We start from the raw sequence: 137,491 nt of genomic DNA on the forward strand, positions 1-137,491 counted from the left end.
CTTGTACCCATCATGACCCGACCACAGAGTACCGGCACTGTCTTTACCACCTTCTCTCACCTGCTAGATTGTGTATTCTGAAGGCTGCTTTGTCTTGCTCTTTGAATCTGAGGGCCTGGCACATGGTGGGTACTTATAGACACCTTTTGAATAAATGTGGTGGTGGCCACGGTCCTCCAGGGGCTTTGTTTATGTCCCTCCTTCTCCTCTCATGTGCCTGTAGGATCCCACTGTTATTCCCATTTCCCAGAGAAGGAAACCAAGGCTCAGAGAGGCTAAAGGGCTTGCCAATCTCCGCCCTGCTGGCTTCAACTCCAGGCTGGTCTGTCCTGCTCCAGTGGGGCTCTGAAGCCCACGGCTCTGGCTTGCCCCCCCCAGGGGCTGGGAGTGTGCAGCCCCCCCACCCCCTTCTCTCCACCTCCCAGCACCCTGGGCTACCTTCTGCCTCCCCAGCATGGGAATCTCCTGGGGAGCTTGTAAAACAGTCCCAGGACCAGGCTTGTCCTGGGCAATGCTAATAGAGGGTTTGGAGCAGGGGCTGGAGTCTGCGTGGGGATTCTGATGATCACGGCAAGCTGAGGCGGGGCATTGGCCAATGATGTCTCCTGGATAACTCCAAGAGTGACATGACCTCATCCTGAGAGGGGTGGGGCTAAGGATGGAGGGAAAAGCAGGGCGGGGGTGGTGCCTAGATTTGGTAGGGGCTGAGAGGTCCTGGTCTTGATGAGCTTGGGGCAGGTGTGCAACCTTGACATGGAGGAATTGTCCCAACTCCTTGTCTGCCAACTGGTACCTCCCAAGCCCAGTTGCAGCCTCTCCAGGAGAGAACCCTTCAGAGGGTTCAGAAGAGGAGGGCAGCTCCCTCCTGTACAGCTGAGGCTTGGGGTGACCCTCCTGAGCTGCTGCTTCCTGCAATAGGGCGTGACCGAGGACCGAGCACCCAGGGTTCCCTGCAGGGAGTGCTGTATTTCTGGCTGCAGTTTTCTCTCCAGGGTCAAGTGACAAATTCTTCTAAGGTTGGAATCTATGCCATCATCTCCCCCACCCCAGCCTCTGAGTGCTGGGTACACAGTGGGCATGTGATCTGTGGTGTTGGCTGAGTGGTTTGATGGGGCAGTGAGCACACCCCAAGACCTTCAGTGGTGGGGTACAAACACACACACTGGGGGCAGAGAATGAAGAGATCCCTGAGACCCCAGGCTGAGAGCCGGTGTGGACCTTGGCTGGGCAGTTGGAGCTGGATCCCAGCCTCTGCTTCTCCACTTGCGTGGTGTTCAACCCCGGGCCAGTCTTTCACTCTCTCTCTGGTTGGGGCTTGGTGGCCTCTGAGGCCATTACTAGCCCTGAGGGTGAAGTCTGTGGTTGAACTCCAGGCCTGGACACTGGGGTTTTGGTCCCTGATTCTGAAGTCTCTTTACTCATATTTTGTGCTAGGGTTAGGCACTATCAGGTTCTTTTTCCCAGGTCCAGCCCCCAAAGTGCCGGCATCAGCTCTGCTCATACCTCTGAGCTGATGGCCCATGAGCCTGAATGAGATGTGGCAATAACCCTGTGTCTCAGCTCTGGTCATGCTGAGACAGAATTTCCTGTCCCAGCACAGTTCAGGCACAGGCAGGCCTCTCTGGACTTCTCTCACCCCAACCGAGACACCACAGAACAAGGACAGTGGCCAGCATCTCGGGTCACCCCACAGCACCCAAGGGGGCCTCTATGTTTTGGCCCAGATCCCCAATCCTCCCTCCAGCTTTCAGTGCCAGGGCAGGCTCTCAGGCCAAGGTCATGACCACTGGGGGCAGAGCTCATGCCAGGCACTGCTGGGAGGTGGGTGGAAATTAAAGTTCCTTGGCCCCTGCCTGCAGAGCATTGTGGGAGTTTGGAAAGCCTCTGTTCCAAGGCTTAACGCTGAGAACTTTAGGTGAATCCCTTCCTCTCTCTGATTCTCCCTCAGTCCTCCTTACTTTATAGGGTTAATTCAAGGATCAGGAAAATTATATACATTTAAGAAGTTCAACGAGAGTGGCTCCGGATAGTGGACAGGGCATAGGTTGGGACAGCTGACAGGCTGGGGCTCATATATTATCCCCTGTTGACTGATGATGTCTTGGGAAGCCAGCTCCCTTGACTATGGACTAGTGTGGGAGACCCACCTGAGGCCCACCTCACAGAACGGGATATAACATGTTGGAGTCAGGCAGTCTGTGTGGTGCCTGAGGGGCCAGGGGACCAGAGATTCGTAGTGTCCTCCTCCCCTCCCCCGCTGAATGAATGAAGCTGCCAAGCCCAGCCTGGGATCTGTGGACATGACAGAGAGCTGTTGAGAACTGGTCCCTGGGCAGGACTCTTTCCATGTGGGGACTCTGAGGTCATGGCAGGACCAGGGGTCACATATAAAACTAGTGGCAGGACAGGGTGTCCCTCCCGCCACAGTCTAAGGTGGGTACCCCAGGTTAGGTGAGGGCAGTAGGTGGAGTAGAGGAGCCATGTACTGAGTTGGGGTGCTCATCAGGTAGGAGTGTGGGGGTGCAGGGCCCTGGGTGGGGTGCTACAGTGGAGAGGTGGAGTGAGGGGCAGCTGGGCTGCAAGGGAAGGATGGGAGGCTGAGGAGAGGCCAAGGGCAGGGCTGGTCATGGGGCAGGGACAAAGGGCCTTCCTTGCATGTTCCTTTGTGGCTGGTGGTGTGTTCTCCCCTTGTACAGATGAGAAAGCTAGTGTCCAAGGACCAGAGGACCTGTCTGGGCTCTGCAGGCTGTGGAGAGCAGCCTAGGAATGCAGCTGGTAGTGGGTGCTGTTTCCATGGCAACCTCGGAACCAGGCTAGAGCCAATGGGGAAAGAGAGTCCTGGGATTTTTAGATCTAGAAAAGATGCCCCAACGCTCCAGCCCAGCCTTGGAAAAACAGGCCCAGAGAAGGGAGGTGAGAACCCTCGGGTCACACAGTGAGATAAACAGAATTCCACCATGAACCCGGCTCTCTCCTATGAACCTGGCATGTTGAACCCCCATAGCTGCACCCCGAGACAGCCCAGGAGGGCATCGCTGAGGGCTCTTTCAATCAAAGCACTCACTGTGGGGCAGGGAGTCCTTCTGTTGGGCTGACTCACTGCCTGGGGACGCGACTGCCACAAAGCAGCCTGCACCAAGGCCCCGCTGTCCCCTGGGGCTCCAGGAATGGGAACCGGCTCCCGGCCGCCCAGCCTGAGTCACTACTAACTCCGAGTTGTGCGTGTTTTTCACTTGGCCCCACACCCCCAGAGTTGGGTGGGAACTCTGAGACGGCACCGCACACAGAGAAGTGAGTCCACCCTGGGCTGAATAATCCAGAGTAGGAAGTCAGATGGGACCGGAGTGATGAAATCAGAGGGGAACCCGGAGTCAGCAGTTGGAGGGCCACGCCTTCCCCGGGTGCATATAAAGGATCCCGGGGATTGAGACGCCACAGCATCCTCTCAGCCGCCCTGAGCACCTTTCTCTTCCCTCTGCTGACTCGCTCGCTCGCTCACTCACCTCCTCCTTGGCACCATGACCACCTGCAGCCGCCAGTTCACCTCCTCCAGCTCCATGAAGGGCTCCTGCGGCATTGGTGGTGGCTCCAGCCGCATCTCCTCTGTCCTGGCCGGAGGATCCTGCCGGGCTCCCAGCACCTATGGGGGCCTGTCAGTCACCTCCTCCCGCTTCTCCTCTGGGGGAGCCTGCGGGATGGGGGGCAGCTATGGCGGTGGCTTCAGCAGCAGCAGCAGCTTTGGTGGGGCCCTAGGTAGCGGCTTTGGTGGTGGCTTCGGTGGTGGCTTTGGTGCTGGTTTTGGTGTTGGCGATGGCGGCCTCCTGTCTGGCAATGAGAAGATCACCATGCAGAACCTCAACGACCGCCTGGCCTCCTACCTGGACAAGGTGCGCGCCCTGGAGGAGGCCAACACCGACCTGGAGGTGAAGATCCGAGACTGGTACCAGAGGCAGCGGCCCTCCGAGACCAAAGACTACAGCCCCTACTTTAGGACCATCGAGGACCTGAGGAACAAGGTGGGTGACTGATGGTTGGGGTTTTGAGAGAGACAAGGGCTGCAGTGGCCTTGAGTAAATCTCTTGTTGGCAATTCCATTTACAAACAGGGAGACAGAGGTGCCTTTGGAGAGTGGACAGATAACTGGTGTCAGAGGGTCCCTTTTCAGCATTTCTGTGTCTCAGCTGGGTCTGGAACTCTGCATCTCCATGCAAGAGTTCATTATACTGCATGCTCAATTTCTCAGCTTTGGGTCCAGGATAGGGGCAGCGGGAGATGTGGGTGCATCCTTGTACACCCTGAGCCAAGTGGAGAGGTGTCTTAGCCTGGTTGGGGGAATATAGGGCTTGCCCTGCCAGACAGCTGATCCTCAAGTTTGGGAAGACTCCTTTTGTCCCTCTCTGCTCTTCACCCTTGAGCAGCAGGGTCCTTGACTGACCTCCTGTCCTGTCATCCCCATTCCAGATCATTACTGCCACCATGGAGAACGCACAGCCCATTCTGCAGATCGACAATGCCAGGCTGGCAGCTGACGACTTCAGAACCAAGTGAGCATCTAACATGATGGGCTGAGGGCAGAGGACAGGGGACAAAGGAGTAGGGCTATCCATCCAGACATCAATCCTTGGGAACCTTAAGGAGGGGACCTGAGGCTCTGAACTCTATCTTGCCAGGTATGAGCATGAGCTGGCCCTGCGCCAGACCGTGGAGGCCGATGTCAACGGCCTGCGCAGGGTGCTGGATGAGCTGACCCTGGCCAGAGCCGATCTGGAGATGCAGATTGAAAGCCTCAAGGAGGAGTTAGCCTACCTGAAGAAGAACCACGAGGAGGTGAGGCCATAGCCGGCTTTGGGGTTAGGAGGCTGGTTGGTTGAGTTGCCGGATCTGCCTAGGCTCAGGAGAGGGGTCAGCTGATCTGACATCCCCTTCTATCCCTTCCTAGGAGATGCTTGCCCTGAGAGGTCAGACTGGTGGGGATGTCAATGTGGAGATGGACGCGGCCCCTGGTGTGGACCTGAGCCGCATCCTGAATGAGATGCGCGACCAGTATGAGCAGATGGCCGAGAAGAACCGCAGAGATGCTGAGGCCTGGTTCATAAGCAAGGTAAGGCTTGGGTCCTCTGCACTCCTACAGGAGGACTTCCTAGCTGGGGAGGCTTAGGAGAGCCTCACACCTTTTGCTCCTGTCTCCTATCTCAGACTGAGGAGCTGAACAAAGAAGTGGCCTCTAACAGCGAACTGATACAGAGCGGCCGCAGTGAGGTGACTGAGCTCCGCAGAGTGTTCCAGGGCCTGGAGATCGAGCTGCAGTCCCAGCTTAGCATGGTATGAAGGATGAAGCCCCACTGCAGCCCCCAAGTCACCAGCAGTGGCCACCCCCCGCAACACTGTCACAATCCAGTCCTATATATTTTTTTCCCCACTGGTGGAACTGGAGCCACCATAGTATCCATTTGTAGAAATGGAGAAATTAAGGCCTAGAATGGTGAAATATTTTTCTCCATGTTATCTGACCCAGCTGGAGTCAAAAATCCTTGCATCTCTGAGGAAACATGGCCCAGAGACCTGGAGGGACAGGTGTGAACACCTCTGTTGACTTTCCTCTCCCTTCTCCATTTTCAGAAAGCATCCCTGGAGAACAGCCTGGAGGAGACCAAAGGCCGCTACTGCGTGCAGCTGGCCCAGATCCAGGGGCTGATTGGCAGCGTGGAGGAGCAGCTGGCACAGCTGCGCTGCGAGATGGAGCAGCAGAGCCAGGAGTACAAGATCCTGCTGGACGTGAAGACGCGGCTGGAGCAGGAGATCGCCACCTACCGCCGCCTGCTGGAGGGCGAGGACTCTCAGTGAGTGGGACCCCCAGTGTCGCCTCTCAGCCTCTCAGCCCCCTGCAGTGTCCAGCTCATCTAATGCTCCCGTTCTTTCCCCCACAGCCTCTCATCCTCCCAGCACTCATCCGGCCAATCCTATTCTTCCCGGGAAGGTAAGGTTCCTGGGGATCCTGGGCACTGTGGCCGAGCCCCTCTCTGCAGAGCCCCTGGGTCTGCCCAGGAGTCTGCTCAGCTCCCAGAGCCCTTCTCACCTCCGTTCCTCTCTCTCTCCTGCAGTCTTCTCCTCATCCTCTCACCAGACCCGGCCCATCCTCAAGGATCAGAGCTCCTCCAGCTTCAGCCAGAGCCAGAGCCCGAGCCAGATCCAGAGCTCCAGGAACTGATCTGCCTCTCCCAGAACCTCCTGCCACCTGCAGGCCTTGCCTCCTGGAGGGAGGCCTGGGCCAGGACCCTTTCTCCCAGCGCGGCCCCAGCTGTCTCCCTTTCCCTGTGCTGGTGGTGGGCTAATAAAGCTGACTTTCTGGTTGATGCAAACCTGTGTGATCTCTGTGCTTGAGCTGATGGGAGGGACGTTGAAGGTTTCTCCCAGGAACCCTCCTGAGGCCCCCATACCCTGAGGGGTGCAGGAAACAACGTGTCTCAGAGGAGCTGGAAGGGTCTTCCTAGAAGAGCGCCATGCCATGGCGGGGTGGGGTGGGCGGGAGACACAGGAAGGGGGGAGGCTTTGGATGTGAGTGGATGGTCTCCTTTGAAGCCTTCCACAGAAGTTCCTTCATTATTCTCCCTAACGACCCTGTGAGGGCTGTTGTGATCAGGGCTCCTTTTGGGCTTGACCACCCCTGGGATTCAGGGAGGTTAAGTAATCTTGGGTAAAACCGTTCAGATAGGAAGTGGCATTTGGAGTTCAAACTCAAGTGTACTTGGCTACAAAGTCCATATCTTTCTCTGACCATCACTTTACCTTTTTAGGTATTTAACCTCAAAGACTCCAAAGCTTGAGCTCTTAGCTCCACCCTTTGTCTCTCTGGTGTTGGAGGGTGGAAGGGAGAACCTTCTGATGGAGGATTGTCTTCCCCACTCCATCAAGGCCCTCCTCTTCCTGATTGTCCTTAGCTGTCAACTGAATGCTGACGAGTCCCCTAGGCAATATTTGCCACCCATGTCTTCCTCTTCCCTGTGGCTACCACCACATTCACAGCTTCTCCCTCTCTCCCTGGAACCGGGCACAGGCTACTATCTGGGGCCTCTTGCTGTCCATCTCTCCCATTCCTGATTTCTACTCAAAGACCTTTCTCACAAGAAGTGGTCAAGCTCCGGATCAAGGATGTCATCAGGACTCCCCACCTTAATAATCCCTGATGGTTCCCCTTTCCTTTACTACTCAGCTCTTGAGTCTGTCCTGCTACCTCTCCCTGCCCCGTGCCCATGAGTCACCCCTTCCTGACTAATTGCATGGCCCACACCTCTCAGTCACTGTTCCTTCTTCCTGATGCTTCCATACTTTATAAATTTTAAGTGGGTTTTTGGGGGGTGGTTTTGGGGTGCTTAACCACTGAGCAACACCCCAAGCCTTTAAATTTTTTTTGTAGTTGTAGATGGACAGAATACTTTCATTTTATTTATTTATTTTTATGTGGTGCTGAGGATTGAACTTAGTGCCTCATGCATACTAAGCAAGTGCTCTACCACTGAGCCCCAGCCCCAGCCCCAAACTTTATAATTTTTAAATTAAAAAAAAACACAAAGCTACATATGTATAACATCTTAATACTTTTTTTGTGTGTGTGAAAAAGAGCCATTTCCAAGTGGACCTCATTTCTAATTTCCTACCCCCCATTTTCAACATAAGCTGTTTATTTTGGTATTTACTTCCTTCCTTATTTATTTATTCTGTTGATGGACACAATACCTTTATTTTATTTGTTTTTATTTTTATGTGACGCTGGGGATTGAAACCAGTGCCTCACTCATGCTAGGCAATCACTCTACCACTGAGCCACAACCCTGGCCCCTTACCTCTTATTTCTAAGTAAGGAGTATACTACCATTTCTTGATTTTTAAAATGTAGTTTTTAATCACTTGGTTTCCTATGAAGGATGAGGGCTCAGTTCTCATATATTGCATTATTCCCCCCACTTCATTTTTTTAAAAATATTTTTATTTTTATTCATTTGTTTTTATGTGGTGCTGAGGATCCAACCCAGTGGCTCATGTGTGGGGGACAAGCACTCTACCACTGAACTACAACCCCAACGCCCCCCTACTTCTTCTTAACTTCTCTTCTTCCCACCTCTTAATATATTAATATTTTTCATTAGTTAAATGTTTAATGTTTACATTGGTATGACTACTTATATATTATTCATAGTGTAGTAGTAGAAGCAAATGTGACTCCAGTTTGTTTTGTGACTTCATCCTGTAGAACAACCATGCCAAGTAGAAGGGTCATGACTGGGGCAAGATGTTCTTTTCCTTTTGCTATAGAAACCTTTTAGAACACGGAACTACCTATTGGGGCATTGTTTCTGTAACTGGGGTGACTGGGCTAACTGTGATTGGTTAGGCTTCCCACTGCTTGACTGCACTCTCCCGCTTCTGTAACCTGGCTTGCTTGCATCAGCTAGACCCCCGAACATCCCTTTTGCGGTTTTCAGGCTTGTAAGGAGCGCCCTTGCAATTGTTCGGGGCTGATCAGGGCAACAGCTTTATGTTCTGGTCAGCCGCCACCAGTGTGCTTCATTAAAGGCTTGATTCGATTATATGTGAGTGGTCTGGAAGTCAGTTTATGAAACCCTGGGATGAAGCTTTAACTAATAACAATGGTCAAATTATATTTTTTACTATATTGAATTTCCTTGAAATAAATACATATTTTTCAATTTGCTTAGGTTTTCTATGTACCTATCATTCATTTGTCCCCTAACTCATGGCTGGAAGTATGTCTCTTCTTTATGGTATCCCATTAGTATCAGCTTCTTGAAGGTGTCTCTCCCGGAGCCCTGTCCTCCTGCCCCAGTCTTTTCTGAGTGCTCCCCAGGCCTGCTGCCCAACTGTCATCCCAGAATTTCTCTTCACTCTCATCCTGGGCATCCCTTATTTTTTCTGTATTGTATCCATTGTTTTCTGAATCCCGTATCTCCCTGTTTCTCTCCTCCCCCTCTTTTTCAAAAAATATTTTTAGTTGTAGATGGACACAATACTTTTATTTTATTTATTGATTTTTTATAGTGCTGAGGATCAAACCCAGTGCCTCACACATGCTAGGCAAGCGCTCTACCACTGAGCCACAACCCCAGCCTCTCTACTCCCCCTCTTAATTTTAGTGAAGCACACCTTGTTCACCAAATCTGCTCCCCAGATCATGGGGTGAACCTATGACTCAGAAGAACTCAAAATCCCAATATGCAAAGGTAACCACTGGTAACAAGTTTCTTGCTCATAAACACACATAACACACAAAAACACACACACACGAAATATGCTTATATCTACACATTATAATTCTAACTATGATTACACTAACAGTTCATACCATTTTGCATTCTTGTATTCTTTTTTTTTTTTTGCTACTGGGGATAGAACCCAGGGCCTTGTACACGCTAGGCAAGTGCTCTATCACTGAGTAGCACCCTTGGCATCCATTTTCATTATTACTATAATAGAAGCATCTTTCTATATTATTAAAAGTGTATACATTTCTAATGTTGTTGCCACTGTTTGCTGCTATTATTGAAAATAGCACAGCAATGATCATCTTTCTGCACAACCCTTACACCAATATTTTAGATTATTTCCTTAGGCTAGATTTACAGAAGCATAATTACTAAGTGAGAAGATACAAATGTTTTAAGCTTCTTGATTGGTATTGTGAAATTGATTTTAAATGAAGCTGTGCCAACCTGCATAGTTTGTAAGCAGGCAATGGGAATTTCCAAACATTTACACTGACTGAGCATTGCCTTTTAAATACTTCTTGTGTAAGTTGACTCATGTGTCACTTTTAAAGCTGACATTATGGAAGGCCCTTACACAGGGACATAGACAGGCTTACTACTCAACTCCAGGGCTGCTGCAGATGTTCATGAGTTGCTCAGTAGCGAGATGTCAGAACAACCTCTACTTTTATTAGTATTATAAAAACATATCATAGAGTTACCTGTGCCTCTGTCTTCACAGTGCACACCCTTGGATTACTTAGGCTTGAGTTATTGTCAGAGTTTGTGAAATACTAGTTTAGATATATAAATACTATATTTAGATGGACCCTTGGGAAGCTCCATAAGAAAGGTCCCTGCTTGACAGATGAGAAAACTGAGATCTGTGTTTGTCAGGCTTGCATTACTATAATGAAATTTCAGAGGCTGGTTCTGAAAAAGAGGTTTATTTTGACACATGACTGTCAAGGTTCAAAGTAGCAGATTGGGCAGGAGGTGGGCGGGCATTGGTTCGGTCTCAGGTGATGGCCTTCTTGCTGGCAGAGTTCCAAGGTAGTACAGGGCTTCACTTGGCAAGAGATGGTGAGTGTATACGCCTATGTCGATGTGTCTGGTCTGTCTCTCTTCTTACCATAGCGTCTCTACCCTAATGATCTTATCTAAACCTAACCACTTTCCAAAGATGCTATATACCCCCCAATACCATAGTTGATTAAGTTTATCCCCTTTTGCTACAATGAACATATGACTTTCTTATGACTTTCAGGATCGTACTCATTATGAGTTGTGGGGCAGGGAGATCCTATTCAAATCATAGCAAGCTCTAAAGTAATTGAGGCATAACAAACAAACACAACAATATTCTCAGGGTCTGACAGCTTGTTAGTAAAACCCCTGAGAGCAAGAGCCATGTTTTTCTTGTTCGTCGCTGTATCTTGTGTTAATGGAACATTTACCTTTAAGTTTTTTTTATTGGTTCTTTTAGTTATATATAACATTTGGATTCATTTAAAGAAGGACAATATCAAAGCAGAAATGTGAGTTTTTGTTTCAATAAAGGAACTAGCTTTTCCATCTAGGAATGCTTACTGCTTGGATTTCTCTAACTCAGGTTCAAGTCCCAATTCAGACTGCATCTGGCTTTTGACGGCCTCTCCCACTTCTAAAATCCTGAACCCGAGGTGAGGAGATTGAACACTCCCTCTGTGCCTCGTAACTTGTCTATTTGGAACACACCCTCGAATTCCTTAGGCTTGAGTTAGTGTCAGAGTTTGTGAAATACTATTTTAGATAATTGCATGAAGTGCTAAGACAATAACTAGAGTAAGAATTAATGATAGCCCATAAAGTGTATCTGCTGATGTAAATGAATTAGTGGTCAACTCAAGGTTTTGCTTTCTTTGGAGCCATTGTTTCCAAGAGCTATAAAAAGCTCAGTGTCTCTCCTGGTGTCTGAGATAAGCAACTGGCTATGCTTGCTTTCCCACCGCTGCAGCATGTTTAAGACTTTCTGACAGCTCCCTGAAAGACAGACACAAAGGAAACTTTTTGTTTTCTAGTCAACAACAACCCTTAGACAGTACCTTACACACAAGGGGTGCTCAGTCAAGATTTGTGGAGTCAAGCCATGGATCTTTGGTTTAGAAGTCTCTGCTCCTTCAGATTTCTGTGAAGTACTCAAGTACTTCTGTGCGTTCCGTGTGCCTCTCACTATACCAGCACCAGGCAGCTTCCATGGGTAGGTAGATGAGAGAGTGAATACCCATTGAGTCCTGGAGGGATGGAGCCCTATCTACCAGAGCTGAGGCACCAAGCCAGTGGAGATCTTGACCTGCTCCTTCCTCTAAGGTGCTAGGTGGATCACCACCATGGGCAGATGTAGCTCCATGGCCACTGATGGCTTTGTGCAGATGGAGATGTGGTAAGGCAAAGATGGCAGCTGCGCAGGAGGAGACCCCATTTTTTTTTATTTCACTCCCTGCTAACACATTGCTGGGCTGCAGGGGTCCCTCTTTCTCCTCCAACTATAAAATTATTGCTCATCAAACAGATACACTTTTTTCCCCCTTAAGCTTTTAGCTACCACATGGAGAGTATGACAACATAAATGATATGTAGAAAAAGAAAACATTGATTAGTCTTGTCTAGTCCCAGAGTTTTTATCCTCCAAGACGATTTTCCAGCCTCATGATGTGGGAATCAATAGCAAAGATGATTTGTTGGTTATTTAGGGGGTTCCATTTAATATTTAATTCATAGAAATAAAAGGATATACATATGAGGATATTTATTGCTGCATTATTTGTAGAGAGAGAAAATGAAAAGCAAATTTTGTACTGGTAACGAATGGGTTGTTAAATAATGATCCGTTTATACCATGGAGTATTAGGTAGTCATCAAGGTCAATAAATTGGACCCATGTCAGATGGCAAGGAGGGATTCCTCCAGGTATTGGGGAGAGAGAAGAGCATATATAGTATATTGATTTTACTTATGTGAAATAAACAATAACAGATCCCTCATTTCTCATTTACATATATGCATATAGTATGTATGTATGTATGTATGATTACACCAGAAGTATGAACAGATACATATGAAACTATTAACATAGATTGCCTTGAGGTTGGGGTGGAAGGATGTGAATGGAGGGAACAGGTAGGGGGCTACAGGGATCCAAGAAAAATAGGAAGGGAAAAAATGGTGCACAAACTTTTGTACTTATGCATAAAATTGTGCATGCATGTGTATGAATAAAAAAATCAAACCAAAATTGAACAGGCACAAGGCACTGGGTTCAATCTCTAGCACCAGGGGAAAAAAATTAAACATCAAAGATTCAGTTAATTTGTTGAATACCATATCAAGTTCCTCGATAATCTGACCTGTCAATTTTATATTACCATAGCATATGTTTTTAATTTACGCTGTGATCAGATAATAATATGATTAGTCCATTAAAAGTGATAACCAAAAGAAAAAAAATAACTAAAGTAAGATTGTAATCTTTTGAAAAAAGTGGTGTGGAGGGTCGAGGCCAACTTGGGTTTGAACTTTGAGGGCGAAGTTGAGAAGATCCTCTTGTTTATGAGTCTTAATTTCCTCATCGGTAACTTCAGGGTATCAGTGTCTACCTGAAGGGGTCATGTGAGGATTAAAAGTGACAAAGGGTAGACAAAACACACAGTAGGTACCCAATAAATATTTGTTCGCTCCTTTCCTCTTCTTTGTGACAGTTTTCAAAGGGGCCCAACCCTTTATTGCCTCAGTGAACTCTTGCAGCAGGGCTGGTGGACTGACTCTCAAGACTACGCTGGAGCAAATGCCTCCTCCCTGTGTGCTCTCTGTCAGCTCCATTCACCTGACTATTACAGGTGAAGAAACTGAGGCTCAAGGAGGCTAAGCAACTTACCCTAGGATGTATGGATGGTAGGTAGGGTGTCAGAATGGCTCCCAGGAGGGCAGACCCCTGGCCTCATTTGACTTGCTTAGGTTTGTAGAGAAATCAAGTTCTAGTGGTAGTTCAGTGAATTCAGCCCAAGTTCACTTAAGACTACTCTGGACCAGGTGTTGTGCTGGGCTCTGGGTAGGAGCAGGGTGGTACTACAGCGACAACTCAGGAGCTACCCTGGACTTAAATGAAATACTTTTTATAGCAGGCAGGTAGGGAAGGTGCTCTTTGTCCTCTTTCTCCTGGAGGTGGCTCTAGTGTGTGTGGGGGTGGTGACCATGGTAGAGGTTAGTTTCACCTCTAAGCTAGCCTCAGGGAAGAGCTGCTTAAACTGGTTCTGTTCCTTCTACCAAGACTCAACTCAGGGGTGTCAAAAACATTGTAACAAAAGTGTTACAAACTTCCCTTTTCTACCACCTCTTCCATCACCACTGTCTCTACCACAGTCATCACAACCCATACCATTATCACCTCCATCCCCATTGCTACAACACCACTGCTATACCCAATATCATCATCCCTACCACCCCACTCCATATCATTATTACCACCATTCCACCATCATCACCACCACCACCTCCGTTACCTCCCACATGCCTGGGACCCTCACCTCCCACCCCCCATTGCTCTTTGAAGGGGCTGTTGTCCATGTGGGTTAAGTTGGAAGAGGAGTAAACCAAATCTTTGGACACAAAAGACATCACTCAAACAGGGAGAGCACGAGGACAGACACCCCCTGGGTGTGGCAGCAGAGGGATCCTCTCTGGATACTGACAGAGAAGTCAATTAATAGAATCCTGTTGTTGGGATCCCTTGAAAAAAGACCAGAGAATGTGGCCACCCAGTCTTGCACCCTGCCACCAGGGTTCCCATGGGGCTCCCTGGGGGCAGGCAGATCTTGATTAGGCTGGTGAAACCTGGGTAGCTTCTGGATGCAGCCTCCATTTCTGTCCACCTGGATAGTCTCCTCTTATCACTGGGGCCACCAACTCTTCTCCTCCTTCTTCCAATCTGTTTTCCCTCTTTCACTGGGAAGCAGGGTTGCTTTGCTTTTTGCTTGCTTCTCCTAGTCTATCGTTTAATGGCCTAAACTGCAAGGCCCATCGGCATGCTGGAGCTGCCTTATATTGGCTCTTGAGTGCCAAGGTTCAAATTTCAGGAATTTTTCAAGCTGACTGTTAAACATAGCCAGCATTTAACAATTAAATTCTATAAGCTTAGGGTTAATTAAATTACATCGAGAACAAAGGTAATACATAAAGCCCATTACTTCCAGCTTATTTTACTACATTTACTACACCTGTGCTCTCCAGGTTACTTATAATTATTTTATTCCATATGGTGGATATTCTAGATACTGGTGTGTTACTGTACATCTCTCCCCAACTCTACGGTAAGTGACTTCACCTCCATTGGTGGAAGTTGGCCATGGTGGGGGTATTTACACCATGAAAATAATAAACACTATTATCAGAGCTTGATTTATTGATTGCTTAGATTTAAGAACATGATAAAGTTGGCCACTGAGTGCCCAGAAGTGTTTGGAGGTTGGTGCCTGCAGAAGGCAAGCTGTGATGCTGCCAGGTTCAGGGTATTTGGACTTTTAGGGCTGCTTGGCACTTTTGGGACACCCACATATTTAGTAGTAGCTGGAGGAGAATTCCAGGAGGCAGGAGCTGCAGGAGACACTGGCTCTTGGGGCCTGAGGCCCAGGGAGGCCTCCTCTTGAAGTCTGTAGATAGCCCTTGTCACAGAAAGGTTGTTAGGATTCAAAGAGATACTGAGTTCCTGGCACAGCAGGAGCTCCGTAAACTGAAGCCTCTCTGTCTCTTCTGATTCTATGAAGACCGTCTTCTGAGATCTTAGAAGATGCTTGTGTCTGTCCTGACTGGCAGATGTGCCTCCAATTAGTGAGAGTTTTAAATTCCATGTTTCCCTTTTATCTTGGCTGCCAGGAAACCCAGAGCTGAGTGTCAGGTATAGTTAGCCTTCTTCTTCCCTGTAACTATCCCCATCCCACAATTTGGGATGACTGTTTGGATCATTAAGAGTTGGGCCAGGTCTGTGCCCCCTTCTTTTGATACCAGACACTTCTTGGTCATGGGTCAGGGGGATATGTATACCTGCTGGGTTAGTCTTAGGAATCCAGTCACTGACCATATTGAGCCATGCAGAAGGCTTTCCTGTGATTTTTTATTTATTTATTTTTTAAAATTTTTTATTGTTGGCTGTTCAAAACATTACATAGTTCTTGATATATCATATTTCACACTTTGATTCAAGTGGGTTATGAGCTCCCATTTTTACCCCATATACAGATTGCAGAATCACATCAGTTACACATCCATTGATTTACAAATTGCCATACTAGTGTCTGTTGTATTCTGCTGCCTTTCCTATCCTCTACTATCCCCCCTCCCCTCCCCTCCCCTCCCCTCTTCTCTCTCTGCCCCCTCTACTGACATTCATTTGTCCCCCTTGTATTATTTTTCCCTTTCCCCTCACTTCCTCTTGTATGTACTTTTGTATAACTCTGAGGGTCTCCTTCCATTTCCATGCAATTTCCCTTCTCTCTCCCTTTCTCTCCCACCTCTCATCCCTGTTTAATGTTAATCTTCTTCTCATGCTTTTCGACCCTACTCTGTTCTTAGTTACTCTCCTTATATCAAAGAAGACATTTGGCATTTGTTTTTTAGGGATTGGCTAGCTTCACTTAGCATAATCTGCTCTAATGCCATCCATTTCCCTGTAAATTCTATGATTTTGTCATTTTTTAATGCAGAGTAATACTCCATTGTGTATAAATGCCACATTTTTTTATCCATTCATCTATTGAAGGGCATCTAGGTTGGTTCCACAGTCTTGCTATTGTGAATTGTGCTGCTATGAACATCGATGTAGCAGTGTCCCTGTAGCATGCTCTTTTTAGGTCTTTAGGGAATAGACCGAGAAGGGGAATAGCTGGGTCAAATGGTGGCTCCATTCCCAGCTTTCCAAGAAATCTCCATACTGCTTTCCAAATTGGCTGCACCAATTTGCAGTCCCACCAGCAATGTACAAGTGTACCCTTTTCCCCACATCCTCGCCAGCACTTGTTGTTGTTTGACTTCATAATGGCTGCCAATCTAACTGGAGTGAGATGGTATCTTAGGGTAGTTTTGATTTGCATTTCTCTGACTGCTAGAGATGGTGAGCATTTTTGCATGTACTTGTTGATTGATTGTATGTCCTCCTCTGAGAAGTGTCTGTTCAGGTCCTTGGCCCATTTGTTGATTGGGTTGTTTGTTCTCTTATTGTCTAATTTTTTGAGTTCTTTGTATACTCTGGATATTAGGGCTCTATCTGAAGTGTGAGGAGTAAAGATTTGTTCCCAGGATGTAGGCTCTCTATTTACCTCTCTTATTGTTTCTTTTGCTGAGAAAAAACTTTTTAGTTTGAGTAAGTCCCATTTGTTGATTCTAGTTATTAACTTTTGTGCTATGGGTGTCCTATTGAGGAATTTGGAGCCCGACCCCACAGTATGTAGATCGTAGCCAACTTTTTCTTCTATCAAACGGCGTGTCTCTGATTTGATATCAAGCTCCTTGATCCATTTTGAATTAACTTTTGTGCATGGCGAGAGAAATGGATTCAGTTTCATTTTGTTGCATATGGATTTCCAGTTTTCCCAGCACCATTTGTTGAAGATGCTATCCTTCCTCCATTGCATGCTTTTAGCCCCTTTATCAAATATAAGGTAGTTGTAGTTTTGTGGATTGGTTTCTGTGTCCTCTATTCTGTACCATTGGTCCACCCGCCTGTTTTGGTACCAGTACCATGCTGTTTTTGTTACTATTGCTCTGTAGTATAGTTTGAAGTCTGGTATCGCTATACCACCTGATTCACACTTCCTGCTTAGCATTGTTTTTGCTATTCTGGGTCTTTTATTTTTCCATATGAATTTCATGATTGCTTTCTCTATTTCTACAAGAAATGCCGTTGGGATTTTGATTGGCATTGCATTAAACCTATAGAGAACTTTTGGTAATATCGCCATTTTGATGATGTTTCCTGTGATTTTTTAAATTTAAGTTAATCCTCTCTGGGTTTAAGCTGAAGGATGAGCTTAGGGCTGCCTTGTAGGTGCAGCTGGATGTGTGCAAATAAAGTTAGGAGAAAGAGCAAGGCAGAGGTGTCTGAGAGAGAGAGAGAGAGCGAGAGAGCGAGAGAGTAGAGGGTGGATGCAGTGGGCCTCTCCCTGTGGCAGTCTTGTGCCCCCTTTTCCCTGTTTTGGTGATGAGAGCCAATGAACCTCCTCTTTTAGAAGTTAATTCATGTTGGTTTTCTGTTGCTTGCAACCAACATGTGTTCATAAATATATTCTGTTTCCCAAGTTTCTTTCTTTCTTTCTTTCTTTCTTTCTTCCTGTCTTTCTTTCTTTCTTTTTTCTATAAGCTAATTTCATTTCTTTAATTTTAACCAAATTCTTGATTTATCTTCTACTCTTGCTGGATAGTTTTAGTTTTATGATAGAATATGTCTTTTTTCCTAAGCCAAGCCCTCTTTTGGAACCGGGGGACATAAAAGTATTGCAGATATTGCCTCCATTGCCCCCAGAGTCAAGGCTGGAGGAGAAGAACCAGCTCTGGCTGATGCTGAATGATCTAGGGGATCTCCTTGGTCTCAGGACTACATGAGAACTGAGCTCCTGCCTCCTCAGCCCCTAGTTGAGGTCAAGGGAAGCCAGCACTGGGCCCCCAGCCTCAGAGGATCGTGTGCTTTTCCCTCTTCCTCAGCAGGGTCCCACAGACTCCATCCTGGCTAGGTTCTTACAGACCTAGATCATCACTGATGGCCTCCGAGCTCTCCCCCTGGCCTCCCTGCCTGTTCCCCCTCCATCACTCCAGAGGCCAGCCCTGTTCAGGACTCTTCTTTGGTCTCTACCTCAAGATCTTTGCCTGAATTTTGATACCTGTTCTCTTTTGCGCTCACTCTTACCTCCACTGGTTGAACTCTGGGCTTAATTTAAGGATTTTTAAAAAATCAAACACTGACTTTGCACCAAGCTCCTTGGCAGCCACTCACTCTGAATTATCTACTCCTCTTGATGCCCCTGCCAGGTGGAAACTATCTTCATGCCCATGTGGCAGGACACTGAGGCGTGGAGGCTGCCGTGGCTTGTCAAGGTCTCATGTCTGTTTGGGGGTGGAGTCTGACTTGAACCACAGTCTTTCGGACAGGGGAGGTCCTGCTTCTTCCTCAGTTGTGACACCTTTCAGTCCAGGAAGGGGGGTGGGCTGCAAGATGCTGGATCTCTGAAGCCTCTGACTGGTGGAAACAACTCCTTTCATTTCTTAACATGGCTTCTTTCCCTGTGTCCTTGTCCCTCCATCCTGGCCTCAAAAAGTCTCCTGACCCAGCTATTCTGACCTAAGTGCTGACTCTTGGGTGACTCATCTGCTGAGGCCTGGAGTTCCCACAGCCATGCCCCCAGCTGGGAATGCCCTCCCCACTCCACCCTTCAGGCCTCTTCCTGCTTTCAAATCTGAGTCAAAGCACCCTTTCCAAGAAGCTTCTGAATGCTACCACCCTACTCTGCTGCTCCTCAGCTCTGGGTTCCCCTGAGCCTATGGGATAGAGAAAACCCTGGGCTTGGTTACCCTCCACCATCAGACTGGGTGGACAGGGCAAGGGCTGTGCCTTCCTCACCAGACCCAAGTTATCACCAGGCACCTACTATGTGAGAGATTCTGTGACTCCCTAAGGCATGGCGTAGAATAATGATGGGGGCTCAGATCACAGAGGCAGTGGAAGGACAGAAGGAGAGAAAAGTGACATGAAGTGCCGGGGTGGGACTTCCTGGGAGAGGAGAGGTCTGAGCCAACACCATCCTTTACCTGGATAATGGTGAGTCCTCCCTACCAGTTTTCCTCTCAAGTGTGTGCCACGAGATACCACAGTGACCTTTGGAAACATACCCAACAGCATCACTGCCCAGCTTAGAGCCCTTCACTAGCCCCGATGTTTTCAGGATGAAGTCTGAGATCCTCAGTGCCTTCCTATCAGGGGCCGGACAGTGGCAGCCATATTTAACTGTTTGCAGTTCCCATCAGACCTGTTTAACACCTGTTCGTCTCTGCTCAGGGGCTTCACTGAGCAAAGGGGATATCTTTTCCTCTTTTTTTGGCTTGCTTAGTATCCATTTATCTTCAAGGTTCCGTTGGTTAAGAGCTCCTCTCGGATGCTTGGGCTGGGCTGCCTGCCCTTTCTCTGAGCTCCATTTATCCCTCAACACCTGCCCACCCATCCTCCACCTTCCTTTTAGTCATCCCTCTGTCCATCCACCCATCCATCCTTCCATTATCATTTCTTCCTTCCAGCCATCTACTCCCTTGTCCATCTATCATCTTTCCTTCCATTTACCCAACCATCTGCTCAATCACCCTCCATTCATTGATCTACCATGCATCCATCCATCTGGTAACCCATTATCCATCCATCCACCCACCCATCCATCTAGTCATCTACTTTTCCACATTCCCTTGCTTTCCCCCCATTTTTCCTCTTCCTCCTTGTCTCCTCACCCTCTCCCACCCTGTTCTTCCTTCCTTCAATGAGCACCGGCTTTATGCCACATAGTCTTCAGAAATCACATCTTAAGCTATGTATTGAGCAGAGACTTTGTCCTAAAGAAAGTGAGGGATTTGGGTAGGAAGAGAGGACAGATGTGGACATTTAGTTAGAGGCTAGGGGATGGATGGGGATGTAGGGGTCAGTGAGGAGACTGACCTGTTGAGGATGGGACTTGATTTACTGGGGAGGGGTGCAACATGGGTAATGGGCTGGAGAATTTAAACTGTATTTTCCCTCTACTGGGGACTCATGGAGGCGTTATGAACTAATCTGTTGCTGATTCTTAGCCACCTGACTCTGTGTTTTCTTTTTTTTTTTTTTTTTGGTACCAGGGTTTGAAACCCAGGGGCACTCTACCACAGAGCCACATCCCCAGCCCTATTTTGAATTTTATTTAGAGACAGAGTCTCGGGCTGGGGATGTGGCTCAAGCAGTAGTGCGCTCGCCTGGCATGTGTGCGGCCCGGGTTCGATCCTCAGCACCACATACAAACAAAGATGTTGTGTCCGCTTAAAACTAAAAAATAAATATTAAAAAAAAAAGAGACAGAGTCTCACTGAATTGCTTAGTGTCTTGCTTTTGCTGAGGCTGGCTTTGAACTCATGATCCTCCTGTCTCAGCCTACCAAGCCACTGGGATTACAGGTGTGTGCCACTGTGCATGGCTCTCCATGTTCTTAACAATATGAATGTCACTCTGGGGTGCAGACACAGAACATAATGTCATCCTGCCTCGTTCAGAGCCCTGGTGATACTGTTAAATATTTTTTACTTTTGAAGGAGACTGTGCTGTGGGACTTTGGACATGCCCCTTCCCTTTTCAGGGTCTCATGATTTCCCCTTATAAACTTACGACATTGATCTAGATGACTTCTGAGGCCCTTTTGACCCTGAATTTTGGGGACTTTCTAGCAGGAGGTGAACTGTCATTTGAAAGTTGTGGGAGGCCAACCTTACGGGTGACTGAGTTACACTCCCCAGCTGGGTGCTGAAGCGCTCAGTCACAGAAATGGGTGTGTCTTGCTACAGCCCCATGGGTGAAGCTATGCTCACCTGTTCCTTTGTAATATAACCCCTTGCCCTGGATAGAATCTTCCATGGAAGTGCCTTGTGTGTGTCCCCTCCTCTTCCTGTGCCCTTGGGTGTGGCCTACCCAGGTGTCAGTCAACTTGCTGACAGTGGACATCATGAAGATAGACTCAGCCCCCTGAAACCTGACCCCTTGCCTCATTTGAATAGCTTCTCCTCTCTTTCTGCGGATCCTTAAGGTCAGAGGAGCTGTCACAGCAACCCCAAAGAAAAAGGTATTTGTGTCTCTTGTGTGGTTATTTCGTGCAGCCCAGTTAGCCCAGTTTAACTAGAGTGACCCCCGAGCCTTTTAGTCTCGAGAACAGAAACCCGGCAGAAAGTGAAGGTGGAAACCAGGCAAAGTGGGGCTGAATCCTGAGTATCTTCTTGTTGTGGACACTGAGAAGCTCCTTGACACCTGGGCCTTTGTCATCTACAATGTGGGATGATTAGCTCTTGTTCCACTAGCTTTTGCAGCATAGCTAAGAGGCTCAGACCAGGCCATGGACATTGAAACACTTAGCTTGGCCTGCCTGTTGTCATACCAGACTCTGACGTGGACGCTTGGCCCAGATGGGCAGGCTGGCCTGGGAAAGCAGTGGGTGGCAGAACTCTCTAGGGAAAAGGGGACTGCAGGGCCTCAGAAAGGTGCTCTAGGCTTTCAGTGAACTCCCGTGCCTGCAGTCCTGCCTGCTCACCTGCTCCTTGTCCCTACCCTAGCCCTGCCCTCTGGGAGCTGAGGCTGCTTAGGCCCCAGACCATTATCCCTGCAATTGACAGTCCTGAGTGCTATACACAGATGCTTGAGGCGTGAAGGGGGCCAGCAGAGAAGGAAAGAAGCCCAGTTCTGGGAAGACCCTGGGGGTCTAATAACAATTTGTCACTCAAGTCTGAGCCTTTCTGGACCTCAGACTTCCCACCTGGGGCCCGGGAAGGACCTTGACTACCTACTTCTTCCTGAAAGGGCTCTCAAGGCCTAGAAAAAGACTCTAGGCAGTGGTAATTAGAGAGACACTTGGTATCTCTCCAAGGAGAGCCAGTATGGCGTGTCCTAGGCAGGCCCTGGAGAGGGTTTGAGGACACCCAGTCTGGCTTGGGGGTTAGAGGAGGGAGCAAGAGAATTCTTTTTCTAGGTCTGTAACTCCAAGTCTCTCCCGGCACCCACACCGTCCTTCAAAGAGTCCAGAATCAATAAGGTTCTTTTTTTAAAAAAATATTTATTCTTATGTTTTAGGCAAACACTATATCTTACATTTATGTGGTGCTGAGGATTGAACCCAGTGCCTCATGCATGCTAGGTGAGCACTCGTCCACTGAGCCTCAGCCCCAGCCCTCAATAAGGCTCTTGAGCCCACTGGGCAACACATAATTTAGTGGGTGAAAGTTGGAGGAGAAATGGAATTTGTTACTAGCTTTCAATATCTTCCTCAAGGTATTTCTTAGGGAAAAATAGAAACTTCATAGTGGACAATTCTAGCAGATGTCACCTTAGCCCAGTGAACATGGTCAACGTCACCGCAATAAGACACATCAACATATCTGTCCTATATGACTGAATAGGAGGAATAAGAAGGACCCAACACTATTTCTATGGGTTTCTTGCTAGAATGAATAACTTTAGTCTGAGCATGAGCAAACAACAGGAAAACTCAAACTGAGGGATGTTGTAAAGGATAAATGATCGGTACTCTTTAAAAGCATCAAGGTCATGAAAGACCAGGAAAGACAGAGGAGTTGTCACAGTTTGAAGGAGACTAAGGCGATATGCCAGCCCCAAACAATGTAGGATCCCAAATCAGATCCTGTAACAGAAAGGGAACATCAGTGGAAAACTGGCAAAATCTCAGGAAAGACGGTAGTTAATTAATGACATTGTGCCAATGCTAATTTACTGGTTGTGAATATTGTACAATGCTTATGGAATATGTTATTAGGGGAAGCTGGATGAAGGGTACAGACAAACTCTTTAAACATTTTTTGTCACTTTTTCTGAGAATTTAAAATTATTTCAAAATTCAAAATTAAAAGCACCCCAGGCCCCATGAGCAGTTATCTATTTGTGAAGTAGCCAGAGAAATTGGTGGGAAGGAAAGATGCAATTCTGAGAATCCTGCCCCTCCCTGATGCCCAGTCTCAAAGCTACTTTGAGTTGAGCTCAAAGTAGCTTCCAGAAATCTTCCAGATTGGCCCCACCCACATCTTATCATAACCATCGCCACCAACTTTTAGACCGTGGGCTCTGAGGGCAGAGGCTGTCTCCCTCAGACAGGGTTTCTCTTTCCTTAGGATGCCACCCCCTAGTGCCCAGCCCGATCCTCGGCACACAATGCGGGCTGTGTTGGGGGCTGCCTGGCCCTGCCTACTTCACCTGTTTGGATTGGCATGGGTCTCCCCCCAGTGGTGTGGTGCTGGGAGACTCACTAACCACAAGAGGCACCGCCCCAGGCTCTTCCTTCACTTTCTTCCTTTCTGGGCAGGCTGGGGGAAGGGCAAGTAATGGCACCCACACAAAGCCTGCCTAGAAGTCGAGAGGTGGGGAGTCCTCTAGGCCCCAGAAGACAGAGGTCTCTGATATCCACTAAGCCTTTAACCCATGCGGCCCCAGAAAACTGCTTCTCAAAACTGTCAGGAGCACCAGGGGGAAGGGATGGGATTATAGTGTCTTCTGATCCCTTCCTGGCGGGGCCCATGGCAGGTCCTTGATCAATGAGTCCACACTGTCTGCTGGCCTCAGTGTATTCCATGCTGGAGATCCACAGTCCAGAGTGAGGAGGGCGGGCAGATGCCCTCTCTGAGAATGTGTATGTGGGTTCATCTGTCATGAGTTCCCTTCATCTTTATTGTTTAGATGCCCCTTGGAAGAGAAGAAGGAGGAGGAGGAGGGGGAGGGGGAGGGGGAGGGGGAGGAAGAGGAGGGAGGTTCCATTGAGTTGGATGAAGGGGGAAGCTGAGCTTTCCTTGTGTCCTCACCTGGGTGAGGGGTGTTTGTCTCCTGGACTTCTTGCAGAGAGAGAGAGAGAGAGAGAGAGAGAGAGAGTTAGGGTGGTAGGTCACTGAGGAAGCTGTTACTGGGCTCTGCACCCTTCTCCAGCTCCTTGGATCTCTCTGGATGCTGCATTTTTCTCCAGTGAGGGCACCCCACCCCCACCCCAAACCAATAGCAACATGCCTCCCAACAAAGGCATCTGTGCCCAAGCCAAAACCCCTGCTGCCTCTCACTGGGGAAATTGCAGGGCTGGGCCCAGGTGGGGGGGACCAATCTCTGGAAGGAGATTAGGAACGTCTGTCAGGGGCGGGTGGAGCAGGGTGGGGCCCTGGCTTACTCACATCCTCGCGAGTCCTTGGCACTGCAGATTTGGGGAGCCCTCAGCCTCAAGAGTCTGTCTCGGCATTGTCTTCTGAACTCTTAAGCCTTATAGGGGGTGGGTCTCCTTGAATCCTGCTCTGGTGGCAGTGGAGGCGGGGTGGGGATGGCGGGAGTCTGTGCTTCCTTCCTGGGAGCAGTTGATCCTAGGAAGAGCCCTGGAGCCTCCAGCGGGGGCTGTTGGGGCCTGTCTGCGGAGATGGGATGCGTCAGGCAGCCCCAGACACGACCACATTCCTCCCAACATGCCTGCCGGGGTCCGTGGGGCTGAGGGGCGGGCAGGAAGACAGGTGGGGCTGGAAGGGGCTGCTTTGGGAAGTTGGTGGCGAGAAGTGGGATCGCTGAGGTCTAGATACACAAACCTCTAAGGCAGAATCAAATGAACTCCTGGAAATGTCCCCTGACCTTCAGGGTCTCAGGAGTCAGGGACCCTCGTGTCCACTCTGACCACACCCTTGGCACAGTCCTGCTCTACTCCCAGGTGCCTGCATTCCTCCCTAACACACCTATTGTGTCACTTGAGCAAGGAGCTCAAGTGAGGGTGCCTGAGGCAGACCCCTGCCCCTATCCGGGCTGTCCTGAGCAGACTCCCCGGGGCTGGAAGCAGAGAGAGCTCCTGGGGCCTGTTCCAGGGGTGCTGCCTCGCCCTCTTACCAGAGTTTGCACATGCTCAGTTTACATACGATGTCACATTGGATCCTCAGACTTGACTGCAGCAGGCACAGTGGATGGTATGGGCTCCCACTTGGCAGAAGAGAAGCTGGAGGCCCAGAGAAGTGTCCCGCCCTGGCTCATATAGGTGGAAATGGCAGAGCCAAGACTCACCTGTCTCCGTGCTTTTCCCTGATGTCTCTGGCTGGGCCCATGAGGCTTCCTGCCTTTGACCCGATTGAGCAGCCAATGCCAGGGGCCTGTCCGCTGATGTGCGGCAGATGTGATCCCCTCCCCTCAGGAAGGATGTGGAGACCTGCCAGGATTTCCCTTCATGGGGGAGTTGAGGGGCAAGTCTGCACCACCGGACTGGCTGGGGATGTTTCAGGGATGTGATAGGTTTTTGAGCACAGCCAGCCCAGCACCGCAGTCTCGACTTCTTTAATAGGTGGTAATGGTGAGGGTGGCACGTCTGGACCCCAGGTGACTTTGCCTTGCTGGTGTTCCTCCAGCCAGGTGTCAGTCAGCTGCAGTGGTGGTCTTCCTGTCTGTGGAGGAGAAGGGCCCAACCAGGTAATAAGGAACGTATCGGGTCAGCAGGTTTATGGTGGAGAACGACTCCGCTCTCTGTCACCCTAGCTGAGCCCAGCACGCGGGTTCCTGAGGGCTGCAGCTCCCAGGGCTCGATGGGAAAGTGTAGCCTGCAGGCCCACACCTCCCCCTGTGAATCACACCTGGCGGGACAAGAAAGCCAAAAACACCCCAAACAATGAGTTTCCAGTAAAATATGACAGACATGACGAGGCGGAGGAGGGGAGGGATCTAACTGGGAGTTGGCCCTGGCTCGTGCGTGATGAAAGCCCAGGGGGATGGAGGATGCCAGGCCCGCCCCCTACTCACCAGTATAAAGCTCCGGCATCCTCTCAGCCGCCCTGAGCACCTTTCTCTTCCTTCTGCCGACTCGCTCGCTCGCTTGCTCACTCACCTCCTCCTTGGCACCATGACCACCTGCAGCCGCCAGTTCACCTCCTCCAGCTCCATGAAGGGCTCCTGTGGCATTGGTGGTGGCTCCAGCCGCATCTCCTCTGTCCTGACCGGAGGATCCTACCGGGCTCCCAGCACCTATGGGGGCCTGCAGGTCACCTCCTCCCGCTTCTCCTCTGGGGGAGCCTGCGGGATGGGGGGCGGCTATGGCGGTGGCTTCAGCAGCAGCAGCAGCTTTGGTGGGGCCCTAGGTAGCGGCTTTGGTGGTGGCTTTGGTGGTGGCTTTGGTGGTGGCTTCGGTGGTGGCTTTGGCGGTGGTGATGGGCTCCTGGTGGGCAGTGAGAAGGTGACCATGCAGAACCTCAACGACCGCCTGGCCTCCTACCTGGACAAGGTGCGCGCCCTGGAGGAGGCCAACACCGACCTGGAGGTGAAGATCCGAGACTGGTACCAGAGGCAGCGGCCTGCTGAGACCAAAGACTACAGCCCCTACTTTAAGACCATCGAGGACCTGAGGAACAAGGTGGGTGTACTGGAAAGCAGGAGGAACCATTCCAGTTACCTCCCTCTGAGCATAGTAGAGGCCTTAGGCCATGAGCAGCTTTAGATTTGTAGACAGGACAAACTTTCACCCCAGATATCTTCATCGGAGGTCCTGGACACCCCAAACAGAGCTGGTGAGTGAGAAGAGGGTCTCCCCTCCCCCACCTTGCTCATACCTTTCTGGGCTCCAGTCTTCAGACTGTGTGAGACCCGTGTTTCCTACCCTTACATTTTGCAAAGGAAGAAGTTGAAGCTTTGAGAGGTCATGTGACCTGCTGAAGAGCAAAGTCATGGCAGAGCCCAGATGATAGCCCTCGCACCCCACCTTCTAGTATAGTACAGGAGGCAGCTACCTGTTCTCCAGCGCAGGGGAGGAGCGAGGCTGTAACGGGTCGAGGCTAGACACCCAAACCGCTCATTAGCTCATTAGTCTGAGCTGTGGCTGCTGCCGCCCATGAGCCTTGGCACCGTGTGACCTCTCTATAGTCAGGCGGGGATTAAAAAACCCACAGCCTTCAATCATCGTCCACATATGTGCCCTGCCCAATAGGAAGCCTGGTGGGCTTGTGCCATCTGCCTCCAGTTCCCCTCTACCCACCCCCTTAAACCCTTCTTGCTGAACCTGCTTGGCTCTGGTGCCTTGCACAGATTAAGGACAATTGAGGGAAGGATCATCATCCAGCTTGGGGTTCCATCTAATTTCTTTTTATTCCCCTGCTTCCTTTTTTTCTAATCCTCTGTGCTAGTTGGGTCTCATCTCTTGGTAAAATCCCACTTGAGGTCCCATGCCCTGTGGACTTGAAACGGAATGTGTGTGCTGCCGAGGGCTGGCAGGGCGGCTTATGCCAAGAGGAGAATCCAGAGCATGAACAGGGTCTAGGGAGCGGAGGGGGGAACTCAAGCCCTGAGACTTGCCTTAGGTTTTGTGACAAGTCAGTGACAGCACGGGGACCAGAACCTCAGTGATTTTGATTCTAGGGCCAGACTCTTTCCACCTCCTCTGATGATCATGAGCCAGTTTTGGGCAAAAGCCTGATTACTTGGGGTTGCCCTTTAGACCACTATGATAAAGACTTTTGGGGAGGAAGGGGACCAGGCAAGGGTAGGAGAGTAAAGGCCAATGTAGGCTGCAGTGACCTCTGACTATGGATGGATGTCCATCTGAAAAATGACCTGTTCCCTTCCTATTCTGCAGATCCTCACAGCCACTGTGGACAATGCTAATGTCCTCCTGCAGATTGACAATGCCCGCCTGGCTGCTGATGACTTCCGCACCAAGTGAGTTTGCAGTGGTGGCTCAGAATGTCCAATCTTCCCAGGGTGGGGTATTTTTGGATCAGTATTTCCTAAACACAGTTGACTAGTGCCCGTGGGGCACTTGTAAAAGTACGAGACTCCTGGGCCCCACCCTTGGAATTTTGGTTCAGTTATTTGTAATAGGTTGCCTGGGTGATTCTGATCCACAGCCAGGTTCAGGAAGCACGGTTTCAGGGAGAGGAAGGAACTCCCTCTTTCCCACCTACCCCTGAAGTGCAGCAGATAATTATATTTGGAAGCTCTGAGTCTTATTTGTTGACTGAAGTTAGAAGCACCTCCCTCCCCGAATTCTGCAGCATAATGAACTGTCTTATTCCCAGGATCCCAGGAATTTTCAGATCTGAGCAATCAATGGGCACTGTGTCTAAGATTGGCTTCCCAAACCACCCATCGGGTGCCAGCTCTGGGAAGAAGCTGCAGGGAAAGAGAACAAAGCTCTCAGTGTGACCAGGATGGGTACCTCATTCCTTTTCTTTTGGGTCATTCTAGGTATGAGACAGAGATGAACCTGCGTGTGAGCGTGGAGGCCGACATCAACGGCCTGCGCAGGGTGCTGGATGAGCTGACCCTGGCCAGAGCTGACCTGGAGATGCAGATCGAGAGCCTGAAGGAGGAGCTGGCCTACCTCAAGAAGAACCATGAAGAGGTGGGAGCTGAATGGAAAATCCAGCTTTAGGGAATGGCTGGAGAGAAGAGATGGAATTGAGATGATGGGAGGGCAAGGTTCAGGTGACCTGGGACTAGAGATCCCCAATCAGCAGCTGTCATGAGGCTTCTGACTGTGAACTCTTCTCTGGTTTTTCAGGAGATGAATTCTATGAGAGGCCAGGTGGGCGGAGATGTCAATGTGGAGATGGACGCAGCCCCTGGTGTGGACCTGAGCCGTATCCTGAACGAGATGCGCGACCAGTACGAGAAGATGGCGGAGAAGAACCGCAAGGATGCCGAGGAATGGTTCTTCACCAAGGTGGGTGTCATTTGGAGAGGAAGGGACCCAGACCTCCAGCCTTCTGAGGCCTTCTGGTGCGAATATTGTTCTCTTTTCTGCAGACAGAGGAGCTGAACCGCGAAGTGGCCACCAACAGCGAGCTGGTGCAGAGCGGCAAGAGCGAGATCTCCGAGCTCCGGCGCACCGTACAGAACCTGGAGATCGAACTGCAGTCCCAGCTCAGCATGGTAGGAATGCTGCAGGCATGGGGTGGGCACAAGATGACAGAGAGGGAATGGCCATCCTCAATGATCCCTGATCCTCTTTCCCTTCCTCACAGAAAGCATCCCTGGAGAACAGCCTGGAGGAGACCAAAGGCCGCTACTGCATGCAGCTGGCCCAGATCCAGGAGATGATTGGCAGCGTGGAGGAGCAGCTGGCACAGCTGCGCTGCGAGATGGAGCAGCAGAACCAGGAGTACAAGATCCTGCTGGACGTGAAGACGCGGCTGGAGCAGGAGATCGCCACCTACCGCCGCCTGCTGGAGGGCGAGGATGCCCAGTGAGTGCCCAGCCCTTCCCCTAGTCCGCGCCCCTATAGTTCACTACCACCCCGCACAGTGTCTAATGGTCTTTCTCCTTTGTCTTCACAGCCTCTCCTCCTCCCAGTTCTCTTCTGGCTCTCAGTCATCCAGAGATGGTAAGACCTTCCTTTTCATCAAACCTGGGCTCAAGACCACTCCAGGTCCCCGAGCAGGTCTAGGGCATAGATTAAGAGCTTCTCAAAGGGTGGAGCTATAGTGTTCTTACCCAGTATCTGTTAAGAATCCATTTGGGTAGAAGAGGTCATTTTCTAACCCTCTTAGGGCTAGCAGCCTTGACTCCTATCTTATAATTCTCCCACCCTATGTCCAGGCAGACCCCATGGTTATGTGGTCAGCACCATGGACAGCAAACAAGTCTCCTTCCATCCAAAACCAGTCCATTGGGGTCTATTTGGACTGAACTAGCTGGGTCTGAATTATTAGGGAGCTTCAATCTGAGGACACAGACTCTGTCAATGACCTTAAGGAACCCTAGTCTGAAACGATTGGATGGTATCAGTGCTTAGTCAACAGCAGTGAGTGAATGAATGATCAGGGGAGAGGGCAGTAGGGAGATAGTTCATGTAAGTCCCAACTTCTTGGCCTCTCCACTCCTGATTTGTCCACTGCCTCTTCACCTCTGCTAATGCCCTATCTCCTTCTTCCTCAGTGACCTCCTCCAGTCGTCAGATCCGCACCAAGGTCATGGATGTGCACGATGGCAAGGTGGTGTCCACCCACGAGCAGGTCCTTCGCACCAAGAACTGAGGCTGCTCAGCACGGCTCAGGCCTAGGAAGCACCCCCGTGTGGACACAGATCCACCTGAAGATGCCTTCTCCTGCCCTCCAAACACGTCACAACACACTTTACCCCTGACCCCTCCTGGCAATCAATAAAGCTTCTTTATCTGAGTTGCATAATTCCTGCCTTTGCCTGGTCATTGTTGGGAGTGGGGGTGGGAAGAAGGCGGGGGAAGCATTTCTTTGGAACCCGTCCTAGCACCTGGCTGTGGCCTCTGGGACTGGGAGAAAGGGCCTGGGGGTGGACTGGGCTCAGGTCCCAGAATGGCTTTCACCATCTCAGAAGATAGTGATAGATGTGTGTACCAGGTCATATGTGGTAATCTCCCAGGGCACAGGGGGACATTCAGTCTTTCATTTGTTCATTTATCTACCAGATATCTGGTGCTTTTAGGTGCTGGGCACTGTGCGTGTTCAAGAATTCTTAGCATTTTTTTGTGATTGAGGATTCTCTTGAGAATATATTAGAAACTACAGATATTTTCCATATACCACAACTTCAGAGAAGCACAAACATTTGCCTACAGTTTATGGGGTTCTGGGTTCCCCAAAGCTCCTCAATAGAGGCCCATGAACTCAAGATAAAGACTTAAGCTCTACTGAGGGGTTTTTCTCCTTGCTCTGGAATGAATCCTCCAGGACCAGGTCTAATCCTGCCAATACTTAGTTGACCTAGGTCAAGTTAATCACCACCTTGAAGCCTCAGTTTCCACATCTGTAAAAGTAAATAAAGGTAGTACTTTATTTCCTTTTACGTATGTGGATGAGTGGCGCATGCCTGTCATCCCAGCGGCTCAGGAAGCTGAGGCCGGAGGATCACAAACTCAAAGCCAGCCTCAGCCATTTAGCAAGGTCCTAAGCAACTTAGCAAGACCCTGTCTTAAAATAAAAAATAAAAGAGGCTAGGGTTGTGGCTCAGTGTTTAAGCACCTCTGGGGCCAATCCCTAATACCCAAACACAAACAGACAACAAATATAATTACTACCTTGTGGGCTCGTTGTGACTCAGGATTGGTTTGTGAGCATGGGCCTCTAGCGCAGCACCTGGCACCGTACAGGCTGAAGCCTGGCTGTGTGATACCGGGTGGTGACTATCCATTTGTGATGAGGACATCTTTGGAGGCTTTAGGAATGGCCTGACTGGTCTCTAACCCTGACTGGGTTCTGAATTAGCTCTGTGACCTAGTAGAGTCTGAGACTCAGTGTCTTCACTTACGCAATGGAGAGGGTGAACCTGGCTTCTTGGGGTTGGTAGATAATCCAGTGAAAAAAAATGCACAGTTGAGAGCTAGGGTGGTAGGCAGGGGAGCATCTTTCGCTTCTTGGAGGGGGGTTGGAAACTGGGAAGGGGAGCAACCTGACCTGAGTGATTGGTGGAGATTCCTGGAGTGGGCGGGGCTCACTGCCCCAGGCTAGGAAAGCCCTGACTGGTCCTGTGTCATTTCAACAGCTCATTCATTTGGCCTTGTGAAGGAAACTTTTAGGGGGAGTCAAGAATTGGGTGGGACTGGAGAAAGGCCTAAGTTTGGGAGAGGGGACTAAAAAAAAACCTGTGCTTTGGAATCAGACATCTTGCATTGGAGTCTGGGCTCCTATGCTGCTCAGGCTAAAAGAGTCTGGGAAAGACGCTGAACCCACATTCCTTTTCACAAAGTGGGGAACACACACCTTTGCTACAGATGGCTGATGGAGGATTAAATGATCTCATGGTGGCAGCGAGGTTGGCATCGCGTCTGGCACATGGCCATCACTCTAAACATGGTAGCGTAAGAGGGTGAGTTATTGGCAAAAGGAATGAAGTTATGTTGGCTTCTCTTGTCCAGGAGAGAGAAGACTGCTTTGTGTTCCTGAAACTCTGGGATGTCTTTTTACCTGAGTTCTGGCATCAAGAAGGGTTGAACTGGGGCCATCCTTTGGGGAAGGGCGAGCTGTCCTGGGGCTGAAGGAGGAACATGGGACAACTGAGGGAGGAGGAAGGCTGTGGGGAGCTTCCTCAGAGACTGGGATGGATGGGGTTTCAGGCCTTGGAGTGATACAACCTTAATGGAGGGGGGCTTTATGATACCCCTAGGGATGCTGGGCAATGAGCCTCCTACTCAAATGGAGCATGGACTCTGGGGAGTGGTCTACATTTGAGAACTCACATGAGCTTGGACAGAGAGAAAAGCATAGCAATAATCACCAGTGGGGACCAAAGCCTAGAACACTCTGGGCGGTACAGGAATCCCATGCTTTCTAGGGGTGTCATATGAAAGTCTTCACTCTCCAAGGAGGTCTGCTTTAGAGAAATAGGGGAAGGTGAGATTTCTGAGACCTGAGTGTGGTGGGGTGGGCTTGAGTGTGCTTGAGTGTTGCCATTGCTGTTTGAAGGGAATACCCAGGAAGTGTGGACTTCAGGGCAAAGATGGCGCCACAGGCCACCTGGCTGGAAGCAGGCTCTGAACTGGGAGGGGAGGAAGTCAGACAGTGGGCTTAGGGTGGTGGTCTCCTCCTGTACTCTCAGGCCCGAGAGGAAGAGGGCAGACATGGCAGCTGTCCTGGTATCTCACATGGACTCCCCTCTCCTCTGGGGTTCCCATCTCCATAATCCAGTGGACCGGGTAGAGCCAACATTTGAGTCCTGCTTGTGATTAGTGCTCTTGTCCATAGGGCCTGCAGGCTGCCCATCCAACTCAGGATCTGGGCCCTGTCTGGCCATCAGAATAAGACAAGAAAAGTGACTCTATAGCACCGTCTAGTGGAGGCAGGAGGGCTTGCTACAGAGTCCCGGGCGGGTCAGATGACTCCTCTGGCTCCATATCCTTCTAATGTAATCTGGGAGGAGTGATTGTCTCTCTACCTTGGCAGAAGGCAGAATAGGGCAGTGCTAAGAGAGCCGCTGAGATCATTCCTACAACCTCTTCATCTTCAGGAGACCGGCCTGCTCCAAGTCACATACACCAAAAGTGACCAAGTCACCATGATCCTCCAATATTTCTGTATCTTCCATGGCCCTCATCTGGCATAGGTTCTTGATCTTAATGGAGGTCCAACAGAGGAATGGAGTAATAATAAGCAAGACAGCAAGAACCCAAGTCCATCCAGATGGTCCAGGGGATGTCAGAGTAGATAGGAAAATGTCCCACTGGGTGCTGGACTCAGGCCAGCAGTTTATCAGTAGTAGATATTCTAAGCCTCATGACAACCTCATGAGATCAGAACTCTTTTTTTGTTCCAAAATCCTTGGCTTGATCTAACCCATTGCCCTTTAGCCACACTGGGCTTCTGCCCTTGAGGTCTCATAGCTCCTTCCCACCTCAGGACATTTGCATATACTTTTGTCCTCCCCTCCTCTCTTTTTCTTTCTTCTGGGTCATTCCTACTCAATTGTCTCTCAAGAAGACTGTCTCTGATCCCCCCAAACCATGCCACATCCCTTATAATGTGTGCCCCAATTTTCCATTAATAGTGCTCATGTCAGTTTTGAATTGGACAATGATTTTGTGGGGAGGTCTGTTTTGTCCTGTAACTGTCCAGGAAGATTGGGGGAATTCTTCATCACTTTTTCCTCAGCTCTCATTACAGTGCCTGGTGCGAGATGATGCTGGATAAAGGATGAATCCAGTGAGAAAACTGGTTCAGAGAGGGGAAGCCACTTTCTCCAAATCAGTGGAAGAATCTGGTTTTAGACTCAAGACACTTTGGTCTGGTGAGGGTCTCTCTAGGTGGGGTGGTGGCAGGTGACTATTGTATGAGAAAGAATCAGCGTTGATAGACAGGTAAGTGCAGACACTTCCAGCCCGGTGCCAGTGGGCAGTGACGGCAGCTCAGGGAGGGTGGGCCCAAGCACCGGGAGAGGAGCCATGACTCATGCCTGTGCTCATCTCGTGATGACTCAGGGCCTTCCCTGGGCTCCACCTGGAGCTCAATGACAGATGGTGGTGGGGAGCAAGTGTGTGTGCATGCACAGAGAGGGGGGCAGGTGGATACAGGCAAGGAGCTGGGCTTCTATATGGCAGGAGCAAGCCTGTTCTTGTTCTTCCTCCAGTCCCCATACCCTCAAAGGAGGATCCTTGCAGATGCCATCAATGTTTGGTTCCCTCTCTGGCCTTCTGTCTGCCTCTCTGGGTCCTCACGGTCCCTCATCTCTGCTCCACACACCTTCTGAGGGCTGCAGCTGTACTTGGGGTGCTGACACTGTGGTCCCAAGCTGCAGTCTTGCACCTGAGCTGCAGAGAGCAGTGCTCATTCTCAATGGGACTCAGATGCCAGGGGCCCCTGAGTTATGTGGGCTCCATCCCTTGTTCACTCTTTGGAGGGTTCCCCCAGGAGGTGGGGCTTGGAGGGCAGATCTTGAACCCTGGGAGGATAAAAGCATGAGCATGTCACAGGGTCACTCATTGGGTAAGGCTGTGGGCCTGCTCATCTCTGGCCCCACTTTGCCTAGTCCGTTCCCTATGCCAGGCAGAGAAGGGAAAAGATGGTACCAAATTGCAACAGCAGCAGGAGCTCCTACCTGGACTGCAGATGAGATCCGGCATGGCCAGCTCCTCTTTGTATTGGAAGCAGAGCCTGAGGTTCAGGGGAGGCAGGATGGGGAGGAACATGGATGTGGGAAGAGGGCAGATAGGAGGAGGAGGAGGAGGATGATGTGGTGAGGCTGCCGGCTCACGGGTAGTAGTGGGGCTTCATCCAGAGACCCCTCCACCCCACCTGCAGTATGTTTATGCCCACTGACAGCTCACCAGGAAGGGCCTTCCCCGTGAGGAAACAGAGGCCAAGGCCATGGGGCGTAGGGAGCAGGCACTGGCAAGTGGTACCTCTCTGGCTGGGGAGCTGCTGCTCTCCTCACTACACTATTCCTAGAGGCACCACGGGAAGGACCAGGCAGTGAGGGCAGAGGCCCTGGGGCCAACATGCAGGGATAGCCCAATGTGGAGGAAAGGCCTGTGCCTTCTCGTACTCACAGGAGGGAGGGTAGTGACTAAGGACCCCTCAATCCAGGCAGAGAACTGGCCAGATAGGTTCAACATTCAGGGAGGGCCAGATTGGACGGCTGAGCTGGAGTAGATGGACGGTCAAGTCCTCCCTGACTGGCCCCTGGTGATGGGGGTGGGACAGGGCCAGCTGCTGTGATCCCCATGAGCAGCTCAACCTCTTGGGCAGCTGGGGTGGGATTCTGAGGGCAGAGCCCCCTGTCTGGGCTGAGTGAGGCTTGAGGGCAGGGCTGGAGGGTGGGAAGTAGAGGGGGCAACTGAGGCATTGGTTCGTTTAGCACGAGGGCTGGAAAGGCGCCATCTGTCACCAGAGCCATCTGGGCAGCAGTGTCGCAGCTTAGAGCTTCCGGTCAGTCAGGCAGGATGCCCCCAAAGAATGCACTTAACTAGAACAGAGTGGGGTTGCTGAAGCACGGCCCTGCGGGCTGTCCTCCAGCTGCCAACCTCTGCTCAGTCCCCAGGGCCTGGGGTTTACATCCCAATTAGTGAGGGCATCAGCATGGGGAGGGCAAAGGGGTAGGAAAGCAGCAGAAGGGGATCCAGGTCCTGGTCCCAGCAGGGCGAGGGGCTTTCCAGGCCTCAGACCACATTGCAGGAAGATCTTGGGCTTCCCAGTGGAGCCTGACAGGAACCTGGAGAAAGGTGTAGAAAGTAGTCGGGACCTGCTATGGTGCTGCACACCTGGAATCCCAGCTTGTTGAGAGGCTCAGACAGGGGGATCCCAAGTTCGAGGCCAGCCTCAGCAACATCGTGAGACCCTGTCTCAGAATAAAAAATAAAAAAAAAAAAAACAAAACTGAGGATGCATGAGTATGTAGCTCAGTGGTGGCGTGACCCTGGGTTCAATCCCCAATACTGAGGGTGGCGGGAAGGAAGTAGAAAGGGAATCAATGCACTCCCCACTAATCTTGGTCTATGAGTTTCCCACACGTTAGGCGTTCCCCAATTCACACATGGATTATGCCTCTATATTCTCTGTTCTTCCTACTTACTTTTTTATTCCTCAGTTAATGAATTTTGTATCGCCCATTTACATACTTGTTGAACACATTTTGGTAAATTAGTTCAACTTTAATTTCAGCAAATACATTTATAAAGGAAACCCTCCTCGTCTGTCTGGTTTTGAGCTCTCTTTCAGCTCTCAGCAGCTCTCTGGAACAATCAGTTATCTTTCCTTCATCCCAGATATGTTGGGATCCTACTTGGACCAGACATGGTGTTGGACACTGGGGTAAGTTCAAGATGAGCAGGCACAGGCTGAAGGGAGCCCTGCCCTCTGGGGGAGGTACCATGGGGACATAGTATGAAAGACAAAGTGACCCAGAGTGGGAGAGCTCAGAAAGCCTTCATGGAGGAGGAGGCACACAAGGGGGTGGTTGAAGGTGAACTGGAGTTGTAGTTTGCTTTTTTTCTTTCATTTTACATTTTTAAAATTTGCTCTAACTAGTTACACATGACAGTAGAATGCACTTTAGCACATTATACATAAATGGAGTATGAAGTAAAATCAAGAATCAATAAATGTGATGGATTCAAACTAAAAATCTTCTCAGCAAAGGAAACAATCAATCATGTGAAGAGAGAGCCTACATAATGGGACATGCACCTCAGAGAGAGCATACATTTCCAGGATATATGAAGAGCTCAAAAACTTAACACACACATACACACACAAAAATCAAATAACTCAATCAATAAATGGGCTAAGAACAGATGCTTCAAAGAACAAATACAACTGATCAACAAATATATGAAAAAATGTTCAATATCTCTAGCAATTAGAGAAATGCAAATCAAAACTACTCTGAGATTTCATCTCACTCCAGTCAGAATGGCAACAAACAATCAAGTACAAGCAACAATAAGTGTTGGCGAGGATCCGGGGGAAAAGGTGCGCTCATACATTACTGGTGGGGCTGCAAATTGGTGCAACCATTATGGAAAGCAGTATGGAGTTCGAGGTTTTTTTTTTTTTTTTTTTTTTTGCATAGAGGAGATGTAAGGGACATTTCACTTGGAGGAAACTGCAAGTGTGGTGCATTCTCTGAGTTCTGAAGGGCATTTGCGGAACACTGTGGTTTGGTAGGGAGTTGGGGGCCGGGAGAGATGGGGAAGGAATGGAAAGATTGGAGATGGGCCTTGAGTGCCAGGAACGTGGGCCATGTCTTGGGGCAAAGGGAAGTCAGGAGAGTGACAGAGTCAGAAATGGGTTGGAAAGGTCATCCTGGCGGCTGTGCAGAAGGAGCAGGGGACAAGGGAGAGGTGAAACCCATGGCTAAGGATCAGGGGAGTGCAGAGTTGCCAATAATCAGAGACAGTTTACTATTTCTTGAGAGTTTCTCATGTGCCCTTCTGGGAAATGGGCAGATTATTAGTACAATTATTATTGTAGAGGAGGGGACTGAGGCACAGCGTGGTTAAATAACTAATCAAAGTCACCCAAGAGGGAGTCAGGATGGAACTCGGGTGGTCCGGCACAGTGGCCCGCAGCCTTCTTTACCACTCTCTTCTGGCTTTGGTGACCAGAATGAGTGTCTGAGTTTCTTCTAGAAGCAAGGTTAGCTAGCATCTTTGTATCCTGTTCTTCCCAGGGCTCAGAATCCAAGGTCAAATTCCATCCCCAGGGCTGGGCCCTGCAAAAGGACCCGGACAGTCGGGCCACTGGTTTTACTGCTCAAAGGTCAGCGAGCGTGAGCAACACTTTCCTCTCCCAGGCCTCAATGTGAAGGCTGCACTTTCTTCTGGAGGGCCCTGGCAGACACATTGCTCGGTGCCTCTCTCCATCTGTTAGCCACTTGTCCCTTCAGCAAACTGGAGTCTCCTGAGGTCTGAGCTCTGTCTTTCCTGTCAACCTTGAGGACTCACGAGGGCAGGAGCTGAGTTTCCTGCTCACATTGGACAGGGCCATGCCTCCCCCACCCTCTATGATCAAGCTTGTACCCCATTCCCAGCTCAGTCCCCAGTGGGCACCAGTGGAAGTGGAGGAGGGCTGCAGACCATGACAGTCATCCACGGGGGAGATGACTCCACACCAAGGAGCTTCTATCCCAGAGGGGCTAAGTCTCAGACCCGCTGTCAGGGTCAGCCAGACACGACTCTAGGAAATAGGTCACCCCCTTGGCAGCAGAGCTGATTTATGGTGCCCTTGACAGCCTAATATCACCAAATTACCCCACACAATGGAGAGAGGCTGGGTCGCCGACAGGCAGTCACCGAGGGACGCTGAGCCTGGGGCAGCGGGGCTGCTCCCGAATCCCAGACCTCCTCTGAGTCTGTTGGGGGGAGGCTGGCACAGACGGAGGGCACACCCAGGGGTGCCACCTTCGGTTGGTAGTATAAGTAAGTGGCCCTGGGGCCAGCTCTGTACCAGCCGTACTCCTGCGACGGCTTCCTCCCCACGAGCTACAGGCAGTGCCATGAGTTGCAGACAGCTCTCTTCGTCCTTCTGGAGCCGGGGCAGCTGCGGGGGCGGCGGGGGCAGCGGGGGAAGCATGCGTTCCTCCTTCAGTCGCTTCAGCTCCTCGGGGGGCAGTGGAGGAGGGGGCCGATTCAGCTCTTCCAGTAGCTATGGTGGGGGGATCTCAGGGGCCTGTGGGAGAGGAGGTGGTGGTGGATTTGGCTCCAGCTATGGTGGAGTATCTGGGGGTGGCTTCAGCGCTGGGAGCTCTATCAGTAGCTTTGGAGGAGGTTCCAGAGGTTTTGGTGGCGGTGCCGGAGGAGGCTTTGGTGGCTCTGGGGGCTTTGGAGGCCGCTATAGTGGGTCTGGGGGCTTTGGAGGTGGCTTTGGTGGCGGTGCTGGAGGCGGCGATGGTGGCATTCTGACTACGGATGAGAAGACCACCATGCAGTACCTCAATTCGCGGCTGGCCTCCTATTTGGATAAGGTGCGGTCACTAGAGGATGAAAATGCTACCCTGGAAAAGAAGATCCAGGAATGGTACAGGAATCAGGGGCCCAGGGTCTTCCAGAAGGACTACTCTCCTTACTATGACACCATCAACGATCTCAAGAACCAGGTAGGAGCAGGAAACGATCTCTGATCCCTCTTTCCTCACTTGATCTTCTCAAAAGGTTAAGACGCTAGACTTGAAGCTTAGACTATAGCCAGGCACCCATCTTTTGGAAACATTAAACTTACATCAGAAACAAACTTGTGTTTGGTTCCTGAAGGGCCCTCGGGCTGGGATGCTGGCCTGTGCTCTGGATTCTTGTCTCCACTTCTTCAAGTTTCAGAGTTTGGGAAGAGCAAGAGGGAGGCCTGGATTCACAGACAAGGCTAGACTGGATGTGGAGTCTTCTTCTGGCCTAGTCTTGAGTCGTTACTATCCCTCCCTTCCGTCTCTCTCGATGTTCTCAGGTTTTATGGAACTCAGCTACACATGCTAGTTGTTCAAGTGATAGAAAGGATCTTGAATTCTGGGGATGGAACCCATCTATCCAACCATCCATCCATTCATCCATCCACATGTCCATATACTATGTCCATATTTATTCATCCTCTCAATTCAGTGAGCGACTACTCTCAGTGTTGCAATGGGCTGATATAGTAACGTATCAGACAGCCTCTGCCCCCGTGGAGATCACAGTTTGGTTCTCCACTGTTCTCACCCATTCCTTTTACCTTTTAGACCTTACTTTTATCTGCTTACTTTTATACCTTCATGCATCTGCACCAAGCAATGCACATGCTGTTTTTTCCTATCCCAAACCTCTTCCATCTATTATTCATGTGCAGGAAGCTCAGCTCCTGCCCTCGTGAGTCCTCAAGGTTGACAGGAAAGACAGAGCTCTGACCTCAGGAGACTCCAGTTTGCTGAAGGGACAAGTGGCTAACAGATGGAGAGAGGCACCAAGCATCTGCACATGCTGTTTTTTCCTATCCCAAACCTCTTCCATCTATTTATTCATGTGCAGTCTTACCCAATCTTCAGGTTCTAATTCAGTTGCTTTCTCCTTTTTTTTTAAAGAGAGAGAGAGAGAGAGAGAGAGAGAGAGAGAGAGAGAGAGAGAGAATTTTTTTAATATTTATTTTTTAGTTTTCGGTGGACACAACATCTTTGTTTGTATGTGGTGCTGAGGATCGAACCCCGGGCCATACGCATGCCAGGCGAGCGCGCTACCGCTTGAGCCACACCCCCAGCCCGCCTTCTCCTTTCTAAAGTCTTTCTTGGTTTCCCATAGCCACAGCCATGCTTCCTTTCCTTGAACTCTTTTAGGACACTTTGGACTTTGTAGTTGGTGGTGGGCTCCTTAGGGAGAGTCATTGATTTCTAAAGCCAACTTGCAGCCGGTGCAGTAGATCTTTCAATGTTTGCTGAATGAATGAATGAATGAAGGCCACACTGAACACGTTTGCTGAAGGGCGTGAGGGGTCTGTGCTATGTACCAGCTGTTGGAAACTCCCTTGCCTCTTGAACATCTTCTAGGATGGGATTCTCCCCTCCTGTGCCTTTGTCTGGCCGCTTTCTCTTCCACTAGTGAGTCATAGCAAGGCAGCAAGGTTTCATGCCATCTTCTCTTTTTAAAGATTGTGCACCTGACAGTGGGCACCAACAAAACTCTCCTGGACATTGACAACACGCGCATGACACTGGATGACTACAGGATGAAGTGAGTCCTGTCCTCTTTTCCCCTCTCCTTGTCATCAATTCTTCCTCCCTCTCTGGTACTCTGGAGGTCCCTCTAGGGCCTGGTGTCCTCTTGATCATACTCCTGACTGGTCTGCAGGTTTGAGATGGAGCAGACCGTGCGGCAAGGGGTGGATGCTGACATCAATGGGCTGCAGAAGGTGCTGGAGGGTCTGAACATGGAGAAGTCTGACCTGGAGATGCAGCTCGACTCTCTGCAGGAGGAGCTGTCCTCCCTCAAGAAGAATCATCAGGATGTAGGTTCCTGCTGCTATGGCTTAATTGGGACAACAGGAGGGGCTTTGGAGGATTGTCTGAGAGATACTGCCTCCCTCACTCTTGATGAGGACACTCCCAACTCCCTCCTTAGCACTACCCACGGTAGTGGCTGGGCTTTGACTTCACCATCATGTCCCTTTTGGGCACTCCGAGGAGAAGAGCAGGAGAGAGCTGAAAAGTGGTGGAAGGAATCCCACCTGCTGACCTCATTTCTCCTTCTTCCCTGGCAGGAGATGTCACAGCTGACCGGGCAGAATGGTGGGGACGTCAACGTGGAAATAAACGTTGCTCCTGGCATCGATCTCACCCAAACCCTCAACAACATGCGCCAGGAATATGAGCAGCTCATTTCAAAGAACCGTAAGGAAATTGAGCAACAATATGAGACCCAGGTGAGCAGAGTGGGTTAGCTGTTCAAACTTCTACCCCACCATCCATAGACCCCTCCACTCCCCCACCCATGGCTCCCTTCTCCCATCCCCCCATCCTCTTATCTTTCCAACTCTCCATGCAGCTGTCATCCATCCACCTTCCAGTGGATGTCATTCATTATCTTCAATCACTGCACACAGACCCAATTGCAGAGTAGCTTCTCAGTGCCAAGCTTTACAGGAAGTGCTGATGTTTCAGAGACGAACCAAATAAGATTGTTTCTGAGAAACTCAGAGTTTATTAGTGTGCATGAATGAAAGCAGAGCATAGACAATGGACTATATTGCTGCGGGACACAGATTCTATTAGAGGGATACAGCTTGTCTCCCATTTGGCACTGAGTTCTCTGATGGCTCCCTTCCTCCCTGGGTCTCCAAAGCTTAGCATAGGAATTAACATACGTAGCCATGGTCTGTGGTGTGTGTGTGTGTGTGTGTGTGTGTGTGTGTGTGTGTTTGAAAGGTAGGAGGAGATAAGATTAGAAAGGTGACTTGGGGACATAGTATGAAGGACTTTGAAGCCTTGCTGAGAAGGAATATCATGTGGTGAGAACTGGACAACTCTGACTAGAGGGACCCAGAACTCAGAACAACCTGTCTTTCCCTTTGGCTCAGCCTTGGTCTTGGATGTGAAGATCCTGCTAGGTGAGGCAGAATCTTGACTACTGAGGCTCTTAGCCCTGCCTGGTCCTAACTGAGTCTTTGGGTTTGCAGATGAGCCATCTTGAACAGGAGGTGACAAATAGTAGCCAAGAGATTGAGACCAACACAAAGGAGGTGAACCAGCTCCGGCACAGTGTCCAGGAGTTGGAGATCGAGCTGCAGGCTCAGCTCAGCATGGTTGGTGTCCTGCTGTAAACTCTGTGCTAGGCCTGGGCACAGGACAGTTTTGCATGATCCCCAGGAGTGGGATGGAGAGGAGATACCATGTGTGCACTCTCCTCGAGCCTCCTCTTGCTTCCTAGAAATCTGCCCTGGAGAAGTCCTTGGAAGACACCAAGAACCGCTACTGTGGCCAGCTGCAGCAGATCCAGGAGCAAATCAGTAACGTGGAGAACCAGCTTGCCGAGATCCGGGCAGAACTTGAGTGTCAGAATCAGGAATACAGCATTCTGCTCAGCGTCAAGATGAGGCTGGAGCAGGAAATTTCAACCTATCGCAATCTCCTTGAAGGTGGCCAGGAAGACTTGTAGGTCCCCTGGATTCTGTAGAAGCCCCAGGACTATCTGGGCCTCTGATACTACTTCCATTCCACTGGATAGAGGCGGCTAGGGAAGTTCTTGTATGTAAAGATCTGAGGGGCTGAGGATTTCTTCATTCTGTGGGGGCAACTTCAGGATACTTGGGCTTTAGGAACAAGGATGGTGACAATGAAAGAAGGGGTTGCCTGCCTTATGCTCTGAGGAGGGGGACAGTACTATTATCCTATTTGGAGGATCTTTCCTCCCAGCTGTTGTGCCAGCTCCGTCTCTTTCTCACAGAAAGGAAAAATTAATAGGATTCACATTTGGGTCTTGACTGTCCAGGTGTATTTATTTATTTTTTTTGTACTGGGGGTTGAACTCAGAGACACTTAAACACTGAGACACATCCTTAGCCCTTTTAATTAAAAAAATTTTATTTTGAGGAAGGGTCTCACTAAGTTGCTTAGGGCCTCGCTAAATTGCTGAGGCTGACTTTGAACTTGCAATCCTCTTGCTTCAGTCTCTTGAGTTGCTGGCCAGGTCTATCTTTCCATATGTATGTGGGGCCTACTCATTTTATCTCTCTTTTCTTTCTCAGTGAATCATCTGGAGCTGGACGAATTGGCTTTGGAAGTGGTAAAGGAAGACAAAGAGGAAGTGGAGGCAGCTATGGAGGAGGAAGTGGAGGCAGCTACGGAGGAGGAAGTGGAGGCAGCTATGGAGGAGGCAGTGGAGGCAGCTATGGAGGAGGCAGTGGAGGCAGTTATGGTGGAGGCAGTGGAGGCAGCTATGGAGGAGGAAGTGGAGGCAGCCATGGAGGAGGAAGTGGAGGCAGCTATGGTGGAGGGAGTAGTTCTGGAGGAGGAAGTGGAGGCAGCCATGGTGGAGGAAGTAGTTCTGGAGGAGGAATTGGGGGTGGCTATGGTGGAGGAAGTGGGTCCAGGGGAGGAAGCGGGGGTAGCTATGGAGGAGGAAGTAGCTCTGGAGGAGGAAGTGGAGGTGGCCATGGTGGAGGAAGTGGGTCCAAGGGAGGAAGTGGGGGCAGCTATGGAGGAGGAAGTAGCTCTGGAGGAGGAATTGGAGGTAGCTATGGAGGAGGAAGTAGCTCTGGAGGAGGAATTGGAGGTAGCTATGGTGGAGGAAGTAGTTCTGGAGGAGGAAGTGGATCCAGGGGAGGAAGTGGAAGACCATCCCAGTCCCAGTCTTCCTCCTCAAAATCTGGTGACTGTGATGACACACAAGGTAAGGGATAATTCTAGGTTGTGGGTGGTGCTGGGGATTGAACTCGGGGCCTTGTGTATGCTAGGCAGTCACTCCTTTTTGTGTACCTTTGAACCTCTCTGGGGAGTACATGTTCTGAACAGAACTAGATTTTAGGGGGATCTTTGTTGAGGTGCTATAGACCTATCCTTGTTCTGAATTTATCATTGAACTAGGTTAGGATCAAATCTACGTATGGCCAGAGTCTCAGTAATAGAGATGGGAGTAAGGAGATGGGTTGAAAATTGTGCATTATCATATATATTTTCCAGTATTCCCTATTATTATCCTTATTTTAAGGAAAATGAGGCTTAGAGAGAGCAAGTAATTTACTCAAGGTCATAAATTTGGTAAGTGAGCCACTCAGCTCTGTGAAGCTCCACAGTCAGGACTTTCTACCACAATGAGGGAGGGGAGACCTGGATCAGCAATGATTCAAATGGAAAGGAGATTCAGGGGTTGGAGTCAGTGGTCATCTCTACAAACATTAACCCAATGCAATTGCTAAAAGGAGCATTAATGAATGTGATAATCTAAATTTAAGAATGTCATGCAGGTGAGGTGGTGTCAAGTCGGGGAAAATTTCTCTACTCCTACACATTGAATTTTTTTCAAGTAAAGATTTAATATGAAATTGTGGTAAAAGGCTGGCCAACATGACTTGGAATGTTTAGCTCAGAGAAGCCTTACAGCACCTGGCAACTGTTCCCTGTAGTGTATCTGGTGTTTTTTTTGTGTGTGTCCAGTGGCACTGCAGGGCCATGGATGGACATCTAGGTGTGAGGCCAGGGTGATTTTTGCTTCAATATCCAGAGTTTGCTAACAGAGGTGTGGGGTGGTGCCCAGCCTCAGAGATGGAGAGAATCTGCCAGGGTTGCTGCAGCAGAGATTCAGAATTAGATGGGACCACAGATTGGGTGACCCCTTGGTCCTTCCATCTCAGGGTTCTCTGGCTTTTTGAGCTACAGGCTCCTTGCTTGCAGTTCCCTCAACTTCCTCCAAGCCCCTGTTTGAAGTCCTCTCTTCTTGTTTCCATCTCTCCACAGAACACCAGATGCGATACTAGAGCCCTAGTCAACTTACTCTGCCCAGCCACAGCTGACCTTCCTTCAGAGGGACAGACCCTGGATGAAGCCTGCTCACTACATCTTGACTTCAGGACTCGTTGGCAACAAGCCCCAGTGTCCATTTGGGACTGTTCATTGTGCCTCTGGCTCTCCATTCTCTCTCTCCCCTGCTGGGCTTTGATGATCTCAGGGTTGAGGACACCTCCCTTCCTCTGTGGTAGTCTGGGGGTGACCCCACTCCCTTCCTGATCCTGACTTCCAAATAAAGCTTTCCTACTGCAAATCAAACTTGGACTTTGACTCGTTGGTGTATTAGGATTAGATAGGAATGGAGGTGCATTTCAATCCATTCTTAAAAAGTGTAGGTTAACTTTTGTTTACTACCAGGCAACATGCATTTTAGTGGCTTAAAATAACCATTTATTTGGCTCATGATTTTGCTTTTGGAGATTTAGACTGGGCTGTCCCATTTTCCTTTATGCATCTGTGATCAACGGTCAGGCCGCTAAGTGGCTCTACCTCTAGGGTTGGTGGAAGCTGATAGGGGCAATGGGGATGAATGAGCCATGTGACTGTCACCCTCCATGCAGGTAGCCTGAGCCAGTGTTACTAGACAATGAGAAGAAGCATGCGAGACCTCTTGAGGCTTAGGGTAGGGCAGTCACTTTTATTGTAAGCTGTAACCTAGTCCAGATTCAAGAAGAGCAGGCGCAATAGACTTCTCTTGAGGTAAGGAGCTACAAGGTCACACGGAGAAGGGCATGGATGTAGGGAGGGTAATGATTAAGGCCATTTTTGGCAAACAATCTACCATGGTCCATTAGAAGGTCATGTGTTGGTTGTGGAGGAAACAAGACAAAAATAATTTGGTTTATGCTTTGGAAGATTTCACTGATGGTGAAAAATATAAGCATAAATAAGATGCTCCTAGTTAAAAAACATCCTGTAAGATTGTCCAAGGATTCTGATTGGGCCTGATAGTAAAAATTCCTTTTCATAGAGAGGGACAAAATTTTGCATAAGTATCTACAATCTTGACAGGTCTTGGCAGAGACAGCTGGTTTCGGCTCCCCTTGGTGTCCCTGTGGCTCACAGGCTGGGACCAGAGTCAAGAGTCTGTGAGCAGAGTTGGTGCACCTGCTTATTCTCAGGTCCCCCGTGGGGCTCCTCAGGCCTCATTCTCACTCTCTGCAGAGTCTCTCAATGCAATCCCTCCAGGAGGGCAGCTTCACAGTAGCTGAACTCCTTCCATGATGGATCTGTGGTCCCAAGACATATGTCCTAAATGGGAAAGAGTGAAGAAGAAGCTGTTTTGCTTTATCACCTGAACTTGGAAGCCACCCATGTTACTTTTGGTGTAGTCGCAGGCCTGACTAGATTCAGGGCCAGGGAACATAAACCTTATGGTAGGTGAATTCTCAGATAATCCCCCAAAACTCCTGGCTCAGGTATATACACACTTCCTTATAGTTGTTAAACACTAACCTATTTGGTACTGTGAAGGTATTTTGGTAATTAAGATCTCAAATGTGTTGACCTTAAGAAAGAAACTATCTGTGGGCCTGACTTAACATAGGGGCCCTTTAACAGCAGGGAATTTTCTCAGGATGATCATAGAAGAAGTCAGAATTTTGAAGCATGAAATTTCAATGCTGGTCGAAGAGGCAGGGGGCCGTGTAGCAAGCAATGGGGATGGTCTCTTGCTGACCACAATAAAAAGGCCACCACAGTTCTGCAGCTACAAGGAACCAAAGTTGTTCAAGAACTAGCGTTTGGAACAGATTGTCCCTCAGAGTCTCCAGATGGGACCTTACCTTGACTTAAGCTTTTTGATACTCGGCGTAGAGAACCCAGTCACACCGGCTGACATGTCAGATAATAGTAGAAGAACTGTTTAAAATTGCTAAGTTCACAGTGATCTGTTAGGCAAAAATAGAAAACCAATACAGACCCCATTTCCCTCACATACAGACATTATCTTGAGGAGAAAATATACATAGACATATACAGATGAAGGCATGTCAATGTCATGTGGAAGAACAGCATGTGCAATGGAACACGTTGATGTGGCCGTCTTTGGGAAACAACAACTTGCCACAGGGTAGCTCAGATCTTTGGGGGCGGGTATTGGGAGGGAACACTTAAGGCACTAAGGGCACAGGAGCCCAGAAGATGTAAGATCCTGAGGTTTATGGAAGTGGGAGGAGAATGGTGTCTCTGGGTCTAAGGCAGCTCCAGCAAGATGCTTCAGCAGTGAGTTTGTGACCCTTTCTCTAGTGCTCCACCTCAGCTTTTGAAAGATGCTCCATTTCCCCTTGTTTGTGTATTTCTAAATAGCCAGAATATAGACTGTGTCCTCTGGACTCACAGTCGGGGGATGAGAGAATGGATTCCACGTGACAATTCCACTCTAACATGCTGGTCCTCCTAAGTGGTCAGATTCCTTCCTCTTTATTACAACAAGCATTTTCTGGAAACAGCTTTATTTTGAATAGCACACCATTGAGTTCAATTTCTGTTACCCAACAGAGTCAACATTGAGATCTACTCCTAGATAACAAGCCAGCAGTTGAACTTCCAGTGTCTGCTGAAGGCCTCCATCTTGGTTATTTTAGCTGGGTAAAAAATTCGCATTAATTCCCGGCTTCACATTTCCACTGATATAGATTAGCAACATCTTGAATTTTCTCTGGTGTGGAAGCCTTTTTCTCCAAGCTTTGGCTTTGTAATTGACCACTATCCCAGGTATATAGTATCTAGCTTATTTATCATTTGGAGGCAATAAAGGGAGGTAGAGGAGGTAGAGGAGCACATGGAGATAATTTGTAGCTGAATTAAACTCTCTAATATATTCTTGTTCCAATTCTGTGGGGGCCCCTCTTTCCTGATTGATGACCTAAATTTTATATGAGACGCTTGGCAAGATTGGGGTTTCAATTGATGTTGTAACTCAGAGAATTGAATTCTGAGTGTATAAGCTGCTTCAGCTTTGCAACTGCAAGAAATAGATCTTCTTGTCTAATTGTCGAAAATCCCTGGTCTTCTGACTGCCCACAGAGTCAAATATTAGACTTCAAAGCATATTAGTCTTTCTCCAAGGTCTCCAATAGTTAGAAGAAACTAGCCAACTCCTATTTTATTAGTATACCATGGGTTTCTAGAATCCTTTGAATAAATAAATAAATAAATAAATAAATAAATAAATGTGTGTGTGTGTGTGTGTGTGTGTGTGTGTTTATTATAAGGCATTCAATCCAGGCAGTAGTGGAACATGTTCATAATCCCAGCTACTTGGGAGGCTGAGGGAGGAGTATCACAAGTTCAAGTCCAGTCTGAGTAACTTAGCAAGACATTGCCTCAAAATAAAATAAAAAAGCAAAAGGGTTAGGTATATGAATCAGTGGGAGAGTGCTTGCCTACCATGTGTGAGGCTCTGGGTTCAATTCCTAATACTTCTCCCCGCCAAAAAACCCCTCCCATTTAAAAAAATTATTTGTTCTTTTTAGCTATACATGACAGTAGAATGTATTTTGACATATTATACATACATGGAGTATAACTTTCCATTCTTGTGGTTCTACATGATGTGGAGTTAAACTGGTCATGTGTTCATACATAAACTTAGGAAAGTTATGTCCAGTTCATTTTACTATCTTTCCTATTCCCATCCCCCCTACCTTCCCCTCTTTCCCCTTTGTCTAATCCAATGAACTTCTATTCTCCCCCTCCCTTATTGTGTGTTAGCATCTGCATATCAGAAAGAACATTTAGTCTTTCCGTTTTTTGGGATTGGCTTCTTTCACTTAGCATAGTCTCCAGTTCCATCCATTTACTGGCAAATGCCATAATTTTATTCTTTTTATGGCTTAGTAATATTCCTTTCTGTATATGTACCACTTTTTCTTTGTCCATTCATCTGTTGAAGGGCACCTAGGTTGGTTCCACAGCTTAGCTGTTGTGAATTGAGCTGTTATAAACATTTGACGTGGCCGCATCACTATAGTATTCTCATTTTAAGTCCTTTGGGTATATGCCAAGGAGTGAGATAACTCCTCAATTCCAAGTTTTCTGAGCAATCTCTACACTGCTTTCCAGAGTGGTTACACCAATTTGCAGTCCCACCAGAAACATATGAGTGTACCTTTATCCCCACATCCTTGCCCACATTTATTGTTATTTGTATTCTTGATAATTGCCATTCTTACTGGAGTGAGATGAAATCTCAGTGTAGTTTTTTTTTTAATTGTAGATGAACACACAGTATCTTTATTTATTTTTATGTGGTGCTGAGGATTAAACCCAGTGCCTCACACATGTGAGGCAAGCACTTTACCACTGAGCTACAGCCCCAGCCCCTCAGTGTAGTTTTAATTTGCATTTCTTTAATTGCTAGAGATGTTGAACATGTTTTCATATATTTGTTGACCATTTGTATTTCTTCTGTGAAGTGTCTGTTCAGTTCCCTTGCCCATTTATTAATTGAGTTACTTGATTTTTCTGTGTTAGGTTTTTTTTTTTTTTTGAGTTCTTTATATATCCTGGAGATTAATGCTCTGAGATGCAGGTGGTAAAGATTTTCTCCCATTCTGTAGGCTCTCTCTTCACATTCTTGATTATTTCCTTTGCTATGAAGAAGCTTTTTAGTTTAATACCATCCTATTTATTAATTCTTGATTTTACTTCTTGCCCTTTGGAATTCTTATCCCATATTTTGAGGACTTTGGTTCCTAAGCTGACTTGATGAAGAGTTGGGTCTATTTATTCTTCTAGTTAGGCACCCCCATCCCATATTTTGCCTTCCATCAGGCCAGATAACCAATCTGATTCTCATATCAGTCATTCAACAAACTTTATTGGATAATTATTTATTAAGTACCTTAATTGTCAGATACTCTTCTAGGTGAACAGAAGAGGAAAAGATATTGCCTGTATAGAACTTACACTGTAGGTAAGAGGAGGGGGAAAAAAAAACAATAAATGTAGTAAATAAATAAATAATGTCTTTGAAGGTGATATGTGATATGTGTTGGGAGTAGTAAGGGGACTTGAGTGCTGTGGTGGGATGGGGGTGAAGCAAGAAATCCCCAAACCCATGAGAGAGAGTCAAATTTGATTTTGACTCAATGGGTTGGCCAAGGTCAGTATCACTAAGTCACATAAGCATTGACTTGACCGAGTAAGGGAGGCAGTTAAGCAGGTGTGTGGTCCATCACTCCAGACCCAGGGAGGTGTGTAAGGTGAGAACCATTTGGCATGTTCAAAGAAGAGTAAAGAGTGAGGCCAATGTTGCCAGAGCACAGTGAGAGAAAAACTCAGTGCTGGAAGATGAGGCCAGGGAGGAAAGGGGTGGGCTAGATTACACAGGGCACTCTGAGGAGCCTGGCTTTACACTCGGGGAACCACGAAGCACAGCTAGAGGCAGATGGCTCCAAGATGGCGGATACTTGAAGATACAAGGAGCCTGGAGGTTTGAGCTCACTCACTGCTTGGAAGAGGACTTTCTGGAGAGCCGTCCAACCAGGAACATAAGCCATTGACATTTGTGACCAAGGCACACATGTTTGTGATGTGAAGCCAGTGGGATTTTGAGGTTGTTACAGCGTCTGGCGTTGATGACCATGACCAACAAATGGGTTTTGGAGCAGAGGAGTGACACACTGTTTGAGAAGAGGCCAAGGGGCTACATGTAGAAGCCCCGATTGTAATCAGAGGGAGAAAGTCCAGGGTGAGACCTGGGTGTTCAGAGTGGCGAGGATCAGAGGTGGTTGGATTCTGGCCATAATCTGAAGGAAGAGCCGTCAAGACTTCTTGGAGGACTGCACATTGTAGAAGACAGAGAGGGTCAAGGAGGTCTCTGAGTCTTGTCTGAGCAACTGGAGGAGAAGAGATGTCATCACTGATATTGGAAGGCTGGGAGTGGAGGTGGTTGTGTGTCTAATAGATGTAAATTCATCAGCTTTGGATGTGATGAACTTACCTCTGTTAGACACTCAAGAAGAGATGCCTTCGAGGTCTCATCAGCAATCACTCCTGCTGCCAAATCCTTTAACCATTTGGAGTTTTACTTGCAAAGAAAGATTAGCACCCAGGCTCTGAAGCCGGTTTACTAAAATTGTTAGGCAAGTCTTAGGTTCTTTGGACCCTCTCCCGGAGAACAAGACTTGAAGGCTGCACAGCATGGCGGGAGGCCCACCCTCGGTGCCGTCTGCAGGAACAAGTCCCTCTTGATGCTATCACTTCCAGCATGGCTGCTTCTAGAAGCTGGATGTCTCTGTGGTGGGGCGCCTACTTCTTCAGAACGTTAGCTCCCAGCTTGCAGGCTTATGTGATGTGTTTGGCTGGGGGAGCCTGCCATGCACCTGTGCTCCTTCTAGAAGGTTCATTGATGGCTTCTTTATGAGGAAGGCACAGATACCAGATGGAGATTCTTTTTCAGAGGAGCCGAGTGACTAAGAACAACAGTCTACAAGAGAAAGGCACAAGAATTAACAAACCTTTACATTCATTGAGCACTTACTATGTGCTAGGTGCTGTGCTAATTACATATATTCCTTTATTTAGTCTTTACAGTAACTTCATGGTGCTGTTCATATTTTCATTGTGTACATGAGGAAACTTGTTAAAGTGTCTTTTTGACTTGCCAAAAAGATCACGTAGCCCTTAAGCAGAGGAGCCAGGATTTGAATCTAGGAAGCCTGACCCACTAAACCTGGGATTATTATGCTCATTTTACAGATGAGGAAACTGTAGCTCTGAGAGGTTAAGTAACTTGTCCAAGGTCATGTAGCTTATAAGAGATCAAGCCCATTCTCAGTTGCATTTGGCCTATTTCCAGAGCTGATGCTCTTCTCCCTGCCCTTTGTGGTCTCAAGCAATTATTGAGTCTCCAGTGAACACGGAAGCAGGCAACTCCTAGAAATAGAAGCTTGCCAACATTACCTTATGTGGGAAGGAATGACTGTACAGAGTGCTGAGAATAAGGCTGGTGACCTTGCACAGACGGATCATTTCCTGAGACCTCCGTTTCCCCCGTCCCTAGAAGACCCTGGATCTGCATTTCGGAGGGGAAGAGTGGGTGAATGGGCAAATAGCGGAGGAATGGGAGCGACAGCTGGAGGGTCCCTGAAAATCCTCTTGGCTCCAACATCGTAGTATTCTGTCACTCGTAAAACTTGAGGGCTTTGATCTCCAGAGTCTCTGCCCTTGTTGAGGCTGCTGCTCTCTTGGCCTCAGGCTCTGATGCTCTTTTCCCAAGGAGAGTTCAAGGAAATAAACCCAGTAGCACCTCAGTCTCAGGGACATGCCAGTCTCCCCTGAACTCTGGCCAAACCTAGCCAAATACGAACCCTTTCCTCTGTTCCACCCAGCGCGACTGAGGCGCAGTGGATGTCATCAGAGGCACTTTTGTCAAGACAGGGAGACCTCAGGGAAGTGAAGCAAGAAATCCCCAAACCCATGAGAGAGAGTCAAATTTGAAGTCCCAAGGTGGGGTGGGGTGGGAGGCAGGTCGGTTTCTCCTCCCTGCTCATCAGAAGCCTCAAGTGGAGCCTCCTTCTACTTTTATCAAGTTGTTGGTCTTTCACTGAACATATGCTTCTGCAGGGCCTGCTCCGTGCCAGGCCATGACTATGACCCTGGCAGAGAGACTCAGGCTCTGCTCCCATAGAGTCTTATGGGGGACACCAATGAGTAACAGCAACTGCAGTACCGTGTGCGGAATTCCTTTCTGGGGAAGTCCAGAGACTTGGAGCACAGAGCAAGAAGGCCTAACCCAGCCTTGGAGGTCAGGTGACATTCCACCTGAAGGATGGGTGGATTGACCCAGGTGATATTTGGTGGGGCTGGTGTGCTTGTGGGTGTTGGGTGAGGTTAGAGGTCTGGGCAGGAGGCTCCACATCCCTGAGGCCTAGAGGTGACAATGAGGAAACACAACAGAGGAACTGGAACTCGTTTCCTGGTGCTATCATACCGAGAAAGAGGGGCTGGCAAGGGCAAGGTGGGGGGACAGGGGAGGGAAAGTCATGGAGCACTTGGTTAGGCAGCCATGCTGAGGAGCTTCAATGGTACCCGAGGGCTGCAGCCAAGCCTGAGTCCTTCCTACACTCTGTGTAGCCCTGGGGTCGGGGAGCGGGGCCCTACTGGGCAAGAGCTCCCACAGTTTGTGTAACTCCATCTTTGCTCTGGATCCTCCCCTAGAGGAAGATGCCTCCAGAGAGGAGGCAAGGGGTCTCTGTCCTGACACACAGAAGCCACACTGGAGTTTGGGGCATCATATATTAAATTCCCAGCACCCCACTTTCTCTGAGGAGCCACCAGGGCAGGGTCATGCCACTGCTTCAACAGCTCTGGGTACACCCTTCACACCCCATTGCCATGAGTACCCCATGCCTGAGCTGGGTCCCCTTCCTGCTCTCTCTCTCTCTTTTAATGATTATTATTTTTATTTGTTCTACTTAGTTGTACACGACAGCAGAATGCATTTCAATTCATTGCACACAAATGGAGCATAAAATTTCAATTCTCTGGTTGTACATGGTGTAGAGATGCACCATTTGTGCAATCATACATGTACCTAGGGTAATGATGTCCATCTCATTCCACCATCTTGCCTACCCCCATCACCCCTTGCAACCCTTCCCTTTGCCCAACCCAAAGTGCCTCCATTCTTCCCAGAGAACATTCTCTTTGGATGACAACCAAGCTCCCTGCCCCCCTTATCATCATCATTACCTTCCTTGCCCCCTCCCCAGTCTCCTCACCACTGCAGCCAGGCCTCTTCTGTCCAGGACAGTGGTGAGTCTGTACAGATATCACCAACTTTATTTCCCCCAGTCACCAACTGTGCAGATGGGAATCGGGCCTGGAACCCTGATGCAACTCAGCTAATGGTGAGTCTGGTGTGATTTGTAACCCAAATCCAACCTCTCCATGGCACGCTGTCTAAAAATCACAGGGCACCTACTGAGTGCAGAGGTGAACACCTCCTATGAGCAGGAAAGCTCTGGAAATTCTCTTCTTGGGAAGCAAGTGGTCACACATGAGCTGAGAGTCCTCATCCCAGTTATTTCTTGTCTCTGGGCCTCAGTTTCCTCATTGGAGATCCTCAGTGTGGGTGGAACAAAATGGCAGAGTAATGAAGGAATGAGGGCACTGGATGGGTGGTCTCCACTGACTTTCTCAGTCATGGAAAATCCATGATGCATAGACTCTCAGAATTTTCTGTTTATGGGGTCTCCGCCATCTGTACTATTGTCAGCGCTCTTAGCCCCAGGGCCATGATGTTCTCCCTTCTCTCAGGCCCAAACATGAATAAAATCAAATTCCTTCTCTCCATTCCCCTCAGCATGACTAACACACAGAGGAATTTTCCAAAGGGACTTTTGTCACTCCTAATGGAAACCTTGGGTAAATACAAAGAAAATAAAGAAAAATCAAAATCCTTAGCGAACACTCATGTTCAAGGTACAAAAAAGCAGGCGAGAGGGAGTTAGCTCAAAGGGCCCCTTTCATAAGAGTCTTAGCTGAAGCCCCTTGCAGAATTTTTGGGGCCTCTGGATTTTCCAGTGCATGTTCTCTGGGGTGTTAATAAATAGAAAATAACCGTAAACAAACAAAACTCTTGACATCAAATCCAATGAGAACCATGGAAGTAAACAAGCCAACGTGCTTTTTTATTTACAGGACTTTAAAAAGCCTTTGTTTTCTTAAAGTGTATTGTGAGTTTCCAAGAGGAGTTGATGGTATCCAGCAATTCCCAGACTGATTTGATCATGAGATGTGCTGTGGAATCCAGGGTGGAAAATGTGGAGATCTTTAATGGATGCTGCCAGGGTGGTCAGGTTGCCCTTCCACGGATCCACCTTCCCCAGCTGGGCGGGGAACTTCTAGGACAGTGAGGGTCCCGACTGAAGATGGACACATGTGCTCTTAGAGTTCCTGAGAGCAAAATAAGACAAGGGGACACAGTTGTGCTCCTAGTTGTGACTGCAGAAGCTGAGCCTGGGAATGGTGGGGAGAGTTCCACTCTCTATCCCCACCTCCCAGATCCCAGCATCTCTTCTCCCTGCAGTAACTGATTAGGCCAGAGCCTTGTCATTGTCCCAACAAATGCCTGTGTCCATTCATCACCCCATTTTCTCTGATGTCTTCACAATCGGGCACATTGTGCTTCTGAGGTGGGTGCATTCTCCTTACCAACGTGTGCAGCAAGGACTGTATTGCTAATCATCAAGATGCAGGACATAATGACTCCTATTGGTTGAGCTTCTGCTATAGCCCAGTCACATTGAATATATAACTTCATTTGCAATAACAATTGGAGGAAGATCTTACTGTCTCAGGACCCCGAGTCTTAGGTTCAATAATTTGTCTGAGGTCACACAGTTTATAAGTGGTTTAGCTTATAACTGAGACTGGTGTAGCTTCAAAGCAGGTGTTTTTGCAATACCTGACCTGGCTAGGCACCTCCAAGTTTAGAAAAGCCTTGTCCCCTTAACTGAGAAGAACTAACCCAACCTCTATTCTCAGGTGACAGTGGTGTGGGTAGCAGGATCAAGCTGAAAGAACTTCTCAATGAGTCACTTCTCTGTGGAGAGGCAGAGGTCAGTGCCTGTTGAATGCACTGTGTAAGTGTAACTGATAAAGGAACAGGGACAGGGCTGAGGACCCTGTGGCCCTCCTGATTTCTAAAACTCATCAGTCTTAAACAACAACATCAAAACTTTATTTCCCAAGTTCTCTCCTCCTCGTGGGTCACTCAAATCTCTCTCTGATGTCATGGCTGCCCTCTGCCACAGGGGAGAGCCACTCTGGTTTTCTTGTAGGTCCACATGCAAACAAAACAAATTCCTCTTTGCTCTTCCTGTGGCTCTCTTCTCTTCCTTTCTATTCTTGGTTTGCACTTGAGATACCTGCGAATTTTCAGAGGAAAAATTTGGTAATCCCGGGAAGTCTTTAGGGAAAGGAACAGGGAATATTCACAGCCTATAAAATGAGATGGATTCAGTCTTGTGGAGCTAGGGAGAAGGAAGAGGAGAGGGGCTGTCTTCAAAGCTGCTCTCACCAGTAGCCCACACTCACCCACCATAGAACCCATACTCTGACTCACAGTGTGACCCACACAGGGCCCTTACCCTGTTCCCAGGTCACGTATGCAGTTGACAAATACTGATTCCATGGTGCCTGTCTCCACGGGCTGAATCACCTACCTGGGGACACATAGGTGAACAAAAACACTTCCAGTGAGCTCAGGGCTCCCACAGGCTAGGGAGCTCAAGCAGGGGCCACAGTCTGGACTTGCAGGAAGGCCAGGGAGAGAAAAGCTTAAAAGAAGCACAAGGGGTAGGGAAAAAGGAAAGTGCTGGTGGAGGGGGAATGGGTGGTGGGATGTATAAGCAAAGGCCTGGAGATAAGAGCTTTTAAAAGCCATGTGGGGGAGGTGGACCCATGAGGGTTCCTGGGTTCAGGCTGTGGAGCCTTCTGATGTCAAATTTCTGGAATGATCTTGGAGGTTACTCCGAGGTGCTGTGACCCTCCTGCCCACGTGCATATTTCCTATGTGTGAAAGGTGTTGCTGGCAGAGGGGAGGGCTTGGAAGAGGTCCCCCAGACCAGAACTTTACTCCAGAATGCCTTCTCCCATTAGTTGGTTCTGGAGAAGACAGGTTCAGAGAGGTTTGGGACCTAAGGGCGTATAGACAGTTGGAGGATGGACAGAGTCTGGATCTGAGCACCTTGTGCCAAATTTCAAGGCTGGTGGGATATCTTCCAGACACCCCATCCTAGCCCATGTGGGGGTCTTAAGGATGTTTCCAGATCTTACTGGGTATATGCTTCTATTTTGCCTGGGTGTCCACAGCTGTCTCCCCAGGGTCCCATCCAATTCCACCCTTAGTAGGACCACGAGGTGATGGGACAGTTATATTCCGGGAGGTGTTTAAACATTTGAAATTCTAGTAGCCTGGCACTCATAGACAGGAGGCTGGGCTGACCCGGTGGCGGGGTAACAGTTCTCACTGGTTTCTGCACAGCTGTGGCTGCAGCGACCCCTTGTGGCCATTTTGCAGGTCAAAAATTTAAGTGTCAGATAAACTACAATTTCACAGCTGGGAGGGGAGCTCTTTTCTCTCAAAGAGATCACTTCCTCTACGCCCTTGTGGACCGGAGAGGGGAAGACATATGCTCAGATTACACATGGAGAATCCAGATCTTAGGACAACTAGCCTTCCCGGGGGCTCTTCCTCTTGTACCACTCTTAGCTCAATGCCCCTTTGCCGCTGTCGGGTGGCCAGGGAGCAGTCTGGAGTGTAGGGTCTGCTTTGTGCCCAGTCTCACTCAGACAGACAGTTCCTCTCCATTCAGCATTGGGCTAGGCCCAGGGTGTAGAATGGAATCCGCTAGGAGGAATGAGTCCGCCAGTGGCCGAGTGGCGAGTCGCAATGTGGCCTCCAGGGGGCGCTGTGGAGCTGAGTTCTTTGGCCCGGTCTAGCCCTGCCCAGGCTTAGGGAGGGCGCCAAGGCAGGGCACAAAGGGCCCTGTTTATTATCAGCCGCTGGCCTTGGGCAAGACTCTCAGCCTCTCTGCAGCTGTTTCTCAGTTCGAATCAGGGACAATGATCCTGCTCTGTTCGCCTCACCCAATTTCAGAGGCTCAGAGGGAAGAGGAAGCATTTACAAAGCCTAGTTTGGTGTAAGCCTTGCAGGTTGGGTAGGGCAGTGGCCTGGGGGCGCTTAAAAAGATCCTGCTTGTGGCCAGCAGCCTGCCCTGGCTAGACAGGGCTAGCTCCAAAGTGGATACCACTGCTTCTCTCCCAGGCTCAGATGCTGGGCCTCTGACCTCTCTGTTTCAGAGAAGCTGTGGGGTTTTTCCAAGATCAGTCAGCTGGACTTTTAATCCAGCTCTTTCCCCTGCATAACTTGCAGCTTCCCTTAGTTTGGCTCAGGGAGGAGGCACAGGTGTGCTGTAGGGGAAGGCAGGAGGCTCTGGAGTCAGAGCCATGTGGCCTTAGGCATGTCACTTAACCTCTCTGAGCCTCAGTTTCCTCTTTGGTAAACAGGTGGTGGCAATCATCTCCCTTGGAAGGTTGCAGTAAGGATGGATTTAATGGATATAAAGAGACAGGGTACAGGAGGTCGGATCTGGGGTTGCCATGTTGTCAATGTGTCCTCTGCACAGCTGCTCCCTGGAGATGGTGGCTGGGACATCAGACCCTGGAATGCAAAGCATGGGGGCCGGCAATACTCAGGATACAGGGAGTCTCTGCTGTGCTGAGATGGAGTTGAGAGGGTCCAGGGTCTGGTGAGGTCAGGGACGGGGCCGGGTAGGATCGATGTGGGATGAATCACTCACTCACCAGCTCAGCCTGGTGGGATGGGGAAGGAGTGGGGAGGCCACTGGCCTGGCAGCACCAGGCACAGGCGTACATACCAGGCAGGGAGGCAGTTGTGAAAGGGTGTGGCACCCTGCCAGCCCCACCCACCTGCTAGGCCCTGCTGTGCTCTGTGCAACTAGGAGTTGGGGGGTGGACATAGAAGAAGTGTGCTGGGAACTCTCAATGTGGGGAGTGGAGTCCCCGTGGGGGCTGGGGCGAGGTCTGGCTGCTTTCCTCTCCTGTTCCTCCCCACCCCAGTGCCAAGCCCTTTCTTTCTGCTTGTCTGCTGGAGGTGGAGGAGAAAGCTCCCAGCCAGCCCCCATGGGGTCACCTCCTAACACACACAGACCAGGCAGTGTCCGCATGAGCACCAGGCGCATTGCAGCTGTTCTTCCACACAGACTTTTAGCCACCCCTTGGCCCGTCAGGGCACACAGGGGTATCTGGGCCGTGGAGAAGGCACTATTTCTGAAAGTGTGGACAGGGGTGGGCACTGGGAAGGGACAGCACCCAGGAATGGTTCAGGTATTGCACAAGAGGGGCTCAGAGGAGGAAGCCCATTGAGTGGGGAAGGGGGCTAGAGATGAAGAGGCCTTAGGGAAGAGGTTGTGTATTAGTTTCCTGTTGCTGCTGTAACAAGGCACCACAAACTCAGTGGCCTGAAACAGTACACACTATTGTAAAATTCAGGAGGCTAGAAATCCAAAATGGGTCTTAGGGCTAAAATCAAGGGGTCCACAGAAATATGTTCCTTTGGGAGGCTCTGAGGGGAGAATCCACTTCCTTGCTTTTTCCACCTTCTTGCATTCCTTGACCCCCTTTCTACTTCAAAGTGCACCACCCAATCTCCGTTTCCATGGCCACATCTCTTCCCTCCAACCTTGACTGTCTTGCCTTCCTCTTGTAAGGACTCTGGGATTGCACTGGACTCCACTGGGTAACCTGGGATAATCGACTTCCTGTCTCGGGACCTTTAATTTAATCCCATCTGCAAAGTCCCTTTATGACATATTCACAGATTTCAGGGAGTAGGACCCGCTTATCTCTGGCAGATCTTTATTGTGTAGGTGGTACTGGACATGAGGCAGCTTTGTGGCACGGCAGGTGGAGGGGACAGCCCAAGTAGAGGAAGGGGTACAGGGACATGGCAGGTCCTGAGTGTGGCTGCAGGAAGGTGTGGTTTGGGGGAACAGGGCTGGAAAGCCTACCTCCACACGGCCAGGAGGTTGCTCCATTTCTAGCACAACTGGTTTCCAGCTTGGCCAGCAAATGTTGGCCCTGAGGGTGGTGGGGCTGGGGCTGGCCTGCTGGCTGCTCAGTGTCACCGTTCAGTGTTCCTTCCTCTTACCTCTATCCCTCCTTCTCCAGGTACTAGTCAGGTCCCCTCAGGATGTGTCCTTCAATTGCCATGTCCCCCTACCCTAGGGCCCCAGTGCTGACAGTCTCAGAGTCAGCAGTACTTTCCTCCTTGGTCTTCCCCAACCTCAAGGCCTCTGACTCACCTCAGTTTTACGTCCCAGACACCCTGAGCTCCTAAACTCCCCATGTTTTCTTTCTTTCTTTTTTTTTCTTCTTTTTCTTTTTGCGGGCGGGGGGACACCAGGGATTGAACCCATGGTGCTTAAACACTGGGCCACATCCCTGGCCCATTTTAAAAATGTTTTGAGACAGGGTCTTGTTAAGTTGTTTAGGGCCTCGATAAATTGCTGAGGCTGGCCGTGAACTCGTGATCGTCCTGCCCCAGCCTCCAGAGCTGCTGGGATTATAGGCATGCACCACCGTGCCAAGCGCCATATATATATATATATTTTGGATGCTAGGTCATTTCTGATTGCTTTCTTTATGCCAGGAATACCCTCCCCTCCCCCTTCCAGCTCTTAGGAAGGATGACTTCCCCTGTTCTCCTCCTTGCCACATGGGGAGCAGCAGCAGGGGCTTTTATAAGAATCTCTGCCTGCTGACTGGCCGTCTTGTGTAGGGATGATGGGCACATGCTATTTACTCCTCAAGTTGGCAACCACAGCTATCAGTTATTGAGGGTCATCTGAATAGAAAGCAGCAAAACTGGGTCTGGAAACGGGTCTGTAGCTTCACAGTGTGCCAGGCACTGTGCTTTATACGTGATTTTTCATTTATTTCCCACAAACTCTCTGAGGTTGGTTTTATTAGCCCTGTTTCAGAGATAAGGTAACCTAGGCTCTGCAAGTTGAAGTCCTGATCTTGCATGGGCTTTAAAAATCAAGGGTGCCTCTGTGAATCACACCCAGAACACCCTGGTTCCAAAGTCTATGCTCCGCGCCCATGCTATGCCTGCTATGATTATCACCCGCCTGCTATAGGGGAAGGAACGGAGGCTCAGAGGTGTTAAATAATTGGGCCGGGCTGAGTGGCTCTCAAACGCAGGTGTGGCTCATTTCAAGGGCCAAGCTCGTCACTGCCTTGCCGCATGGTCACTTATTAATCTTAATTGCTTGCTACCCTGCTTAGCCTCAGTTTTGTAGTTGTTTGTGCAGATCTCTCTCTACCCTCTGTCTCCCGCTCTGTGGGAAGCTTGCTGGGGGCTGGCCCTGGGCCTAGTTCTTCTCTCTGTTCTGCACCCTACACAGGGCCTGGCACGGGAGTGAGTGAGGGAACTAATGATGTTCCTGACCTGGCTTCAGGCCACACAGGGTACTACTCGGGGAAGCCACCTACAGTCACCAGATCCAGAGGGGCTGAGGCTGTGAGGTCCTTCTGAGCCCAGGCTGGGGTCCCAGCCCTGCCCCAGCTTCTTGGCAGATCTGAACATTCAAAATTTGTATATTTTACACACACACACACACAAACACACACACACGAATGCACACACACACATGTTAGAGGTATTACATGCATAAGGAAGAACAGAATTTTAAAATTCCAGACTATAAAGCAAATAAATCATCAGTCTTTGGACATCCTTTGAATCTAGGTTCCCCGCTCCCCCTGAAGTATCCTTTGCTATTCCTTTTAGGTGACTCTAAAGACACTTTAAAATTACAGACATGTATGTGCTTCCCTGGAGCAAAGAGAAAAATGGTAGTTGGCTATATAAGTTGCTCTGCCATTTTATTTAATAAAACACTTTGCCATCTTTCCTATCAGTGCCATTTAGAGCTGCCCCATTCTTTTCGATGACCACATAATAAGTATCCTATTGTATGTGGGTATCATATAACAGTTATTTAGACATTTCCAGTCTTTTCTGTTATAAATAACACTACGGTGAACATCCTAGTACATCACGCATTTTACACATCCGCAAAAGTATGTCTGAAAGGTAAACACCCGTGGGAGAAGCTGTTGGTTCAAAGAAATACATTCAAAAACTTGATTCCTAGTGGGAATTACTATTCATGCTGATTTTACCACAACTGGCAATGGGTCATATGTACAGGTCTCCACATTTGCAACAAATACCAATTAATTTGTTAATTAGTAAATTAATAAATTACCAATTAATCAATCCATTACCAATCCTTCTCATCTTTACCAATCTGGTGTGTGAAAAAGAAGGTTTCATGGTAATCTAAATTTGCATTTCTCTTCCTGTGAGTGAAATCAAACATTTCATGTTTAACTTCTGGGGAACTATATGCTCACATTTCTTGCCCTGTTCCTCCAGGGTTGTTGGTCTCTTAGTTGTTTACAGGAACTCTTTTTTCTTTTAGTACTGAGGATTGAACACAGAGGTGTTCTACCACCAAGCTACAATCCTAACCCTTTCTATTTTTTTTTTCTTTGAGATGGGATCTCATTAAGTTGCCCTTGAACTTGCCACCCTCAGCCTCCTGAGTTGCTGGGATTATAGGTGTGCACCACCGCACTGGACTATTTGTGGGAACTCTTTATATGTCTTAAGAATCTTAGCCTTTGTCAAGATAAGGGTTGTATTTTCCTCTTTGTTGTTCTCACAAGTTGTGCTGTAAGAGACTCTCTGTTTATCACTTTCCAACTTTGACTCTAGTTATTTGCCTCCTGGTCTTATCTCCATTGTAATGATCCCTCATATTTCCAGGAACTTTCACTCACATTTCCAGATCTAAAGCTTACAATCTCCATGCGAGATAAGTATTGACATCCCCATTTGTGTTGAGAGCCAATTTGCCATGGATCTCCTGCAGTTCACATATATTTCAACCAGAGGCACTGACAGTTCTGGTCTATCTTTTCAAAGATGTTTTAGTAGCAAACTGATTTGGAAGATAGAGATAGTATTTCCTTCTGGAGAAGAGACAGTTCCCTCCCCGACCTCCTTTAACTGAACTGTATAATAAAGATGGTATTTCTCTGTGGAGCAAAGATCAGAAAGGTTTGTCTGAGGTCCAGTACAAAAGTTGGGTTTTTCCAAAGCTTAGGGATCCTCAGATGAGATGTAAAACTCATTGTATATGTAGCTTCTACCTGGTTTTGTCCTCCAAGTTTTGGTACTTGGAGGACAAGAAGACTCAATGCAATCAGGAAGCTTAAGCTGCCTTCTGTGCAGTGAATAATAGAGTTCTTTGTCTCTGACCCAGGGGTCTTGTGTCTTCTGCCACAAGCAACTGTGGCAGGGGGCTGGGAATATGGCTCAGTGATAAAGCATTGTCTAGTATGCACAGTCATCTGGGTTCAATCTATAGCATCAAAAAAAACAAACCAGGACAACTTGTTAGCATGCAAAAAGAGTGAAATCTCAGATTCTTACAGTTCTTGACAATATGACATGGCTTCCATGGAGCCCAAGGTCATCCAGATAGAGAGCAGCAAAACTGGATCTGGAACTGTGTCTTTTGCTTCACATTCCAAGTTTTGACCATGCTAACGGGGTCTTTCTCTGGTATTTGATCTTGTGTCTTTTTCATATGTCCTATCTGGTTTGAACAGAGGGGTTCAGTGAACCTCATGCTTGGGAGCCAGTGGTTCTCAAACTTTAGTGAGCCAAGAATTGCCTGAGAATTTATTAAAAATTTGTACTTTAAAAAAATAAAAGGGGGGCTGGGGTATAGCTCAGTTGGTAGAGTGCTTGCTTTGCATGTACAAGGCCCTGGGTTGAATCCCCAGGCACCAGCATTTAAAACAAGCTCCTCTCCTTGGTGCATTTGTGCCAGGGGGTGTATGGAGCACGGCTGTAGGGAACAGCTAGCTACTGACAGTCTGTGAGCAGGAAGTGGTTTGAACAATGCTGATGAGCCTGGTGCTGCAGCAAGTCAGCTGTGAAGGCCCAGTGGCCATAGTCCTTTGTTCCTGAAGTGATAAGACTAGGATTTCAGGGGTGGGGTGTGTGGAGGGGTGCGGGGCAGAGAGAGAATGAAGTGGCATTGGGACAACCAGCTGGGCCACAGCCCTTGTGTTCCCAGCTTCAGGCCACCCTACACCTGGCCATCGACTCATCTGACACTTTGCATGTGTCACCTCCTGGCTAAAAAAAATCCTTGGCTTCTGCAAGAAAAAAAAAAAATTCCAAATCTGGTGTCCTGGTCTGTGTGGACCTTTGCTGTCTGATTCCGGCCAGCTCTGCAGCCCCTGCCCTCTCTATTCTCCTTTGGCATGGTGGTTGGGCCTCACTGTGCAGGGCCAGACCTTCTGGGGTCAAATTCCGGTTCTGCCCCTTTACTAAATTAAGCAAGTCACCCTTAGTTTCTTCATCAGTGAAATGGGAATGATGACAGTCCCCAGCATGGGGGAGCTTGGACAGTTTCAACAAGCTCATGTGGGCCACACCCTTGGACAGAGTCAGGAGGATAATGAGGGAGCAGCACATCTGGCCTGTGTTTACAGGATCCCTCTTGGTTGCTGAAATGTCCCACCATCTGTCACCTCACTGCTGTCACTCCCTACACCACTTATTGAAGCTCACCAGAACTGCTCAGAGTCCCCTCTCCAGCAAGTCCCCCCTGCTCACCCAGGCTCAGGGGGCAGCCCTCCTTCCAGCTCCTTCTCTGACCCTGGCCTGCCACCTGCTCTGGTCAGAAACCCGGAGTGTTTGTCTGTTTCTCTCCCCTGATCTCCAATCATCCCCTGGGGGCAGGGAGCCTGGATCCAGAGCCTGCTCGCTGGTCTGGGCTTAGTAGGAAACCAGCGGCAGGCCTGGGGCCTGTGGGGCGGAGTCTCCTGTCTCTGGCCTATAAACAGAATTGGGCTAACACACTAGGGTGAAGCAAAATAGAAAACTGGGAATGTAGCCAGGCGCCTGTAATCCCAGTGGCTTGGGAGGCTGAGACAGGAGAAATGCAAGTTCAAAGCCAGCCTCAGCAAAACAAGCAAGACGCTAAGCAACTCAGTGAGACCCTGTCTGTAAATAAAATACAAACTAGGGCTGGGGATGTGGCTCAGTGGTTGAGTGCCCCTGAGTTCAATCCCTGGTACCAAAAAACAAAAACAAAAAACAAAACCAAACCAAAACAACAACAACAACAAAATAAAACCCCCAAAACTATTGGGTATGTAAAGCCAGTGAGAGCTGCTTTCTGGGAAGGAGTGTGTATACATGTGTGAGTGAGGGAGAGGGCGTGTATGTTAGCAGGTGTGTGAGCATGTGTGTATACATGTGTCACATGTGTGAGAGTGTACAAGGACTGTGTTTCAGGGTGTAAATGTGAGCATGTGTGGGTATGTGTGTGAACATATGTGTATGAACATATGTGTGTCAGTGTGTGTGAACGTGTGTATGTGTGCATACGAGCTGGGCCCGAGGTAGGGGTGCTTAGTGCCCACTGCTCTGCTTAGGGCTGTGTGGGTGAGGCTGGGCATCTCTGGACACGGAGGTTCCTACACTCCCATTCTACTAGTGTAGGGGTCTCGTCCAATTCATCTTGCTGGGCTTATAAAAGATGCTTAATACATTTCTCAACGATCAAGTCCAAAATAAGGACGTGGAAAATAGCATGGCAGGCATGGATTGTTCAGCATTCACCTGAAGCTCCCTGCTTCCTTTCTCTGAGCACAAACCCAGCCTTCTGAACCCCCAGGGGTGGATCTCCTCGTGGGAAGGTGTGTGTTTGGGGTGTGTGTGTGTGTGTGTGTGTGTATGGAAGGGGGTTGCTGAGCTGTGCTTTATCTTTGGCGGCTGTTCTCCTGCCCCCAGGGGCCAGCCCTAATCCCAGTGGAGGCCCCAGAGGCCCCCTCCCAACCTCCAGTGCATTCCACTGAACAGGGTCAGGGTCTGGGTCAGACTGAACAGGGGAAGGCAGAAGATGCTTCCTGCCACACACCTTGGCTGATCTCTGGTGCTGGTGGGGCTGGTAGCTTGGGCTGCTGCTTGGGCACCCTGACGAGGGCCAGGATTGGCATCGGGTAGGTCCTGCCGAGAATGGAAGTGGGGTGCCCAGGGAGTCTGTGAGGCTTCGTCCTTTGTCCTCTGATAATGCTCTGTTGCAGGTGTGTTTCCTTCCAAATGAGTGTCCACCAATGGAAGTGCCCTCCTAGATGCTAGGCCCCTGTCACAGCATTGGGCATCAGCTGCCTTTTGTCTGGGAGAAGTATCTCCTCCCTCAGGTCCCAGACCTGGGGATGCCTGATGTTCCCAGCTCCTGGTGGCCACTTTTCTGCCTGACAGTGTTTACCTTGCAGCCGGCTTCAGCCAGGAGAGGCCAGGAGGCTCTGGGACTTGGCATTGTCCTCAGAAGCTCTGAAGGTCCCTCCAGTTGCTTTTAGTAATGTCCCTTCTCCCCTGCCCCCCACTCCTATAGAAAATCAGCCAAGTTGACCACCCCTCCCCCAGGCGACAAGGCCCCACTTGTTATCTTGAAGCCAGTGGAGCTCAGGGTGAGTCAGAATTAAAAAAAATATATATATAAACACTGCCCTCACTCTGATTGCAGAGGTGATACCCAATCATTGTTGCTTTGTTGAAAAATTGGAAAATGCAAGTTCTAGACAGAAGTCACCTCCCTGTTCCCTGTCCCTGACAGAGGACTCCAGGACCTTAGGGCCTGGGTGAACAAAGCCACCATCCCAGTCTTTTCTCTTTTTCCATGGGCATTGGTGCTGGGAGAGAGAAGGTACTTGGAAAGCAGAACTTAATTTTGCCAAGACTCCTTTCAAAACAGGTCCTGGAGGACCCTAGTGGTGACCACTGTCCTCCTAGAAGGTCATTGGATAAGCCAGGACCTCAGGCCAGTCCCCCGCCTGCAGTGTGAATGCCACGCAGGCCTCAAACTAGGGGCCCTAGAGATTAACCTCCTTCCCTGGCATCCTTTAAGAATCTGGCTGTGGACCCAGTGGCTCTGCCCTCAGCGTGTCATCCACAGCAGGCCCCTGAGACCCGGCCTCTGCTGCTCCCCAGAATGAGCCTCCGGCAGTCTCCCTCGCCAGCTTCTACCCTTGTCCATTCCCCAGAGAGCAGCTGGGGGTCCCCACGCTCTCTGCTCAAAGCTCCCTTACTCTCAGAATAAACCCCAGCTCCTTAGTGAGACTTAGTAGGGCTCCTACTTTGGTGACCCTTCTCTGGGCCCACCCTCCGTACCCTACCTCTCACCCCTCCATCCTGAGACCTGTGGCAAGGTGTTCCTCCAACACTCAGGCTCCTTCCTCCTCAGGGACTCTGCCTTTGCTGCACCCTCAGCCTGCCACACTCCTCCCCAGGGACCCAGAGGCCCCTTACCTCATTCAGGTCTTCGTCCCTGGTCACCTGTTCAGAGAGGCCTCCCCACTGGGCACTTCCCGGCTTCCCTGCTCTGCCATACCCCTGGTCCCCTCACTCCTTCATGGAAATGGGTCTAGAAAGTCCTGGGCACATAGAAATGGGTCTGTAATTATGTGTTCATAAATTTTTAACAAGGGCTTCTCCCCTTTCTTCCTCTGTTTAGGAAAATAGTCCTTAACTAGAGCAGGGTCAGCCCTGGGCCTGGATAGAGCAGCAAAGTTAGGAGCCTAACTGGGGAGCCAATCTGGGGGACCGAGCTGTGATGCGTGTGTATGTCCCAGGCTAAGAGGGACAGGGAAGGGGATGCCCAAGCTGAGGGGAACCAGGAGTTGAGAGGAACAGCTCCTATGGCCATCCAGGTAAGGGAGGAGGCAGGTGGTGAGGAGGGTGCTGCAGGCCGCGCCCCGCCTGAGGTCAGCGGTGCTGCCTCCAAACTCTAGTAAGTGTTTTGAGAAATTGTGCTGCTAAAGTTCCAGGTGGTCAGACCCACCCCTGCTTTGGAGGAAGGCCATGGAATCTCCTGGACAGGATGAACCTTCCCAGGTGACGTTAGTAAGAACACTGACGCCCTCGTCTCCAGTTCAGATTTTATAGAATCAGATAAGCTTTGAAATGCAAACATCTTGAGGGTAGAGTCCCTTGGGGAGGCAGCGCAGACCTGTCACCCCAGGATCCTGGTGGGAGGGAGGGCAGCAGTGGGGAAGAAGAACATTCAGGTTCCTCTCCTGGGCTCCAGGCCATCAGGGCAGCCAGGGGACACTCCTCTTTCTCTCTGTCCCAGGTCTGGCACTCTCTATATCCCAGTCCAGGGAACATGGGCTTGGCCTCCCGAAGGGCAGGGGCTCCAAATGGGCCCCAAATAGACGAGGGGAGAGCAAAGGTAGAGAACACCCTGGCTAGGGCCAGCCAGGCAGAGAGGTGCCTGAGTCTTCCCAAGGTGTGGAATGTGGCACCCCAGGGGAGCCTCAGCTCCTGCTCCTCCCCCAGGCCTGCCCAGGGACGGTTCCCCACAGGAGTCCGCTCTCCCCTCCCCCACAGTTCACCCTGATTCTGGTCAGGCTGGTTTTTCCTCCCCTGAGGACGTGCAGAGGAACACTGGGGCCATCCTGACTCAGCCCGCCGGCCCTGCCCTCTCTCCAGGGTTCCTGCTTGGCTTGTGGGAAGGGACTGAGGTGTCCAGCCTTGAGCTGCTCACAGCCTAGCCAGCTCTGCCCTGGCCAGGCGGCCCTCTCCAGCCTCCAGTCTCTTCAAACCAGGAAATTGGATTTTTCTGAGTTTGGGAATGAGTGGGGCTCCTAAGGGGAGGCCAAGGTCCCTGTCAGTGTGGGGTTACAGGGGTCTTGCTCATGTGAGGGGCCTCAGGATGGGGCATGGAGCAGGGCTCTGCCTTGTCCCTCTCATCACTCCAATCTGTCCTCAAGCCAGAGGGGTATTTCTGGTCACTGCCCTTTACTTTCCACCCTGCCTCTGTGGCTACCTTCAGACCCTCCTGGCGCCACCAAGGACCTAAACCGACCTAAACGGGTCTCCTTGTTCCTGGTCCTGCTGGTTTCCCTTGTCCCACCGATTCACTGGCTACTGGAAATCCATGGTAATTTCCAAAATGTGGATTTGGCCATGTCACCTCCCTGATTAAAATGACTTTCCATTGTCTTCCGGTCCAAGTCCAGTTCTAGGCTGAGCCCACTGACCTCCCTGCCTCCCTCCCATATTGTCCACCTGTTTCCCCAAGTGGGCCCCCAATTGTCCTGTCCTCCAGAACTCTGTTCTCTTTGCCCCTCTGCCTTTTACCTTCTTGCTCAAGGGTTGCACCCTCCCTGAGACCAGCTCCCCATGCTCAGGCAAGAATCAGCAGACAGAATTCCCCACATCCTCACTCTCCATTATGTTAATGGTTTGAGGCCTAAAATGCTCCTAGTTCAATGGTTCTACTTGAAGGCCTAGGACGTGGCTACCTGCTCCAGAAGACCCCTGAAGATCCTCCAGTTATTTCAGAAAGTCCTCCAAGGAACAGTTCACAGGTGCGGACAAGGTGGCTTCTGGGTACAGCACCACATAGGGTTCACTCTCCCTGCTACCAGCTCTGGCCTACAGGTCCAGATGCACCACCCAGGAGGGCCGCACTGGGGTGAGGACCTCACTGCAGATGCTCCAGAAGCCAGAGAGGTAGGGAGTCTCCCCCAAGTCTAAGTCACCTGGGCCTGAAGAGCTCTCCTTAAAATTGCTCTTGGAAAGTTCTGCCACTTTTTCTTCCCGGATAAAACCAGCTCCAACAACCCAGGGCTGGGAAGGTCTCTCCTCTCCCTACAGCTATTCCTCCTGTTTCCAAAACTGACTTTCTCCTTTCCCAGGTGGAGTTGGAGCATGGCATGGATGAGCAGAGACAGGGATGTCAGGGGTGCATGTAGAAGGGAAGAAGAGAGTATTACTATTGAATTCAGCCAGTTCTAGTTTACTATTTTTTTTTTCTGGGGGGGTACCATGGATTGAACTCAGGGGCCACTGAGCTCCATTCCCAGTCCTATTTTGTATGTTATTAGAGACAGGGTCTCACTGAGTTGCTTAGTGCCTGGCTTTTTACTGAGACTGGCTTTAAACACAAGATCCTTCTTAGGATGCCTCAGCCTCCCAAGCAGCTGGGATTATAGGCATGCACCACTGTGCCTGGATTCAGCCAGTTCTAAATGCTGATCATGTAGTGTTTCATAAGAAGTTATTTACTTTTAATTAACAAATAATGCATAAATACATTCTTGCAAAAAGTAAAACCATACAGATCAAGCTGAGGTTCCCCTGGGCTACTGCCCTTCGATCAGCTCTCCCAAGGAAAATATTTATTTATTTATTTTTTGGGGTACTGGGGAATGAACCCAGGGGTGCTCTACCACTAAGCTACATTCCCAGCCCTTTTCATTCACTTATTTTTTTAAAAAATTTTGAGCCAAGGTCTTGTTAAAGTTGCGGAGGCTGGTCTTGAACTTGTGATCCTCCTGTATCAGCCTCTGGAGTCACAGTGATTACAGGCGTGTGCCATCATACCTGCCCCTTCCTCCTGAGGAAATCTTGTCAGTTGGCACATTTTCTTCCTTCCCAAGCCATTTACATACATGTTCGTAAAGCATCTGTGGAAAAAAGGCATCTTTTAATCGTATGCCCATGTGAACTTCCATATTATATGAATACACTCCCACTGCCTTTATTGTACCCAATGACTGGTCCTTAGGATTTTCCATGTCACTATATGCTGAGATTACTCACTGTGTTTGATTTTCTCTTCTCCTCCTCCACAGGGTGGATGTTATGGTGTTTACTTAACCCCCACCACCTCCCACTGGGAATCATTTCTGTCTTCCCACCTTGGCAAACAATGCTTCAAAGAACATCCTTTTATGTGTCTTCCTGAATACACTGCAAAGTGTTCTCTGAGGTCATATGAGGGGCACAGCTGGCGGCTTGTGGGAGGTGGCTTCTATAGCTCATTCCACTCAGAGCGTTTGAGGGGCTTCATTACCAGCGGCTTCCCCAACCCTCTATATTACTGAACTGTAACTTTATCAATGTACTTGGGAAAAGTAAATCTCCCATTTGCTCCTGAGCTGGGGAGAGGTAGTCCCCTGGCTGCCTTGGGTGGCTGGGAGAGAGCCCTGGTGCTGTTTATAGGGACTTCAGTCAGCCCTGTCACCGTCCAGTCTTCCACTTCTCTCAAGGTACCTGCTGCCCCCAATTCCGGAGCTTCTCTGGTGTGTGCTGATAAAGAGTACCTGCTTTTTCTCACCAGCTTCCTGCCCTTTCCTCTTCCTGTAAACCCTAGGTCTCACCTTATATCACTTGCGATGCTACCATTTGTGTGTGTGTGTGTGTGTGTGCGCGCGCACGCGTGCGCCAAGGATTGAACTCAGGGCCACTTGGCCACTGAGGGACATCCCCAACCCTGTTTGTATTTTATCTGGAGACAGGGTCTCACTGAGTTGTTTAGCGCCTTGCTTTGGCCGAGGCTGGCTTTGAACTTGTGATCCTCCTGTCTCAGCCTCTAGAGCCGCTGGGACTACAGGTGTGCACCACCATGCCTGGCTATGCTATCATTTTGAGTTTGAGTTTTGAGCTTTAAGAGTTTTGTGGACTTTCTCATCTTCTGCTATCTCTTATTCTCTTTAGATATTACTGTCATCTTAGCAGGGTTTTAGGAAAGAGCAAAAGTTAATGTGGGTATTCAACCTACTCCATTTCACCAAGAGTCTCTATATCTCCTGACAGACTGTCAGCCTTTTAGCAACAGGTAAAGTGTGCAACTGTCTCCCAGCACCCAGCAACATGCCTGGCATGGGAAAAGGGGCTTGGTACCTGTTGCTTGGATGGACAGGGTGAGAAGTTACCTTCAGGGCCTCCTGCTGATGGTCCCTGGGAGAGAGAGGGCATCTAGGTTAGGGGTTACTAATTAACATGTCAGGTACAGTCAGGAAGTATTCCACACACTTAAGCTTTCTTTCCTCTAGCTTATAATTTGGCTCTGCTTATATACATGCCTCTCTCTTGTGCTGGGCTGAACTTTAAAGAAACTGTGCTTGAATGGTCAGCCCACTGACTGACCCAATAACTGTACCGGAGCAGGAAAGACAAGTTAGGTCCTTGGCAGGTGACAATTCACCTTCCCCAACTAGATCACTTTTTTTCCAGGTCAATGGAGGAAGGTACTTGGACTTCCGTGCTGTGAAAAGAGAAAAAGCAGTAGTGGTGGGGACTGTGTCTTCAGGGAGTTACAGATGTGTGTTTGACTCCTAGGTCCACTACCTGCTGGAGTGACTTTGGTCAAGTTATTAACCCTTGAGCCTCAGTTTTCTTGACTGAGGATAATACTTGAGTTACTGGATTAGTTGAGATAATATATAAGAAGTGTTTAGTATACTGCTTGCTCCAGGAGAGACTGGTTAGGGTCAACCAGTGTCATCATTACCATAGTCACTGTCACCATCACATTCTACTCGTGGCCCATGACTCTCAGCCTGGCTTCTTTCCAGTGGTCTCCATCCACTATCCCATTTCCTGAAGGATGATGAAAACTCCCCCACCCTTAACCTAGTCCCCCTGGGAACTATCCACACTTGCTAACTGTAAGAAACTTCTAGCATATGTCCAGGTAGAGATGCAGAGAGCACCTCTGCCTCAGATTCAGCGTTGGTTGGGAAACTAATCTCAGTTCTGCCTCAGTCAGCCTTATGACCGCAGGCAACTTATTCTACCTCTTGAGCATCCCTGACGGGATCGGCATTTCCTCTCACTTGTGGGCTATTAATAGGTATTACCAGACAAAAGATTCTACACTCCGGTACAGTGGGGAAATGTTAGTCAAACTTGTAGTCGTAACTATAATAACCACACACTACTTAACACTAATAACATCATCATAATGATGATGATGGGGTTACTTGAATGCTTATTATTTTCCAGGCACTGTGATTAAACCCTTTACAAGTACCATCACATTTATTTTCAAACAATCCTGTGAAATAGGAACCATCACCATCAGGCCTCCGGTACTGGAGAGAATTTTTTTTTTTTTTTTAAATATTTATTTATTTATTTATTTTAGTTCTCGGCAGACACAACATCTTTGTATGTGGTGCTGAGGATCGAACCCGGGCCGCACGCATGCCAGGCGAGCGTGCTACCACTTGAGCCACATCCCCAGCCCTGGAGAGAATTTTTTAATACTTATTTTTTAGTTTTCGGTGGACACAACATCTTTATTTTATTTGTATGTGGTGCTGAGGATCGAACCCAGCGCCGCGCGCATGCCAGGTGAACGCATTGCCACTTGAGCCACATCCCCAGCCCCCATCGTGAAACTTTTAAAGGGAAGTCAGAGTGTGCAGTTTCTACTTTTACTGAACAGGGATCCCAGCCCCCCCTGAATCTCATGATGCAGGGGCTCTGGGGAAGCCTGAGCTTGATCCTCTCTGGAATTCCTTCAAGCTGATCCTATCATGCCTCTGTTCTGCAGACTCGAGCCTCTAGCCTGGAGACTAGGGCTTTGGAAGGAAGGTCCTTTGGCCAGGTTCTTCCCTCCCAAAGCCAGAGGTAGAACAAAGACACCAGGCAAGAGCTGTCTGAATGGGAGCAGCACCTGGAATCCTCAGTTCTACTTTTGCTGGTGGGAAAGCAGCTGGTTCTTCTGAGTTCCTGATAGGTCAGAGAAGTCCAAAGCCACATAGCTCACAGTTAGGCATTCTTTGTGGCCATAGAGAAGGAGAGAGCAGTGTACTCTCCCTGGCCAGTATGGGGCTGACTGCCCTTGGATCTGGCATGAGAAGATTTTGCGGGAAGAGACCCTAAGGAATTGTTTGGGGGCTAAGAATTCCTTGGAAGGGAAGGCAAAGACCCTGTCACACTCAAATTCCAGGCAACGGGGCTGAGGGTCAAGAGGCTGGAAGCCAGAATCTGATACTCCTGGCCGTGGACCCCTGGCAAGTCACTGCCCCTCTCCAGCCCCTTTCCTCAGCTGTAAAGTGGGAGAAGAGTAACCTTTCCCCTGGGGTGTTGTGAGGATCCAAGGAGGTCTGAAATGGCTTTGTAAACTACCCTACAGCTGATTGTCCTTATGGTATGCCCCTGGGGTAGGGGGCTGGGACTCTAAGTTCCTCTGGAGTTCAGAACACTCTAATCTTGGGGGCAGAGCTGTTGGGTCTGTTCTTTGTTTCCTGATACAAAGTCCCTTTCCAGACCCTACTATCAAGCCAGAAAAAGAGATGCCGCTGAGGCTTAGTGTGCAGAGCAACTATCTGGCCAATCACCCCCCTTCCCCTCACAAGGAGCAGGCTACCTCCTCAGGGCCAGATAAGGAGAATAACTCATGGCAGACCAGCCCTGGTGGCTACCAGCTTTGTGGAGGACCAGACACACCCTGCTTTCAAGGCTGGCTTTGGGTTCCCTGGTCCCAGTTTGGGTCCTTCTGCAACTGATTCACTAGTTGAAACAGTCTCAAGCTGGGCCTCCTGAGTGGCTGAGGGCTGCTCTGGGGTTGAGTCTGTGTGTGTGAGCAGTTTCCTTTCCTGTTGCTGGATAGAAGGCAGTTTGCTGGGGACTTAGGTTTCAGGGGCTGGGAACAAGTCTTCTTTTAGTCACAGGGGACCAGGTGATAATATGCAGAGAGTAGGACTGAGATGGTATGCCCCTCATTTCATGGGGGTGGGGTGGGGGTGGAAGCTGAGGCCAGGAGACAGGCAGGGACTGGCCCATCTCCATAACACCCTCTCACGGGGCACAGGGCTTTTGTCTGAGATGGGAGACAGCTGTGACAGAGATGAGCAGGAATGATGGGGATGATTCTGAGGACAGGTGAGGTCAGGGGGGCAGTAATTGGGTAAGGCTATTGCAATTCCCTACAGCATCTGGCAAGGGGTCTGGCCCTTTGAGGAGACCAAGAAATGTGAAGGGAACGAACAGCAGGAACTGCAGGACCCAGGCTCTGAGCGGTGAGCAGAGCTCCTTCCTCTATTATCAAGACTGACTGGTGGGAGCTTGGGGGTTTCTTCTCCAGCTCATTCATTCATTCACCTGTGCACTAGGAGGATGCTGTAGGTACCTGGACTCAGCATGCATCTCTTAATACCTCCTCAGGGATGCTCAAGGAGGGCAGTGATCCCATCCTATTTTTTCGGTGGCAAATGTTAAATGCCCCATGGGTGGACTAACTGCCTCCCCTAGGTTGGGATTCCTCGGGGAGGAGGGACCTTAGTAAATAGCCTAATAAATGCATGGTTAAATGCAGTCATGCTTTGGGGGCTAGAGGGGAGGGAGCCTTCCCAGTGGGTTTGGTGTTGAGTCTCAGAGTGTGCAAGCCCCAGGTGGGTGTCCCTTTGAGCTTGTGATTGTGAAGGAGGCAGTCAGGCTGCCAGCAGCACTCCCTGCAGCTCTTTTCCCTGGTGCCTATTGTCACCTTTGGGCTTTGTATGGCTAAAGCAGGGTGGGGCAGCTGTGCCTCCAGCAGCTAGGAAGCCTGCCGCTCAGGGCACCCCATCTAGAAACTGCCTTTGTCCGAGGGGATGAAGAGGGTATTGGGGTGAAGCCATCCTAGGGGAAGGGTTCTGGAGGCTGTAGTTTCCAGTGGGGTGTAGGAATCTGCTGCAAGTACTTTGAGGGGGCTGGGGGGTGGGGACGTGGATTATGATCATAAGGGGCTCTTAGCATGATTCTAAAGGGGCTCTTTGGGTGACCTATGGGGGGGGGTTTCCTAATTCTGAGGACCTTAAAGAGTAAGTGAGCGTCATAAGTGAATTCGGGATCACAAGTGAATTATGGGGTCGGTCCTGTCTAAGCTCGTTTAGGACAGAGCTAAATATCCACAGCAAAGAGCCAGAACAGAGGCGTGCGCGGCCAGGGCTTCAGAGTGGGTTGGGGTGGGGCAGCGGCGGGGAGGGTCGGGGCCTCGGTTCCTGGGAGGAGAGTTGGTGCAGAGCCGCTGGGAGTTGACCAATGAGGAGAGGGCCCATATTTGCACTCAGGAGTCTGCAAATTCCTCGGGGCTCAGATATCCGCCCCGACACCGTCCCCCTCCCCCACCCGCCTGGGGCATAAAAGGCGCCAGGTGAGGGCCTCGCCACTCCCCTTGCAGTCCGCAGCTTCTCAGGCCAGTGTCGCTCCTGTCGTCTGCCTCGCCATGACTTCCTACAGCTACCGCCAGTCCTCAGCCACCTCTTCCTTCGGGGGCTTGGGCGGCGGCTCCGTGCGTTTTGGGGCTGGGGGCGCCTTCCGCGCGCCTAGCATCCACGGGGGCTCAGGTGGCCGTGGCGTATCCGTGTCCTCTGCCCGCTTCGTGTCCTCGTCCTCCGCCGGGGGCTATGGTGGCGGCTATGGTGGCGGCTATGGTGGCGTCCTGGCCGGGTCCGACGGGTTGTTGGCGGGCAACGAGAAGGTGACCATGCAGAACCTCAACGACCGCCTGGCCTCCTACCTGGACAAGGTGCGCGCCCTGGAGCAGGCCAACGGAGAGCTGGAGGTGAAGATCCGCGACTGGTACCAGAAGCAGGGGCCCGGGCCCTCCCGCGACTACAGCCACTACTTCAAGACCATCGATGACCTGCGGGACAAGGTGGGTGGCGGCCCCGCCGCCAGAGGTGCACCTGCCGCGGTGGGGAGGCCGGCGGCGTGGAAACCCTGCCCGGCAGCCTGGGCGAGGCAAGGCGCGGGCGAGAGCGAGCCCGTTAGGACGCGGGAGGGCCCGTGGGGTGGGGCAGAGAGAAGGCGGGCGGGAGACCAGAGGAAGTGGAGGCCGATGGAGGGAGGGGGAGGGAAAGTGGGTGGGACCCGTAGAAGCGCAAGGACCCCGTTGGGGCTCCAGGAGAAGGAAGGGCGTGTCTGCAGTCCAGGGAAAGGGGGTCCACAGAGTGAGAGGAGATGGTAAAGGCTGTCCAGGGGTTCTGCCAGGGGCTGTAGCGGCATAGGGAGCTCACGAGTTTGACCTGGGGGGATCTGGTCCACTGGAGCCAGACCTGCCCCTGCGACCCCTGTGTGGGGTGTGGGGCCCCCTGCATTCCTCTTCTATCACCCAGCAGGTCTGGTTTTCCTCATGTTTAGGATTTGGTCTCCTCCCACTCTTCTCCCTCCCAGGGGCCACCCAGGCCTAAGAGGAAGGAACTCTAGGAAGAATTGGAGAGCCCTGGGCCCCCGGAAAGGAGGGAGGTAGGCGGAGGCCTTGGGCCTTTGCTTGTGTAAACCTCTGCCCTGGAGGACTAGGTACAGAGGCAGCTCCCTGTGGGTCTGAGCCACAGGCTCTTATGGGGAACTCTAAAGTAGGCCTTGGTCTCCACCCAAAGGGAAAAGTTCCATCCTGAAGAAATGTGTCATTTAATAGTCCCCCAATATTTGATCTCCCATCCTGCAGCTCCCAGAACTTTTCCCAGTTTCAACCATGAACTTAGCCTGGAGCTGGGTGCTGAGGGCCTGGACCTGGATCCACAGGTGTGGGAGAGCTGGAGGAGTTAACAGCCAGCTAAAACAGTGCAGTTCCCAGTTTTCAAATTGTTTGACACACAATGAGAAATACAGTTTACTATTTACCCAGTAGCTGATATCTCTCTTCTTTTCCTTTACTCCTGCCTCCTCCCACAGAAAGCAAAAGCTTCTTGAACCAATTCTTACCCTACTTTGGGTGATCCCCTCTGATTTTTATATTTTGTTCAGTTTCACTAAAAAATGGCAAGTTACCTCCTGGTGACACTGACTACTGAGCTATAACCACTTTGAAAAACACTGAGCCAGAGCACTGTAATTGGTGCTGTGCTGGAAGATGTGAATATGCCTCTCAGGTCACAAGAGTCTTCAGATGAAAGGGGAACTTGGAGGATTTCCACTTCTGTAAAGTGGGAGTGCCCACTGACCTGGTTTAGAGGTTATAAAGAGTGAGGCACAAAGTGCCTGGCACATAATAGATGCTCAACAAATGGGATCCTTTTTCCTGAAGGCACCCTGTCCTTGAGTGGGTTTCAAACAACTTGCTTCTCTGCATCTGACTTATAGTCCCCCCTTCAGCCCATTTAGAAGTCACTGGGCATAGGACTCAGAGATGTGCTCCCCAGGCTTGCTTCCCTGCCCACCTCTCCCCACCCACCCTTCCTTGTAGTGTGTCTCTTGCCTCAGCTCCTGGAGATGAACTGATTCCAAGGCCTCCCAGAGAGCAGGCAAATGGGCAGCAGGGATGGGTGGCTGGGTATTGGTCTCTAGAGAGTGGGGACATACTCATTTTCTTCCCACTTCTCTGGGAAGCAAGTGGGTGGGCAGGGTAGGTATGCCATAATGGCACCTTCTGCCTTCCAGATTCTTGGTGCCACCATTGAGAACTCGAAGATTGTCCTGCAGATTGACAATGCCCGTCTGGCTGCAGATGACTTCCGAACCAAGTGAGTCTTAATTCCCTGGAGAGCAGAAACCAGGATAGCAGGGTGTGTGTGTGTGTTTGGTGGCAGGGGGCAGTCCTAGTCCTCTGTAGGGCTCAGTGCCATTTGACTTCACCCACCCTAGTTGGCCTAAAGCAAGCCCCCTATAGACTCCTGAACCCTGGGGAACTAGGGAAGTCCTCTGAGGTGCAGAGTCAACTGTGGCCTGACTGCCACTATTTTTCTTTGAAAGGTTTGAGACAGAGCAGGCCCTGCGCCTGAGTGTGGAGGCCGACATCAACGGCCTGCGCAGGGTGCTGGATGAGCTGACCCTGGCCAGGACCGACCTGGAGATGCAGATTGAGGGCCTGAAGGAGGAACTGGCCTACCTCAAGAAGAACCACGAGGAGGTGAGTCAAACTGGCTATCTGTCCATCTCACCCCAGGTCCCAAGGCTGAGAATAATTGATCCTGTACCCTCTGACTGTGGCTACCCTCAGCATGGTCGTGGGTGGTGATTATGGCTCCCAGGGTTCTAGCAAAGGGATGGTGATCACCCAGTGTCCTCCCCAGTGCTGGCTTCTAGGATTGTACCTGAAAACCAACGTGCTTTGGGGGTGAAGAAGTGATTTGGCCCAGGCCCAGTGGGCTCGGTGCCCTGACATGCCCACCTCTGCTGTATATTTCCAGGAAATCAGTGCCCTGAGGGGCCAGGTGGGTGGCCAGGTCAACGTAGAGGTGGATTCCACTCCAGGCATCGACCTAGCCAAGATCCTGAATGACATGAGAAGCCAATATGAGGTCATGGCTGAGAAGAACCGGAAAGACGCTGAAGCCTGGTTTACAAGTCGGGTAAGCAGGGAGGGGGAGCAGGTGCGCTTTGAGGGATGGGGTGGCGAGGACAGAGGGCTTGGTGTCCCCCTCTCAAAGGTCTGCCTCAGTCCTTATTCCTCCCCTCTCTGTCTTCAGACTGAGGAGCTGAACCGGGAGGTTGCTGGCCACTCAGAACAGCTCAAGATGAGTGAGAGTGAGGTCACGGACCTGCGACGTACCCTCCAGGGTCTCGAGATTGAGCTACAGTCACAGCTCAGCATGGTACGTGTCTCTGCCCTGTAGGACACACACTTGTGCCCTTGAAGTCTGGGGTGGCCTGGCTGGTGGCTGTACCCGTGTCCTCTCTGGGAGCTGTCTCTGCTGAGACACATCCCCTCTCTCTCCTCTCAGAAAGCCGCCCTGGAAGGCACACTGGCAGAGACCGAGGCCCGCTACGGAGCCCGGCTGGCGCAGATCCAGGCGAGGATCAGCAGCATCGAAGCCCAGCTCGGTGACGTGCGGGCTGACATCGAGCGACAGAACCTGGAGTACCAGCAGCTCATGGACATCAAGTCTCGGTTGGAGCAAGAGATCGCCACCTACCGCAGCCTGCTCGAGGGCCAGGACGCCCACTACAACAATCTGCCCAACCAGCTCAACGTCTGAGTGCGAAGGCTCCTGGGCTCCTGTCCTCCTGCAGAGAGAGGCCTCTGGGCAGGGACAGGGGAGGGAAGGGACCTTACCCTGGCTCTATCCCCGACCTGCCAATAAAACTTTATGGCCCCAGGGAGGAAGGATGTGTGGTTGTTATTTCAGCCCATGGAGAGATGGGGCAGGCTTTGGCTCTGTTTAGGTTTTATTTGAAACAAAGTCCACTCTGTCCCAGGAAAGGGAAGGGAGGGCAAGGGCGCTCAGGTCCTTCTGCTGTGGTGATAATTCCTGTTTGCATATCTTTAAGCATTTCTTCTATAGAGGGGTAAACTAAGGTTTAGAGAGGTGAAGGGGTTTGTTGCATGGTAACTGCTCTAATAATGGCAAAGGTGGGGTTTGAAACTGTGGTTCCAGATTGAGTTCTTTCTGTTGTACTCTCTTGGGGGTTGGGGAGAATGAGTGTTGTGTGTGTGTGTGTATGTGTGTGTGTGTGTGTGTGTGTGTGTGTGTGTGAGAGAGAGAGAGAGAGAGAGAGAGAGAGAAATGAATATTTATTGAACATCTACCATGTGCCATGAAATCAAAACAATCTTAAAAGTATGAGCTGCATTTTATATATCAGGAAACTGGCTCAGATAGTTGAGTAACTTGTTCAAGGTCACATAACAAGTATATTTATGCCACAGCCAGAATTAGAATATATGCTTCCTGATACTTAGTGCGTGGCGTCACTCCTGCCCAGGTGGTCTCTTAAAGCTGACATCATTTGTGCCAGTCTTGCTCCATATGAAGGCTCTGGACTGGGATCCTCTGGGGTGGTTCCTCCCAACACATTTCTCCTAACCTAAACTGGGGCTTTGGGGTTAGATATTCTGCTGGCTGGAGAGGTTGTCCCTATCCCTGTGTGCTTTTGTTCCTGCACTAACACATTAATCCTTCCTGGGGCAACCCTGCATAATCCCCTTATACCCACTAGCTCATGCCTGGGCCCAGAGACTGGAATGGGACCCGGCTGTGACCCAGACCTCCCATACAGACCCCCAACCTGGCTTGCCTGGGGCCTGCCAGGGACCAGCAAAGGCACCAAGTCCCAGCTTCCTGGTATGGGTCTGCCCTTGGGTGGGTATGGTCCTGCCCCTGTGGTTTACAGCTCAGCTGTCAAGAACTGAGGCCAATTCAAGGCAATCAGAGGCCCACAAATCAGTCCCACTTCCCCTGGGCGGAGGGCTTCCCAATGAGCTCTCCATGACAGAAGGCTGACCTGTGGAGGTGGGGGCAAGGGACCCACCTCACACCTGCATCCTACTTCTATAGGAAAACTGATGCTATGCCCTGTGCCCGGGACACCGCCAAACCTCACGTGGATCCCGAAGGGGGTGTTAACGCCTCCATTTCCTTGCAGATCTCAGAGAGGCCCCCTAGTTTGACCATGTGCCCCAGAGTCCCGTTCTTCCTTGGCATTGTGCAGCCCCGGGGCAGCCCTTCTGCCCTCTCTGGGCTGTCCTCTCTGACCTCCAGGCCCCTCCAGCCCCTTCTCCCATTTAACGTCTCAGGAAGGTTTGGAGCAGGAGGCAGAGGCCTGGCCACATCCCCAGGCTGGGACTGTGCAGAGATTCTGGTCCCTGCCCATGAAAGCCTCCCTTGTTGTCCCAGCTGAAACCCTCACTCTGCCCAGGGGCCCCTGGAATGTGGCTTGGGGCGGGGTCTGGGCGCACACAGGTGCGGCCAGCTGGTGACTGGGTCCAGGTCTGGGTGTTGGAAATGAAGCCTTCCTTTGTGTTCTCGGGGTGAGGGGCAGGGCAGGAAAACTCTTCTGTCTCAGTCTGGGAGCTGCACCTGGGGAGACCTGGGTCAGGAGACAGAGGGCGCTGGGGTCTTTCCGCTCACTGCTGTTCATCATGACTGCTCCAGCACTTAAAGCATTTCCTGTCAATCATCTTGGTCTAGCTCTGCAGGGCCGGCTGGGCTGGAGTTATTTCCATTTTCCTGATTGGTAGACTGAGGCTCAGGGTAAGGCATCTTATCCAACACCACATGCCTGGAAATTGGGAAAGGAGAAACTCAAAGGTGAGTCTTTAGCCCCCAGGTCGTGTGTTCTATCCCTGGCACAACCCTGGGGAACAGGAGTTGTGTGAGTAGGATCTAACATTTATGGGAACCTCCTTCCTATGTGCTCTTAAATGTTCACTAGGGCCCTGTGGCTGGGGTCAGTGTTAATAGCTTCATTTAAAATCAGGAACCAGTCCCAGAAGCTGAGTCATGCCCAGAGGTGGAAGCCAGCCAGGGTCTTTCCACTGAGCTGCATGGCCCCATTTCAAGGAGGGACTGTCCAGCTTCAGGGACGCCTGTCTGGCTACAGTGGGCAAAGGACAGAAACTGGCACACAGCAGCCTGGGTCAGAGCCAGGGAGCAATCCTGGCAAGGCTATCCTGCCTGGCGCTAATGAGGAGGCCCTAGGGGCCCTGCCCAGACCTTGATTGCAGTCGCTGTTTGGACTGAAATTAAGGATTTGCAACCAGGACAGCAAGGAGCCAGCTGCCTCCCCTGGCCTGGGCTGGAGAAAGAAGGGAAAGCCTTATGAGGGGCTGCTGGAGAAGAATCGGGGTGCAGAAGGGGAGCTGGCTGGGGTGCAGACTCCCTTACCCTGGGGCAACGGCCGAGTAATTGTTCTGGGTTAATTGCAGGGGCCGCCATGTCTGCAGAAGCTTTAATGAGCTCTGGCTGATCTGGCCTTGATTATTTTTCTTTCGGAGGAAAAGGCAATATCCTCCCACCCATGAGACAATACTACCCTGTCTGGGCCAGAACTTGGCGGCCTGGGTTCCTGTGTGAAGCTGGGTCAGGAGGAGTCCACCCCATCCTCCCAGACCCGCAGTGGTCCCTTCAACCCAGCTCAGATGCAGGAATCGGAGTCTGAGGGAGGGTGTTCTTTTCCTGTGCCCTGCTTCAGGAGGGGTCCGAGGACCTATTTGGGTTCCGGTGGAGACCCTTGCTAGCTGTGCCATCTTGCACAAATTGCTTCACCTCTCAGAGGGCCAATTTTTATCCCTTTTAAACTTGGGCAGGGGTCATCCTCTGTGTGTGGGGATGGATTAAAGGGGACAGTGGATACAAAAGTGCTTTTTAAATCATGAAGTATATGGTAGCAGTGGATTACGTTATTACAGCAGAACTAAGATCCACTTTTGTTGCTCAGTTGGAACTGGCGCAGGTGGGTGATGCTGCTAAGCTTGGAGCATGATAGGCTCACGAGGTAAGATTTGATGCCACGGTCAAAGGCCCTCCTGGTGAGGGTATGGGGGAGTCCCAGGTGCTGGATGTGCAGTCACCACTCTTACTCAAATGATGAGAGCCAGGGGAGGCAGGCTGGGGCTCTTGGGTCTTAGTGCTTCCCTGGAAGTGTTAGCTGCCAGTGCCCAGTGCCATAAAAAGAACATGTCTAGAGTTTCATATTCATCATTGATAGGTGCAGGATTTGAATCTAGACCTCAGGACCTCAGAGCCCTGTCTGTTCTTGGGTGCGGCCACCCCAGTCCAGAAATCTTCCTCCCTGTTCTTCAGCTTAGTCTAGCTCATCTCTACATTCTGTAGGCCAAGGGGGGGGGCAGGTCATACATCTAAGTGATGCTATCCACAGGTGCCAGTGTCCTTGGAAAGTGGTGACCTGGAGCTGGCGGGCTGAGGAAATGTGTCTCCTGATTGCTCGACTGACCTTCTGTGTAAAGTGAAGCCTTGATCTTCGAGGTCTCTGGTGCCTTCCACCTGCTCGCCAGGCCTCCCCACCCTTCCTTCTCCACAATGCTCAGGCGTGCAGAGTTTTCTGGCTTCATCTCTCTTGAGCCTGCAGCAATTGACAGGACAAATGGGGGTTAATCTGGCCCTGTTAAGCAGCGACATGCCTCTCCCTGGAGAAGGCAGGGGCTTCTTGGAACTTGCCCCAGCCTTATCTGCAGAGGTTTGCCCAAACGCGTCCCGTCTGGGAGCAAGCAAAGGTTCAGTGACATGTGAATTTGGCAGGTGGCTGGATTATCAATCAGCCCCTTGTCAGCTCTGAGCCTGCTGGGCCTTTGTGAGCTAGCCAGGGACATGGGGCTGGAGGCTGGGGGTTCTGGAGAAGCAGGCGTGGGCATCTAGGGGAGCAGAGGTGGGAAGAAAAAAAGTCCGTTTGCAGCACCAGGGACAGATGCTCACCCACCTCAGCCAGAACTTAACTCATGTCTCCCTCTCCTGTCTTTAGTCTGTCCCCTGAGTCCTATATTCCTATCCTCAGGGGCCTGGGCTCCCTGTGTCCTGCAGGCTCATGCACATAGTCTTTGAATGAGAGAACACGGAGTGGTGGCTTGGAGTGGGGTGCTGTCCACCCTGGGCCAGGGCAACAAAGTTTAGCTGAGGGCACAGCAGCTTCCCTGCTCTAACGGGATGGGCAGAGGCTGTGGGAGCTGAAACGTGCTGAGAGTTTGCTCTCTGCCGCTCTTTCTCCTGGGGTGGAGAGAGTGAACCTGTAATCCAAGTGTTAAAACTGTGGCCGCGGGGCAAAACACCATTACTTCTGAATCATCTCTTTTGTTGCATTAAAAAAAAAGAAAGAAAGAAAAACTGTACACGAGCCCTGTGGAGGTGCGCAGGCAGCTGTGTTTGTCAGGAAGGCAGAGGAGTTGGCTTCGCTCTGGGGGAGGAGACAGGCCCACAGTACCCTCCGAGGGGTATATAAGGAGCCCAGGCTGGGGGCCACGGGCACTGCGCTCCAGGTCCAGCCCAGCCCGCACCTCCTGCCTGTGCCTTTCTGCCTGCTGAGAGCTCACCAGCACTGCTGCCCAGCCATGGCCACCACGTTGCTGCAAACTTCTTCCTCCACCTTCGGGGGTGGCTCGACTCGAGGGGGCTCCCTCCGGGTTGGGGGAGGGGGCTTTGGTGGAGGGAGTCTCTATGGTGGAGGTGGAAGCCGTAGTATCTCGGCCTCTTCGGCCAGGTTTGTCTCCTCAGGGTCAGGAGGGGGATATGGGAGTGGCATGAGCTGTGGCTTTGGTGGAGGGGCTGGTAGTGGTTTTGGTGGGGGTTTTGGTGGTGGCTTTGGTGGGGGTTTTGGCGGTGGCTTTGGTGGGGGTTTCGGTGGTGGCTTTGGTGACTTTGGTGGTGGCGATGGTGGCCTCCTCTCTGGCAATGAGAAGATCACCATGCAGAACCTCAACGACCGCCTGGCCTCCTACCTGGACAAGGTGCGCGCCCTGGAGGAGGCCAACACCGACCTGGAGGTGAAGATCCGAGACTGGTACCAGAAGCAGAGCCCTGCCAGTCCGGAACGTGACTACAGCCATTACTTCAAGACCATTGAAGAGATCCGGGACAAAGTAAGTCTTCAGATGTCAAAGAGAGGGGAGCAGGTGGCTGGTGGCCTGTGCACGTCTCTGACTCAGTGTAACTGCTGGCTGGGGAGATCCTCTCCTGCCCAGGCAATGACTGTCTGCAGCGTAACCTTGGCATACTTGAGAAGCACCTGCTTTCCAGGTGCAGATGCTGGTACACATTGCTACACTTGGCAGTTTGCAGGGAGGGAAGGATCTTGGGAATCATGTTAGGGCAAATGGGACACAGGTGGGGGCGATTATAAAGAGCAACTCACCTTCCCTGTCCCAGACACCTTGCAGGGTTTGCATGAAAAGTGTTCTTCTACCTTCTTGGCAGAGATGGTGTTGTAGTATAACCTTATGATCTCTAAATGCCAGGACGTCCAGCCTCACGTTTTAAGGACCATCTTTAGTGCCAAAAGCACCTTCAGGACTTAGGAGAACTGGGAACTCATGATAGGCTCTGCCATCCCCTACCTTCTCTTTCACTCCCTGGGACCAATTTCCTCATCTGTAAAATGCTTTTCTTGGCCACTCTTCAGGTTCTCACTGGCCATAATACTTGGTCAACCTACAGCTCTGTCAAGGGGTGCAGGAGGCAGAGACCATGAGCTATGCCCCAGGAGGCTGCAGACAGATCCCTGAGAGGGCTGTTGAGGGAGCCGACCGCACCCCTCTCTAGCTTGAACCTGGCCAGCCAATTCTCATAGGGATTCCAGGCTATACTACTTCCTTGATCTTCCCTCCTTGGGGACAGGGAGGGGTCCCAGGGAGGGGGCAAAGGCACTGGAGATGAAGCCTGACTCTGTCTGTTCCCTGGGTTCTACAGGTTTCCACTGGTGGTGTTGGAGGGGAGGGTGTTGGTGAGGGGTCCTACCTTGCATGCAAGGTGGGACATCAGCAGCCCTGAGAAACAACTTGGCCCCCTGCAGATCCTGGCCGCCACCATCGACAACTCCCGGGTCATCCTGGAGATTGACAATGCCAGGCTGGCTGCAGACGACTTCAGACTCAAGTGCGTTCCCATCACCCTCTCCCCTCCCTGCATTGCTCTCCTGGGCTGGGCCTTCCTCTTCCCCTGCCTCAGCAGCCCAGGCCCCTCACGTTCCCTGACTTTGGGCTCCCTTTCTCTTCCCAGGTATGAGAATGAGCTGGCCCTGCGCCAGAGCGTGGAGGCCGACATCAACGGCCTGCGTAAGGTGCTGGACGAGCTGACCCTGGCCAGGACTGACCTGGAGATGCAGATTGAAAGCCTGAACGAGGAGCTGGCCTACCTGAAGAAGAACCATGAGGAGGTGAGAGCGGTGGCCGGAGGCTCTGGCTGGTGGGAGGCAGAGCAGGGCTGCTGCGCCTCCCCAGAGCTGGCTGAGGGTTTAGTGGTTCAGAAATGCACCCTTCCCCCAAAAAAAATGTTTCCAGGGACAGAAAAAGTCACTGTTCTCTGGTGTTCTGGCCAGCCACGAACTGCTGTCTTGGTTTGTTTCAGGAACTCAAATAAAGATCCTAGTCTCTCCAGTCCTCCCTCGGTAGGACCTAGAGAAGGAAAGAGGTCCTCAGAGCTCAGGGGTCCATGGCATCAAACCTTTTTTTGTTGCAATGGGAAACAGAGGGGGTGGCATGTCATGGTCACATCTTGAATTAGGGACAGAGCCCAGATTGCCCCATCAGGACCCCAGACTCTTGACTCTCTCTTCTGCCCTTTGTCTCTACTGGGCTTCCCCCACCCACAGGAGATGAAGGAGTTCAGCAGCCAGCTGGCCGGGCAGGTCAACGTGGAGATGGACGCAGCACCCGGTGTGGACCTGACGCGCATGCTGTCTGAGATGAGGGAGCAGTACGAGGCCATGGCGGAGAAGAACCGCCGGGATGCTGAGGCCTGGTTCTTCAGCAAGGTGGGCCTGGCCTCCCTGCCCTGCCCCTTCCTAGCTTCCCAGTCCCCAGGTCTCCGAGGAGGCCCCTGGGGCTGACATTTCTTGTGTTTGACCCATAGACCGAGGAGCTGAACAAGGAGGTGGCCTCCAACACTGAAATGATCCAGACCAGCAAGACGGAGATCACGGAGTTGAGGCGCACCATGCAGGGGCTGGAGATCGAGCTGCAGTCCCAGCTCAGCATGGTAGGGCCACCCGCATCTCATCTCACCCTGAGCCCTCAGTGTCAGATCCTCCCATCCTCCATGGCTGGTGAAGCCCTGAAGTCCTCAAGCCCCCTTGGAGGTGGCTGCCTGCATTCCCTTCCATTCCTCTGCCCCCACGCCCTTGGTGGGTTCCAATGTGTCTATGGATCTGTTGCTCCATCAGAAAGCCGGGCTGGAGAACTCATTGGCGGAGATCGAGTGCCGCTATGCCACACAGCTACAGCAGATCCAGGGGCTCATCAGTGGCCTGGAGGCCCAGCTAAGTGAGCTCCGGTGTGAGATGGAGGCTCAGAGCCAGGAGTACAACATGTTGCTGGACATCAAGACTCGGCTGGAGCAGGAGATCGCTACCTACCGCAGCTTGCTTGAGGGCCAGGATGCTAAGTAGGGGTTTGGGCATGGAGGGAGGAGGGCTGTGATGCAGGGTCATCCTAAGAGGACAACAGGGTATCCCAAGGCAGCTGTATGATACAGTGAAAAAAGAACTGAACTAGGAGAAAAAGGTCTGGACTCTGCTCTGGTCTCTGGCTGTGACCTTGGGCATGTCATGCTACCTATCTGGACCTGCGCTTCTCCTGTAAATGATGGAGGTGGTGCTAGCGGTCTCTAAGATTTAATGCTTGTTCCATTCTCTGTGTGAAGTAGATGGGTTAATACTATAGATCAGAGGGTTCTAGCTTGTGGGTGGCAGGTCTAAAGGATGTAAGGATGTCTCAGGCTCTAGAGAAGGTGGGAGGGGGCTGGAGAGGACCACTTAGCCGTCCCCAGCAGCTTCTCTTGGGGAGAGCAGGAGTTTTACACTCTGCTTACATCTGCTTCCCCTCTCCTTCAGGATGGCGGGCGTTGGCATCAGGGAAGGTAGGTGCAGGGTGGGGACTGGAGCTATTGAAGCCACTGTTGCCCTTGGAATGGGGAGGACAGAAAAAGGGACCAAACACCCAGTGGGGCAGGGAACTCCCATCCCAGGATGCACACCTTTCCCAGTGGGACCCTTGACTGGTCCCAGGTAGGGTGGAGGTTGGGGATTTACTGAGACCACTCCAGGCTGAGCAGGCTTTATCCAGGGCTGCTCTCCCCCCCAGACCCAGCCTTTCTGCATGGATGGTGAGATGCCCACGATTTCTCCTGTTCACTGGCAGCTTAAAAATCCTGCATTATTGCTCAGAGCTGGCATACCTGCCATTGCCGTTGCTCATGTCTTTGATGAATAATTCAATGCCAGACCTCCTGGCAGCTCGGACAGGATTGGCCAGTGGCCATTTGCAGGGGTGCTGTCCAGTTTTCCCACAGCTTAGCCTGGGTCCTGGCCACCTTGGGAGAGAGAGGGCAGGTTCCTTCATGCTAAAACTTGCTCCTTCTTTCTACAGCCTCCCTGGGAGGTGGTGGCAGCAGCAGTTTCCACATCAAGGTAGAGGAGTCAGTGGATGGAAAGGTGGTTTCCTCCAGAAAGAGAGAAGTCTAAGCACCCAGCAGGAGAGCAACGTTCCTTGCTACCAAGCTCCCCTTCCCAGGCTGAGTTGGGGACTGGAATGCGAGAGGGGGCTGGAAATCAAACTCCGGTCCCTACCTTCAGAAAGCAACTGGCTGATGTATGTCCCTTCATTTCCTAGTTTGGGGCTTTGCATGTTCTCTCCCCTGTCTAATGCTCTGCACCTCCTTCCTGGCAAGGAGTGCAAGAAACAACTGTTTGGGGTAACAAGCTCATTGTATCGAGTTTATTCCTGCAATAAAGAACTACTTTTCCATTTGCAAGTATTTCTTGGTAGTGTGTCCAGTTTTTCTTGGTGGGGGTCTGGGTTGGCCTCTGGCCTCCAGGGAGGTCCAGGGTCCCCATATGCTGATATCTCTATCCTGTTGACCTCTTCCTTGCCCGCGCATATGTAATTCGTTCTTTGAGGAACCCAGGGTTCTAGAGGCTAGAACCACAGTGCAGCTCAGGAGACTTGCTCTTCCATGGGGCACCGGGGAAATGTGGGTGTCGGGTTCCCTCAGAGCAGTTTGGTGCATCTAGTACAGAACTTGACATGTCTAGTAATTATTTGCCAAGCGACGGGTTGAGCGTATTGTTCTGCATTGTGTGGCTGGTACTGTGCTATGCACGCTCGCCCACGTGTCCCACAGAGTACTCACCACTGGAGTAGAGGACCCTGAATTTGGAGAGATGAAGGATTTGCCCAGTGGCTTCATGGAAGGACGGTCAATGACAGGGCTGGACTGAGCCTCACGTCTTTATGACTCTAGGACCAGTGCTTGCTCTGGGACCCTGGGCCATGGCCCTTCACCGTCTCTTGCAGTATCTTCTCCTGGCTTCTGCTTTTCCGTATGTGCTTCTCAGACTTCCCGTCTTTTCTAGCCAGGCACACTTGACCTCTAGGTTGGCTCTTTCTGTCTGCCACCCTGTAACAAGCTGGCCCTTGTGTCCCTCCAAACCTACACCTCCTTCTGAAGGGCACTTAAAGTGCCCAGAGGGGAAGATGCCAGATCTCCCAAGCTTAAGCCTGAAACAACATCAAATCCCACACTCTCTCTTGTCCCCAGACTCCTGAGGCCTGATAAAACAGCAGGGTCCACGCATGTCTGGTTCTTGCTTCTGGTCTGGGGCTGGTTTCTCTGAGCTCCAGGATTCATAGCCCTAAAGAGACAGCAGGAAGGTGGGGGGGAGCAGAGAAATCTGGGTGTCTCAGCTGGGCTGGGTCAGGCCCTGGGGCGAGGACTGGGGATGGGAAAGGAGAACCGGTTCCCTAGTCCTGCTGGAAGGAGCAGGTGGGAGGGGCCTCTTTGGAGAATCTGATTTTTTGGGGAAAGAACCCAGCCCTCCCAGAGGGTCACCATGCAATTTTCTGGGCAAAGGTGCTGCCCCAGAAAGTTTAGTAGAAGAGAGTCAAGGTGGTTCCAACTCTCTCTGGGACAGTTGGAAGGGGAATGTGCCTTCTGAGAGCGTGGAGGCTGGAGGGAGGCAAGAGTGTTCACAGTAAGCCAGGCCCTGGGCGGGCTTTTCACAATGGCATCTCATTAGTTCTCCTATGACCCTGGGAGGGGGATGTCAACCTTCAGCATAGTTTCAGAAGAGAGGAAACTGAGGCTTGGGGGAAGTTAAGCAACTTGAATGAGGGCCACAAATGAGAAATGGCAAAACTGGGTCTGGGACATGTCTCTGATTCCAGAACCTTTTCTTTCCCTTGATGTCATCAAGTGGCAGAAGCTGCAAGACCTTTCTTTAGAAGGTGTGCTGATCTGAAAGCCATTCTATTTTTTTTCCCTTTGGGTACAGGGATTAAACCCAGGGGTTCTTAACCACTCAGGTACATCCCAGCCCTTATTTTTATTTAGAAACAGAATCTCCCTGAATTGTTTAGGGCCTTGCTGAGGCTGGCTTTGAACTAGCGATCCTCCTGCCTTAGCCTCCGGAGCCACGAGGATTATAGGCGTGCGCCACTGCTCCTGGCCTGAAACCCATTCATAACCTCTGGAGCATCCTGTTCAAATGCTGCCCTCACATCTCATTTTTGCCTCCCATGATGTGGTTTAAGCTCATGCTGAAGCTCCAGACATCAGCTGCAATGTCCCTCATGTCCAGGGAAGAGTGAGGCTCTGTTCCAAGCCTTCTATGGTCCCAGGTGGTAGAAGCTGGGGACTTGGTAGCTGCTCTGCCTCATGAGCCTTTGGTCTCTTGGGCAGGTCTCAGCCCTCTGAGCGGCCAGCAAGCATATTCTCCCCCTTCAGTTTGCAAAAATAACAACCTCTGCAAAAGATGCAGCGAGGCTAGGGAGGACTCAGCCTGTGGGCCGTCAACGTGCCTTCTCTCAGAACCGGACCCTGAATTGGGGGTCTGAGGGGAAGCTGTTTTCATCTCCCTGGAGTGCCTGTTTCTGCTCTCCTGAGACCCCTCGAGGAATTATCAAAGAGGTCCTTGGAACCTGCCAAATCCTGTCCCCAGCCTGACCTGGAGTGAAATGCCTGTATCCAGGGATGGCCTACTCCCTGTGGAGCCCTTAAATAGTCTCTGAGAGGACATGGCACACCTTCTGCCTGCCCTGGGCTGAGGCCAGGCTTGGGTTCCAGCCAATCTGGAAAGCAGGCAGCAGGCGATGCCCCCTCCCTTCCCCACAGAGAGAGGGCAGCTTTGGGACTAGAGATTAGAGCCCTGGGTGTGTCTCTGCTCAGGCGGGGCTTCCCAGAACAGGCATGGGGCAGGCCTGCCACTGTCTCCCTGGGGACCTCAGCTGGACCCTGCCCCTCTTTGGACCTCAGTTTCCCCATCTGTAAATTGAAGAGTCTTGCCAGACAAGATGACCGTTAAGCTCTCTATGAGACCACTTGTGCCCTGGAACCTCAGGGAGTAACCTGGACTGTGAGGTGTGTCACCGCAGGCACTGTTCTTGCCGAGTCCTTGGAGCGGGTGCTGAATCCATGTGTGTTGAAATGAGACATGAACTCTCTTCTCCTTTGCATTTTCCAGCCAGATGGCAGGACATACTCTAGTAACTTAGGCATGTGCCCACCTGGTGGTCACCTGTGCAGGCAGCCGGCAGCAAGAGAGCTCGTCTCCTGAGATTTGGAGCTGGGGTGACCCCTTGGATGCCACTTCTGTTTGTCATTTCTTCTCACCTACACCCACTAGACAAACAGTCCCCCAAACAGCTTCCTGGACACTCATCAAGGGCTCCCCTATGCCGGGGTAGTATTTGGGGGTGCGTTTGACCAAGATCCTGTCCTCAGGGAACCTAACAGAGTGGGAGAAATAAAATAGGAATGTACTGTCATTTGTCTGGTGGCTGTGGGTGCCATAGTAGCTGTGGGGACCACAGAAGGAAGGAGGCAAAGCCTTCTGTCAGGGTGGAGGCTCAGAGAATTCTCTGGTCATCTAATAACAATGAGCTTGTGTTTCCTCATTGTAATAGGGAGGTGAGATGGAGCAACCCTCCACCTGCCCAGTGCCTCCTGAATCTCAGGTATTTGAGAGGCATCAAATACTAACTCATCTAATCCCCATTTTTCAGTTGTGGCTGTGGAGGCACTGAAAGGTTGAGTAACTTTCTCAAGGTCACATAGCAAATCAGTGTCCGATGAAGGATTGAAACTCAGGTTCACCTCATCTTTGCTGATCTTGCTCTTTTTTTTTTGGAAGCTCAGGTGACGTAAAAGGGATTTAAGAGTTGGGTACGGTAGACCTGCAAGGGCCTACGGCATTAAGGCTGGTCTGAAATGACTTCCAAGTAGCTCTGTGCCAAGCAGGTGTTTTTGAGGAGAGGGTGCTGCCCAGAAGGCCTGCCTGTGGAGGGGCTGCCTTTCAGTAGAGGCCTCTCCCTTGTGGGGAGCCTCAAGACCATTTGGGAAGTGGGTCAGGCATACTGGGTTCTAGACCTTTGAGTTCAGGGAGAGAGGGAGGGAGGAGCCTGCCCCAAATGAGAGTCTCTGCATTATGAGCTGGGGGACAGGGTTCAGATGAACAACCTGGCAAGTATGGGCATATCTTTGAGAGCCAGAGACTTGGGAAGGCAAAGTACTGATGGCAACTCAGATACCAGTAAGGCCCACGTTGAGCTGGAGCTGGCGGCAGAGTTAAGGACCCATGTATTTGGGAAGCAGGACCACCCACTGGCCAGGCTTGGGGTGCTGTCGAGGCTGGAGAATGGAAAAGGCAGCAGAGGATGCCCTGGCTTGGGTGGGGATGGTGGGAGCACTGGCCTGAGCGTGGTTTACAGGCAGTAGTTACGATGCAGACCACAGAGTCAGAGGTTCGAATCTTGCTTTGACTCAAATGAGCTTTCAAGTTTGAGCCGTGTATTTAACGTCTCTGGGCTTCAGTTTCCTCATCTGCACGAAGGAGACGATAAATAGAGTTGCTTTGAAATTAGATCATGCACACACAGGGTTGATCATAGCGTTCCATGAATGTTGGCTTGTGCCCTTTCTATTATCTTTGAACATGTATGGAAGGTGAATGTAGCAAAATCAAACTGCTTTTCCTGCTCCTCTTACTTCGCCCTTAACACAGAACACTCCTGTGACCCAGCGTATGGGTTTTCCCCGCATCTAGCAATTTTCTGACAACAATGAGGTGTCCCTCAAGGCAGTTCAATTCTGACAGTAACCAGAGTTAGTGTGGACCCCACAGGTTGGGGGCTCCATCCCACAAAGACTACTCCTTGCTTCAGATGCTAATTGCAAGTAGTTGGTTCCCAGGTTGCTCATCGCTTCAGTCCAATTTGGGCTGCATGTCACAGGTCCCCAGGACCTCTTTCTTGGGTTTGATTATTTGGTAGGATAGCTCACAGAACCTAGGAAAACAGTGTGCTCACTCTTGCCAATTTATTATAAAGGTTGCTTTAAAGGAAGCCAGAGGAAAGGATACATAGGTGAGGTTTGGAAGGGTCTCAGGTGTAGGAACTTCTGTCCCCACAGTGTTGGGGCCTGCCACCCTCCTGCTTCTTGTTCATTAGGCTGGGAACTCTCTGAACCCTAGCTTAGGGATTTCATCATGAAGGCAGGATCAATTATTAACTTCATCTCTGGCACCCCTCCCTTCCTGAATGATGGAGGGCGGGTGGAGCTGAAAGTAATTCTAGTGAACAGCTGCCTCTCCAGGAGACCACTGGTATACACCTTGTGAGAACCAAGGGTTTAGGGGCTCTGTGTCAGAGATTAGGGCTGAAGACCAAATAGTAAAACAAATGATGCTCCAGCACCCCTATCACTCAGGGAATTATTAGGAGTGATAGGGGTGATATTAGGTTTAGGAGCTCTGTGCCAGAGACTCAGGATGAAGACCAACAGATATAACTATTTTGTTATATATCATAATATCACAGAAATACACAGGGGTTGATCAATCTGAGTTCATGGCCAGGCTCCCAAGACACCATTAGGAAGGGAGAGGTGGAGAGAGAGAGAGAGAGAGAGAGAGAGAGAGAGAGAGAGAGAGAGAGAGAGAGAGAGAGAAACAGATTTACATTTTGACTGACTTCATTGCAATCTTGGACAAGGGACTTGCCATCTCTGAACCCCAGATGTCTCATCTAAAAACAAGGGGCTAATAAAACCTGCTCCTATCACTGAGGGTAAAGGACAATGCGTTAAGCATGGGCATGAATGTAGTTTTCCCATGAAATGTCATTGGGGAGAGGACTGGATTTGGTGTCACTCTCCCAAAAGGCAGAGCACAGAGCTTAAGCATTGCTTCCATTAGGTGCGGGGTGGGGAGAGGGAGTCCCTGCTCGGGAGGGTGGGGCTGTGCCCTGACCCTGGAGTGGAGGCATGCCATGGCCACCCCCCGTGTTTGTTCTGCTGGGTTTTGGAGGATCTGTGGCATTGTAACCCAGAGAGGCGTTGGCCCTAACCTGTTTGTCCGCCCAGGGAGGATTGGGGTATTGTCACCCCAGGCCTGGCAGGTTCCATTAATCTCCTTCTTGTCAGTGTTGATCCTCTACTGAGAGAGCCAGGGTTCTTTCTCGGGGCTGAATCACACCTTTGCAGAGAGCTGAGCCATCAGCTTGAAGCAGGAGGGCTGGCAGGGTGAGGGGTCAGCCCGAATCCTGACTCAGCATGGTGCTGGAGCACCCCAGCCTACCCACCCTCTCTCCCTAGCACTGCCAGCTGCCCCCTGGGTGAACGCAGGCCTGCTCCCATATCCCAGAACACAAAAGGCAAGACCCAGATCTCTCTTTTCTGGTCTTGCTGAGCCAGAGAAGGGGGCTCCAGGGTAGCCTCATGCCTGAGCCACCACACCCCAGTCCTTGGTCTGGTTCTGAACAGACCCTTGTGGCTGTTCCTGGGAGGCCATCCACGGCGACCATGGCCCCTGGTCCCAGGCTTCTCTTTTTCAGCCCTGGAAACTTCTATTCTGGGCTCTGAGAAGCCACCCCAAGTCCTGTTCTTCTGGCCTGAACGGTGAAGCTCCTTTCTGGGATGTTACTAAGTGTCTCTGAGTGTTTAAGCCACATCCTGGGTCCCAGAAGAGACCCTGGCCCTAGGCCGTGGGTCACATCTTCCTATGTGGCCTCTTAGTCAAACACAAACTGAGAAAGATGTCATGTGAGAGGGCCCTGCTCTGGAATGAGAAGACCTTATTTCTGGATTTGGCTGTGCCTCCAAGGCAGTTACTATAATGGGAGAGTCAACCCAGGCTGGTCAACCCTGACTCTATTGACCTTTTTGGCCAAATAATTCTTTGCTGTGGGGATTTTCAGGTGCGTTGTAGGATATTTAGCAGCATCCCTGGCTTCTACCCCGACCACCCATTCTAAGTAGCATTCCCCTAGTGTGACAAACAAAATGCCCCTAGACATTGTCAAGTGTCCCCTGGGGAGCAGAATAGCCCCTGGCTGAGAACTTGTGAACTGATCTCTGGTAACAGAAGTGGGAAGAAGAGTGGTTACCTTAGGGGTGGGGTATGGGTAACAACTGGGAAAAGGTACAAGGAGATTTATGAAGGGCTGGAAAGTTCTGGGTGGTGCTTGCACAGGACATGCGTAGGCAAAAATGAATCAAGCTCGACGCTAATGATTTATATACTTTACCGTATGAAAAATATACCTAAAAATAAGTCTTAGTGTTAGGCAGAACAAGATTTGGGGGTCACTTCTGATCCTACCCTCAAAGCTTTATTTTTATTTATTTTTTTTTATAAAAGGGGGGAATATAGGACCCACCTCCTGCTTACTGAGTGTAAAGCACTCAGCTCCGTGCTTACGTGTGGTAAGGGCTCCAAGGACATCGGCTATTACAACGTGCGGGATCCCTTCCTCTTTCAGTGCCTCAGTTTCCTCATCTCTTTTTGATCCCTGAGGTCCTCAAAGGCCTCTTGTCACAGCCACTTTTTCTGATGGTCTTTGCGGCATTTCTTAGTCAACCTAAATACATTCGAGGCAGTCGATTCTATGAGACCAACAAAGTTTGCCATCAGAGTTGCTGGGAGCACGGGTATAGACAAAGTGCTAAGGAGGATTCAGAATATTTCATTCAGAAGTTTGAGCACTAGGAAGAAGGGAGGCTGAGGGCTGCAGTGACCTTCCACAGCACGGGGCCATCGGCAGCCACTCAATGCCCATTCTAACACTGGGTGGGGCTGACAGCCTGCAGAGTGAGCGTCTTACAGGACAGGTGAGGTAGAATTCGGTTGTCAAGGGGTAGTCTCAAGCAGAACACAGTTCCCGCTGAATCATCCCTTTTGTGTTAAGGATTAAAAAAAAAGCCACCCCAAAATGTGCAACCCACCCCGGAGAGCAGAGGCAACGGGTCCTGTGGGAATCGAAGTGCAGTTGGCACTAAGTCAGAGGGTGGGGAAGGGAGGAGAGAGGAGGACCCACCTCCACGTAGGGTGCATAAAAGGCACCCGCACCAGGGAAGAGCCATCGTCCTGGGCTCAGGCCACACCAAGCTCCTGTCTGCACCTGCTCTCAATCTTGCTCCCACCATGAGCTGTCGCCTGCAGAGCTCCTCCACTAGCTATGGCGGTGGTTTCGGAGGTGGCTCTTGCCAACTGGGAGGGGGCCGCAATATCTCCACCTGTTCTACTCGATTCGTCTCTGGGGGATCCGCTGGAAGCTATGGGGGCGGCATGAGCTGTGGCTTTGGTGGCGGAGCTGGTAGTGGCTTTGGAGGTGGTTATGGAAGTGGCTTTGGTGGAGGTTTTGGAGGTGGCTTTGGTGGTGGCTTTGGTGACTTCGGTGGTGGCGATGGCGGCCTCCTGTCTGGCAATGAGAAGATCACCATGCAGAACCTCAACGACCGCCTGGCCTCCTACCTGGAAAAGGTGCGGGCCCTGGAGGAGGCCAACGCTGACCTGGAGGTGAAGATCCGAGACTGGTACCAGAAGCAGAGCCCTGCCAGTCCGGAACGTGACTACAGCCACTACTACAAGACCATCGAGGAGCTCAGGGAGAAGGTGAGGCCTTGATGCCAAGGTTGCCTGGGACAGAGCAGACCCTTGGAGGTCAGGACACAGAGTCCCTCGGGGTCTGGGTGTGGATGGAATTCACACCCTCCTTGTAGAGGAAGATTCTAGTTCTTCACCATGGACAGTCTCTACTCCTGGTGGGCTTTCTCACGCCATGACTTCTTAAACGCATTTTCTCCCATGATTCACGTTTCTTGATGTTGTTACTCATGTCAACATTTTTTTTTTTTTTTATGGCTTCTCAAACAGTTATGTTGTTAGTGACTGGATCTCTGTAATCCTAACTCATTGAGTTCTCTGGAAATATGTCAGCTTTAAAAGCTACTCTGAATGACTAAAATCAACAAAGAAAAGGAGACATGTTCGTTCGTCGTTCTGGGAATAATTGTTTATTTTGGAGTGATCCTGTTTAAACTCCTGTTGTCAATTGGCAACCACAAAGTGGTGGGAAAGAGGCAGAGGCTTAGGAAGTGGTGGCGTGAGGCCTGTTCATCACTCTGTGACACCAGCTTGTCGGAACAAAAATCCACCAGCCTGGGCTGAGCCCCAACTATGTGGGGTGGGCTGGAAGTGCTTTGGCGTATAAAGAGCAAGAAATTCTGAGGGATGGGAATAGTTGCTTGATTGACCCTATCCTCAGCTGGGAATCCAGCTTCAGGGTCATTACTAGGCGATACATGGAGCACACCGAATCCCTTCTGACCTTAAGTAGGAGGCTCTCAAGACAGTGGCCGGGGAGGTGGCAGGTCTGAGACTGTCAGGACATGACTACCTGATGATGTGCTCAGGGGGACAGATCTCCCCCATCATGATCAGACAGGGAATACTACTATGACAGAAGGGAGCTGGCCTCACCCCTCCCTTTATAGAGGAGAAACTGAGGCCCAGAGAGAAGTGTCTTGTCTCAGCTCAAAGACAGCGAAGAGGCAGAGTACTGCCCTTGTTTTGCTCCCTAAGTGTGTGGACCCTCCAAAGGTGACCTTCTGTATTTTGCAGATCCTGGCAGCCACCATTGATAACAACAGGGTCGTCCTGGAGATTGACAATGCCAGGCTGGCTGCTGACGACTTCAGGCTCAAGTGAGTTGATTTCCCTCTCTCGTTCCCGGCTGTCTCTTATTTTAGACAAATGCTGAGCTGACTGAGGACCCTGGAACATCTGGGGGTGAAGGCCTTGGAGGGGGAGTAGAGTCCGGCCCAGGGAAAAGGGCGGGTCTAAGATCATTTATGTCTCGTTTTAAAAGAATTGTTTTAATATTTCAGGTATGAGAATGAGCTGGCCCTGCGCCAGAGCGTGGAGGCCGACATCAACGGCCTGCGCAGGGTGCTGGACGAGCTGACCCTGTCCAAGACTGACCTGGAGATGCAGATCGAGAGCCTGAACGAGGAGCTGGCCTACATGAAGAAGAACCACGAGGAGGTGAGGGGGGATGCCAAGCCTCCATCCCAGTGAGACAAAGGCAGCCCTCTGCTGCAGTACGACATAGCCCTTCACTGTGGCACCTGGAAGCACTTTCTAGAACATTCCATCAGCTCTCAGAGCAAGGAGGGGGAGGAAGAGGAGCTCCACACATCTTCCTTTCCCTTCATCACAGGAGATGAAGGAGTTCAGCAACCAGGTGGTAGGCAAGGTCAACGTGGAGATGGACGCCACCCCTGGCATTGATCTGACCCGTGTGCTGGCAGAGATGAGGGAACAGTATGAGGCCATGGCAGAGAAGAACCGTCGGGATGCCGAGGAATGGTTCCAGAGCAAGGTATTAGCCCTCCTACCCCCCAGGTCACCAGGCAGTGCCAGGTGGACATGGCCTCTTGGTCAGGAGCACGTAGGTGGGCTCCTGCATCCCTTTCTTCCTGCTTGACTTTCAGAGTGCAGAGCTGAACAAGGAGGTGTCCTCCAACGCCGCCATGATCCAGACCAGCAAGACAGAGATCACAGAACTCAGGCGTACACTGCAGGGTCTGGAGATCGAGCTGCAGTCTCAGCTGAGCATGGTACCTGTCCTGCCCCTGGCCAGCAACCACCACCTCCAATTCTCCCTTCAGTCTGGCTTTCCTCTCACAACACTTTTTTTTTTTTTGCTCCACCAGAAAGCTGGGCTAGAGAGCACCTTGGCCGAGACGGAGTGCCGCTACGCCCTGCAGCTGCAGCAGATCCAGGGCCTCATCAGCAGCATCGAGGCCCAGCTGAGTGATCTCCGCAGCGAGATGGAGTGCCAGAACCAGGAGTACAAGATGCTGCTGGACATCAAGACGCGGCTGGAGCAGGAGATCGCCACCTACCGCAGCCTGCTCGAGGGCCAGGACTCCAGGTAGGTCCCTCGGCAGCTGCTGTCTTGGGAAAGTTGCTGCAGGATCCCTGATGTCAGAGCAGTCGGGGCTTTAGAGACCGACTCTCTCTTGGCAGAGAGGGGATTGCTCCTGTCTGAGCTTAAGGAGCCTAGAGGGTACCAGGACTCCCCTCTTCTCTCCAATCAGACAAGGGGCCTTTCCTCCATTGGCTGCCAGTCAGTACTTTTGAACATTCTAATTCAGGCCTTCGATTGGACAGGCAGGACTAGGGACGTGGAGGGAACATCTGATACGGGAAAACTTTAGCTTGGATGAGCCCAGCCCAACAAAGCTATTTGGATAGTGATCTAAGTGCCATCAGACCATTAGCAGAGACCAAGCCATCCCTGCGGGCTCAGGGGGCAGGTGGAGGTGGGGGTGAGGGTGCTGAGTGAACCAGAGGGAGGCCAAAGCTTCTGGAAAACATTCTGAATCTTGGGGACAATAATATTTCCTTTGGAGAGCTCTCAGGCAGACAAATGGAGAGATAAGAGAGTCAGAGAAGCAGGTAGGCCTCGTGGACACCTGATCCTACTGCTCCCTGGGCTGGGGACACTGCTAGGACACAAGTGAACTCAGGGCTCCAAATGATGATCTGAGCCACTCCATCAGAGGGACAGGTAGGCACCTGACCTGGGTTATCCTCTGTTTATGGCGGTCTCTTTCTTCTCCCTTGCAGGATGACAGGCCCCCCTGCCTCTGGAGGTAAGGAGACAGCATCGTGGGGAGCTGGGATAAGGCTCCTGATTATTGGGGACCAAGGGGAGGCAGTGCTCACTCATGAGTTCAGGGAGGGGGTGGAGCTGGAGAGGAAGTGGTCGGTTACTCACCTAATTTATTTTCCCAAATAGATGACTTGTCCCATAGAGCTACTGGGCTGTCTGGGAAAAAAATCACCACTGGGGGCAATTATCAAAGTCCTTATCAAACACCTCCTGCCTAGGAGTTTGTGAACCTTCTTGGTGACCCTGGTCTGTGGGTCATCTCCATACTAAGCCTCTCCTGTTTCCTTTGTCTTTCAGTAAATGGCAGCACTACCAGTCCTACCCCAGCCTCCAGTCGCCGTGTCTTTTCAGACTCCAATACTGCCCGGAGGTCTTAATTCTGCCCGGCACCCCCTCCCTCTGCCTGCAGCAACCACTGGAGGAGAAACCTGATGGGTCCCCACAGGAGAGCGGGGGACTGCAGGATTGGAGGCCAGTCCCTCCTCCCAGGACCCCCGCTGCCCGACACCGGACACTCCCTGAGGGTGGACACTCCCTGCTCTTCTCTCCCTGTTGGCTTCCTCCCCACCCCCAGCCCCCACCCTGTACTGCCTGTTCTTTCCTTTCTCAACTTCTCTACTAAAAAGAAGAGATGAGTCAATAAAGTTTCCTGGCTTTTTGCAAATGCACTTTTGATTCTGATCTGGTTTTTTGAAGGTAATCCCTGCGAGGGCCCTGATCTGGGGCCACAGGGGAATTGGGTAGGGTTGGGCTGAGCAGCTAACCCAGACCCTGTCAGGGGCAGGAGCCTCCCATCTGAGAAGGACATGAGGCATGTGGGCCCCTGAGCTCACAGGTGCAATGATGGCAAACACGGAAGGTAGCTCCCAGAGAGTGGTGTCCAGCAAACGTGGACAAATGGAACGCACCCAGGTGGGCAGGAGCCCCCAAACCTGTGGATAGCCTGCTGTGGAGGCAGCAAACGTGTTCGGGTAGAGTTGGGGGATGGGGAAATGTTGGGGGAAGGTAGAGAAGGCTCTGGGTATGTCCCAAGGGGCCCAGTCATGCGGTGGTTTGGGGAGGAGGAGGCCTGGGATAGGGATCCCAGCCTGCTGCCTCCCTGCTTCCTGCACAGAACCTCCTTTCAGGCAAATGGCTTTATTTTGGCTGGAGGCACCTAGGCCTGCTGTCCGCTCCGAGGTCCTGCAACTCCAGACCACTCAGGGAACCAGCTCAGGACCCACCACTCACGGAGGGGCTCAGCCTGCGCTGACCTCCCCTGCCACTCTCTGTGCTCTGCTCTGTCCTGCCCCTCTGGGTGTCTGACTCAGAGTCACAGCCTCCCCTGGCTGTGCTGGCTCCTTGCATGCTGACTTGTCCCCTGGATTCTGTCATAGATGTTTTTTTCTCTTTTCACTTTCCCCTTGGGCCACCCTGGATGAGTCCAATTACCCACATGTTCTAATGACCCCCAAGCCTGGATCTCCACCGAGGCCCCGCTCAGCTTCAGATCCACCTGCCCAAATGTGTGGGGGACATTGCCTCCTAAAATCCACATGTCCAGGATACCCCTGTCACCCTCCCATCTCTGTCCCTTTCTGGCTCCTACTCCAGGGACCTGCAAACCCCAGCAGAAGCCAGCAGGCCCCCTCACACCCTCCACAGTCCCTCCCATGGATGTTTTGGCTATGACACCCTTCCGGGTCCCGGCGCACTGGACATGTTGCCACAACCCCCTTTCTGGCTTCCCTGCCTCGGGTTTGACCTTCCCCTTTCTCCAGGCTCCATACTGCAGTCAGGGTGACTGTTTGAAACTCAAAGTCTTCTTCCTGCTCAAGATGCCCCCAAGGCCTGGCTTGCTTCCCTGGCCCCCTCCTCCCTCCCTCCAGCCCTGGCTCTGGCACCAACCTCCCCAGCACACCCCAAATTGTGCCCCCCGAAAAACTACTCTTGTTGAAGCAGCCACAGGCTGGATGTTGGGGACCCTTGTTCCAGTGTCCTCAGTCTGATCTAAGCTTCCTCCTTCCTCCTCTTCCTCTCCACATCCTGTCTTTATTTTATTGGAGACCGCTAGGTTTTTATTTCAGATTCAGACTGAGATGGACACCCTCCTCCACGGCATCCAGCTGCCGTGGGGCACACTTGGGTGCTCACATGCCCATAGCCACTGGCCCCCACGTCCACAGTGGGTGACGGAGCTGTTTCCTCATCATGAATTCGAGCAGCCTCCTGGAGACAGGGGCTCAGCCAGTGCTTGTTAAAGGAAGAGATGTACAAAGGAACTGGGAAACTACTTCTCAGGTGTCCTTTGAATTTTATCATGGAGTTTTAGGCCAGAGGGTGGGAGGTCTTTTCTGGCCTTTCCCACACCTCCCAGCAAGGCCCCCTGTGCTGATGGCCATCGGATCAATGATGGGAAGAGGTTTGAGGTTCTGCAGCCACCCGACCTAGTTTGTATCCCAGCTCTGCCGCTTGCTCCATTTGTAACCCTGGACAAAGTATGAATCTTCCTGCTAAGTGCTACTTCCCCAATAGGTTATTAAGGGCAAGCACTTAGAACAGTCCCTGGCACAGAGTAAGTGCTCAATAAACAATACCTCTGGTCGTTTCCTTTCTGGTTCTCTTTGTTAACCTGTGAATTCCTGCAGGGCAGGGACGATCTCAAGGGTCATCTATATCCTCATTCCTAGCATGTTTTAGGAGCTGAATAAAGGCATTGTATGGAGGAACTAGGGAATGAACAAACAGAGGCTACAGGAAATAGAAGAGGTGAGCAAGCGCATCTACTGAGGGCACCAAGAGAAGGAGCGCCTGCCCCAAACAGAGGAGTCTGTGTCCTCAAAGCTGAGCCACCAGTGGCATGTCCAAGGCAGCCTGGGGTTCTGTTCCGAGTCCTCGCTGGTCCTGGAACAGACCGAGGACCCAGGCTGAGACTACTTAGGGTAGCCCCACCCTCTTCCTGAGCTGGCGTTGGGGAGCACACTGGGTGTGAGGGTAGCTGTTCATGTGGAGAAATGGCATGAGCTGGACGCTAGGTCTGGTGGGACTCTGGCCTGGGGGCCTTTCTCACAGGCCTGAGGGAGGATGCTGAGAGGTTGGATCCATCTGAGGACTTCTGTGGCCATCAGGGTCCTGGGGAAGCTGGGTGAGGCAGGCTAAGAGCAGGCCTTGGTCCAAAGGTCAAAGCCATCTCAGGAGTTATCCTGGCCTGGGCGAAGGTGGAGGCTGGCCCAGCTCTGGTCTAGGAGGCAGGAGAGGCAGGACACGGGAAATCCTGCCTGTCTGTCTAGGACTTAATCTCTCCCCTTAGTCACCCTCATGGGGCAGCCATTTGAGGAAGGACAGATGGGTCATACTTGCTGGGTCAATACTGCCACTCCCCAGGGGTTGTCCTAGGTACAAAGGCCACCCCAGGTTCACAGCACTGCCTCCCAGTGGTGCAGGTATGAGTGAACAGCCTTGTCCCATGGGCTGCTGACTCACGTCTGTGTCAGCGAGTGTGGATGAGGGCACAACAATGCATGAGATGCCAGGATGGAGAGGATCGGGGCAAAGGGGAGCGACATGCCCCTAGACTGTTCGCCCCGCAGAGCTCCTCAGGATTGATTTCGCATCTTTAAGAGGATCCCACGAGTTTGGCACCATCGTGTCCATTTCACACACAGAAAGACTGAGGCCCAGACTGGTTCATGGACCTACCTAGTGCACGAGTTGGGATCCAAGGTTCCAATGTGAGACGGTGCTTGGCCCATTGTCTAGGGTCACGTGTTCAGTTCCAGGAGTCTGATCAGCCAGGGGATGTTCCCCTGGTGTTCAAGCATCTAAGTGCTAGGTCATGTTTAGGAGGGAAGAGTTGGACACACAGCAGGTGTGGTACCAAGGTGGTGCCACCACCTGTGGTTAAATGCTGGGCTGCTTCTGGGGCTCCTGGCTCCTCCCCCACCTTGAGCAAATGGTGCCTCCCTGTCCGTGAGGCTCCGCCCCACTGTGGTTTAATGGGCCAGTGCACTTCTGTCCTTCCCATGGGGTTGTCTGTTCTGCCCTGGCCCTGCAGAGGGCAGACTCAGGCCAGAAAGCTGGGACCCAGGGTGGAGGATCCGGGGCCCTAGACCTGGTCCTCACTAGGCCTGGTTCCAACAGGAGGCCCTGTGTCTGTCCCCAGAGTTGGGCAGGGCAGCTAGGCACTTGGAGAGCAGGGTGTGGCTGAGGGCAGGGTTCCAGGCCTGAGACCCCTTTGGTGCCTGTTGCCCCTCTGTTTTGGCTGACAGCTTTGAGGGTCTATAAAGACTCCGTAAACCGTGTGAGTGCCCGGGCCTTTCTGGTAAGGGAATGGACTCTCACCGAACCCAAGGGAAACCTGCAGGAAGACCAGGAGGCCATGTCACGCAGGGCTATAGTTGCTGAGGTGTGAGGAGTGAAGGAAACGGACATTAGGCCCAGAGGACCGGTAAGGGGTAAGGTCACAAGTGTTCCCCTACCTTCCCTCCTGCCCTGCTCTAAATAAGCCCACCACCAAAACTCCTTTCATGAGGACCAGACCCTCGTTGTGGCCCACCACCATTTTCCCTCTTGAAAATGTGCCCCTCCTCCATTGTTTAATAAATCCTGGCTGATCTGTTGAGTCTGTCTCCATTTCTTTTTCTTTTTGTATTCTCTTTCGTGTGCTTGCAAGGAGGTACTGTTCCAGTGTCCCCCATGTCACTGCTAGGCCCTTCCTTCCTCCCTGCCTGGGTCCCTGTGTCTCAGGGGCTCCCTGGGGATCTATACCCTTTTCCATGGTGTTCCTGGGAATCTTGGTGGCTCGGGTGGAGCAGGGCATGTGGGGTGCATCCCTTTGAGCAGCTTCTGGGGAGGATCTGGGGGAACTGGACACATTCCCTTCACCCATGAAATTTGAGAGGGGACAGGTGGGTGAGGGAGGCCGCTGAGGCTCATCCAGGCACCTGTTGGGAGTGGGCATTGGGGGAGTTGGCAAGGTTTGGCATTCATTCTCTGGTCCATTTTTATGAGCAGTCATAATAAACCTGTGGCTTTTTTCATCCAAGCATCTTAGAGAAGCTTGAAAGTAAAACCCCCAGTGTACGGCACGGTTAATGACAGCCTGGAGCCCACGGCCCGCCTCAGACACGCTGTTGTTAGCAGGAAGGACGTTAGATCCACTGCACACCAGGCCCTGTAAAAGCAGACTACAGAATCCAATTTAAAAAGGGCGTTTGGGGAATTCTCTTTATGGTTCAGCTAAGTGATACTTGAATTAAGGGGACGCAGGACATTGAGGTACCAGTTACCAATGGGCCTGGCTGTCCATCTCCCACAAACCACAGGTTCTATAGGCACATCAGGGAGAGAAGGGAAGCCCTGGAATTTTCCAGACCATAAAAGCTGGGTGCAGGAGTTAGGAACTCTGGATCTCCGTGAGAGGCCCTGGACTCTTCCGGATGGGAGCAGTCAGCCAATGCGGCTGTCCAGGAGGAGCTGGCCCCCAGGGCAGTGGGTCCTGGAATGTAAAGGCAGAGTGTGGTTGCAGGAGGACTGGAGAGGTATGGCTTCAGACTGGGACAGGGTGGCTTTCTGGGCACCACCATGCCAAGAACCTTTTGAAACAGAATCTCGAAGCCCTGGGCAATAGCTGGAGGCACATTTCTCTCCAGGGAGAGAGAAAATATTTTTGGGGACATGAGATTTCTAGAGCATTTCTTGGCCCTCGGTGGGAGCCTCTAGGCCTAATCAGGGTGTGAGGGACCTAGTGGGGACTCGGGACCATGCTAGGACAGCAGCCCCCAGAGTTGGATGCCCACCAGATTCGTGGGGCTCCAGAGTTTTGGGAGGATCCACTTTTCTGGACCCAGGCCATTCTCCACCATCTCTCTTGGAGATCCTGGTGGAGGGGCAGCGAGGCAGTGAGGGGAAGTCCTCCTTTGTCACTCCCTGTGTGTTTGGACTGTCCTGAGCCTGGTTAGGCCTGGTCCACAGTATGGGGTGGGTGTGGGTTGGGGGCACCAGGGGGGAGTGGGAAAAGAAGCCAAGAGAGACTTGTAAAATCCTGCCTAGGAAGGTCTGAGTCACCCTGCAGAAGGCAGCTGGGATCAAGATGGAATGTCACTGAGGTGGCCAGGCCCTGAGGGAGGACAACTTCTTAGCCCCTTACCTCTGAGTATGTACGGCTCACTGGGCCCGGAAAGGCAAAAATGGCAGCTGTTGAGACCAGGATATCAGGGAACCCAAAGGCAGGATTTCCCAAGGGAAGCCTGATATACCTGTCCCCAATCTCAACCTGTCATGGTGACAGAACTCAAGGGGGAAGTGTGGGGGGCGGGGAGAAGCAGCTGCATCTGGCTTGGCCCACTCTCTGAAACAGGGCTCCCACACAGGACATCGGATGCTCAGGTAAACGGGCATTGCAGAGACAATAAATAACTTCTTAGTTTAAGTGTGCCTCAAATATCGCATGTGTTTTTATTGGCCGGACCTGGCAACCAATATCCTTACAAGGACTATAATGGCCCTGCAGCTTTCACTGTCAAAACTGAGTGAGACCTTTCCTGGATTCTTTGGGAAACTTATGTGGGTAGTTAGAAATGTCTTAATTGTAAGCCTTCGTTCTTCCCATAATGCTTTCTTCAACTTCGTGTACCTGTTGTGGCATGTCTGAGCTAGGACCTGACAGGAGCTGGCAGCAGGTTTGGCTATGGAGGTAGCTATTTGACACAGAATATGCAGTAAAAGGGCTTTTTTAGGAGAGGGACCCAGAATCCCAGGTGCTTTGAACCCATTCTTTGTTATAAGGAAGGAGCAGTTGTGTGTGGGGGAATCAGCTGGGGGGTCCCCAATGTTCTGGGTGGGTCTGGAGGGTCTGAAGAAGTTAGGACCTGGGATCAGCATTTCTTAGGTGCTCCATGTGGTAGGAAATTCTCTAGGACCTGTGTGTGGCCTTCAAAGTTGTAACAGGAATATGAGGAAGTTGGAAAGATGAACCCAGGAATGATCTTGGTGTCCATTGGTAGGTGACCTGGCTGCCCCAGGACTACTGTCTGGACTGCTTCTTGTGCTGTTTTTGGGGTTCTGTGGAGGTGGTGGAGGCCGACACATTCTGATCAAAGGCCAGGGAAGCATGGAAAGCAGACCCTGCTCAGAACACTCATTTCTTCCTTGGATAGATTATAACAGGCCATGCCCTGGGCCCTCTGCATCAAAGGGACTGCTCAGAGCTGGGCAGAAGAGGTGACATGCTCCGTCTTCATCCATGCAGAACCTTGGTTTTCAGGAAGAAGCTTGCCTGAGAGTGGAGACCCCTTTTCAACAAAGAAGTAGCCACAGACTTAGCAGTTAATCTTGGACTTGTTGGCCTTTTGAGATGGGCCTGGGAAAAGCCATGGTCTTTTCTGTTCCTAGAGCAGCATTCTCTCCTCCTCCTGCTTCCTAACACTGGGCTCATGGTGGACAGAGAGCAATGGGGCTTTTGGAAATTTCTAGAAGAAGGGTTACAGGCCATGTCACTCACTGGCCAAGGGGACTGCTGCATTTCTGGACTGCTGCATCTCCTAGTTACTGCCTCTCTGAGGAGCTGTCTTTTCTTGGATTAGGCTGAAAAAATCAGTCTCTTTAAACGAGAGCAAGTGCTTTGTGTCTTGGAAATAGCATCCCACTGCAGCTCAGACTACATGGGTTCTCAGAACAGTTCCCTTTAATCTGTGAAATGATTTCCAGTTTTTCAAACACAGTCCTGTTCTCGCAATCCTGTGACTGTGGCATGAGCTTCATCTGCCTCTTGGGAGGACTGAGGATCACAGGACCCAGGTGTGGCTGAGTCCAGGTTCTAGGCCTTGCCCCTGCTGTCCAGCCCTGTGTTTTGAGTGCTTACCTCTGCAAAGTGAAGTCTCTGGCTCACTTGGCCAGACATGTCATTGCAACCTCCTGGACATGCTGGGATGTCTGTTCAGTGTTCAGTGACATTGCGCTTCTGAAGGGGCTCTTCTCAGGAGCTGCCCTGAGAGGTGAACAGACGCTGCTTCTTCCCATGGCCAGGAAGACCACGGGGGAGCTTCATTGTCCCTATAGCATGTGATGCTGGAGGCAAAGAGAGACCTTGAGGTCCATGGATGTTTTGGAAAAAACAAACAAAAGCCAACTCAGTCCTGTCCTGTGCTGGAAACTCCTTAAACCCTCTTTAACCCCTAGATCAGTGACAGAGAGGGGATGGGCTGGGGGTGGGTGGGTGGAGGGTGACAGATTCTCCATGGGCACCAAATCCTATTAGGTCTGAGATGGATGGGACTCAGCTCATTTCCCAGACCCTTCCTTGTTCAGACTGGGGCTCTGATGCCCAGAACAGAGGGAGTCAGGGCAGAGCTGGGCCTGGACACCAGATCTCCTAACCCTTAGCCAGTGCAGTTTTTGATGGATGTTAGAAAGAAAGGTCTCAGAGAAGGATCCTCTTTTTGGGTAAAGCCTGGTGAATGGGCACCCCTGGCTTACTCTACCCTGGACACTGGCTGTTCTTAAGGGCTGGGTCACCAAGGGAGAGGGGTGGTCCCCTAGAGCTGTCCTAGGAGATGTGGTGTCTGGTTCTTTCCTCAAATGTAGGTGGGACATTTGTTCCTATGGGCCCCACTCTCTCCCGTGGAGGTCCAGATTGCTGGGGTGGGAGAGGGCAGAGGACTTCCTCCTGCACGTCCCCTCCGAGAGGTGACAATGCAGCTTATCATAGAGATAAGGCAGGGGGACTGAGGGTGGCTGAAAGACTATTTCTTTTGATTTGCTTGACACCTGTTCCGGGAGAGTGGCTTGCTCTCCCCACATCCCTGGGGACATCTCTTTTGCCCCTGGTGGCCCACCTGATACACAGGTAAGAATGACAAGAAATTGGGGCATGAAGTACCTGCTTATTCAGTTGCCCTAAGAGGAAGTCTGAATCATAGTGCACGGATTAGAAAAAAGTAGAAAATGAAATGTTAATTTCAGAGGCCCACCAGCCGGAGACCCCAAGAGAGAAGAACTGTAAGAACTGTGTTTATTAAGGGCTGCCCTCGAGGTCCATTTTGCAGGACAAGTGCTCTGTATCACAAATGAGACAGATTGGGGCTCCAGAGTATTCAGGAGCAGTCTGGGTGGGCCCAAGGAGACAGCAGAATCTGTGCTAGTTGTTCTAGAAAACAAAGCCGGGGCGGGGGGATTAGAGGAGTTTGGGGCAGACCAAACTCTGTTCTGAGAGTCCAGTGGTTCTCAACTGGGGGCCATTTTGCCACCCTGTACTTCCCAGGGGATATTGGCAATGTCTGTAGAAATTTTTGGCTGTCATAAATGGGGCAAAGAGTTGCTGCTGGTATTGGGTGGTGGGGGCCAGGAATACTGCCATCCAGTGACGATGCTTACAGCACTATACAACATGGAGTCATCCGGAGAACAGAGTTGACAATGTTGAGGATGTGACAGGGTCATCCTAGGCCCTGCTGGGAGAGCTGGGGAGATGGGGCAGCTGTCAGGAAGCAGTTGCTGAGGCAGCTGGGGCTCTGGGGGGCTGGTGTCTCTGCTCCCGCTCCCAGGAGGAGCTGCAGGTCTCCCTGGGGCGACCACCACCAGCGACTCTTGGGCATCTTGTGGTAGTGTCCACTTCACCGGGCGAGGCATGTTCACCATAGTCAATCCTCCTTGAGTAATTTCAGAGAGAAGCTTATAAAGCACTTTAAGAGGTTGGCAAATTACAACTTCAGAAGCACATAAATGCTTCCATAAACGCCAGCCTTGCAAACGGAGTCTGTGAAGAACAAGCAGGTTCCCTACGCCCTGGGAAAGTCCACCTTTCCAGATGGAAGGACGGGGTTTATCTTTGGTGCTTCATTCTCAGAGTCTTCTCTTTTGGCGTGTTGGAACTCTGGCAATATCTGGTCTTTATTCTTTTTATTCCTTCTCTGTTCACAGAACTTGCCCCTGACCATCTCCACAACCTGTTCAGAGGCCGGGAGGGTCTGAGTCGACTGGGTTCAGAGAACTGAGGGCCACAAAGGAAACTGGCCTCTGGTGGTTCAAGTCCCACCTATGGATCCAAACATGAGGACACCACAGTGCAGAGACTCTATGATGATGAGTTTATGGACTGTCGAAGGGCTTGATTGTGGGGTTCACCCTTCCCTCACAGCCACAATGCTACCTGGCAGGCAGGCAGACCTCTGCAGCCCCTAGCAGGACCCTCAGAGTGTTCGCACCTGGGCTCTTTGCTGCCATGCCATAGAGTGTCATCAAAGACCGTCCCAGCTGGACCAACGCTTCCGAAGTACCAATGGCTTTTTTAAAAACTTTTACTCCTGTTTATTCATTTGTTATTTTTTGTTGGCTAATTGTTTTTACATTGGGATTTGTTGTTACATATTTGTCTCTGCACCCAATATGACAATATAATTTGGTCGGTTTCGTTCCCCAGTATTTCCTTTTCCCTCTTCCCCTCCCTATGGCTGGTCCCCTTCTTCTGCTCCATTGGTCTCCCTTTGGTTTTCATGAACTCCCCTCCTCCTTTCCCATCTTTTTTTCTTTCCAGTTTCCACATATAAGAGAAAACAGATGACCCTTGACTTTCTGAGTTTGTCTTATCTCATTTAACAAAATGCTCTCAAGTTCCATTCATTTCCCAGCAAATGACATAATTTCATTATTCTTTATGGCAGAAAAAGACTCCATTGTAAATATAGACCACATTTCCTTTATCCTTCATAGGTTGATGGACATTTAGGCTGGTTTAATATCTTGGCTATTGTGAATTGGGCTACTATAAACAGGGGTATGCCTATGTGACTGCAGTATGCTGATTTTAATTCTTTGGGATAAGTACTGAGGAGAGGTATAGCCAGATCCCATGGAAGTTCCATTCCTAGTCTTTGAGGAAACTTCATGCTCATTGAAATACTTTTACTTCTGTGTTGTTTGATCCTCCTTGCATTTATGTGAAGTGGGCAGACAGGACAGTGATCTCTATTATTCTTATGAGGACATTAAGGATCCCAGAGAAGTGGCATACCCGCTGTCACAGGGCAAATAATCAAATGGAGCCAGGATTTGAACCTCAGTCTCTAAATTCTGTGTATCCAGACTGGATCTGAGTTGTGGGGCAGTAGGGGATGGGGCACAGGATTGGGTGTCAGGAGTCTTGGTTTCAGATCCAAGCTCTGCCACTCACATCCCGACTCCCCCTGAGCAAGCTTTTTTAAACATTTGTGAGCCTTGGTTTCCACACTGGTAAAATGAAGAAAACATCAGCCGCCCCCCAGGATTGTGATGAGGTATAAAGAAGGAGCTCTGAGCTTGCATATGACGGGGGGTGCCATGGATTTTAGTCCCTTCCCTCCCTTTTCATTCCTGGTGGCCCAGACCCAGATGAGCAGGGCGGGAGCATGAGTGGTGACATATGGGACTCCTCAGGGGAAGGCAGATAGGGAAGTCAGGTCTCCAATGTCATGTCTGAGGCCACTCCCAGTTTATGGGATCTGGTGCAATGACTCTTTGAAGAGGCAATAAAATTCAGTCGGCTAGGAAATGACAACAGAGGAGAGTCCTGACTTAGCAAACCAAATGAACAATTTTTTTTTTTTTACAAGGCAAGGAATTCTGGATGGGTCGTGAAAATCACATTCTAATGCAATTAGCTTTCTGGGTTAGGAAAAGGCTTTCCCAAGAGCAAAAGAAGTGTAACATGCCAACACCCCATAGAGAGTGTATATAAACAGCCAGACAGGCCTCGGGAGTCCAGAACCCGAGCTCAGCGCTAAACTGCAACCTTTCTCTGCTGGCACCAATGGCCGCCCAGATCTGCAACCCGACCTTTTCCTCTGGGTCTGTGAAGGGCCTCTGTGGCACAGCAGGTGGCCTTTCTCGGGTGTCCTCCATCCGCTCCCTGGGGTCCTGCCGGGTCCCCGGTCTTGCTGGTGCTTCGGGATCCATCTCTTCATTCAGAATGGGCCTCCCTGGCCTGGGGAGCTGTTTGCCTGGCTCCTACCTGTCCTCTGGCTTTGCTGGGACCGGGGGCTGGTTCTGTGAGGGCTCCTTCAACGGCAGCGAGAAGGAGACCATGCAGTTCCTGAACGACCGCCTGGCCAACTACCTGGAGAAAGTGCGCCAGCTGGAGAGGGAGAACGCGGAGCTGGAGAGCCGCATCCGTGAGTGGTACGAGTGTCAGATCCCGTACATCTGCCCGGACTACCAGTCCTACTTCAAGACCATTGAGGATCTCCAGCAGAAGGTACTGGGGACCTGATCTCCCTCCAGCTGAGCAGCCCTGCTGCTGGGAGGGTCCTGTCTCATTCCAAGACCTTCCCAGGTGGGACTGTCGCTTAGGGAATAAACAGGGAATTTTCCTGGAAAGACAGACAAGCTTTTCTCTCTAGGACCCTGGTTTCCTGGAGGACCCAGGATTCTCCACAGGTCTCTGGTTTGTACCCTGTTGCCAGCCATTCCTCAGTGGCTCAGTTACAGGGAGAGAAGGAACACGTACTGAGCCCCTACTGGGTATAGAACTGTGCCTGACAATTTCATATCCGCTGATTTATTTATTCCTGATCTTGGAGAGATGAGTATTACTTGACTCATTGAATAGATAAGGAGGTTGAATTTTGAAGGGTTTAGTAACTTGCCCAGCATCATACAGCCTGAGCATGTTGGATACAGAACTTGAACTCAAGTCTGCCTCACCCTGGTATATCACACTGTGCCACCAAGAGGCTATAGATGCCAGGACTGATGTCCTTATAATGCCCCTCCTGGGGCCAATGGTTCCTTCATGCCTGGTGTCCGGGCTCAGGAAGCATGAGGTGCTGCCCATACTTAGAGGCATGGCCTCTGTGAGCCAGGTTACCTGCCTCCCCACTGCTGGGCCTTCCCCAGTTCATGGGAAGCCTTCTGTTCCCCAGATCCTGCTGACCAAGGCGGAGAATGCCCAGCTAGTCATGCAGATCGACAATGCCAAGCTGGCTGCTGATGACTTCCGGACCAAGTGAGTGGCTTGACCAGGGGAGGTTTGCTCTGCTGCTGCCGCCTCATCTCTGTCCCCTGCTTTTGGGAACTTGTAGGGTGGAATAACACCAGCTGGAGTAGAAAATGGGAAAAGGTGGCACTAATATCTCCTGAGGCAAAGGACCACCATGCTACTGACCCCAAATCAGTCACTGCAGCTGGGCAGCAGGGCATGATCCCCTGCCTATGTGTGACTTCCCTTGCAGCATGCTCAGCAGGGTTATGTCTGCAGGTACGAGACCGAGCTGTCCCTGCGGCAGCTGGTGGAGGCTGACATCAATGGCCTGCGCAGGCTCCTGGACGAGCTGACCCTGTGCAAGGCTGACCTGGAGATTCAGGTGGAGTCCCTGAAGGAAGAGCTGCTCTGCCTCAAGAAGAACCACGAGGAGGTGAGGCTGGTGCCACCTGATCCCCAAAGTGTCCCATCCAGCTGAGGGAATCTCTGCCAGCCCTTGAGCTTATTGTGTGTCAGAAACTAGATGAAACACTAACACATCATCCTCATAGTAATCCCAAGAGTGACTCAGCAATACAAGCTCCACTTTACATGTGAGAAGACTGAGGCACAAAGAGGTTAAGTCACAAAGTCCTTACTCTGCCCATGACACTAATCTCCAATTAGGTTATGGTGCCTGATGACAATTCTATTTGCCTGGCGTTTATACCATCTCACCTAAATCTCCCAAATCCCCAGGAGGAAGTAGGTGTATGTCCACAGGGAGACCCAGTTAAGCATCCTGTCCAATGCTACACAGCTGGCAGAGAGGGGAGGTCAGTTGAATCGCTAAGCCAGCATCCTTCTTACGGCCTGAGACGTCTTGCTTTCTCTCTGCAGGAAGTCAATGCACTCCGTTGCCAACTTGGGGACCGACTGAATGTGGAGGTGGATGCCGCCCCACCTGTGGATCTCAACAAGATACTGGATGATATGAGATGCCAATATGAGGCCCTGGTGGAGAATAACCACAGAGATGTAGAGGCCTGGTTCAACACCCAGGTGCGCCTGGGGCAGCTCCTGGGGTGTGGGCCCTCTTTAAATTAGCTTTACCTCCTCTGACCATGCCTGCATCTTCTCGTGTGTTGCAGACTGAGGAGCTGAACCAGCAGGTGGTGTCCAGCTCAGAGCAGCTTCAGACCTGTCAGACCGAGATCATTGAGCTGAGACGCACGGTCAACGCCCTGGAGATTGAGCTGCAGGCCCAGTATAGCATGGTGGGTGGCATCTGCCTGAGTGACGTCACAGTTCATGGCAGGCTCCCTGGCCCACCAGCCTCAGCATGTGGGCTATCCTGGGGCCTGATCACAAACCATGTGCAGATACCCCAGGGCTGTGGGTGTCTGGGTGGGATACCTTCCCCTTGGTAGCTCTTCCTCTTTCCCGATGCAGCGAAATTCCTTGGAATCCACCCTGGCGGAGACAGAGGCCCGCTACAGTTCACAGCTGGGCCAGATGCAGTGTATGATCACCAATGTGGAGTCCCAGCTGGCCGACATCCGCTGTGACCTGGAGCGGCAGAACCAGGAGTACAAGGTGCTGCTGGATGTCAAGGCTCGGCTGGAGTGTGAGATCAACACCTACCGGGGCCTGCTGGAGGGAGAAGACTGCAAGTGAGTGGCCCATGGGTCCCAAGGGCTGGGGTGGGGAAAGGGCCAAGTGGGAGGCATCAGACCCTGAAGTGGTTGTTGCAAAGATGAAGGGGATGGAACCAAATCCACTGGAGGGTCCTTCTTGCCCTGGGCTTTGGTAATGCCCAGAGGATGCACCAACCCAGCACTCACCCTGCTTCTCGAACCATTGTTTTTGCTTGGGAATTTCTAGTCTTTCCTGCAGTTTTATCTTTCCACGCTTAGGGATTTCAGAGGCACTGAAATAGTCTGAGACCTATCTTTGTTATTACCCACCCATCTCACTTGATCCCCTAAATTTGTTTCACATCATTCTCAGCCCAAAGCCCCAATATCAAGTGAACCCTGCATGACGTTATTTCCACAGGCTTCCTCCTCACCCTTGTGCCACGGATTGCAAGCCTGCCATGAGAGTTCCTTGTGTCCCCTGCGCCCCAACCATACCCTGCACCCCGGCGGGTCCTCAGATCAGCACCCAGATCCGCACCATCACCGAGGAGATAAGGGATGGGAAAGTCATCTCCTCCAGGGAGCATATGCTGCCCCGCCCGCTGTGATCAGGCTCGGCCCCCCAGGAAGCCCCCTCTGGCTCCTGGCTGCTAAATGACCCCTCAGTCCCCTAGATGGGGGGCTACTCCGCTTAGCAGGCTTTTCTACCAAAATTCTTCTTGTGTCGTGCGTCTGGTCTTAACTGTGCTTTTGGTATCATGTGTAACCAGGTTCCCCTGGAAGCATCCCTAATAAAGTGTGGTCTCTTGCTCAGCACACTTGACCCTGGCTGCTTCTGTTGATTCTCCTGTGGTTGGATAGCAGGGGTGTTCGAGCAGGGATTGCAGGAAAGTTGTGGGGTGTGGTTTCAGATCTGTCTACTCTGGCTCTGAGGGGTTGGAAGTGACAGTGATTCAAAATACTTGATAACAGGGATCCTCAGGCCTGGTCCACGAGAACAGGCACTGATCCCATGTGGACAGGTGCTGGCCACAGCTCCCTGCTCGGCTCTGCCCATTGGCATGCCCTTGAGGGCAGTCTGGGGAAAGGCAAAGGCTCCCAGACCAGTTCTCTTGGAAGCTCTGCCTGGATCGGGTGAGACTTCCTCACTTCTTTTCCAGTTCTCCCGCCTTGCCCAGATCCTACCATCCTGCTGCCCCACGCTGGGGACAGTTCAGGAGAGGGAAGTGCTAGGACCAACCAGAAAGGACCAAACTCCAGGAGGCCAGGCTGAGTCAACCACACCAGGAAAGGGAACGAGGAGGAGCTGGGAGGTGAAGGCAGAGGGCACACGTGGCATGGGGAGGGAAGGGTGGTGGGGACAGTGGGGTGCAGGTGCTCAGATACGGAGTGTGGGGAGGGGACAGGCAGACCTTGAGATGGAACAGAGTGCCTGGATTCTACAGGCTAAGCTGTGGGGGTCTGGTGTGGGCCCGAGCAGGCCAGGCCCTGGACATCCTGCGGATCGGAGTAGCATGGTCTGTGAGAAGTCTGAGGGTCCCATGCTGTCCCTTTGTCCCCTGCCTCATTCTTCAATTGAGAATACAGACCTATAGAGGGCAGTGACCTGCTCCAGGTCACACAGTTTGTCAGAGACCTGGTCATTACCCAGCAACACTGACTCTGCTTCTGAGCTCTTACTTGAGGCTGAGATGTCCATGAGAAGAACTGGCTGTGCCTGTGTCACCAGGTCTTTGGTGCTAAACACAAACCCTCTTGCTGGACAAGCCAGAGGTATGGCAAAAATGTCGGGAGATGTACAGAAAGCCCCGTGCACTGCTCCTGGCTGTACTGCCCTGCAGCGTGTGCCCAGTCACATCCTGTGACTTCTCTAGGATCTCAGAGTGAAATGGATCTGTTGAGAGGCTCTGGTGGGATATTGCATGTACAGTGCCCCAATGTGGTAGCTACCCGTGTTGGTGTCAATAAAAATGAAGAGTTCTGGGCTTAGTGGGGAACAGGGTGTGCCAAGCTTATTGCTGGGCATGTGGCAGGATGCAGGGGTGGGCGGTGCTGTCAGTAGCATCCTCAGAGCTGGACAGTGAACTTGAAGGCCTCTGCTTTAGAGGCCCCACTCAGCTTTGGGCAGACGACCTATCCACATGGTTCTCACTCCTGTCTTGCCTCCCTCTCTGCTCCATCCTTGCTTTGGGGCTTGAGGTCTGCATTCTAGGCTCTGGCCTGAGTCTCAGGAGATGGACTGAGTCTTCTGTTTAGAAAACAGATCACACTGCTTTGCTACCATGTTGGAGCAGATAGACCACATGGGGTTATGACCTGACAGGCAATCATGCTGCAAACATCTTGTACCATACAAAGCTTTTCTTTTTATGAGCACTCTACAGTTTATAGAGAATATTCACAGGCTCATCACACACACACAAACGGCTCTGTGAGTTTGTGGGAGCTTTACTGATGCCCCATTGCCTAGAGTTTTATTAAATTCTCCAGAGCCACCTGCATCAACTAAGGAACTGCTCTTACTCTCAACTTCACGCACACCTTTAACTGAGTTCTCACTGACGTCACTACCAATGTGCAGACGAGATTTCACCACGGTGGCTGAATAGGCACTGACCCATCCAAAGTCACATAGTGATTGGCAGTCCTTTTTAGGTCTTTTGACTCTTCTATCATAGCTTTTCCAGGACATCAAGAGAGAGATAATATCCATATTACATTTTATGAAATTTCACCTTGATTTTCAGGTGGTTGATTTTTTTTTTTTTGGATGTTCTAGATACAATGTCTGGTCATCTTCCTTGTTCACACACACTCATGCTTCAGCGAATCGATTAGGAGGCAATACATGGAGCACCTCACTCACAGACATCCGTGCTGATGGATGTCAGGGCTCAGCGAGGCAGAAGTGGGTGGTGGTAGCAGCTGGACCAATAGTGGACGACAGGCACATTTCCCATGGGGTTCCATGCCGATGTGGGGACCCCCACCCTACCCTCCCAGAATCAGCACCAGGGATGGCAGGAGCTGGAGCGGGGCAGGTTTCAAGTTCTCCAGATAGGGAGACACCGCTGAGAATGGGGTACCTGGGGAAGGCTGAATTAGATTCAAGGATGTGTAGAAAAAGGAAGAAGGAGGCCTAAAGGGTATTTTAGGACACAGTTATTCCTATGTCCCTACAGCATGTTCTGGGACAGCATGAGCCCATTCAAGCAGAGTGCAAAGATCCTGGAGGGAAACGTATTAGGATACTTGCTAAACAACATTAGTTCTTGTTGATAAAAGGTTCTAGATGATTATTTTGTGCTTTCAAAAAGAAGGCCAAGGGCACTCTTCTTCCTTGATGTTCAAGAACTGAGTGGCTTTCCCCTGCCACGCCCTCCAGGCACCAGGCTCTGCCTCACAGGCACAGAGCTGTGGAGTGGGCCATTTATGAACTGAACCTGTGCCCCCTCAACCCCCATGAGGCTCTGTGCCTGCCTGAGCCTGGGACGACAGGAGTCACCTTCTTCACTGTGCCCATCTGATGGTCTCCAATACATTCTTCAGTTTTGTCTGTTCCCCTCTGGACAAAATTCATTGTCCAAATCTCAGTAGTTTCAACCTGGGACACATTTCTCACATCTCTATCATCAGAGATGATCACACCACATGGTTTATTTCATAACTAGTTACACTGTGACATCTAAGGGAGCAGGTATTTATCTCACGGACCTTTGTATATTCAGGGCCTGCAAAGTGTTTACGGCTGAATGTTTGCTGAATGAATAAAGGAAGAAAGGAACTTGCCTGGGATAACTCACCTGGGAACTCAACAGAAAGCTGGAAACACAGCATCTTCCATATTAGACAGCATGACCTGAACGTGTGAATGTTTTGCAGCATAAGGTTGATAATCACAGGGCAGCTCTCACCTTGAGAACACAGGGGCTACTGGGGTCACATATGCCTGGTAAATAGTAAGGTTCAGAAATGTTTGTTGAACAAGTAAACCTTAACCTATGCAGGTTATGATCTATGTGTGGATGAGAAGATCAGGCCCAAAAGGAAGAAGTGACTTATCAGGTGTCCCTCAGGTCCCCTGGGGCAGCATGATGAGGCTCCTGCTCTAGTTGCCAGCCCTGGGCACAGTTCTTAAGTGCATGGGGGTACGTCTGTGGTAGAGGACAGCTTTAGGAAAACCTGAATGCATTTGGTGCATAGCTGCAGACTTCTCTGTTTCTGGATTTACTTCTTAAAGGAACACCACTGGAAACTGTACAAGAGGCAATTCCATGAGTTGTAATGCATGGCCAATGGTTGCTGGTATTGTTGTCCATGTTGATTGCCTCCCAAATGGCACGCAAAGTCTCCAGGTCCTCAGGTCCTGTGAGGCAGTGAGCATCTATGTGATGGCTTCATCTGTCACACTGTCAACTCCAGAATACCCATGGATTTTGCTGTTTCTAAAAACTATGACTGTTTTGGGGTTTGAGGGTTTGTAATGAGCAATAATATGAAAGTGGATGTTCAATTCACTTAAAGATTTTTACATGTCGGCACTTGACTAAATAAAAAAGAGGAGGGGGGAAAAAGAAATGCTAACAAAGAATGGAAGTAGACCAGAATATACAGAATATGTCATATCTTTAAAAATATTCCTTACATGTTTTTAACAAAATTATCTAAAAAAAATCTTATCAAGAATTTTTAGCCAAGTCTTTAGCATTAAATTGTCTCCCTGGGGCCGATGGCTTTTGCTCTCTGCCATACAATTGGTCATTTTTGCACAATCTGCTGATGACACAGATGCCGGGTCCCTCTCTGGCTTGGAGTCTCAGCCTCCTGGGTGTGAGAGTAGGAGTAATAAGACCACCTGTGTTTTTCTACCCGCTCCCTATTTGAATCTTCTCTTTCCCTCTTCTGTCGCCTCCTTTCTCCACTCCTTTCCTCTCCAGACACAATTCCCCCTGGGCAAATCATTCATTTGTTTGCTCATTCTTTCTGAGACACCTAGGAGTCCAGCTCTGGGCTTGACATATCGGAGGCTTCAAAAAAAGTACAAGGTCAGTCCCCAGGTCCTTCCCTTCCCAGTGTCCCTGGGCAGCTGGGGCTGAAACACAAACAGAGGATGGCAGTTAATGGACAGCCAAGGGAACTACACCAGCCACTGCCAGGGGAGCTCACCATTGAGGGTGGCGGGGTGCTGCAAGGCTGGAGCAGGCAGCGGGCCCCAGGGAGAAGGGATGACTGGGGCTGAGCCCCCAGAGGCGTGGGGCAGGTCTGAGGCCTGGAGTCAGAAAGCCTGGGCTTTAGTCTTCCTGGAAAGCCTGTGTAGACCTTGGGTAAACCAGTCACTGTTCTGACCATTGGGTTCTCCTGTGGAAGTTGGCGTCCCTCTATCCACAGCTGTGTTGAAAGATGTGTGTGGGCTTCAAGGAGATAGCACACCTCCAACAAATGCTGGTTCTGCCGACTCTGTTGCTCATCAGCTGTGTGAGCTTGGGCAGGTTCCGGAAACATTCCAAGCCTCAGTTTACTCACCTATTAAATGGGGCCATGGGCTATGCTGACCTCATGACGTTGTGAGGACTGAGAGAGAGAATGTATGGAGAGAGCTGAGCACAGGGCCTGGTAGGTTCTGAGCACTCAGCACACCATGGCTGGTCCCATCAGCTTTGTTATTAACAGTGCTGTGCTGAAGAGCACTTGAGATCTCCCTCTGGGAGGACAGTTATGGACCCCTGCCTGGGGACCCATGTGATCCCTGAGGCTGTGCTGTGACTTCTCTGGGCTTTGTGGCTCCAGGATGGCTAGTGTCAGCTCAGAGCCTGTCACCCAGAGCAGGAGGCTGTGGCTTAGCAGGGTGGGTAAGTCCTATTCCCACTTAGCTGGGGAACCCCAACATCTGAGGAGGCTCAGCCAGGCTCTCAGGTCAGCTCTGTCATTTGCCCCGAGGCATGGCCCTCCAGTGGGGACAGGCTGAGGCAGCCAATGGGACCCCAGGATTGTGTCTGAGTGTGGGAAAGGCATGGTGACTCATGGGAAGTCCATATCTCAGGGCCCCAAACCTAGGTACCTAGGCCATAGGAGAGTGGCCTGTGTGCTCAGAGCCTGTCCATGTTCACTAGTGACAGCTGCTTGGCATCACTGGTCTCAGTGCAAGACTGTATTTAGGTGGGGACCGGCCATCATAGCAGCTGCCACTAATGAGCACTGATCACAGGCAGGTGCTCTTGAAGATGCTTCAAACTCATTTACTCCTCCCGGCAACGCTAGGGAGCAGGTTCTGTTATTCTCTCCCCAGTTTCCAAAAGAGAAAACAGAAGGACATCCAAAGAAGTGAAGTTAGTTGAACCCACAAATTCAGATGTAACCATCATGAGCTGCTGCTCTGGGACAGCACAGGGTGAGCAGCTTCCCCATGTGGAACCCACCCCAATTGTCTCCTTCCTGTTCTCCACAGACTCCATCACCTCCAGCCCAGGATGGGGTTCCAATGAGCATCCAGGGGCACAAAGCAAGCTCTCACCATCCCTGAGTCTTGATTTCTTCAGCTTCAGGGTGGGGATGAGAAGCTCGGGCTTGCAGAGCAATTCTGGGGCTTCCGTGAGACCCTGTGCAGGGAAGTGCTGGTGCCTGGCTCACCGCTGGTGCTCAGCCATGGTTGTTTTCTTGATGGGAACATGATCAGTGTCCCTAGAAGAGTAAGCACGCCCCAATCCTCAGTGCAGCTCAGAAGACAAGTCCCACAGGGTCATCTGACGAGGCCTCATCCCCAGATCTGCTGCCCCTCTCGTCTCTTTCGGGCCTCACTGGCTCGGGAGGCTGGCCTTACTAGATCCTTTGTCAAGCTTTCTAGGTATTGGCTCAGCCAAGTCGTGCAGAGAGAGAAAACGGCAAGGCCAGGTTCTTGGTGCTTGCTATGGGGGTCTGGAATTCAAGGAGCTACCTTTTCCCTCCATTCAGGCAACCAGAAGTAAAACCTTCATTTTCTACCTAGGACCAAGGAAGACAAGCCCTTCTAGCCAAGGCTCTGGGTGGAGTCATGGACAGATGCCTGATGGCTTGTATTCTAGTCTGGAACTGAGCTATGTAGCCTGGCCAGGGAGGGAGTAGGGCTGCATCCACCAAGGTTCTACTGAATGGAGGGTGACCAGTTGTCCTTACATTAAATGAAAACCAGAAGAGCCCTGGGGAAACAGGAGTTGGTGACCTTGGCCAGATATTCTGGGCCCAAGAGCCCTCTATTTCTCCCTTATCTTCCTGCAGTTTGCAGGCCTGCTCTTCATCGGAGCCAGCCCATAAAAGGAGACAAAGCTATAGAGGTGAAGGCGGTGGCTGGACTCCCACGCCTGTTTAACGAGGAGGCTGAGGTCTGGGCTCTGATGACAGGTCCCTTTGAAGAACTGACGGAGCCTTGGTCTTCCCAGGGACATGGGATGGTGGGGGTGAGTCTCCGTGTAGCCACCAGTTCAACGGGACTCCAATTTTACAAGGCCGGGAAATATTCACGGAAGGCTAAATAACAGGTTAATGAGGGGTTTCAATAGAAAGTGGTATTAACTTTAATGAGGAGAAAACACTTTGTAAGGGCCAACCAACACCCACTGGGGCGGAGGTATAAATCCCGGCTGTGGAGCTGCTTCTTCACATCGGGGTGTCTGGTCTTAGGGATCTACCACTTGCATCCGGGCTCCTGTGGCCATGGCTTCCAAATGCCTCAAGGCCAGCTTCTCCTCGGGATCCCTCAAGAGCCCAGGAGGGACCGGAGGGGGCTCCAGTCGTGTATCCACGATCTATTCCAGCAGCTCTTGCAAACTCCCGAGTCTCTCCCGGGGGGCCCGAAGTTTCTCTGTGTGCACAGCCGGGCTGGGCAGAAGCAGCTCCAGGGCTTCTGGTGGCCTCCCTGCTCTCTGCCTCACCACTGGAGGCTTTGCCGCCAGCTACAGCATGGGTGGGGGCTGGTTTGGGGAGGGAATCCTCACTGGCAACGAGAAGGAGACCATGCAGTCCCTGAACGACCGGCTGGCCAGCTACCTGGAGAAGGTGCGCCAGTTGGAGCAGGAGAACGCCAGCCTGGAGAGCCGCATTCGGGAGTGGTGTGAGCAGCAGGTGCCCTACATGTGCCCCGACTACCAGTCCTACTTCCGGACCATCGAGGAGCTCCAGAAGAAGGTGAGAGGTTCCGTGTGGCAGTGGCTATCCAGGAGCCTGGTGGCATTAGACTCAGACTGGCAGCCAGAACATGTGTGATGGTGGCCCTAGGGCACCTAGGAGGTTAAGAAGCATGTTTCTCCAGTAATTACAGAGGGAGGTATCATTAGCCCATTATACAGAGGAGAACACTGTCAATTAACCAGGCTTTGGCTGGTTAATTGACCCAGATGGCCATTAGTGCTCTCTGGGTCATGATGAACATAGAGTGTATGAATTAACTGATGTGTGACCTTTGGCACCATTGTCCATTTCTCTGATTTTTAATTTCTTCATTCATTTTAAGATGAAGGGATTGAACCTGATGCGTCGAGTGTAGATCAGGTTTCCCATAAATAACTCAGGGAAGAAAATACCTGTCAGAAAAGTTTCCTTCTTGCCTTGTCTTTATCCCTTGAGAGTCACAGCTGGATTCTGAGAGGGACAATCTATGGCCAGAGAATCACGGGTACACTGTGGGCAATGGCCTGCTTTGGGTCCCCAGCAGGCCTGGGAGACAGGAAGACAGGAAGGCAGGGAGGAGCCTCGTTCTACCATGCCGAGCCTTTCCTGAAGCACGCCCCTGCCCTTCTCTCTAGCCCTGGGCTACATACCACAGACCCACTGCATTGGGAGGTCCACAGTCCAGTCCCTATTGCCTTCCACGAACCCTCAAGGAGCTCAGCTGCTAGGAGTCCAGGATGGACAACTGTTTCTGTCCAGAGGACCCCTCCCCACCCCTCTGCCTGCCTTGGGGGGTCCCACTAGCAGAAGGTCCTTTCTTGTACTGAAGTTGCTCCTTTCTATCCCCAGACTCTTTGCAGCAAGGCAGAGAACGCCCGGCTGGTGGTGCAGATTGACAACGCCAAGCTGGCTGCCGACGACTTCAGGACCAAGTAAGTGGACCTGCCCACCCTTGAGAGGGGCTGTTAGACTTGGACCTGGGTATGCCTAGACTCAGGGTTTTGGCTGCATTCAGTCACCAAGACACAAAAGCAGGACTCATAGCACCAGGGCAGTGTATGGTGGCGCCTGACTTTGAAATAATAAAAAAAAAAAAAATTGGAGCTACAGATGCCCTGTTCTATGCCTGCAGGTATGAGACAGAAGTGTCCCTGCGGCAGCTGGTGGAGGCTGACATCAATGGCCTGCGCAGGATCTTGGATGATCTGACCTTGTGCAAGGCTGACCTGGAGGCCCAGGTGGAGTCCCTGAAAGAGGAACTGCTCTGCCTCAAGAAGAACCACGAGGAGGTGAGCATGGGGAAGAGGCAAGCATGGGGGAGGAGGTGAGCATGGGGAGGAGGTGAGCATGGGGGGACATGTGGGTGTGGGGGAGGAGGTGAGCATGGGGAAGGAGGTGAGCATGGGGGAGGCAGCCAACTGGGAAAGTTAGTGCTAACCCTTGTCTGTGCCACAGGAAGTGAACTCACTGCGCTGCCAGCTTGGTGACCGGCTCAATGTCGAGGTGGATGCTGCTCCACCTGTGGACCTAAACCGTATTCTGGATGAGATGAGGTGCCAGTATGAGACTCTGGTGGAGAATAACCGCCGGGATGCTGAAGACTGGTTTGACACCCAGGTAGGTACCTGGAAACAATCAGTGCAACAGCGGCACACAGAAGTGGCTGTGAGGTTGGGAGTCAAGAAACCTGAATGTGGGTGTCTCAGTTCTGTTCTAACCTCACTGTGCGACCTTGGGCATGCGTCTATCCTCTAAATAGCATGGATAAAAGGAATGTGTCGGACTGGGTGATCTGGAAGGTCCTTCTTGACTGATGATTCTATGTGGCCTCTGGAGACCTTTGAAGCTGAGTCCCCAAAAGGCTCCTAACCAGGTCCTGTGTGTATGTATGTTTCAGACAGAGGAGCTGAACCAGCAGGTGGTGTCCAGCTCAGAGCAGCTGCAGTCCTGTCAGGCAGAGATCATTGAGCTGAGACGCACGGTCAACTCCTTGGAGATCGAGCTGCAGGCCCAGCAGAGCATGGTGAGCCTGCAGGTGGGGGAGGGCTTCTGGACGAGGCCTGGAAGCCCATAGCTCTGCTGCTCCATGCTCTGATCACATTGGCAGGCTCCAGGGGTTCAAGTTCTTGAGCAACAGGCTTCTCTTGCAGAGGAGAAGAATGAGGGCCAGGCCCCAATCATAAATGCCCCAGTGGTATGGGACAAGAGGCCTGGAGCAAGCCGTAGGTCCAGGCAGTAGCTCCTCTATTTGTGTAATCACATCCATCTTGACATATTATCAGTTACTCAGAGATGCTATTAATCAGGAGATAATCTGGATCTGCAGGCTACGGGGACTGGTTGGCTCATCTCAAATGAGATGTCTGATGGTGGTTCATCCTGGCTCAAATAATTCTCTCAGCTTCCACTCTTGGATTTTGAGGTCTCACTTGTACTTTCTCTGGCCTCTAAATTTGTTCCTCCTTCCGTAACCCTTGACCTCCCAGAGAGATGCTTTGGACTCCACCTTGGCAGAGACAGAGGCCCGCTACAGCTCCCAGCTGTCCCAGATGCAGTGCATGATCAGCAACGTGGAGTCCCAGCTGGCCGAGATCCGGGCTGACCTGGAGCGTCAGAACCAGGAGTACCAGGTGCTGCTGGACGTCCGGGCCCGGCTGGAGTGCGAGATCAACACGTACCGGGGCCTGCTGGAGAGTGAGGACAGCAAGTGAGTGCCACTGTGTGTTCTCTTGTCTTCTGAATGCCGTCTCCAAAGTTTTGGGGAGATAACATGGTGCCTGGGAGGAGCACAACACTCAGAGTCGGGAGTCCTGGGTTTTACCTCTGGTCACACTACAATGTCACCATATGATTGTAGCTGGGCCCCTTTCCTCTCTGGGTCTCATTTCCCCTTTGGTAAGATGAGAGGACAGGATTAGGTGGTTTTTAAGATGCCTTCCAGTTTGCATATTCTGGGATTAGCTAGGAGACCCTGAAAACAGCAACTGGAAGATCCAAGTTACCTGACTCTTTCTGTCTCCTAGGCTCCCCTGCAACCCGTGTGCCTCTGACTGCTCATCCTCCAAGTCAAGCTTCCCCTGCCTTCCTGCAGCCTCCTGTGGTCCAGGCATAGCCCGCACGACCTGCAGCCCCCGCCCTGTTTGCGTGCCCTGCCCAGGGGGTCGGTTCTGAGAACTTCTGACCCAGAAGGCCAAGGTCATTGTCACTTGGACATGGCCCTTATTCAATCCTAACTCTTACAGCCCAATCCCCTCTCTGCACACAGAGCCCAGGTCCAGGCCCTGAGAGGGCTCACTGCAAACACATGCCTTCGAGTTTCTCAGAGCCTGCCAGTAAGGCTGGCTGCCCCCAAGGCCGTAACTCCTCATCATTTCAATGGGCGCCAGCATCTCTGTTCTCAGGGAACAGAGACTTTCTTTCTGGTGTATTGGGTTGGGCTTTCTTTCTGGTGTGTTCCAGTAGGTTCTGAAATGCAATACAAGGTTTCTATTGGTGGAACAATAAAGCTCGTTTGCTCTGGCTGTGGATTCCCAATTCATATCATTTCTGTGTTCGTTTGTGTTCCTACTGAATCCAGGGATAACCACTGGATAGATGAATACCAGAATGCTTGACCAAGAGTGACCCTGGGGATGACAGGGTCCTTGGGCCCCTGATCAGGAAGGGTAGAGGCCACGGTGAGATGTTCCGCTTGACTTCTCTGATGAAGACCTTTTCCCAAGATTCCAGTGCCGTGACAGGTTTACCAGACCTCGCCTGCTATGCCTCTTAGCATCCGTGGCCACCCTGTAAGCTAAGAGATCAGTGAGATAGAAAGCATTTCCGGCCACTTAATTAGCCTCATGTCTGTGGCTCCTCATAAAAGCAATGATATAGTACCACACACTCGTGGTACTTTAAAGGGTACAAACACCTTCTTTCCTTGCAGCCTTTCATAAAGCCTTTCTAGATGGGTAAACCTCCTTAATATTCTACTTCCCATCATGTTCAGAAGACAGAGAGTGGGCCTGCCAGTGTCTCAGAGCCTGCTACAGCTCAGAAGTTCTTGCCCTTGGGAGACTCGTGCTTCCTCTTGTGGGATCTCAGCATCTGACAAGTCCTGTGACCAGGTGCATGGGCAAGAGAGCTCCAGGTATTAGATATGGAAAATGTCAAACCCTCAAATATGGAGGCCTCAGAAAAGGGAGTGAAAAAGACAGCCATACCTTGATAGCATTGATCCTTTCCCAATGCACTCTTTCCCAGTGACAAGACAAGCCCTGGGGAGGAAATAACCATCCAAGCCTAGACTGGCAGTCTCTAGGAAGGAGCCAAAGTATTGACGCTTCCCAGAGCAAATCCTTTCTCAATGACAGTGCAATGAGACCCCAGAGGGAAAGAGATAAGTACTGACCACTGACCCCAGACCCTCTATCTGGTCCACTGACTGCTGATGACAGACCCTTCATCTGGCCCACTGACTGCTGACCCTGGACCCTCTGTTAGACATGCTCTGTCATTAATTAAGTCACCTCTCAGTATAACCTATATAAGCCCAGTCCCCTTCTTTGTTCAGTGGCTCATTTTCCACCAGGGGAGTGGGTCCATCAGAACCATGACTCCATTCCTGAATAAAGACTTTCAGCTGATTTGTGAAATTTGTGTTGGGCCTGGTCTCTTTGTGCTAACACCAGGCATCTAAGACGGAGTGCTCTTACTGTGTTCAGAATGTCCTCCCCAAACAGATCAAGCAAGTACAGAGTTCTAGCAGTCCCAGAGGGAAAGGGACAGGGTCAAGGCAGCACTTTCTAAGCTAGAAAGGAGGGAAGGTTGTCCTGAGTCAGCCCTCTGCTCTCCAAGATGCCAAAGGCTCTTGCTGGGGGACTTCAGTGATGTTAAGAGGGCTCTGACAAGTTGGTAAATGCTGCCTGACCCATGCAGGCCCAGGCCTGCCAGGTCAGGATGTCTGTATATTTCAACCTGATTTCACCGTAGATTCTGTCCCTTCCTATCCCTGTGTATAGGAGGGCCTGGGCCTTTGGTCTCCACCACGTAGCTCATGGCAACCTGAACCTCCACTCAAGTTCCAGTCACCTTGGAACACTTCAGCAGATTTTGCTGAGGGTCAGGTGCCCATGGCGAGTGGTGGTCTCAGAATCATTCACTTCAGCCAACAAACCCTTACAGACCACTAATGTGTGCCAGGCATTGGTTAGGACCAGGGGCAGGATTGGTCTATGTGGGAGAGAGGTTGAGATGGGACAAGAAGGACACCTGCTTACTACTTCTTTCCTTTCCACCTCAGTGGTAAGAGGAGGCCGTGAAATAAGCATAAAGAAAATCTGGGCCAAGAACATGGAGTCAGGTTGATGTGGGTTCAAATCTCAGCCCTACCACTAACTGCATAAAGGAATGCTAGCAGGTCACAGTCCCTTTTCTGAGTACCAGTTTCCTCTTGGGAAAAGTGCAAAGGTGACACTTACTGTGTTGTAAAGTCCCTAATACTTTGCTGAGCATGTGATGGGCACCTGGAAACTAGTTAACATTGACTCTTGGATGCCTGGATTTCTCTGAGAGTGACATATACTTTCCCCTATCTGGGATTTCATTTCTTAGGTTTCCTTCAAGGCAGTGATGCCCAGGACAAAGCAGGCTAGCTAAAGTGAATATATGGTTATATAATTTATTATTTAATTCCAACTCTGACCAGTCGTGTGGAAGTCATGGTCAGCAGTATCAGATGCTCTCTTGAGCACATGGCTCTAGTGAATTCTGTTTTGTATGTTCCATTCCTCCTCTTTATAGCACTCTTCATGGCACAAGTCCCTTCCAAGCTTATAATAGTTCCCTTCCAGATGGCGTTAACCAGATTACATGTAATCCTGCCTCTAATTATTACTTATGCTTTTTAATTATAATACTGTTTCTATTTATCCAGATGTTCTCAGCCTTGTCTGCACACTGGGATGACCTAGAAAGCCTGACAAGACAAAACAAAACAAAACCCATACCTGCTCTGTTCCCCAGAAATTTTGACTTAGTTGTTCTATCATACGGCCCAGTATTGGAATTTTTGAAGGTTCTCCAGGTGATGATAATGTACAGAGCTCCTTCAGGAGGAAGGGGTTTTAGCAATTCAACTTGGAGTATAGGCTTGACCTAGACCTTAGCACTATCAGTTCTGATCTCTAAGACAGTTTGGGGGTATTCCTCAATTATTTTTTCCTCTAATAACAAATATTTAAAATGAATTATAAGTTTAAGTTATCATATTTTTATTTCCAAAGAAACTTTTTGTTCTCTATTCTTCTTTTATAGCATCCAGTTCTGGTTTCCTGTATATAACTGTTACACCCATCTCTGAGATAATTATTTTTAAAAATATAGTTTTGGATTCTGTGTTGTTTCTGTCTCATTTCTCTCTTTTACTGTTTCAATTGTTTGCTTTTTTTTTTTTTTTTTTTTTGGTCCATCCTTCATAATGCCAAGCATTTGAACGGAGTGGAGTTTGCTGAAGATTTCCTGGGGACTGTGAGGTCAAACGGTGACATTTTCTCTCTCCCTCCCTGATGGCTCTCTCTACACCTAACTCCTGTTTTTCTCTTCTCCTCATCCTTCCCTTCCATGATTGCCCCCAGGAACTTCAAATTCTTCTCTCCTTTCTCCATCTGATATCTTGCTGCCAAATCATGGCATGTGGGGGTTCCACCTACCCCAAGAAATTATCAACATAAAGGTATTTTTTAAAGTAAAGACTCTTTTCTTCTGCAAGATGAATTCTGGTGGCTGCTGTTAAGATACATATGCTTCACTACCTCAGTGATTACCAAAACTACATAGAGGTCTTGTTGGGTAGAGGTTGCTGGATCTTATTCTTCAAGTTTCTGATTCAAGAGGTCTAGAGTGATCTTGAAAAATTGCATTTCTAGTATGTTCCTGAGTGGTGTAGATACTGCTAACCTGAGGACTTTACTTTGAGAACTACTGTTACACTTTATTATAGGAATATTTATATTATTTTTTTGAGGGCACATGAATGTCAAGAACCCAGCACAGAGCCTGGCAGTGGTATACATTCAATATCACTGGTTATGATTTGGAAGCGTGGCCTGAGGTCTCATCCCATGTACTTGACATTGCCATCCCACCTCCTTCTGTCTGACACCACTGGCTTCTCTAAACAGTTCATTCAGACAAGGGTAGTGGGGTTATGCTTGTTATAGGAAATTAAGCTGAGATTATTCAATCAAACCGTCTCCATTTGCATAAAGAAATTGAGGCCCAGGGAGGCACATTGACTTTCTCAAAGCCACAGAACAAGCTAGAAGGCGGCTTCTCTATTTTGACTTTTCTTCAGCAATGAAAGGGCTGTCTGGCTCTTTGACCAACATGTCTGGAATATATGAAAAAGAATACTCATACCCCAACACGATATCGGGAAGAAAGTGGATAAAAGCTGCAGCTCTACAACACACACATATTAAACATGTGTTCTGTGAGCTCCTGGGGTCTACAGAAGATAGAAAACCGCTGGTACAGCAAGTTGCCTTACAGGGATGCCCAAGGTCCCTGTTAACTGGGACACCTGCTCCTGGTCTTCTGTCTTGGCTCATCTCAGGGCTGCAGAGGGTCCCTTCTCAAAGGGGCTGATTCCCACTGCTTCTGTTCTCTGGGGTCCTGAAGGGAGCCCTCGCAGAAAGTAAAAGCAGAGCTGGTTCCAACCTGTTTGACCTCAGTCTGTTCAACAGTCCGGATTCAAATGCTTGGTAACTCTGTACAGGGCACCGTGATCACTGAGTAGAGGGACATGGTCAGGGGAGAGCATCTGCCTCCTGGTCATAATATTGACCTGCTTTTCCCCACCCCTCCCTGTCTCCAGTGAAAAGATGTCCTGGATTCTCAGGCTTTCTTAATGAGTCTGAAGTTCATTCTCTCCTTCCTTGATAGTGTTTTCTTCCCCTTAGTGGGAGCTGATACATGTTTGAAAGCCTCAGAGGGTCACACACTTTCCTGTGTCCCTGGACTTATGCCTCTGCCGGTATCGGTGCAACTTCTGTCACCCACACATTTCCTCATTAAGGGGCCAGGCCTCTTCCCACAGGGAATGCTCTCATTAGAAGGGGCAGCTGCCTCTCCACAGCCCTGCAGACTTCCTCAGGGCAGGTACAGGTGGGGGCGCACCGGGCAAGGCCAATGGTGACACAGGGCCTGGCTCTGGCCCTCCCTGGCTGCCACACCCTGTTAATGAGGGCCCAGGCCTGGAGCGGATTCTTTGAAGATTGTGTCCTGAAGCTTTCCCCTGGTTATCAATGATAGGAGCCCAGAGTCCTGCTTTAGCCAAATGACAAGTTTGGTGTCTTTTATGAGGACAGGAAGTCCTTATTGGAAACCAGATTACAAATTAATTAGCAGCTTCCTCTGGGGCCGAGTGTAACATCAACATCCCCCAGGACGACTTTCTAGCGTGAGCCCCCTCACTCCAAGGGTATAAAAGAGGTTCGAGTAGGAGGTTCTCCTGTAGACATCAGGGCAGCTGCAGCCGAGGAGGAAGGGCCTCCCCAACATGACATCCAACTGCTGTGTCACCAATACCTCGCCAGCTTCTGTCAAGGGCTGCCCTCAGCCTTCCTCCGTCTGCTCCAACAGCATGAGCTGCAGGCCCGAGCTGTGCCTGGGGTATGTGTGCCAGCCCATGCAGAGCCTGCCTTCCATCTGCATGCCTCCCAACTACCGGCCAGCCAGCTGCCTCTCCAAGACCTTCCTGCCCAGCTCCTGCAGGCCCAGCAGCTGCTGGCCGGCCAGTGGCATCTCCAGCTCCATGGGTACCTATGGCTGGTACTATGAGGGCTCCTTCAACAGCAATGAGAAGGAGATCATGCAGGCCCTGAATGACCGCCTGGCCAGCTACCTGGAGAAGGTGCGTCAGCTGGAGAGGGAGAACGCCAGCCTTGAGAGCAAGATCCAAGAGGCCTGCCAGTCCCAGGTGCTCACCCTGTGTCCTGACTATCAGTCTTATTTCAAGATCATCGAGGAACTCCAGCAGAAGGTGAGGTCAAGTGGCGAACAGACTCGCTGGGGAGGCGTCCTGAATAGCCGGCACTCCAGATTTCAATCGCATTAATTTAGCAAGCTATGTTCGGGGAAAAGAGACCTCCCTAGGGCATAAGATTATCTCATCATTTATGCACTCAGACAGAGCCCTTAATGTGGGAAGAGACTGGAATCTAGTCTTAGCTTTACCATTGACTCATTGCATGACTTTGAGAGGTCTCTTCCTTTCTCCAGGACTCAGTTTCCTCATCTGTAAGATGGGGATAACAGTGCTCCTTATCTAATGGGGTTGTGAAGAGGATTCAATGAGACAATGCAGGTCAAATGCTTGCAATAGTCCCTGGCACAGATTGGTCTTTCAGTAAATATCAAGGATCCTTCTAACTCTCAGGAGAATGAGCTCCTACAGAATGAGATTCTTTCCTTCCATATTTCCCATCTGAAATGGGGCATTTGGGTTAATAAAGATCCAGATGATTTATTTAAAAAGTAAATCTCAAGGACAAGAAACTCACTAAATTTTCCCCAGAGTTCCAGAGTAGAGGGACTTCCTCGGGGATGGCCAAGGGCTGCTGAGTCTTGTCTCTGCTTCTGCTCTTTGGGTTCTTTTTCTTTCTTCTCATCCTGCACTAACCCCTCTGTGTGGCCCACAGGTTCTGTGCACCAAGGCGGAGAATGCCAGGATGGTTGTGCACATCGACAATGCCAAGCTGGCTGCTGATGACTTCAGGACCAAGTGAGTTTGGCCCGGGGAGTGCTGCCCCTCTTCCTGAGCCCTCTCGGGGTGGCTTTCTATTAGCTTCACAGAAGGCTGGAAAGTGCTAGCTGTTCGAGGCCTGGCCCGAGTTCTGTATGCAGTTCCACCCTTCAGCTGCTGACCCCCCAACTGTGTGCAGGTACGAGACGGAGCTGTCCCTGCGGCAGCTGGTGGAGGCTGACATCAACGGCCTGCGCAGGATCCTGGACGAGCTGACCCTGTGCAAGGCTGACCTGGAGGCCCAGGTGGAGTCCCTGAAGGAGGAGCTGCTCTGCCTCAAGAAGAACCACGAGGAGGTGAGGCCAGAGTCGAGCTGAGGCGGGGAGGCAGAGTGGGAAGAACGTGGTGTTTGGGTTGGGTAGATGTGAGTTGAAATTGCCAGGCCTGACACACATTGTTTCTGTGACTTTAACAGATGATGTCATCTTTCTGAGCTCCCTCATGTGTAAAACGGGGCTAACACGATCATACAAGGTTATTGTGAGGAGTTAATGGATATGACATGGATCATAGATATGACCCAGGTCATGGACATGAAAGACCAGCCTCTTGGTAGCTGCTCAGAAACGTAGCTCGATTTTGCTGCAATTCTTGGGACAGTGTGACTACTGAATGTCCTTAGAGCCACATCCCAGAGGGAGAGTGATGTAGTTTGGCCAGGGTCAGGTTATATTCTGGAACTCACATCAATGGCTTTTCTTTCTCTGCCAGGCTAGACCCCTGGGGATGCCCCTATTTCTTCTGAGAGAGAGTCGAACTACAATGGTTTTCTTATTTTCCCTGTCCCCACCCTGTTCCCTCTTTTCTCTTCTGTTTTCATATAATACACTTAAGCCCAAGCCGTAGGAAAACCCTCTACAATCTCTTTCTTCCTCTTTGGAGGCCCTCGGAGGTCAAGCACCTGTGTGCCCTGGGCACCTGTGTGTTGCGAAGCCCACCTGAGCTGGGGTGCTTTATGCCTCCTTCCCTGGGTTGACTCGCAACCTCTTGACTTGGGATTTGAATGAACGAGTGTCTCTGGGTCCTGGCTGGGTTTCCTTTGGCTTAAGTGTAAAGTAACAATCCCTCACCACGTACTCACTGAGCACCCTTGGGCGCCTGACTCATTCCACTTAAATCAGACAGCTGGGAACCGCACCAAAAAGCCACTAATGAGGCATTATCACTCACTCCAGCAGCCTCAGTGACAACTTTCTCTCATTGGTAACCAAGCCTGGGGAGGTACCCATCCTAACTTGGGCCTTAAACCAAGTGGAGCCTGGCTCCTGCTGCCCTCCACCCCAACTGAACAGGGCTGGGAGGGTGATGGGAGAGGGATGGGTTGGGTTCCCCATTTTAGGAAAATGGATCAAATGAACCCTTTTGCTGCTTTTGGCTTCTGCCAAAGTGACAGAAAGTGTCATGGAAGGGCACAGCTGGAGCTGGAAGATCATTGAGATACTGCAGGGTGGACCGCAGTCCTCTGAGGGCCCCTCTAACTCTGAGATCTTCAGCATCTTTTGTTGGATCTGTTCGTGTCTCCCTGGGTTGTGAGATTTTTCACACTTGCCCCGGGTCTTGTGCCTTTTCAGGAAGTCAATACCCTCCGATGCCAGCTTGGAGACCGTCTTAACATTGAGGTGGATGCTGCACCCCCTGTGGACCTGACCAGGATGCTGGAGGAGATGAGGTGCCAGTATGAGACCATGGTGGAGAGCAACCACAGGGACGTGGAGGAGTGGTTCAACCTGCAGGTGGGTGCACCTCTCCCAGGCGTCCGGGCTCCTCAGTGTCGGGAAGCTCCTCCTAGCTTGCTCCTCTCTCCCCTGCAGATGGAGGAGCTTAACCAGCAGGTGGCCACGAGCTCAGAGCAGCTTCAGAACTACCAGTCGGACATCATTGATCTGAGACGAACAGTGAACACGCTGGAGATTGAGCTGCAGGCCCAGCACAGCCTGGTGAGTGCTGCTGCTGGGGGCTTCTCTGCCAGCCCTGGATGGGGGCAGTGTGCTGAGAGAGTCAGGTTCAGATTTGCAGGAAGGAGGAAGGGGAGACCCAGATTTCAGCCACCATGGACACTTCCCCAGCTGACTTCCAAGGTTTCTTCCAAGATCCAGCTCAGAGACAGAAGGGGCATGTCCCAGATCAGATCTGGGTTAGGCGGACCCTGTCTGACACTGTTCCTTAGGAAGGCCTGTTCCCGCTTAGTATGCTCTTTTAAACCCCTGGTTCTCAATATCACCACAGGGATTTCAATAGTCCTCATATCTAGTTCTTCTCTGGACCAACATGAGAATTGATGGAGACAGAGCCTGCACATAGATATTTCTAAAGGGCTCCCGTGTGACTCTAAGTGCAGCCAGGGTTGAAAACTACTGTCCTAACTGATGGCAGAGGAGAGGTACTTGGTGACCCTCCAATCTAAAGCCTGAAGCCAGCCTGGAGTTTTAGATGGAAAAGGGATTTAGAATCAGATTTATGACTTGGGTTCCATCACTTACCAGTCATCTAACCTCACTTGACCTTTCTGGGCTTCAGTTTTGGCAGTGGCTTCCCTGGAGGGGGGGTATCATTACCAACACCCAAGGGAAACCTGGTTCTTCTTGGTTCTTTCTGAACCAGGCCATGTAAAATAGCTCACCCCTCATGATGACATCTTTTCTTTTGCCTTAGAGGGGCTCTCTGGAAAATACGCTGGCCGAGACGGAGGCCCGCTACAGTTCACAGCTGGGCCAGATGCAGTGTATGATCACCAATGTGGAGTCCCAGCTGGCTGACATCCGCTGTGACCTGGAGCGGCAGAACCAGGAGTACAAGGTGCTGCTGGATGTCAAGGCTCGGCTGGAGTGTGAGATCAACACCTACCGGGGCCTGCTGGAAAGCGAGGACAGCAAGTACGTAGGCCCTGGAGAGGCTCCACAGGGATGTGGGTGAGGGTCAGCAGAGGTTATAGGAAGCAACCAGACCCATCCTTAAGAGACCATCAGCTTAGAACCCTATCAGGTGTAAGAAGACATTGGGAAGCTGGCATGCTCCCAAGAGAGCCAGGCAATGGTGTTCCTGCTGCCGTCTTGAAACCGGCTCATGGGACCATTCTGCTCTATGCCAAGTTGACGAACTACTTCCAGGTGCCAGGTACTAGGAAGGATGCTGTATAGATGACAAGGCATCTGTTCTCAAATTGTTTGCATCTGATAAAGGGACAGGCAGACAGTCCCTGGAGAGCTCAGTGGGGAGAAGATTTTAGGATGTTAGGGGACAACAGATCCCCTTAACATGATTGAGCTATAGTGGGAATCAGGACTGGAATCAGACAGAAATTGATTGATTAATGGCAGTTGGGGCCCATTCATGGACAACCACAAGACCACGCTGGTATGTGTGGGATGTTATTTTATAGCTCAGCAGGAGGCCAGTCTCTCTCTCTCCCTCTCTCCCTTCCTTCCTTCTTTCCTTCCTAATATGGAATTTGCTTACCTGCTCATCTCCCCCAGTAGAAGGCAAACATCTAGAATGCAGAGACAATAAGATGCATTTTCATTTCCTGAACTTGGCTCATGGTAGATGCTCAATAAATGTTTCTTGGCCAAGTCAACGAGAGCTCAAAGCTGCTCTTCAGGAAAGTCACCCTGAGAGCTGTGGAGGAACTGATAAGGAACCAGGCAGGGACACTGGCCGTGGCCTAGGTAAGCAATGGAGAGGGCCTGATCAGGGCAGCGGAGGCATTAATTCCCGATGCTGCGCAATCAGGATCAGCAGGACTTGGTGGCTGTCTGGATGCAGGAGTCAGCTGGGCTCTGAACACCTGGTGGGCTGATTCCTATTGTAGCATTTTCCTTTACATTTAGCCTTGCTCTCTGTCATTCAGAATCTGTTCTCCTCCTCCTCCTCCTCCTCCTCCTCCTCCTCCTCCTCCTCCTCCTCCTCTTTTGTGGTATGGGTGATCAAATCCAGGACTTAGTGCCTGCTAGGTAACACTGTCACTGAACTATACCTCCAGCCCTGTCATCTAGAATCTTCTCCTTTTGGGCAAGTGTTGCACAGTCAGATATTTTCAAGGATGAGATCATTCACATACATGTGTGATGTAGGTCATTTGGGATTGTGGGAACCAGGGAGCTCCTGTCTCATCGAAGGAAAGCAGTGCTGTCCCCTCAGGGTCAATTCAACAAACCTAGTATTGATGGATTTTCTGATTCATCAAGGGAAGCTGACAATTTGGGTGTTTTAAAATGCTAAGTTATATCCACATTTAAAATTTTTTCAACAAATTGAAAAAGTAGAATGCCAGTCAAATTATAAAACTTCAGGCTGTCTGTGGCCCTCAGGCTGCCTGTTGGGCCTCTGAGCTGTTTGGTCTCTGCCCAACATCCAGGGTGTTGTTTTTGGTTTTGAGCCCCAGCCTGTCAGTCTCTGAGATCATTCTCTTTCCTTTTGCCATGTATTCATCCCAGACTCACTTATTATTTCTTCTTATTCAACACATTAAGGGCCGACTCTATGCCAGGTATGCAGGGTGGGCACATGTACACAGCTTCTGACCTCACTGCCTAGTGTGGGGTTTGTGTGTGGGGGAGTCCATAATGGAATAGTTACTGATCACCGTGGAAGGAGGTATGGGTACCCCTGTGGGATTTGACACAGAGAGATGCGGGAAGGCTTCGAGGACGTGGCAGTTGAGTTGAGCTCTTAAGAAACAGAAGAAGTTGATTAGATGAGAGAAGAGGGAGGAGTGTTTCAGAAAGAGCCAACAAGACACAAAAGTCCTGTGGCCTGAGCAGCCTGGACCACAAAGAAACTGGCAGAAGGTAAGAGCATTGCAGATTAGAGAGCACGGGGGTCATGAGGTGAGGCTGGGGAGAGAGGCAGAAGCAGGACCAGGTAGGTCCTATTAAAGAGCTGAATTCACCCCAAGCACAATTGGGAGCTACTGAAGGTCTTAGGTAGGGGAGGGGCATTATTAGGTGGGTGTCTGTAGGAGATCGTCTGGCCACTAAGTTGACAGCAGTCAGCAGAAACAAGAGTGGGTGGAGGGGATCAATTAGGGGGTTACTGAGGTAACAGAGAAAAAGTTGACAGAGGTGGGACAAGGGAAGCTGGGTGGAGAAGGTGTACAGTGGACCCATTTGAGAAGCATCTGTAGCCTAGATTCGACAAGATTCGCTCCTGAGCTGGCCCCTCCGCTAAGCCTGATCTCCTGTGGCTTTCTCCCGCAGGCTGCCCCGTAACCCGTGCTCCACTCCCTCCAGCCAGTCTTGCACGCCCTCGCCCTGTGTGCCCCGCCCGGTCGGGGTGCCCCGCACCTTCTGCGTGCCCTGCTCGCCCTGCTCCCCAGGCCGCTACTAAAGTTTCTCAGCGCGGTGGATCCTGG

At 50.8% G+C, this 137,491-nt stretch overlaps 9 protein-coding genes across 9 annotated transcripts in view; all 9 read left to right on the forward strand.

The window, feature by feature from the left end:
- Positions 1-3,258: 3,258 nt before the first annotated feature.
- Positions 3,259-6,359, forward strand: Krt16 (keratin 16). The gene is made up of 8 exons (XM_046442639.2): positions 3,259-4,016; positions 4,462-4,544; positions 4,671-4,827; positions 4,940-5,101; positions 5,197-5,322; positions 5,620-5,840; positions 5,928-5,977; positions 6,102-6,359. The coding sequence occupies exons 1-8, from the start codon at positions 3,519-3,521 to the stop codon at positions 6,206-6,208; spliced, it is 1,404 nt and encodes a 467-aa protein (XP_046298595.1). The 5' UTR covers positions 3,259-3,518; the 3' UTR covers positions 6,209-6,359.
- A 19,477-nt stretch (positions 6,360-25,836) lies between these two features.
- LOC124091567 (keratin, type I cytoskeletal 14) lies at positions 25,837-30,182 on the forward strand. Its single transcript, XM_046442640.2, has 8 exons — positions 25,837-26,413; positions 27,629-27,711; positions 28,240-28,396; positions 28,556-28,717; positions 28,801-28,926; positions 29,019-29,239; positions 29,331-29,377; positions 29,932-30,182. Exons 1-8 carry the CDS (start codon positions 25,907-25,909, stop codon positions 30,027-30,029), a joined length of 1,401 nt encoding a protein of 466 aa, XP_046298596.1. The 5' UTR covers positions 25,837-25,906; the 3' UTR covers positions 30,030-30,182.
- Positions 30,183-38,454: 8,272 nt separating this feature from the next.
- Positions 38,455-44,885, forward strand: Krt9 (keratin 9). The gene is made up of 8 exons (XM_046442641.1): positions 38,455-39,054; positions 40,566-40,648; positions 40,766-40,922; positions 41,175-41,336; positions 42,090-42,215; positions 42,341-42,564; positions 43,158-43,801; positions 44,866-44,885. Exons 1-8 carry the CDS (start codon positions 38,455-38,457, stop codon positions 44,883-44,885), a joined length of 2,016 nt encoding a protein of 671 aa, XP_046298597.1.
- A 30,592-nt stretch (positions 44,886-75,477) lies between these two features.
- Positions 75,478-79,369, forward strand: Krt19 (keratin 19). Its single transcript, XM_046442643.2, has 6 exons — positions 75,478-75,983; positions 77,708-77,790; positions 78,020-78,176; positions 78,457-78,618; positions 78,736-78,861; positions 78,991-79,369. The coding sequence occupies exons 1-6, from the start codon at positions 75,552-75,554 to the stop codon at positions 79,243-79,245; spliced, it is 1,215 nt and encodes a 404-aa protein (XP_046298599.1). The 5' UTR covers positions 75,478-75,551; the 3' UTR covers positions 79,246-79,369.
- A 4,605-nt stretch (positions 79,370-83,974) lies between these two features.
- Positions 83,975-88,467, forward strand: Krt15 (keratin 15). Its single transcript, XM_046442642.2, has 8 exons — positions 83,975-84,578; positions 85,508-85,590; positions 85,714-85,870; positions 86,306-86,467; positions 86,566-86,691; positions 86,876-87,096; positions 87,545-87,570; positions 88,080-88,467. The coding sequence occupies exons 1-8, from the start codon at positions 84,051-84,053 to the stop codon at positions 88,172-88,174; spliced, it is 1,398 nt and encodes a 465-aa protein (XP_046298598.1). The 5' UTR covers positions 83,975-84,050; the 3' UTR covers positions 88,175-88,467.
- Positions 88,468-96,127: 7,660 nt separating this feature from the next.
- Krt13 (keratin 13) lies at positions 96,128-98,925 on the forward strand. The gene is made up of 6 exons (XM_046442644.1): positions 96,128-96,598; positions 97,607-97,689; positions 97,873-98,029; positions 98,205-98,366; positions 98,479-98,604; positions 98,701-98,925. Exons 1-6 carry the CDS (start codon positions 96,128-96,130, stop codon positions 98,923-98,925), a joined length of 1,224 nt encoding a protein of 407 aa, XP_046298600.1.
- An 11,580-nt stretch (positions 98,926-110,505) lies between these two features.
- On the forward strand, positions 110,506-115,023 carry LOC124091573 (keratin, type I cuticular Ha6). The gene is made up of 7 exons (XM_046442645.2): positions 110,506-111,870; positions 112,538-112,620; positions 112,873-113,029; positions 113,476-113,637; positions 113,727-113,852; positions 114,028-114,248; positions 114,634-115,023. The coding sequence occupies exons 1-7, from the start codon at positions 111,427-111,429 to the stop codon at positions 114,821-114,823; spliced, it is 1,383 nt and encodes a 460-aa protein (XP_046298601.1). The 5' UTR covers positions 110,506-111,426; the 3' UTR covers positions 114,824-115,023.
- A 6,813-nt stretch (positions 115,024-121,836) lies between these two features.
- Krt35 (keratin 35) lies at positions 121,837-125,881 on the forward strand. The gene is made up of 7 exons (XM_046442646.2): positions 121,837-122,372; positions 123,204-123,286; positions 123,487-123,643; positions 123,810-123,971; positions 124,252-124,377; positions 124,841-125,061; positions 125,378-125,881. The coding sequence occupies exons 1-7, from the start codon at positions 121,902-121,904 to the stop codon at positions 125,523-125,525; spliced, it is 1,368 nt and encodes a 455-aa protein (XP_046298602.1). The 5' UTR covers positions 121,837-121,901; the 3' UTR covers positions 125,526-125,881.
- Positions 125,882-130,841: 4,960 nt separating this feature from the next.
- The window catches only part of Krt32 (keratin 32), a 6,978-nt gene continuing 328 nt past the window's right edge, over positions 130,842-137,491 (forward strand). The window contains exons 1-7 of the mRNA XM_046442647.2: positions 130,842-131,379; positions 132,038-132,120; positions 132,281-132,437; positions 133,713-133,874; positions 133,953-134,078; positions 134,794-135,014; positions 137,337-137,491. The exon at positions 137,337-137,491 is cut by the window's right edge and continues 328 nt beyond it. Coding sequence (XP_046298603.1) covers positions 130,897-131,379; positions 132,038-132,120; positions 132,281-132,437; positions 133,713-133,874; positions 133,953-134,078; positions 134,794-135,014; positions 137,337-137,466 — 1,362 coding nt within the window. The 5' untranslated portion in view covers positions 130,842-130,896 and the 3' untranslated portion in view covers positions 137,467-137,491. The remainder of the gene's footprint in view (positions 131,380-132,037; positions 132,121-132,280; positions 132,438-133,712; positions 133,875-133,952; positions 134,079-134,793; positions 135,015-137,336) is intronic.

This window comes from Marmota monax, unplaced genomic scaffold (genome assembly GCF_021218885.2).
Source record: "Marmota monax isolate L192 unplaced genomic scaffold, Marmota_monax_Labrador192_F-V1.1 WCK01_AAM20220418_F8-fsc00205, whole genome shotgun sequence".
Lineage (NCBI taxonomy): Eukaryota > Metazoa > Chordata > Mammalia > Rodentia > Sciuridae > Marmota > Marmota monax.

Coding starts and splice junctions, on each gene's coding strand:
- Krt16 (XM_046442639.2), top strand. CDS start 3,519: ATGACCACCTGCAGCCGCCAGTTCACCTCCTCCAGCTCCATGAAGGGC. Junction 4,017..4,461: donor TCGAGGACCTGAGGAACAAG/GTGGGTGACTGA, acceptor TCCCCATTCCAG/ATCATTACTGCCACCATGGA. Junction 5,323..5,619: donor TGCAGTCCCAGCTTAGCATG/GTATGAAGGATG, acceptor CTCCATTTTCAG/AAAGCATCCCTGGAGAACAG.
- LOC124091567 (XM_046442640.2), top strand. CDS start 25,907: ATGACCACCTGCAGCCGCCAGTTCACCTCCTCCAGCTCCATGAAGGGC. Junction 27,712..28,239: donor GCTGATGACTTCCGCACCAA/GTGAGTTTGCAG, acceptor GGGTCATTCTAG/GTATGAGACAGAGATGAACC. Junction 28,397..28,555: donor TCAAGAAGAACCATGAAGAG/GTGGGAGCTGAA, acceptor CTGGTTTTTCAG/GAGATGAATTCTATGAGAGG.
- Krt9 (XM_046442641.1), top strand. CDS start 38,455: ATGAGTTGCAGACAGCTCTCTTCGTCCTTCTGGAGCCGGGGCAGCTGC. Junction 40,923..41,174: donor TCAAGAAGAATCATCAGGAT/GTAGGTTCCTGC, acceptor CTTCCCTGGCAG/GAGATGTCACAGCTGACCGG. Junction 41,337..42,089: donor AGCAACAATATGAGACCCAG/GTGAGCAGAGTG, acceptor TTGGGTTTGCAG/ATGAGCCATCTTGAACAGGA.
- Krt19 (XM_046442643.2), top strand. CDS start 75,552: ATGACTTCCTACAGCTACCGCCAGTCCTCAGCCACCTCTTCCTTCGGG. Junction 75,984..77,707: donor TCGATGACCTGCGGGACAAG/GTGGGTGGCGGC, acceptor TCTGCCTTCCAG/ATTCTTGGTGCCACCATTGA. Junction 77,791..78,019: donor GCAGATGACTTCCGAACCAA/GTGAGTCTTAAT, acceptor TTTCTTTGAAAG/GTTTGAGACAGAGCAGGCCC.
- Krt15 (XM_046442642.2), top strand. CDS start 84,051: ATGGCCACCACGTTGCTGCAAACTTCTTCCTCCACCTTCGGGGGTGGC. Junction 84,579..85,507: donor TTGAAGAGATCCGGGACAAA/GTAAGTCTTCAG, acceptor GGCCCCCTGCAG/ATCCTGGCCGCCACCATCGA. Junction 87,571..88,079: donor GGGCGTTGGCATCAGGGAAG/GTAGGTGCAGGG, acceptor TTCTTTCTACAG/CCTCCCTGGGAGGTGGTGGC.
- Krt13 (XM_046442644.1), top strand. CDS start 96,128: ATGAGCTGTCGCCTGCAGAGCTCCTCCACTAGCTATGGCGGTGGTTTC. Junction 97,690..97,872: donor GCTGACGACTTCAGGCTCAA/GTGAGTTGATTT, acceptor TTAATATTTCAG/GTATGAGAATGAGCTGGCCC. Junction 98,367..98,478: donor AGGAATGGTTCCAGAGCAAG/GTATTAGCCCTC, acceptor CTTGACTTTCAG/AGTGCAGAGCTGAACAAGGA.
- LOC124091573 (XM_046442645.2), top strand. CDS start 111,427: ATGGCCGCCCAGATCTGCAACCCGACCTTTTCCTCTGGGTCTGTGAAG. Junction 112,621..112,872: donor GCTGATGACTTCCGGACCAA/GTGAGTGGCTTG, acceptor TTATGTCTGCAG/GTACGAGACCGAGCTGTCCC. Junction 113,638..113,726: donor AGGCCTGGTTCAACACCCAG/GTGCGCCTGGGG, acceptor CGTGTGTTGCAG/ACTGAGGAGCTGAACCAGCA.
- Krt35 (XM_046442646.2), top strand. CDS start 121,902: ATGGCTTCCAAATGCCTCAAGGCCAGCTTCTCCTCGGGATCCCTCAAG. Junction 123,972..124,251: donor AAGACTGGTTTGACACCCAG/GTAGGTACCTGG, acceptor TGTATGTTTCAG/ACAGAGGAGCTGAACCAGCA. Junction 124,378..124,840: donor TGCAGGCCCAGCAGAGCATG/GTGAGCCTGCAG, acceptor TTGACCTCCCAG/AGAGATGCTTTGGACTCCAC.